Source organism: Ceratotherium simum, chromosome 4 (genome assembly GCF_057802395.1).
Source record: "Ceratotherium simum simum isolate JZ-2026a chromosome 4, ASM5780239v1, whole genome shotgun sequence".
In the NCBI taxonomy this organism is placed as follows: domain Eukaryota; kingdom Metazoa; phylum Chordata; class Mammalia; order Perissodactyla; family Rhinocerotidae; genus Ceratotherium; species Ceratotherium simum.
Window position 1 is genome coordinate 62,533,278 of NC_141903.1, and position 144,179 is coordinate 62,677,456.

The window sequence follows — 144,179 nt, forward strand, 5'->3', positions numbered from 1 at the left end:
TCAGACGTTACTTAAATTTACTCATTCTTGCGCTTATGTTATAAATTTGATATTCAAAATTTTAGGTTCATTTGTTTTTGTTTATATTCAATTTTAGGTTTTTTCCCTCCTTGTTGTTATAATTTTATTGTTTTAAATATATAAAACATTGACTTGGTTCAAAAGTAAAACATATTTAAAGACAGATTCAGGCGGTCTCACTCTTTTCCCAATTCCTTCCATTCTGTTCTCATCCATCGCTCGTAGGTAATCAGTTTATCAGTTATGATTTATACACACATACTTATTTTCCCTTCTTCACTTGAACTAAAGACCAACAAAGTATTCAAGTGAATTTTCTAGCAGTTATCTTGGCTTACGAGTGCAAATCCTTGCAAAATGCATTTGCAAGAGAGGAAAAGAAAAGTTCTATTTTTTTTCTAACAAGGATGACAATTAACTTGAAAGATCAAAAGCTTATTGAAAATAAAATTTATATGTGGACAACTGCATTCTCTTGCATCATCTGTCAAATATAACTTTTGGTTTTATGAAAGCATAATAGGAAATATAATTTCTGGATAAGAATTGTAATAAACATCAATTAATTTCTTATTCTCTTTTTCCTATTTATTTTCTTCTGCTCTTCCTTCCTCTTTTTCTCCTTTCCTTTCATCCTTTATTACATGGATACTGGTCATCCTTCTACACATGGCAGTACAGAGATAAACAAAAGATGAAATCCCTGCCCTTAAGAAACTGTTCTATTTGGTGGGATAGACAGTAAATGAATTACAACAAAGCACTGTAGAAAGATAGGCTACCATTTTCCCACCTTACTGTTGGGTAGTGACAGCAGTTAGGGTCATGGATACAGATCAATTGTCTGAGTTGTGTTAATATCTCAGTATCCATCTACTTAACTTCTTCCTTTCCAGATTCCATAAATAGAAATCAGGAAAAGGGAATTAATGGTATGAAATTCTCTTCCTTCCCTTTGTTTAACTGACCAAATTAGCTTTAAGGTGGTATATTGGAGATGGAAGCATTGGGAATAAAGACTATGAAACAGAAGCTCCTCTACAAACCCACTTTCAACTTAGGAATTTGGAGAGGGATAAGCAAAGCTGCATGCTTGTGCAAGAGTGTCATTTCTCTCTCTGCAGAGAGACAGGTTCAGCAGTCATGCAGTGATATAGTGTTGGTTGTTAGCCCAGAGCGATTTTGTTACATTTGTGCTTTGTTTCCAGATCTGTTACAAACCCTATCAAATCCCATAAATGTAAAAACATAGTAGTATTAAATACGTTTAGAAAAAGAGGTACATGATCATGATGGAAACCGAAGTGATGTTGGCTCTAAACAGATATTTATACATTGTACATATACATGTTACATGGTCCTTGTAAGTCAGTGGACTTAGGATCAGACTTCAGAATCTAAACTATACATAAGTATAGGAGCTTCTGAACTTAAAAATATGAGAATCAATCTCGTGTCTTCGAGATTATACTAGTAGTATTAAATACGTTTAGAAAAAGAGGTACATGATCATGATGGAAACCGAAGTGATGTTGGCTCTAAACAGATATTTATACATTGTACATATACATGTTACATGGTCCTTGTAAGTCAGTGGACTTAGGATCAGACTTCAGAATCTAAACTATACATAAGTATAGGAGCTTCTGAACTTAAAAATATGAGAATCAATCTCGTGTCTTCGAGATTATACATCTTCCAGTAGCATTGAATTCTTTTTTTTTTTTTTAAAGATTTTATTTATTTATTTTTCCCCCAAAGCCCCAGTACATAGTTGTCTGTCATAGCTGCACATTCTTCTAGTTGCTGTATGCGGGACACGGCCTCAGCATGGCTGGAGGAGTGGTGCCTCGGTGCGCACCCGGGATCCGAACCCGGGCCGCCAGCAGCGGAGCGCACGCACTTAACCACTAAGCCACGGGGCCGGCCCAGTAGCATTGAATTCTAAAGTCATTTGTGTAAGTCAGAAATCCCCTGTAGTCAAAACAATCTTTGAAAATTTCTAAAATGGTTTGAATATGTAACTTTAAATAGTAATTCTAAAGTTTGAGGACTATTGAGTTAGTGTTTTAAAAAAAGGAACAAAAATAAGCCTTGAATGCAGATGTCTTGGCATTCAAATCAATCAGCCTTTAAGATAATCGTCAAATCTCTGAATGTAATAGAGGAAGGATAAGGATTCTAAACTGCCTTTGCTCATCTTCAGATCGACTTCACGTTTAAATAGCAGTAAGCATTGTTATTTTTCACACTTGTTAATTTGTGCCTTGTTTTGAGGAATAAATGGGGTATATAGTATGTGAAAGCACTTAGCCCACGGCCTAGCACAATAAATAAATATGAACTCAATAAATAAATATGAACTGATTTTGAGTCTAAGATTTGCTTGACCAGATCCATATGCATATAGATTTTAAAAAGTAATAGAGAAAGACTCAGCCACCTGCTGCCTGTCATTTCAAATATGCATTTCTTGTGACTCTGCTAAACTGCTGTCACACTCATGCCTTTGGGAATTGGTCTCAGGGCCCATTAAGTGGAGTCATACTCACCCAGGGGAGAGGTTCTCAAATCAGTATGAAAAATAAATGCGTTTGGACAACATGACTAAAGTATAGGTGTCTTCTTATCTGTAGTTCAATGCACAATTAACCTTCTCCATCGTTCCCAAATATCTTAGTCCCCTTTCCTCTCTTCTTCCACCTCCCACATCTCAGAGCCCCTGGAAACTTGCAGGATGCCCCTTGCTCAGTTTTTCAGAGTTTTTCCTCAATAAAAACATGCAGTCTTTGGGAGAAATACCTTGGTAATCATTTTAATTTCCTTTAATGAGATAGAAAAAATTAATAACATCCTTTCTTAATTTCACTCACTTGAGTATTAATTAATTTGGAGGTAGTGTGTGTTTTTCTCTGTCCGTGTTTGGGGCTTAATTAAAATTAACCCCTAAGAGGAAACATAACCTGTTTAAAGAAGTGCTTTTCTTTAATTATTTTTATTATCAGTTTTTATAAATAAATAGCAAACATAGTCTCCTTATTAAAAACACACACAACGGGCCAGCCCAGTGGTGTAGTGGTTAAGATTGCACGCTCCACTTTGGCAGCCTGGGGTTCGTGGGTTCAGATCCCAGGAGAGGACCTACACACAGCTCATCAAGCCATGCTGTGACGGCGTCCCATATACAAAGTAGAGGAAGATTGGCATAGATGTTAGCTCACGGACCATCTTCCTCAAGCAAAAAGAGGGAGACTGGCAACAGATGTTAGCTCAGGGCCAGTCTTCCTCACCAAAACAAAACAAAACAAAACAAAACACCACACACACACAATACAGAAGCATATAAAGTGAAAGATCATAATCCTTACCACTCCTCCCAAGTTCCAATCCGCTCTCCAGAGACAACCAACTATTCTTAACAGTTTTGTGTGTATCTTTCCAGACCTTTACCTTTTTATTCATAGATGTATATGCATGTATGAAAAAAATAGTATTGTTTTCTTTGCCTTTATATAACAATACTGAAGTTATATAACAGTGGACTGTAGTTCAATTTGTTTTTTTCACTTAATGCTATATCTTTGTAAACTTTCCCTGATCATGACCCACCTCATTTTTTAAACTTGTTTCATACAATATTTCATAGTAATGCATGCTCTATATAACCTATGTAGTATTCACTAATTGATGGATATTTAGTTGTTTCTAGTTTTTCATTGCTACAAATAATGCTTCAAACAACATTATTGTTCTTAACACTTTGTGCACATTTATGAGTATTTTTCTATGATAGAAATCGCATAGTGGGCTTTCTAGATTGTAGGTAAAATCAAAAGATTTTACTAGATACTACAAAACCGTCCTCTAACAAAGGCTTAGTCATTGTACACCAAGAATGCAGAAGAATACCTGCTTCCCTCACACCCTTGCCTTCAGCTGATATTGCCCTCATTTTTTGCAAATAAGATATAAAATAAATTATATCTATTTATCTTAATATGCATTGCTCTCATGTCTAAAGAAGTGGACTGTTAAATTATGTTTATTAGCTATTCGTGTATTTTCTTCTGTGTAATGCTTGTTCTCTTTATGCATATTAAAGTTTGAATGTTTGTCTTTTTCTTGATTTGTAAGAGCTCATTAAATCATTTTGATATTGATTGTTTGGGGTTATATGTTACTTATCTTTTAACTTTAAGATGTCGTTTTGTCTTTCAGAAGTTTTTAATTGTTATGTAGTCAAGTCTTAAATTTCTTTCTTTATGGTTTCTGGCTTTGGGATATTGTTTAAGAAAGTCTTCTCCACTCCAATGTTATAAAAATATTCTCCTATATTTTCTTCTAATATTTTTGTAAATTTTATATAGACAATTCCTTAATCATAGGAATTTCTATTGGTGTAGGGAGGAAAGCAGTCATCTAACCTTTTTATTTTTCCAAATGGATAACTAGCTGATCCAATTATTACTAAACAATCCATCCCTTCCTCACTCATTTGAAACATTTATCTTATCTTATACTAACCACCCATATATACTTGGATTGATTTCAGAACTCTCAATTTTGTTCCACTGATAAATTTGTAAACGGCTCCTCAAATTCTGCACTATTTTAATTACTATAACATTATATAATTTTTCGATATCTGATGGAGTATGTCTCCACTTGTTCTCAGTTTGTGGGTTTCAAAACTTTTTGTATAGCTATTAGATCATACTTGCTATTTGTTATTTAAATACTACATACCCTTATCTTTCATCTATTTTGTCAACTATTTCTGAGAGGAGTAAATTGATATCTCCTATTAAAATTGCTGTTTTGCTGATTTTTCTTTGTAAACTTATCAGTAATCTTCAACATATTTCAAATCTATTTTTTCAGATGCATAAAGTTTCCTCAGGAAAATTCCTCATGCAGTCATGACCTCTTGGTGGATGATAACTTCTTCCTAAATTGAGCTATCACTCTCTTTTTTAATCCTTTTTATTTTTCAAATCTATTTTTATGTTTATTTTCTTTTTTATAGGATTTGTCTGGAATTTCTGGGTTTTTTCCTTTATTTTTTGAACTTCTTGTGTCATTTTGTTTTAAGGTTGTCTCTTGTAAATAACATATAGTTGGATTTTTTTCCATAACCTTGGAGTATTTTATTTGGAGTTTAACTCATTCACTTTTTTTGTATTGTATTTGGACTTTTTCCTTTCATCTTATGTTTCTATTGACCTTTTCTTTTATTCCTTTTTGTATTTTTCGGCCATTTATTGGCTTGATTGAACTTTTATTTTCTCTTCTAATATTTCTGCTAATAATCTGAAAGTCATTCATATTGATCCTAGTATTCTAGAAATTTTTTTTATGTATTTAATGGGCATATTTAAATGAATTCGTATTATTATTATTATGGGATAATTTTCCATGTGTCTTTAATTTTCTTTCCTCTTTCTGTCTCTCTCTGCTTCCCTCTCTTTCTCCCTTACTCCTTCTCTCTTATTTTTCTTTATGTTCTAGGATATGTTCTAAACTTGATCTTCTGGATCACTAGTTTTGTTTTCACCCGCATTCGTTTTATTGTTAAGCCCTTCTACTGATTTTTTTCAAATTATCAGAATCATGTTTTTAATTTAAAATAAACTTTTTGTGGTTTTTTAAAAATCAGTCTTTTCTTATTGTGTGGATACAAAATAAGATCCTCTCTATTCTTTCTGAGAATATCAATAAGATTTTTTTTACAGTTGTTTTCTGCCCTCCAAATTATCTTTTCTTTCTGAGAAGCCATTTGTTCTCTTCACTCATCTTGGTCCTTCTTGTTCATGCATTTAGTATCCTTGGTTGTCAGGGCACTTTTATGACTGAAAAAATTAGGTCAAATAATAGGTAGTGCATTCGTTTTCTATTGCTACATAACAAATTACCACAAATTTAGTAGCTGGAAACAACACAAATGTATTATCTTATAGTCTCCATGGGTCAGGAGTCAGAATGAATCAGCTAGGTCCTCTACTTAGGGTCCCATCAGGCTAAAATGAAGATGTGACCCAGGGCTGGGTACTCATCTGACACCCAGTGTCCTCTTCCCATCTCATTGGTTGTTGGCAGAATTCAGTTTCATGTGGTTATAGGAGTGAAGTCCTCATTTCCTTGGTAGCTTTCTGTGGGGCTACTGTCACCTCCTAAAATCTTGCCATAGGCAGTTTACAACATAATTGTTTGCTTCTTCAGGGCCAGCAGAAAAACATCTCTGTTGCTTTGAATTTCCTTGACTTCTTTTGCAGGCTCTCCTGATAATCCCAGGCTCACCCAGTGTAATCTCCCTTTTGATTAACTCAAAGTCAAATTATTAGTAACCTAATCACAGGAATAAAATCCTCTTATATTCATAGGTCCTGCACACACGCAAGGGAAGGAGATCATACAGAACATGTACACCAGGGGGTGGGAATCTTGGGTGCCATCTTAGCATTCTGCCTATCACAAGTGGCATGAGCTTCTTTCAGTAAGTCTAGATCTGTTGCCCCTACAGACTCACTATTTATTCTGAAGGACAGTGAACAGAAAACTCTGGAAAAATTGGGTGGGGGTAGAGGCATGTTGACTGGCTGGTTTATAAGATATCCGTAATAAGGAAGCTTTATGTTAGGAATGAAGGTCCACGTGAGCTTTTTCTGTTGGCTTTCCAGTAACTATAAAGTCTATTTTGCTTCTCTTAATTTCCTACACTCAACTGAGAACCTTCCTAGGTAGGTAGGTCACTTTCTTTACCATGTAGGTCCTGGGTTTTAACCTATGATCAGGTGTTGCTGCAGCCTATTGCTGAGGTGGATTGAGTTGGGTGTCTCATTGGCCCTGCTGTTCTTCGTCCATCTCTTTAATTAATTTTCCTAACAGCTGCCCAAGACCCCTTCCTGAGCTGGCTATTTATTCAGTCTAAGCTTGAAGTATTTCTGGATCTGTCACTCATTATCTCTGAAGATGCTGTTGTTGTTGTTATTGGTGGTGTGTGTGTGTGTGTGTGTGTGTGTGTGTGTGTTTGAGGCTATCTTCTTCTCCACTTTTGCCCCATCTGCTTTGTAACTTCCAGGAATTTCTCACAATTTTTGATCTGTGGATAGCACAACTTTTAAATTTACTTTCTTGTGCTGCTAAAGAGTTATTCATTATAAAATATAGTCTCTATTTTTTAAAAGGGATTTGAGGTAGGGAGAGTGGTAAATGCATGCTCTCATTCCATCATTTTCCTCTAATTTCTGATTTTCATTCTTTTAACTACACAACATCAAGATTTTTTGCAATTAGGGTCAACTGTCTACAGATAGATAATTTAATCAACCCTCAAGTTGTTATCCCCACCTCTTTGCTCTCCTAATCTTTACTCTTCTCTCCTTAGTTCCCCAAGTAAAGAGGACAAAGGGAAGGAAAATATGAAAATCAAATACCACATTTCCTTCTGTATTCATCCACTGTGAGAAAAGTTGATTGTGGTTGAAATTTCTGCCTATATGAAGCCCCTGTGTGATTAGTGGATTTCCTCCCCACCTGAATACCCAGTACACGGATAAGAGAGGCACTTTTATTATCTTCAAATGACTAGAACATTTTGATGAAATAGGCTTATTCAGTAAGCCATCAAAAGCAAAGATAAAGTGGAATCAAGTTAGTAACCTCTCTTAAAGAACTAATCTGGAAGTACTGAGAGAGCACAACCTCACAGAGAATAATGAAGGTTCCTAATTGGATAACTATGTGCAGAATGTCCTGTCAAGAGATAATATGGCATAGCTTAGCTCATGATTTCAGGGAGAGATTTTAAAGAACAAGATTTTTAAAGGGGCATATAAGTATTTAGAGCAAACAACATATATTTTTTGTGTGTATATATATATATATATATGTATATATATATATGTATATATATATGTATATATATATGTATGTATATATATGTATATATATATGTATATATATATGTATATATATATGTATGTATATATATATATATATATATGTATATATATATATATACAAGTTGACTGTCCAACTCACAGAACAAGGTGATCAGATCTGAACTAAATTTATAGTAGACTTGTGTTCTAAATGCCTATAAGACTAGAGCATAAATTCAGGCCCTGAGAGAGTAATAGTAACTGACATATAGGACAGGGGAGAGCTGTTTCACATGTTCTTTCAGCAGAAAGTATAGTAAAGGGAATCAGAGGAAAAATGTTTCAGAGAAAGACAGGGCTTGCAAAATGGGCCAGGTGAAAAGAATATTAATTCTAATATACAAGGCAAGCATTCAAGGGTGAAGGACTAGTGATTGTAATCTATCCTTTTCTATGCCAGATTGAGTGCCATCCATACCATGCCAGGAAAACGTTCTATTTAGGGCCTTGAACTCAGTGGAAAATTCAGTAGCATCTATAAATTCTATTCACTCCCTTTTCCAGATCATTAAAGGCATTAAACTAGACCAGACCCAACATGGACCCTTGCAACACCCCACTACACATTGCCCTAGAGTTAATTATGCTATCATTAATCATTTGCCCATTGTTTATAATCACCCAAGCATTTTTAATATAACTAGATTCTTATTAAAGCCTGTTTTAAATTAATTTTGCAAATAAGATTTGGGGGGCTCAGATACCATGATCCATTGGCACCTACATCCATCAATTATGCGGCATTCTCCCTCTCTCCTCTTGGGAGTTTTTCTGGTAAGATGTGCCCTCTCTGCTCTCTCTGCAGATCTAGGCTTTCTGTTAGACAAAGCTCCTCTGTGCTCTACTTGTTTACAACTTTTCTCTTTCAAGAGCTGCACCATAACTTTTTAATCTGTTGACATAAGAACAACCAGATGATGTTGACCCGAAGCACACTTTTTTCTTAAAAACTGATTACACATCTCTTATGTTCTTTAATCACTTTTCCACTCACCATGCTCCTGTCTGTTTTCAGCAGTATACCCTAGGTCTCCATTTGGAGTAATTTGTTGATGTATTTCTTTAACACCATTTAGGACCTTTTATGCTTGGATGTGTGTCACATGCATTGCCATTTTGGATATATTAAATGTTTTATAACTTTCTCAGTCTATATTTTGAAAGAGCTATTTTCTTACAGAATTAAAACAGTTCCATAGCCTCCTTTTAAAATGTTATACATCTCTGCATTTATTACTGGTTCTCTCTCTGGACTCAATCCTTTTCCAGCTCTCTCTTTCTCTATTTTTAACTAATAAAACCTAAGTTTTATATGTACATACTTCAGAATCAAATAGTTCTACAAGGTTTGTGACAAAAAGAGTAGTCCCCCATCCCCACTCTAGCATTTAACTCTCCAAGAGACAACAGATTTCAACTCTTAGTTGAAAATTTTGGTATTTACCTCCGTGACTCAAAATAATGTGCTTGAATTTCTACCACTGAATTTATTTTAGACATTGTCTATTGCCTTCCCACTATGGAAGGTGAGGGGTTTGCTGATCCTACCATTCACGAGTTCCCTTTCCTTTATCTTGTCATCCCAATATGATGATATCATAATTTTTATTATGTTAGTATCAGGGTTTATTTTATTATGATTATGTAAATGCTATCTGTAGCTAAAATAAATGCTAAACTCTGATAACTTACTCTATCCTGCACAACTTTTTCTTTTTTTTTTTTTGTGAGGAAGATCAGTCCTGAGCTAACATCCAAGCCAATCCTCTGCTTTTTGCTGAGGAAGACTGGCCCTGGGCTAACATCCGTGCCCATCTTCCTCCACTTTGTGTGCGAGGCCACCACAACATGGCCAGACAAGCGGTGCCTCAGTGCACGCCTGGGATCTGAACCCGGGCCGCCAGCAGCGGAGCACACGCACTTAACCACTACGCCACGGGGCCGGCCCCTATCCTGCACAACTTTTTGTCTTCTCTGGAATTAATGATTGTCTTAATTTTTTGTTTCCTTGATTTTTTATTTATATATATTTTTATATATTTATTTTTATTAATTATCACTAATTCATCCGCTGACTTCTCATCAATTGTCAAAAGCTTCTTTCAAGACTGTCAGACTCCTTAGCATTACCTCCATTTTATCTTCCTAAAGAAGGGCCTTACAGAGCCTTCTGGCGTCTTCCAGTGTGGAATAGTAGCACCCCAGGTCTGATGCACAGTTCTCATCCTGGGATCTCCCTTCACTATCATTGTGGGATTCCTTTTGTCTCCTCTTTTGTTAGCTCTCTTGGTCCCTCTACATTTTGTTTTCTTCTTTCTTGACTTTCATCTCCAAGAGTCCTGAAAATACAGGAATGGGAGGTGATGTTTTGAGGAATTTGCGTGTCTGAACAGGTTTTATGTTACTGTTACGCATTGATTAGCTGGGAACAGAAATCTAGGTTGAGACCATTTTCTTTCAGATTGCTTAAGGCATTACTCTATCACCTTCCAGCTTCCAATGTTGCTGTAGAGAAGTCTGAAGCATTCCGATTCCACCTTCTTTAGTATTTGACCAGGTTTTTTTTCTCTTTCTTTCTCTTTGTGCCCTGTGTTCTGAAATTTCATGGTAATAAACCTCAGTGTAGATCTGTTTTCATCCATATGTGCTGTACACTTGGTGCACCCTTTCAATCTGAAAATTAAGTTGTGCAATTCTAGAATTTTTCTCCCCAATTATTTGAATATTATTCAAGGACTGTATTGAGAGGACTTGTCAGCTAAAGGTTAATTATGGGACTTTAGATGTGAAAGTTGTAGGTGGGAGCAGCTTTGTTTCTCAGAGGGTAGAGTTATGAAAAAACTGATGGAAGCTTCCAGCAGGGCCCTAGAAGCCCTCTTTCTGATCAATTCTATTTTCTGTGGGTGTATTTGAAAGTGTTTTTGCACTTCCAATTTGATTAAATCTTCTAATTAATCTTCTAATTTGATTTTCATTTTGTTCTCTCTTATTTTCCATTTTTTGTTCTTCTGCTCTACTTTCTGGGATATTTCCTTAATTTTATCTTTCAACCCCTCATTAAGCTATTCATTTTTGTTATATTTTCAGTTTCTAAGAGGTTATCGGTTCCTGACATCTTGTCTAATAAGTTTAGTTTCAGGTTCTAATAGAATCTGAATCCTGTCTGGTTTCATATTTGCATTATCTCTTGTTATCTAAGCATATTTTCCCCGATATTTTATTATGAAAAATTTTAAACATACAAAAATGGTGAAAGAATAGTATGATAATAATCATATACACACTACCCAAATTCAATAATTGTTAACATTTTACTATATTCATTTTACCCATCTCTATATATGTGTATTTGTGTATGTATATAAATTTTTTGCCAAGCCATTTGAAAATCAATGGCAGATATCATGTCACTTCACCCCTAAATTCTTCAGTGGGTCTAGGGTGATCAGCTCATCCTCATTTGCCCAGGATTTTCCTGGTTTTTAAACTGAATGTCTGTTTCTTGAGAACGCCTGTCAGTCCCAGGCAAACCAGAACTGTTTTTTATCCTAAGTGGGTGACTCATAGTGATGACATTCTCCTACATAACCACAGTACCATTGTCTCACCTAGGAAAATTAATGGCAATTCCATGATATCATCTTAATTCCACTCTACATTCAAATTTATCCATTGTCTTTTATAGCGTGTGTTTATACATATGGGACTATTTACTCTTTCTGTTTCTCTCTCTCTCTCTTTCTTTTTCTCTGACCTTGACTTTCTTTTTTTTTTCCGGTGAGGAATATTAGCCCTGAGCTAACATCTGTTGCCAATTCTCCTCTTTTTTTGCTGAGGAAGACTGGCCTTGGGCTAACATCCGTGCTTATCTTCCTCTACTTTATATGTAGGACACCTCCACAGCATGGCTTGATGAGCAGTGTGTAGGTCCACACCTGGGATCCAAACCCACAAACCCCAGGCTGCCGAAGCGGCACGCGTGAACTTAACCACCAGGCCACTGGGCTGGCCCCCTCTGACACTGACTTCTTAAGAAACTAAGCCAGTGACCTTATAAAATAATGTCTTATATCATATTTTGGATCTGTCTGATTGTTTCCTCTTGAAATCTAGCTTGTTCCTCTATCAAAATTTTTTCCCGCATGCTGGCGATAAGGAATAAAAGTTGATTAGATTGAGGTTAAATGTGTTTGGCAAGAACATTCCATAGGTTATACCATGCACCTCAGAGTGCATCACATTAGGAGGCACAAAATGTCAAGGTTCCCCACTATTGGTGATGTTAGGCTTGAACTCTCAGGTAAGTTGATGATCATCAGATTTCTCCATTGGAAATGTATGTTATTTCCTTTGCAATTAGCAAGTAATCCATGGAATGGCATTTTAGGACCCTTCAAATATTCTGCTCCTCACAACCTTTCATTTCATGATTTTAGCATCAATTCATGAGTTTTATCTGGAACATTATTTCAAATGGGGTTGCAAAATGGTGACTTTTCTAATTCACTCACTTCTTCTACATTTATTAGCTGATGTTCTTCTGTAACAAAGCAGTTTCCCTGAACTGGGGATAAACTTTACTTTATCCTAAGAAGGCTTAGTAAATGTTTACTTTTCTGTCTTTCATTGCCAATTTTCAAAATGAGGAATGGCACCATTGTCCCTCCAAATGTGGCAAATAAGTTCTCTCTCTCTCTGTGTCTCTCCTTCCCTTTCTTTATCCAATATGGACTTCCGGATTTTTTTGTTAACGTAAGAGATTTAAAAGTTAGTTTACTAAGATTTTCTTCAAGTTACACTGTATAAAAAAGATTTATTTCTCTTGATGGTTTTAAAATAAACAATGTGTTTGATCACTTTCCTATTGGAGTAGTGTTTAATAAAGTGTTTCCTGCTTATTTTTTAAAAACCCAAACACAACATCAGAAATTTCTATATATGTTGATAGCTATCTCTCTGCATATAGTTCCTTTCTCCAAAACGGAATCTTAGTGGAGGTGTCTATCAATGTCCACCTTTCCCAAACACCTTACTATGTGGCCTATCTCCTTCCCCTGCTCTGAGGGTCAAAACTGATTGGACCTGGCTAGTGGACATCTGTCCCAAATGCTGGTGATCCAACCATGGCCTGTGTGACCTGCCTCAAAAAGAAGAACTGGACCAATAAGATTCCTTTACCAGGAACTGGGAATTGGGAAACTGAGAAACTGAAGCAGTTATCAGTGACACTGAAGTAGAGGTACAGTGAGGCCTTGATGAGCTATGTTAAGCAAGAGTCACATGAAAGTTAGTGATGTGGGAGAAGAAACTGTAAGCAAACAGAGAAAAGCAAACCAAGTGGGTTGCTGTGCCAGGGCAGTGTTCCTCCTCCTGTTCTCCATCTCAGGGATTGGCACCATCCCGCATCCAGTAGCCCCAGCCTACTGCAACACATGGTTCTTGCTCACCTAGACTAACAGGCTTACCTGCATCCCCTCCAGCCCCTCTTCAAAATATTCTCCACAAAAAATGTAAATCTGGTCCTATCATCACTACTCCCACCCCAACCTTCACCCCTTTAACTTCCATCAATGACTTCCCATTTTACATAAGAGGGAGACAGAACTCTTCATGTGGCTTGCAATAAAGCATTGAATGGTATCCCTAATATATCCAAAATAGCCTTCTTTTGGTGCCTTGTTCTTTTTGCTCTTGGGACTTAGCACATACTGCCCTTTGTGCCTGGAACACTATTGCCTTTTTCTTAGACAACTCCTACTCCCACTTTTCTCAAACATCACTTCATTAGGACACCCATTCCTTTCTTTTTTATTTTATTTATTTATTTATTTATTTTTTCCCCCAAAGCCCCAGTAGATAGTTGTATGTCATAGCTGCACAACCTTCTAGTTGCTGTATGTGGGACGCGGCCTCAGCATGGCCAGACAAGCGGTGCATCGGTGCACTCCCAGGATCCGAACCTGGGCCACCAGCAGTGGAGTGCGCGTACCTAACTGCTAAGCCACGGGGCCGGCCCACCCATTCCTTTCTTATTGCCTCTCACAGGTCTGTGAAACTCCCCTTTATAGCAAACATCACAGCTAAAATTTTTCATTTTCTTTTTGTGACTATTTGAATAACATCTCTCTCCCCATTGTCTTAGAAGCCACTGTGTCTGGTTATTGCTCACCATTTTATCTCAGTATCTCAACACATAGAAGGGGTTCAGAAAATATTTATCACGTGAATGAATGAGAAGCAAGGAAGTCAGAGAAGAGGGAGAATATGAACTTCCTTCTCTTCTTTTTCCCTACACCTCATTTAATTCATCAACAAGTAGAATAGAATTGACCTTCAAAATGTGGATTCACACTTGAATCTGAACACTTCTCATTACCACCACTGCTACTAGCCTAGTCCAAGCCACCATTAACTGTCATCTGGATGACGTATTAGCTTTCTTCCCAGTCTCCCTTTATTCCAGGTCCCTACAGAGTAATCAGAGTGGTCCCTTAAGACATCAACCCTACATGACACCCTCCAATGTCTTTCTATGACAATCAGAGTGAAGTCTAAACTTTTTATTATAGTCGTGAGCCTCTACAATATCCTTGGCTACTAGTTCCAATTCATCTCCTCCATCTCCCTCTTCATAATACCTAGGCATGCTGGCTTTTTTGCTATTTCTTCTATGCATGAAACCTATTCTGGCCCCTGGGACTCTGACGTTTATATTCTCTTTGCCTGGAATAAATTTCCATATATTATTTCCTCTATTTTTTCAAATATCTACTTAAAAGTCACTTCCTCAGAGAGGCCTTGTCTAACCACTCTAGCTAAGATAGTCCTCCCCTGACCCCATTTCCTTTAAGTCTCGTTTTTGTTATTTTTCTTTATAGAAAAATTTACTTTCTCAAATTATATTGTATATTTGTCTTATTTTCCCCAGTGAGATGTAATCTTCATGAAGGCAGACACTCTGTACTGATCTCTAGACACTCTGTATTGCTATTGTATTAAGCAATAACCAGGACCCAGAACAAAGGCACATAGAGGATGCTTAATAAATATTTATTCAATGAATACACTAAAAAAGAGAACTAGCACCAAGACAGTGCCTGGCACATAGTAGCTGCTCAACAAATAATGTTATTACATTTCTAAAGATATTTAATTTTGACACCATAAAAAATTGAGAGTGCACTCTCAAATTAAGATAAACATAAATGGCATTTAAAAACAAGTATATTCTAATAAATGGTACTGGGACAACTAAGTATTCACATGCAAAAGAATGAAGATCCCTACCTCCCACCATATACAAAAATTAACTCAAAATGATCAAAGACCTAAATGTAAGCACTAAAAGTATACAATTCTTAGAAGAAAACATAAGTGTAGATCTTCGTGACCTTGGATTAGGCAGTGGTTTCTTAGATATGACATCCAGAGCACAAGCCACCAAAGAAAAGAATAGGTAAATTGGATTTCATAAAAATTTAAAACTTCTGTGCTTTAAAGAATAATAGCAAGAATGTGAAATGACAGACGGGAGAAAATATTTGCAAATCATATATCTAAAAAGTACCTAGTACCCATAATATATAAACTATCACAACTTAATAAAATTTTTTTTAATGGGCAAAGGATTTGAATCCACATTTCTCTGATGAAGATATACAAATAGTGAACAAGAACAAGGAAAAATGCTCAACATCATTAGTCATTAAGGAAATGCAATTCAAAGCCACAATGAGGTACACTTAACATCTACTAGGATGGCTATAACAAAAAGAGAAAAATAAGCATGGTTAGAATATGGAGAGATTAGAACCTTCATACATTGCTGGAGGGAATGTAGAATGGTGCAGCCATTTTGAAAAATAGTTCAGCAGTTCCTCAAAATGTTAAATACAGAGTTACCATTTGACCTAGCAATTCCACTCCTATATATATACCCAAGATATTTGAAAACATACATCCATACAGAAGTTTGTACATTAATGTTCATAAGATCATGATTCATAATAGCCAAAAAGTGGGAACAATTAGATGTTCATCACTTGATGAATGAATAAACAAATGTGGTATATCCACACAATAGAATATTATTCAACTATAAAAAGGAATGAGATATTGATTCATGCTATAGTATGAATGAACTTTGAAAAAATTATGCTAAGTGAAAAAAGCCAGACACAAAAGACCACATAGTGTATGATTCCATTTGTATGAAATGTCCAAAATAGGCTAATCCATCGAGACAGGAAGCAGAGTGTTGGTTGCCAGGGAGAGGGACAGTTAATGGGTACAGAGTTTCTTTGTCGGGTGATGAAAATGTTTTAGAATTAGATAGTGGTGATGGTTGCATAACTTTATGAATATACTAAAAAATCACTGATTATACACTTTAAAAAAGTGAATTCTGGTATATTAATTAGAGCTTAATAAAAGAAAAAAACTAAGTACAAATTATGAACACATTAAAAATATTCCCCTATAAAGACATTATTAGTTTTCTCAATTTGAGCTATGGTTTTCTTTTCAATATTTTTATTAAATTTTAAACTAGCTTTGAATGAAAGACAATTATTGACAATTTTCTGTGAAACAGAAGCTAAGAAGGTGAAAAACTTAGAATGAAATAATTTAGAGTAGCACTTGGTCATTTTGTACTTCCCAAGTGGCCGTTGTATAGATGAAGAGAATTGCCCCGTGGCCTGATGACTTCCCAGTTCTCAAGATGCCCTGTTGTCGTGTGATTCCTATCTCTGGATTTCCATGAGAATCCCTTTGCAGCTAAAATAAGTCTCATTTAATTGGACTGATGTGGCTGAGTTACTGAACCTTGTAGTCATACAAATGATGAGAACAAGCATTTACTCTACCTTCTGTTTTGTCACTTTTTCCCCCACTTAATCATATAGTGTGAAAAATCTTTTTGATGTCAATAAACATATATATGGATCATTTTAAATGATTACGTAATGTTTCATTATGTGACTAAAACAAGATCTGACCAGTCTTCCATGATTAGACTGTTAAATTTAAAGACATTATTTATCCTCCCCTCTTGCCTTGTTTTTCCCATTTATTTTTTATTGAATTCTCAAAGAAGTTGTTGATTAGACTAACCTTGAAAATTTTCTTTGAAGAAAACAAAAACCTAAAAAAGATGAAAGACCTACAATAAAGAAAACAAAAACCTAAAAAGATGAAAGACCTACAATGAAATGATTAAAACTACATTTTGACATTTTATTTTTCCATGGAGTCTATAATATGGTTGTACATAGACTGGAATTCAGAATTCTATGAAACAGAATTGTTATCACAGAGAGCTGATGTCACATAGCCTGTGTCCTGACTGCTGTAAAAGATGGAGCCAAACAATGGCTCTCTAGTCTCTTAGCTTTGGCACAAGAATGTGCTTCTAGAAGCCAGGTTTGAAAACTTGGATACTAGTTATCCATAACAAGGATTGTTCTTTCGCAAGTCATATGTTTGAGAAATGCTTTACTAAAATATCTTATTCCCTAAAATTAATTTTGTTTTTAACTCTCTTTTCAGTTGACCCTAATCCAGCTATGGGAAATTGGACTCAAGTAAGTGTGGATGGTAGTAGAATTGTTTATTTTTCTTTGTTATCTCACTTACCTCAATTATTATTAAGCCTTTATGTACAATAGATTCTAATGGCTCAGAGTTTTGATTGACCAAATTACTTATTCCAGATAAATTGGATTTTCAGGGTTAAATTTGTTTAGGAGGAAAAATGGCAGAAGAAGGCGTGTGATCCATAAGAAGCCAGAATGATGAGCCTACTGAAAAAGTTGGCTGGATGTTCTCTAGTATCTCCTTAAACTCTGAGATTTCTTGACCCATTTATCCTAGAGATAATTCAGCACTTCTTTTTTTTTTCCCCTAAAATTCTTCTCACTTACAAAATGGATTCAGATATTCTCAGTTTGTAGAATTGCTATTTTGAAAAAATTCATTCCCTTAGTCATTCCCAAAGGATTGTTTTTAACCTGGTTTACAGGGAAATAATTCCGAGTCTCACAGCAAATGTATTTTGAAATTTCTAGCTGTGAGGAAGTAAAACTCTGCCCAAGGGCATGCCAGTTTTCTGGTAGCTGCTACACATTACTTCAAATATCAAGGAAGAGTGATTCTATCTGATTTTTCTTCTAATTTTCTTAGTTCCTCATTTTTATCTCAGTCTACTTCATTCACAATCAATTCTGTCCCACCATTGAGCCAACTTAGGATCCTAGGCTTCCCTGGGAAAATGTACCAGTGTTTTTTTTAAATAAATAACAATTTGTAGTCAGAAGTTCTTTCTTCCTCCACGTTGAGGAGGCATGGTGAGGTTGCTAAGTGAGTGGGGAGGGAAGCTACATTCACATTCACTGTGTGCCTGCACTCCTCTGCCGAGATGAACGTGAGTCTATCTGTACGATGACGACGTTTATTGTCGGCATCTTTGCAATCTGCATGGTTTTTGCACTCCTGCTGCTTGCTTTTCTCAGCTTCAGATTTCAGCCTTCCCTTCAAATTGGCAATGCAAAGATGTGAGTCACTGTGGCTTAACCGTGTAAATAATAGCCCCTCAAACGGATCTCTGGGCCCTCTCTGCTCGAGCAGGGACTTTCTTTGCCACAATGGACAAGCAATGTATGCCCTGGGTGAAGTCAAGAGAAGGAGAGGAGTTTGAAAATCAGAGAGGTTAGATTTAGAATCTTGGTTGTCTTCTTTTAATTGGGGTGTGACCTCATAAGAAGGATGTTGTCAGCCTGGTGGTCTGTGAGTCAGTGCAGCTTTCCTGTTATTTTGAATAATTCAATTGACTTTAATACCAAGTGTTTAACTCAACACATTGACTGAGCTCTTGATCTGTCCTAGGCACTGGAGACTGAGGACACTGTGGGGGCATAGACATGAGTCTCTGCCTTGTGTTTATTCAGCTTACCAAGTGACCTCTTGACTGAGTTAGAGCCCTCTCTGCTCATTTATGGGTGGTCTACAGGAGCTGTTTGAAAGTCTTGGGGGACAAATAAAAAGGATGTTTAAGTCCGACTATAGATAATTAACTCGGATCTCTTTTCAGATGTTTTCCACTATTTCTGGAGCAGGGGAGCAATTATTCAAGTTCTTTTATCTGAAGGCTCTAGAGCACCACATTTATGGTATGCTTGGGAGTCCAGACTATTCCTGAAGTTACACTACATCAATGTCACTTGCAGTTAAATGATTTTGCAGTTAAATGATTTTGCAGTTAAATGGTCCTCTGTTCCTCAAATCCTGTCATTTTGCATACAGATAATTTCTGGGGGAAACATGCCATATTCAAAATCAGCCTTTGGCCTTCATAAATCCTATATGTACATTTCTGATGGGCACGAATCACTTCTTTAGAATTTGGGAATATCCCAAAGGCATAACATTTTCTTCCAAAATGTGCCTTTTGAATATACTTTGGCTCATATTCTGAAAACAGATTTGAAATTTGCTCTTTACCCAACTGACATTGATGGGAAAGTTTCCAAGAAATACATTACTCTTTATTTCTTGTTTGTATACTGTACAAGTCAGAGCCTTGCTGGGGCTTCTCTCAATTTTGGTTGATCCATTTAATTTTCTCTTTGCCTTAGTGGTTAGTTGATCAACCCAGCAACCATTGCCCTGCACCATGCACCCTTTTCATAACAGGCAGTGTCAAAAATGCACCCATTCTTGTGTGCACCCAACAGGCCCCACGAATTTTTATTTATTCAACTTTTTTTAACCATAAATTACAATTATTCTTCTTTGGCTCAAGTTGTCTCAATTTTCACCAGTGGGAGGCCCTTCGAGCTGATTCCTGTGTTCTTTTAACACACGTGCATTAATCTTTGACTACTTATTTGCTTTCTGGCAATAACATATATTGTCAACTTCTGGATTTTTGCCCATCTATTGGGTGAAAAATGGTATATCAATTTTGAGTATCTACCCAAAATAGAGTTAGATTGAACATCTCTTCCTATTTAAGGGCTACTTATATTTTCTTCAGATTTGCGCTCAATTTTTGCTATATTTTCAAGACCTTTTTATATATGAGGAATATTAGTTCTTTGATAATAGTTGCAAAAATTTTCTTCCAGTTTGTCATTTGTGTTTTGACTTTAGATATATTTTTTTAAAATATTGCTTTGATTTTTTGCTTCTTTATTGAGATATTATTCATATACCATAAAATTCATCCATTTAAAATGTACAATTCATTGGCTTTTAGTATATTCACAGAGTTGTGTATCCATTATCACAATCAACTTTAGAACATTTTCATTACCCCAAAAAGATATCCCACACTTCATCCTTCTAGCCCTAGGCAACCACTAATTTATTTTGTTTCTACAACTACTGGTTGGTTTTTTTCTCCCAATTTTTATGTAGTAATGTTTATCTCCCTTTTTTATTGCTTCTAGGTTTTGAGTCATAGTTTGAAAGTCTTTGCTTATTCTCAAGGTATAAAGGAATCTACCCTTGACTTCTTGTAATACTTGTACAGTTTTATTTTTTACATTTAGATCTCTGATTTATTTGGAATTTATCTGGTAAATGACATGAGGTATGAATCTAATTATTTTTTTCCAAATGACTGTATAGTTCCAACACAAAGTCCCTAAGTATTAGTTTCCTATTGCTGCTGTAATAGTAAAATAGATCTCCTTTTATTAGATATTTCTATTTCTCATTGCATTTCCTATGACTTCTACCTTCTCCAGCTGCTGTGTTATTCGTGCATAGGTAATTATAACTGTTACAGTTTTGCTGTGAATTGTGGCCTTTAACATTGTAAAATGTCTTTCTTTGTCTTATCATTTATGGTATTATTTTTTACTTAAATTATTTTTTACTTAATTATTTTTTACTTTTTTACTTAAATTATTGTACCATGTCAGATATCAAAATCACATTTTTTTTTGCTTTTGCCTGATACAACTTTATCCATTCCTTTATTTTTATTAATTTTTTAATTATTTTTACTTTTGGTGAGGAAGATTGGCCCTGAGCTAACATCTGTGCCAATGTTCCTCTGCTTTGTATATGGGACGCTGCCACAGCATGGCTTGATGAGTGGCGTGTTGGTCTGTGCCCAGGATTCAAACCCACGAACCCTGGGCCACCAAAGCAGAGCACGCAAACTTAACCACTATGCCACCAGGCTGGCCCTCCATTCCTTTATTTTTAGGCTTTTGTAATTACTTTGTTTTAGGTGTATCTCTTTGCTTTATGAGTCATGAAAACTTTACAGGATATGGCCTGACTGCCATCAGTTCCCTCTACAGCCATCAATGAGATTTTTCTACTTTCTCTCTCTTTCCTTTTCCTCACATTTATTTTAGTTTTATTATTTCTATTTGTCAGAACATATAACACTTTTATACTATTCTTCCACTCTTATCCTCATTTTGTTTTAATCTTAGATCTTCAATTTAATATTCTCAAAGCACACCACCAGTCCTTTAGCTGAAATTTCTCCAATTATCCTTTAGTTGAATTATACTCATTCCCTATAGATTCCTTAAGAAGAGTTTAGAGTTTATCTTTTCCCAGTTAACTATTTTTGCATAATAAATTCCCCCCAAATCTAGTGGCCTAAAAAAAAAAAAAAAACCACCATTTTATTATATCTCATGATTTTATGAACCAAGAATTCAGATAGAGTTTGGCTAGGCGTTTCTTCTGCTCCATGTGGCATTGGCTGATGTCACTGTGATATTCAGCTGGCATCTGAGGTAGTCTTGAGGGTCCAAGATAGCTTTGCTCACATGGCTAATGCTTTGGCAGGGATGGCTGCAAAGGCTGGGCTCAGCCTCTTTCTCTTCATGTAGTCTCAGAGCCTCTTCATGTGGTCTTCTCAACAGGGTGGTGGACTTCTCACATTGTGGCTCTAGGGCTCCAAGGGCTAGTTTTTCCTGAGATAGGAAGTGGAAGCTGCCAATTTCTTAAGGCCTGGACCTAAAAACTGACATAGTATGACGTCCACAATATTCTATTGGTCAAAGTAGTCATGGAGCCCGGATTCAAGAGGAGGGGACTTAGAACTCACCTTTCAATGGGACGAGTGTCAAAAGAATTTGTGACTATCTTGAGTCCACCACAAATATTCCCTGAACTATTGCATTTTAAAAATTATTTTTCTATAGCCTTGAAACTTGAATGGCAGCGTGGGGGGATATAAAATCTTTGGCTCCTATTTTCCTTAAGTTTCCTGAAAATGTTTCTCCACTACTGTCTTGCTTTGTTTATTGCTCAGTTTATTGAGAAATTTGATGTCAATTTTATCTTCTTTTGTAAGTGACTGGATTCCAAAGGGTATTTATTTTTTAAGGTCCAAGAGTTTTACTAGTTTATGCCTCGAAGTTGACTAGCCTGGGACAATTTCCCCATGTATACAATGCATTCTTTTATACATAGTTCAAGATGTTTTTCTTTCAGAAAACATCTTGAATTATACTTTTGAACATAGTTCTAATCCATTGTATTGTATTTTATCTCCTAGAATTTCAATTATATGTACTTTGGATCTTCTTTTTCTGAATTACTTTTTTTTGATCCTTTTTATCTCTGCCTCTATTTTCTGAATTTTCTTGGCTCTTTTAATTTCTGTCCTCTATGACCCTTACTGTACTTGGTCCTATACATGTTTTCTGGGCACCTTGTAATTTAGTCTTCATTATTGAAATGATTTAGTCTTTTTAAAAAGATTTTCCCAGAGTTTATTCAGATTCTATCACATATCTCTCTATTGCTTATTCATTTCTATTCTGAATTTTTAATTTCTGATTTGAGGTATTTCTTCACATCTGTGATTGCTTTTGTAATTATATTTAGTTCGTAGTAGGATTCTGTTTAGTTTTCCTCTGCTTCATAGTTTTGTTTTTTATTTTTCTTTGCTTGCTTTTTAGTGTTTTCATCTGTGGTAAAGTTTTGATTGTTTTTTTGTTTTGTTTCACATAGTAACTTTGCATGGATCCTAAGTTCTTTTCTCATGATTATTTATATTATGTTTTCTGGGTCCAGAAATAATAAGCAATCCTATAGCAAGGAAGAAGGGATTTGGTGGCTTACTTTGTTTCTTAGTTCAAGATTACTTTCTTTTGTTGATAAAGTACAGATCCCTTAATAAATTTTGCTTTAAAGAATGTTTGCTTCTAATTTTTATCTTATTTTAATATGTCCTTACATTTAGCCACTTCCTTCTTTGCCTTTATCACTAGGCTTATAAGGGACATCACCGCCTATCTGTACTTGTTCAATTGTTTGGAGGAAGTGTACGCAGCACTGTTAAATAAAATTTCATGCACATAACAATGGTTATAATCTGAAATATCTTCTAAATATGATCATTTTGGCCTTGAACCATTCTCTCCTCATTTCCTTCTTTCTACCACCAATCCACTGGACAAGTACAGGCATGTGTAATGTTTAGAGGTGGTCGAACAAATTCATATCCAAAAGTCATTTACAGAAGACAAGCTTTCCTATGAATTTCCCACAAAGGGTACAAAACGTGCTAATTCTACTAACTATTTTGTCACATACTGGCAACCTCTTTAACATCTAGAGATTAGATGTTGCAAAATTAGGACTCATTTGTCCATTATATACACGATACACACAGCAAAAAACAACGTACGTAATATACTGAAAGATAGTTTTGTCTGAAAATGTCCAAGTATGAACACACTAGCATATTACCATTTGCAACTCTTTTCCTCCCAGTTCCTTCAAATAATTGAACAAGTATAGACAATAGTACACTGCTTACAGAGGCGATTTAACAATTCTGTTCCCAAAAGACAATATTTCCTATGAATTTTAGCAAAAATATATTTACAAAGTGATATTTTGCTACCTCTACATTTAAAATACATCAAGCACGTCTAGACATCTAGATAGACTTGATATTTCAAATAAGGACTTAATTTCTCCTCCATAAATATACAGAGCAGTCTTGAATAAACTGCACACATATAACGGCAGTTATAATCTGGTAGTGTCTTCGAAGTGTGAACATTCTGGCCTAAATTCTTCTCTTCTTCCCTCCTCCATCAACTCAGTGGGCTACAATGCTCAAATTTTCAGAAGATAATTTTTACTAGGAATTTTAGCACAAAATAGACAAAATGTATTAGTTTACTAGACAAAATGTATTAGTTTACTAACCCTACTTTTGTCATACATTGGCAACCTCTAACGTCTGGAAAGACTATATGTTGTAAATTAAGACTCATTTGTCCATTACAATCACTATGTACACAGCAAAGTAAAGCAAAATGCACGAACACAAGGGACAATGGTTAATCTTGCCTCACTATAAACGCACTGGCATAGAGCTCTTTGCACTTCCTTCTCCTCCCCCTTCCTCCAAACCAGTGCACAAACACAACATGTACTGCTTAAAGAGGTGGTTTGGCCATTCCTCCCCTCCAAAATAAACTATATTTCAAGTGAATTTTAACAAAAAGATTTTACAAAATGTGATATTTTACTACCTCTACTTTTAACATATATCAGGCACTTCAGAGCATCTGGAAAGACTAGCTATTTCAAAAAAGCACTTCATTATATATAGTCAGTAGTGAGGAATAAAATGCACATACAAAACAATGGCTATAATATGAAAATGTCCTCCACATATGACCAGTCTGGCATAGAACCTTTTTCTTTCCTTCTCACGTAAGCAACATGAACATTCTAACTCTCCTCTGTCATACCACTCCTTGCTATTTCTGGTCTTAGCATGTAATCTTCTTGTGGCCGAAGTCATCAATTATCAGTGACCTGCTGGGAGCGCTGTCTGATTTTGTGCTTAGTTCCTCTTCCCAATTCTTGGTGTTCTACCATTGTCTGGTGTTCTACCATTAACCTACTGGCCCTTCTACAAGGCTTCACTGTTTTGGCTCCAAGCAAAATCCCAACGTTGGATATAACATCACAATAGAAATCTCTACAGACTTTGAGTTTCCCTAAGTCTCAGCCAAAATGCTTGTTTAGTTTGTTTTTTTACAAGTTGAGGCTAAATTTCAGTATAAATATAGAATTGGGTTAGTCCTTGAAGGCCTCCCTTAATTGGATTCCACTTGAAGATTCTTATTATAAAACTCACTCAACCAGACCTTTCAGTCTCTGAAATTCTTAACCATACAGGAGGCTGAGAGGGAGCCAGAAGTGTAAATTCAATGACACTTTTTATTTTAACAGCAAGAAAATCGAAAAGCAATCTGAGAATTAGAAATTTCTTATCTTTATCACACATAATCTTTTCTCTTAAGAATCTGCTGTATGTGGCTAAAGTTTTATTTGCAATATTATATACCTCAGTTCACCATTTAATCTTTCATAATAAAGCAATTTCCGTGTTACGACTTTGTGAGTCAAAGCAAGCCAGTCTTTTTTTTTTTTCCTCTAAAGGCTTTTCTATATTAGTTCTGTAATCACACTTACATTTTTTACCCTCTTGCCCCCATGTTTGGAGTTCTTTACTAAATAGATTATAGGATGCTTTATCATACACACAGAGAATAACTAGCCAAGGAATCTATTACATATAACAGTAAGTGGTATGATTTTTTAAAAATATCTACCTAGCTCTGAACTGCAAATATGCTTTGCTTAGTACAGTGATGCAAATATGACTATGGATTCAATAGTGGAAAAAGTCTTAAATTTACATCCATTATTCTTTAGAAATTGCATAAAATGCAATCACAGAAATGTGTTTAGAATGATTTACTTTTCTTTGTACTTACATATTTAAAATACATATTTTCCAATAAGTTTTTTGCACAAATTTTTACCATTTTAATTATTAAACTTTTGCTATCAGAAGACTGTTCCTTCATCTGCTATGTGCAGGAACCAAAAGACCCCTGAGTTAGATAAACTGAAGCTTTGGAGCTTTACATTTAGACTACATAAATTCTATTTTAGCAAGACTAACACAAAGAAAGGCGTTTTTATACACTGATCGATTACCTGATGTTACGTATGCCTTGTGAAAATACAAAATGGGTTCAGCCCTAGAGATAGTAACCTCTTTCATTTATCAGTTAGCAAAGCCAGAGGATTCTGAATTGAATGCAATTCTACATATCTGAAAAACACATGCACATTCAAGATCTGTTATTATTATATATATTAATATAATAATATTATTATTATCATCATCATTATTGTCGATATCCCTTTTTGCTCTCCATGTGTTGGTTCTCCATAAAGTGGGACACGTAGTGTTGGTACCCATACCATGGGGCTTGCAAAGCCTATAACTGGGCCAGTGACTACCACATTGTGCAGGAAATCTAGCAACTCTTGAAGTATAGCAGGAAGTAACATTCAGGTCCGAGTAGGCCTCTTGTTCCTACACTCTTTAGAACTGATATTTCATTTGGTGGATCCAATGATTCCATAAATGTCATGAAGGTTAGGCAGAGACCAGAAATATGTGTCTTACTTGACCATCAAACATTTCCGGATAAAGTATCAGAGAGGAATTTTATAACAACAGTGAACAGCCTCTCCTGGTTCTCCTGGTGAGTCTGTTTTTTTCTCGCTCCCTTTTGGTTAGCATTGAAAGGAATTTGGAAAATACTACTACTTATCTCTCATATTCATTCCCCTTATTCCTTTTAATAAAAACGATGCCCTAAGTTTTAGCTTAGCACATCACTGATCAACCGGAGATTACATTTCTCAGCCTGCCTTGTCGCTGTGTGAGGCCAAATAGGATTCACATCATTGGAAGGGGAACATAACAGATGTGGAAATTCTGGGCATGTCCATAAAGAGAAGCCCTTTCTTCTGGGCTCCCTCTTTTCCCCTTCCTCCCATCAGGGAAAATGGCAACAACAAAAGGAGCTGCCTTGGACCTAGAGATGGAAGCTACGTATTAAGGATAGTTGGACCGACCCAGCATCCTAGTCTTTGGATGAGTGCACGGAACAGAGCCACTCTTTTAGTAATACAGATGGTTTACTTCTGGATTGTTATATTAAAAGGAAAGAAATTTCTAATTTAAGCTGCCGTATTTTGAGGTCTCTTTATTACCGCAGGTTAGCCTATGTCCTAACTCATGGAACAACTCAGAAAATCTTAACTGCTGTAAGAATCAGCATAAACGTCATTTTCATTGTCTTAATGATATATCACCTGATGCATTCACTAATAAACTTCTCATGTCAAGATTACCATGTTAAAAACTCAACAATGACAACATACAACATAGTAGGTGCAATACAACACACAGTGCAACTTACAATGACAATAGCAAATACATACCCTGAGCAGTATTTTTGTGCTGAGTAACGCACGTATGCAGACTTCACATCTCTTCCCCAGAGACTGGAGTATCAGAGAGGAGGTGCATGCCTACAGATCCTTCAGAAAAGTCAAGAGTGTGATTTGGAAATGGGAATGGAGAGACGTGGTTCAAGTATGGAACCACAGTTATATCTCTCTTGGAAACACACTTGCTGCTAAGTAACTGGTACTAAAATATATTTGAAACTGAAATTGACAGTTTCAGTGAAACTTGAGGGCAAATATACCACCCTCAGAGGGCAAAAAGGCAGAGGAATAACATGCATCCTCCAATGTGTGCCTTTTGGTAAAATCCATCACTTGTTCAGACTGCCGCCGATCAGGCCTATTTTCTGCCATTCCTCCCTTTTATCCTCCAGAGAGAGGGCTGGCTAGGCTGAGACTCAGGGCAGCTGCAGGCTGACAGGAATTTCTGGCAGTGAAGTTGTCTTTAGGTTTCTCTGTGTTATTGGAATTCTATTTCCAAGGATTTTTAATGCAGCAATGGAATATATTAGAATACTTGTATTATTCACTAGTCCTACCTAGCTACACACAAAAGAGTTTATTCTAGATTCAGGGCAATGTCTCTGGGTCTTAGAAGTTTCACAGACATGTGTATTCCTTTGTACAATCTGGAAAGAGGCCGATGTGAGAATTTCCCCTTGAGAAAGAAAACAGCCTCAAGCATCTGAAACCTTCCTGCCACAAATTTATCCTCTCCTGAGAAGCTCAAATCTCCTCTCCAAATGTATGAATATGTATAGAGAATCTTGTCTTTCATGCCTGAATACATGGGTTACGTACTGCTGAAAATCTCTGAAAAACAGACTTAATTAGTATGGGAACATGCCTGAAAGCACTCATATAGGGAGAAATCAAATGACTTTAACTTTATAAAGCCCATCAAACTGAATGCTTCTTGCCCGCAGATCTTGAAAATGCAAGTTATTTATTTTAAATGCTCACATTTACAATTCACATTAGTAAAATTATTATATTCCAGCAGGGTCACTGAAATTAGCACTACTGTGACCTCTCTATTGTGTGTCCCATCAGTCATTCAATGCATTAAGTCACTCTTGAGGGCAAGGCACTGTGACAGGTTCCTGCGAGACAAATGCCTTCACCATTTACACCGTAAAACCAACTGTTACTGTGTGGTAGGTTGAATACAAAAAATAATGACAACTGGTCCTTGCTTTTACGAAACTTAGAAGCCAGCTGAGGAGCAAGAAACAAATGTGACGTTTAACTCTTTTTCAGAGATTTCCAAGGCCAAGTGTTTTTAGCTGCTAAACAGAATGAGTGGTATAAAAAAGTAATAAAAATTACCAAGGTGCCCAGCCATGGGCCAAGGACTTTCCACTCGTTATCTCGTCTAATCTTCTCCACAGCCTCTGAGGTATGATTGCCATTTGGGGAAACTGAAGTTTAGAGAGGTAAAGTAATTTGATTAAACTCATGCAACTATTAAGTGAAGGGTCTGGGACTAGAATCCAGACCTGTTCCTTCCAGTGACTTGAGTTTAGTGGTCGAATTAGACTCTTCGGGGAGAAGTGACCTGACCTGAGCAGAGTTTTAGAGAAGGAGCATTTGGCCAAGAGAAGAACAAGGGCCTGGTGAGTCAGGTCTGAGGGAATGAAGGACCGGAAGGGGGGAGCCTGAGGCTTGCTTGCCTGCCCAGGAAATGCCCTCAATCCCGGGGTAATTGCTTCTTCTTTTTGTTAGGACATACAGAGAGCTAAGCCGTTAGTTGTCTCTACTAAACTCACTTTCCACATTTGCATTTGCTCTTAGTTAGTTTTTGAGACAGAAAAACCTGCATTCTATAATTCAAATTAAAAGCCTTCAGTTTCTTTCTGTAGAAAGGCATCTGGATATTAGCATTTCCAACTGTGCCTAGGAGCCAAGAAGAAGACAAATACATCGGCAAGTTGACTTTTCATTATGTCCTTGAGCAGATCCTCGCAGTGGAAACTTTAGTCCAATTAAGGTTTCTGCCACAGACCTAAGGTTCAAATAAAGCTACTAAATTTGTAAAGAAGATTCTGTTTTAGACCTGCTGGAAATTTCAAGCTGGTATCTCCTAGGGTTTCCAAGATACAGTTGTCTCCAAATTGGCCCTTTGTGTTGTGCCCTAGGGCAGCACAGCAGTGTTGCAATCGTGTCTAATTAACCTCCTGCTAAACGCAAAATGTCAGAAAGGCAAACCACCAAACTGGAGCAAGATGCTGGGTTGTTGTTATTTTCAACAAGGATAAAACAAGCTGTTTTCAATTTTGAGGCAACTACTCTGAAATTTGGCAGGATATTAGTACATCAGTATTAGGATATTTGCATGTCAAAGATGAGATTTGAATAAGTCTTGACTTTGATGAGGTCACATTTTAAAATGTAGCTGACCAGTAGCTGAGAAAGACATAGTGATTACTATAGCTGAATGTTAATTTAGGGGCAAAGATTTTTTAACTAAGTTTGATTTCATGCAAAATTTTGTTCTCTGCATAACTCAAGGTGACTATCATAGCTGGATTTTTTTCTTTGTTCAATAATGTAGTAGCCAGGTGGGAAGAACGAAAGACTTTGCATTATAATTCAGTTGGGATAGGCTAAACTATGCTGCAGTAACAACTCAAAATCATGGTGGCTTTAAATACCAAAGCTTTATTTTTCAATCATACTACATGTTCATTGTGTCAGCTGGGACCTAGCCTGAGGGAGGTTAGATCTCTATGCTGCCACAATTGCCAACTACTTTTCTATTGCCGTGGATCAAATTACCACAGATTTAGCAGCTTAAAACAATGCACACTATTATCTTACAGGTTCTGTGAGTCAGAAATTCAGGCATGGTTTAGCTGTGTCCGTGGCTTCATGGTTTATCATAGGGCTGCAATCAAGGTGTTAGTCAGGTCTGGGAGTCTCATCTGAAGGCTTGACTGGGGAAGGATCCACTTCCAAGCTCATGTGGTTGTTGGCAGAATTCAGTACCTTGCAGGTTGTTGGAATGGGGGCTTCAGTTCCTTTACCATGTGGGCCTCACCACAGAGAAACTCAAAATATATCAGCTTGCTTCACTAAGCCAGCAAGGAAGAGAATGTGCTAGCAAGACAGAATTTACAGTCTCCTTTACAAGGAGAGCACCATGTGAAGATGAAGGCAGAGTTTGGGGTGATGCTTCTACAACCAAGGAATGCCAAAGACTGCCTGCAAATCACCAGAAGCCAGGGGAGAAGCATGGAACAGAATCTTCCTCACAACACTGCTGACATCTTGATCTCAGACCACTAGCCTCCAGAACTGTGAGACAATAACTTTCTGTTGATTAAGCCACTTAATTGGTGGTACTTGAAGCAAACTAATACACATGGCCAGAAGTTACCATAGGTCATGAGTTCATATAGGTTCAAGTTACCATAGGTCACAAGTTCAACATAGGTCATGTTTCTGTGTCTCCACCTCAGCCAGAGTTCCCCAAACTTTGATGCCTTTGACCCTACTACTTCCACAGCCTCTCTTTGTGTGCGAGTCCGTGTTCAAATTTCCCTTCATTATGACTCCAGTCATATTCGATAGAGTGACCTCATCTTAACTAGCTACATCTGCAACAACCCACATAAAATCCTATTCTGAGGTACTAGGGGTTAGGAATTCAAAATATTAATTTGGTGGGGGGCACAATTCAACCCATAACACTGCATAATTCAAAATATATTATCTCTTCAGAGGCCCAAATTCCAGCCTTTAATCTAAATCATAAAGCCTCCATGAAGTCTCTCTCTTTCTATGTAATCATATATGATGCCTACCTTCTCCATAGCTTAAAAACCTGCAGACGATTTTAGATAATCTTGCATTTTCCCTGAAATGTTACACGTGTGCGAGTGTCTCCACAGCAAGTTCCCCAAAGACTGAGACCACAGGAAACATAAGTCCAGGGCAGTACAAGTCTATATTCCCGTAATATGTGTTGATGGAACATCAGGTAACTTACATCCTTTTCAAGACTAAGTTCTAGAAGGGCAGTAGTTCACAGTCTTATAGAACTTTACACATACACATTCCTGGACCCCATGCAGATCTAGAGAATCTGCATTTTGGGGATATGAAGTCTATGCATATTTACAAGATCCTGTGGTGATTTTGATGCAGCTTTACTCACAGGCGAGTACTTGGGAACCTCTAGGGTAGAGTTCCCTCTAGGGTAGAGTTCACTTCCCATTGAATCACTAGCCACTGCCTGTCAAGTCCACTGTCATGCTTATCTATTTCTAGCCCTTCTGGGGCAACATGGTGTAGAGCATTATTTCTTAAAGATTTAAGGCATCATATTGGCAGAGATCCATGGTCAAATACATTTGGGAAATACTGAGTTAATCACAGTGAAATAAATCTACTTATTATAGAACTTTTCAAAAATTTCATAGGATAATGTACATTGTGAACGGGGGTATGGAAGTATGGTAAGCAACATCTTCCAATCTTATTTTACTAAAGAAACTTTTTTTCCTAGAGCACTTCACAAGACCATTTTTCTGAAGAACACATTTAGGGAAATGAAATGAAACCTGGAGCCATTTTCAGGAGGCCTGGCTTCCAGCTCCAACATATTATTCAAAGGAGCTAAGACTTCTTTGAATCTTATTATTTTCCTCAGCTATAAAATTGAGGAAATTTGCTCCAAAATATTTTTTAGGTCTTCTAAAAATAATTTACTTATTTCTGACTCATATACATCATGATGTTATTTAATATGAAATCTACTTTACTCTGGTGCCTTTGATTCTTTCTGTCACATTAGGGAGGAATTGAGTTTCCACCATTATAAGGTACTATGTTAGGCATCTTTGGGGAGACATATGAGAAAGAATCATGCCACCTCTCCTCAGGAAAGCTTTCAGTCATGTAGGAGAGACAGGCATGTACACCTTTCTTTCTCTCTCTCTTTTCTCCTTCTCCTCTCTCTTAATATCACCCATGTCTGTCTTTGGTATTCAGAAGAAATATGTGCAGCAAAAGATGCAATAAAGTGCTATGTTATTTCTCTATTTATCTTCATTATCTCCAGAGAGAAGATATGCCAACACGAAAATCAATGAAAGGTTAACTGTCCCTTTCTCCTCACAGAGAAAATATTTTAAACGGTTTCTTAGAAAAAATTGACCTTGCGTCCCATTGTGACTTCCTTTAAATTAAAATTAGCATGGAGAACTGAACGACAAGCAATTGCAGTGCCATAAGCAAGTTTAGATTGACCCAAAAAAACGGAGTTTTCAGTATTAGTGAACTCCTGCATGTTGCGGGCAGTGGATGACACAATGGGAAAGCGGCTGTGCCCTCATACGCTGGTGCCTGTCTCTTCTCATGAGATGCCCCCGAATTCCCTGGGGTCATGATTCCAGATGCTAGAAGTTTGGTTTGAGGTCTTGAGAGTAGCCTGCTGAGTAACGGTTCTCAAGAAATTAGTACCTCCCTGTAGGGTACGGTTGCCAGATTTAGCAAATAAAAATACAAGATACCTAGTTAAATATGAATTTCAGAGAAACAATGAATTTTTTTTTAGTAAAAGTATGTCCCAAATATTGCATGGAACATATTTACACTGAAAAATATTTTGTTGTTTCTCTGAAATTCAAATATAACAAGGCATCCTGGATTTAAGCTGGCAACTCTACTGTAGGGAGATTTTCATAATTGGTGGAGGGCATTTTATCATCACGGTGATGGACGGAGCAGGGATGCTAGATATTGTGCATGTGCTCAACAATCTTACACAATAGAGAATTGTCCTGTAGCCACACGACTTTTGAATATCCCACTGGACACTCATCAAAACAAAGTTGGGATGGTTTTAATGTATAATGAATTTAACATACAATAGAATCTTAAAAATCGGAATGCAACAACTCTGTAAACTAAGGGATGATTTTACTTTGTTTTGTTCAGTATGTTACCAACAACTGTTCATCATTCCGGAAAACCATATCAGCTGTGACAACTCTGCTTGTGGTATTTGAGTCGCCAATATACCACACCTGGATCATTTGTAGCTGTTACCATCATAGTGATTCTATGTGTGCAAACATCTGATTCTTCATTATTCTTATAGTATTATTGAGCCCAAGTTCTTACATATTAAAATACCGCATTATAAATTACTTTCCTTTTATTTCTCCTTTACATTAAAATTAGGGCCTTACATATTTTTGTGTGTGTGTGTGTGAGGAAGATCAGCCCTGAGCTAAAATCTGCCAATCCTCTCCTTTTTTTGCTGAGGAAGACTGGCCCTGGGCTAACATCCATGCTCATCTTCCTCCACTTTATATGGCACACTGCCACAGCATGGCTTGACAAGTGGTGTGTCGGTGCGCGCCCGGGATCCGAACCTGCGAACCCCGGGCCACCGCCACAGAGCGCACACACTTAACCACTTGTGCCACTGGGCCGGCCCCAGGCCTTATGTATTTTGTTCAAACTATTTGAGGAGATAGATTATGTTACCTATGAATTTCATTTCAGGAGAATAAGGGGGCCTTGGGTCTGACATGGTCAATATCCACTGCTGGAGGGATCTGGGACCTCAGTTTTGTCTGCAATGTGGATAGGCTCTAGTGAAAAAAAGAACTTTGAAGGAAGAAAGGTTCCAAAATTTTAGAAGGAAAATCAAAACGGCATGATTGCACAAACATACTGCAACCTCCTCACTTTTTCCTTTCTCTTCTTTCTAAATCCTTCTGGGAAGCATAGAAATTCAATCTTGATTCTGCTTTGAACATTTTCAAAACGTTATTTTTTTCCTAAGCTTTTGGACACTAATTACATCATTGCATATTGGATGTATTTCTTTGCATTAATCAAAGTTGTGTTTTATGAATCCTGACAGATCTAAACGGAAAAGAAATTCAAACTCTGATGCTGCTTAGGGTTTATTAATACCAATACTTCTGTCAGCATAAGTAATGATAATGTTGACTAGGGCTTTTAAAAAATCTACTTCTGAGTGAATACATTGTCTTGCCAAGTAGAGGACAGACCTAGATCCTGAAGATATTCAAACATAATGGTCACAATTCACATTCTAGGCTATTAAGCAATTTATCTGGCAATTAACTTTCTATATGGTTCCTTGAACCACTGTTATAATAAATAGCATTTGGGTAAAATCAATGTCGGGGATGCTACGAGGCTGTCCTAGGGAGAAGGGAAAAAACAGATGCTAGTGACAGAGAGGTGATGAAGAGGAAGGACGGCAATGAGCTGGCGTGTCTGGTTATCAACTACTGTGTAATAAACTCCGCCCCAAATTAGTGGCTTAAAAATAGCCAATTTAATTATATCTCATAATTTCTGGGGTCAGGAATTCAGGTAGGGTTCAGCCAGGCAGTTCTTCTGCTCCATGTGGCACCCAGTGGAGTCACTTGGGTATTCAGCTGAAGGATGGGCTGGTCTGGAAGGTTCAAGATAACTTCCTTCATGTGCTCAACGCTTTGAAAAGAAGAGTCAGAAGCCCAGGCTAGGCTGAGCTCCTTGTCCTCTCTATGTGATCTTCTCTGCAGGGGACTTGGGTTGCTTACATGGTGGCTCAGGGCTGCAAGAGTGTTTAATGGAAGCAGCCAGTCTCTTTGAGCCTTGACTCAGACGCTAGTGCAGCATCGTTTCTGCTGTATTCTATTGGTCACTATCACAGATGGTGCACAGATTCAGAGAGAAGGAAAATCGACCTCAATCCTCAATGGGAAAAGAATCAAAGAATTTGTGACCACTTGACCCACCAGATTTGAAGGAAAAAAAAGAAGATAAGTGGGTTGACGGACACACATTACACCACCCCGAGATGTGAAGTACCATGTCCATGCAGGAAAGACGTTGTGAAAAGAGACAGAGTTTGGAAATGGTGCACTGCAAGATGAACAAGATCGGCAGAGGTACTGCTACTGTGGTCCTGAAGAAGCCCGCAAAGGGTTAAACTCACAATGTCATAAAAGAGTACAGCATCATGTCACATGACAATGTCATATTAGCTAATACAAAAAAGTACAAGAGGCTAATATTTTGAAATATTATACCATGCATATTTTATTCCTGTAAGATCACTTCTCCAAAGGCCCTCTTCAGAGTGAGGAAAGAACACAGCAAAGACAAAGGATTAAATGTTCCCATTTGGACTTCCAGGGTAAGTTCATGAAGTCCATTTCACACAAGAGTGTGAAAGAGTCAACTTGTTTAGAGCAAGGAGGACTTGCAGTTTTAATTGAGCCTGAACTTAGGGGAATCAAAGAATAGAGGCTATAAAATGGACCACAGAATAGGAAAGATAAAGACACAATTGTTTTGTCAAGAACTGGGACATGTTATGTCACTTGCACAGTTATCTACTTTTTACGTGTGAATACTGCAGAGACATGAGGCATCTGGGCCAGAGAAAAGAGTTCTTTACCGAAACAACCAGATCAACAACCAGAACAACAGTGTAGTGTGGGTCCCCCACACCTAGTCCCACAGGCTTCTCCAACAGAGCCATGGAATCTATTAACTCTGGTGATGGGGGGTGGAGAATAATGGATTTTCTCCATTTATACGCAAGAGAGAAGCAGCTGCCTCCACTGCCCTCCCAAAATAAGAAAAGAAAGGAAAAAAAAAAAAACCCAAAAACTTTTGTTGCTTTGAGATGGGGATGGAAAGGATGCTGAGTTCTCACCCTAACCATTTTGATTGTAAATAAAATCTCTCCAGGAGGCAGATAGCCCACGTGTTCTGACCCAGAAAGGTCTTGGCTTCATCTTTTTTTATACGTAAATTCCTAAGAGCTAACCTAGCTGTCTATCTCGGGATGTTTGGCTTTGGGGAGAAAAGAGAAGTTCAATTATCCTTTTGGATCAGAGCAATTAGCTACATCATTAGGGAAACAAATAGCTACAGATCTAATCCTTATGGTATGTGAAAATGTGTCCAGGGGCAGTGAAAGCCAATATTCTCTATCTTCATATCGTTTATATTTCTCTATCTCAGGAGGCTAGGGCTTTTTACAGGAGCACTGAGGAATGCAGGGAAGTTCTATTTCCCCACAATGGTTTAAAAGTGGTTTCCTGACATGTAGGATGGCAATAAAAAAGACTTGCTAATCTGGGGGGTGCAGGTGGAGGTTGAGAGGCCACATATATTTAGAGGTGGCAAGACTAGGATAAATATGGTGCCCAAGATGATCAATTTTTATTGCTTTTAGATGCATGTACAAATGACCTGATCACAGTGGCTTAAGTAAATAGGAGTTTATTTTTCCTCTCTAACAAGAAGTCTGAAGTAGTTCAGGTCTGTACTCAAGTCATCAATGGTCCAGACTCCTCCTTTATCCTGGCTTCCTACTGCCGTCCTAGTATGTGGCTTGCTGGTTGCAAGATGGCTACTCTACCTCCTGGCATCACGTATGCATTCCAATCAACAAGAAAAGGAAAAGGCAAAAGCAAAAGGTACATGTCAGCTTTTTTTTTTAAGTCCTGGAAACGATAGCTTTTGAGACGCCCACCCAGTAATTTCCATTTATATCTCATTGCCCATCCCTAGAGAAAGACAGTCTTAAAAAGTGAATAGGTATTAATCACATTGGGGCCCTGAACAAAACTGAGTTTCTTTTAGCAAAGAAGACAAGAGGAAGAGCTATCAGAACAGCAACCAGCAATGTCCCCCCTCCCCTGGGCTTCAGTCTAAGGAAGGAGTGTACAACTACAAAAATCCCAGTGTAGGAGTAGGCTGAACGTGGAGGAGGTTTCTGCCCCACTTCCTGTCTCGAACTGTGGGAGGAGACTTCCTTTCAGTGTGCTGGCATTGTCGCAGGGTGGATGGAGTAGGGTAGGAAGGGTGAAGGGGTGGGTTTGGCCAGAGACAGGACCTGAGTGCAATATGGGGGTCATCCAGAAGTTCATGCCTCCCCTGTATGGCACGCAGAAGGGCCATAAGGGCCAGGGGACTAAAAGAGGCTCCATTCGGGGTGAGGAGGATGCAGAAGACGTGGGCCTGGTCACCAGAGGCTCTGGCAGGAACAACAAACATCAGCATCATATTTCTGTCCAAGCCCCCAACCAGGCATGACCGGACACATCGGCAGCAGATGTAGTGCTACAGAGGCTGATCTCTAAAGAGCCAGTGAAGGCCGGCGAGAAGCTGAGGCCAGCCTGTAGACCAAACACAATGCCCCAACACCATAATGGTACCTAAGCTCCCCCTGTACCCCAGTACCATTGGAAGATGGAAGGAAAGTCTATGAACTTCGAATTATATGACTCTAAATCCTGAACTGAACATAATTGATCGAGAGACTAAATTTTAAACTGAATTTAACTAAATTACCTTTAATCCACAAAATCAAGATTATTTTTCCCACCATCTGAAGAAATGGTGAGTGGGGATAGATGGGGTCCTAAGTGAATTGAATTCAGTCATGGAGATATAAAAAATTTACATTTCTTCACACTTGAGTAGGATATAAATTCAAAATCTATGATCCCAGGTAGAGTTATGATTATGGTGTGAAAGTTATTAAAAGGTTATAAATAAGCATCTGACCATTTCTGACATCTAAGCAAAGTGTAATGATTCAGTAATTCCTTTATTCAGGGCACAAACATTGACTGAGCCTCCCATGAACAGATGCCATGCTTCATTTGGGTGGCCTGATTTTAACTGGTAAAGTGGAAGTGCAGACTGTCTGGGGCTCTCTGAGCACAGGCGAGGACGCCCAGCAAAGGTGAGTGAAGCAAGACAGCTGCTCATGTTTGGGCTCTGAGTAAGAAGGCTCTTGTGGGGCGTGCATTAGGCTGAGGAATTCTCAGCAGCTTGAGGCAAGTTTGGGGGGAGATTGTGGAAAATATTTCTGCCTTAGTACCTAGTCTACTCCAAGAGGAAGGAAGAAGTAGAATGTTTCTCAGTACTTACCTGTCACTGGGGAATTCGTAAGGAATCCTTAGGAGGAACTGATAGGAGAGGGAGATGAAAAGATAATAATGATCACAAATACTTACAATAGCTATTATTGGCTATGAATTTCTACTCTGTGGGAAACATGAAAATAATAGTTATTTATTATCTTCAATGCTCACAACAATTTTGCATGGTAGGTATTTTTATCCTTACTCTTGCGTATGAGGAAACAGAGACTCAGGAAGATGAAGGCACTTTCCCAGGGTCACGCAGCAGGAATGGTCAGGGGTTTAAACCCAGGCCAGTGAGTCTAATGCCAAAGCAGGGCTCTTTTTACTGTGCTGTGCAGCCCCAGCACACGTGCCCACTGCACGGAACCGAGAAAAATGTCTTTGGCCATTTACCCAAATTCTCTCACTCTGAAAGCGAGGAGAGGTTGTTAGAGACAAGGAGTAGGGTTTTACCCCCTGTCCCTAGACACCCCACCTCCCATTCCTTCTGAAAAGGCAGTGGCTGAAGGTCCCTATGCTTCACCTCTGGGTTCCTAACTCACAAAATCTGGGTGCATAAGTAGGAGGATTAGGATCTTCAACAGATAATTTCATGGTAACAGCTAAAGACTCCTGATTCCTAAAAGATGTAGTCAGTCTTCCTAGTATAAACACAGTGAACTTTCTGGGATTCATCAGCAATTACATATGCATTTGGGACTTTTCCATTACATTCTTTGAGCTACTCCCACTCAACCTCATAACAAGTGATGTCAGCCCTGGGGAGCCACGAGGGAGCATAGGCATTTCGTGTGTCTTAAATCTGTGTCCAGAATACAATGGTGTAACTAAGTCATATTACAGTATTTTCAAATATTCAACTCATTATTTTCTTTGGATCACTGGAGTGCAGCACTAAAAAAAATCCAAATTTCAGTTTTTGGTTTATTTCCCAGAATAGAATTCATTATGTCCATAGCTTTATGAGTCCCTTTAGGAAGATAAAGGCAGATCTCATCCTACCCACCACAAAGGAAAACAATCATTGAAGCTATCCTGTGGCTTGCATCTCTTATATCTAACTTCCTCCTTTTGTCCGAATTTCTAAGTGTTCCATGGGGTGAAAAGAAAGGAGAGAATGACAGTGCAGCTCAAGAAACTTTATGTCACTAGCCAACTCAGTGTAAGAGGGTCTAATGCTTGGAAATTGATCTTCCAAATATGTTGAGCTTTTCATATACAACAAAAATGGAAAGAATGTGGTATGTATTGACATGTCTCATGAATTAAATTTAAAACTGTGCTGTCACAGGCTCTTGAAATAATTTATAACTCAGCCAACAATTAAGAGTCCAATGATATGGATTTATAATAAGATAATGTCATCTCTTCTGTTGCCCACTCAGGTTCTGTAGACCCTCAAAAGTGATCTTGCAAAAAGAAGGGAATAAGTCCAAAAAGGCAGGATCAAGGCTGGGCATGATTTCACAGCAGGACAAGTCACAATGTTTTAGGGGGTGAGCACCACTGGGCTTGATCTGAGTTGGATCTGGCAGATGAGGTTTGCCAGAAGGAATTTCTGGAGTAGACCAAGGCAAACTTAGCTTGATGGGACAAGACTCTAGCCAAGTGTTGGGGTAGAGCATAGGGGTGGGTACAAGGCACAGATTCCAGTCCCCTAGAGAAGAGAATGAAAAGAGCTAGGCAGGGCTTGGGGCAGGGTTCTAGTACTAGTAGGACAAAATATTTTAAGAAACAAAACAAAGCAAAAGCCAATTTATAAGCAGTGTATACCACGAGGCTGAAGGGGAAAGTCTGCATTAGCTTGAGAATGCCTGGAGGCCACCCTAGGCACCAGACAGTGCCACAGCTGGGAAAGGGGCATTTAATAGGTTTATGAGGTTTGTTCATGGATGGGTAAGCAAGGAGGTTCCCTCATTCCACAACTCCAAGGGGCATGTGAAGGGCACTCCTTGGCACTACCCAGGGGACAGGACTCAAAGGGAATGCAATGTGAATGGTGTCCACTGGAGTTGTCCCATGCAATGGCCCTGAGTGGGAGATATTTCATCTGCACATTTAAGTCTTTAGAAACTTTAGCCTGGTGCAGATAGAGCAGAGGGTACTGACTGCAAATTTCTATTTATTTGTGCACATTTAAGACTGATTTAGAAATAATTCTAAAATATCTTGCTCCAAGTTGAGCATAGCATATTGCCGAATGTGACAAGCCAGGGAAGCAGTTCAGTTGAAGCAAAATTTACTTCTCAGAGGTAAGGATCAGAGATTCTTGGATACCAAAGTGCTTTGATTCTGATCCTGAGATTTATTTGTACAGGTTTCTCACATGAGCCTGGAAATTTTTACACAAGGGAGATCAATAACCCGCTAAGCAGGGAAGCCAAGCAGGCCTGAAAAATTTGAACCCACAGCGTTTCCTTGCCAGAGACTGCAATGTCTGGCTAACGGGGCACATTTATTTCCCTCCGTTGCTGCATCTTCAGGGCATGCCTGTCCCTAACTCCTCACAAAGATAAACTACTTTTTTATTCTTGTGTCCAAATTTTATTCTGGTGTCCAAACTCACCTTCCACTCAGACCAGAATGATAAACTACAATCTAAAGAGTTGTAAAGGCTTGCCCAGAGAATAATTCTCACTCAGATTTTCTTCTGGCATCTTGTTTGGCCCAGCGTCTGAGGCTATGATTGATTAAGGTCAGTCACGATGGCACAAAGCTTGAGCTGTGATCATTCACCGTTCCTTCATCTAGGAAAATAAATCAAGAGGAACAGCACCAAGTGGTGGGGAAGTGAGAGATCCCAGAGCTATTTCTGTGGCAGGCTGTGAGGACAAGTCAGAGTCTCCCACAGAGCTTGAGTCTCTCAACTTTGTTTTCATGATCAGGTTAGCTAATTTTCAAAATTGCACTGTGACACTCACAAGGGGGAAGCTCGTGTTACTTGGCTCACTAAATATGCTGACAGTGAAAGGGTTAGAAAGGCGCTTCCCCTCTTTTTTCCTTAGTGAATTGAAAGGCACTTTGAAAATATATTTAGTGGCTTTGAACATTTCTGGGCCCAGTGCTGGTAGCATTTACAGAAGCCACATGGTGACATAGAAGCCTCACTCTCAAAAGCAAGCTCAAATGAGTGACAATAATGATCTAAATATTCTCCCCTAAGTTGGGTGACAAGGCAGGCTGAGATGACACTGGATTCCAGTTACCAGAAACCTAAAACACCCTGTTGAGGCCCTCCTCTCCCTGTGTACCCCTTCCAATCCATCACCAAGCTCTATCGAGGTTACCTCCTATATATCTCTTGAATCCATCTATTATTTTCATCTCCACCACTAATACCTGGCCTTCAGCTCTCGCTGGGACACACACACACACACACATTCACCCACCACCCCCAACCCATGGTATCCTTCCTTCCATTCCTGTGCTGTCACAGCCCATTCCCCACATGGTAGCCAGAAAGATCTTTTTACAACATCGATCAAGTTATGCCACTCTCCTGAATCAAATCTCTTTATTGGCCTCCTTTTGCACTGCAAATAAAATCCAAACTCCTTACCATGGCTTTCAAGGTCCTAAATCATCTGACTTCGGCATCTCTCTGCATTTTCATTTCCTACAACTTCCCCATCGTTCATGGTGCTCCAAACACACTGACCTTCATCCTGTTCCTCCTTCTTTGCACTTTTCTCTCTTTCTAGAATGTGCTTAGTTCTGATCTTGGCTCCTTTGTACCATTCAGGTAATCAGACTAAACAGTCACTCCATAGAGAGTTCTTCCTAACCACTAGTAGATTTTCACACCTTGCCAAATCTGTTACACTTTGTAGACTACTTAATCATTTACCCATTTATTGCTAACCTCCAACAGACTATAGGATCCATGAGAACAAGTATGTCACTCTTGTGCCTAGTAGTAACTGGCGTGTAGTAGGCACGCAATATTTATTAAATGGAATGAAGTGAATGAAGGAAGGAAGGAGATTCTGGCTCTAACCCCCAACTTCAAGTTGCTGAGTCATTGTTCTAGCTATTGAGCTAACCTGCTGCCCGATATTACGTTATCTCGCTTTCCTCTGGTTAAAGGCACTGCAAGAGACAGTTTGATATTTCACTTACCTCTTATCTACTCTGCTTTGACTGGGTTCTGCTTATTGCAGTAGGCTAAGCCTGTGTCTGGGTCCCTGACAATGAGTACCAATGATCCTCATCCAGGTTCACTAGCTAACAGTGGAAAAAGATGGTGCGATAGATTAAAGATTGTTAAGAATTCATTGACCCTCCTCCTCGGTATATGTTCAGGAGTACGTGTCCACTGCCCTTGAATCTGGGTGTGTTCTGTGACTGCTTTGGCTGATTGATAGAATACTTTGAGAGTGATACTGTGCTGGTATGTGGGTCCAGGCCTTAAGAGACTGGTAGCTTCTACTTCCTGCCTCTGTGAACACATTCTCTTAGAGTGCTGAGCCACTATGTAACAAGTTCAACTACCCTGTGGAGAAACCATGTAGAGAAGCCCTGAAACTACAGGAAAAGGGGAGCTGAGCCCAGACATCAGTCAACACAAATAAGGCACCAGACATGTGATTGACTCCTTCTTGGACCCTCCAAATCTAAATAGCCACCAGCCGAATACAACTGAGTGACCCTAATCAATGCCCCTTGGGGCAGAAGAGTTGCATAACTGAGCCCTGCCCAAATTCCTAACCCTCAGATTTTGAGCTTAATGAAATGACTATTGTTTTAAGGCATTACGTTTTGGGCAGTTTGTTAAGTGACAATAGATGACAGGACAAGCAGGTAGATCTATTTTTGTCTTTCAAAGAAGGCACGACCCTCTACTCCTTAGAAAAAGATGGCTGTAATCACTCAGCGATATGATATACAAATAAACCATAATCAGTACTTGGGAGTGAGGGTGATGAATGGTGGCTTCTCAGGTTCAGAAGCAGATTTCCGCCTATTTTCTAGGACAGCCCATCTAAAACACAGTAATATCAGGAATACCTCATCAGAACAACCCATAAATGAAAAATACTATCATAATATCCAGTTTAACTCCAATCCAATTTTCCTCCAGGCCTATCTGATGCATTTACCCAGATAGTGTGTGATGTAGTAATTATAGGTGCACTTTATCAGATGCTGACACAGGATCTGATCATAATTTCTAGGTTTATTTGAGGATGTACAGCATTCTCAGAAATGAATCCCAAAGAACCTTCCAGCATCCTCTAACAACCCATCTACAAACCCCACTAACAGCAGATAAGAGAAAATATCCAGCAATTTTTTCCTGCAGAGTCCAGACTTTCTTGAGATTGTCTTAATCTGACAGGCACTAGAATATAGTTTCTGTCTATTTTACTTTTATTTTTTTCGGACTGTCTCTTTGATCAGGTCTTTATTCAAAGTGAGCTGTCCAAAATGATTTGACCTTTACAGAATAAACAATGTTTATGCAGCAGGCTTCTTTTCTTCTGTGGTGGGTTTCTTTTCTGCAGGCTTCTCAGCTGCTGGTTTCTTGGTAACTGCAGCCTTTTTTCCCACCAAAGGCTTCTTTTGCTTCTTAACACCAACAGCCTTCTTTCCTTTCTTCCCCAGCACAGGCTTCTTGCCTGGTACCCCCTTCTCATCTGATTTGGCTTCTAGTGCTGCTGCTGCTGCCTTACCCACCCGGAGTTTCTGATTCTTGGCCTGGCGAAGAATGGTGTTCCAGCGCATGGTCTTTGCATATGGGTTTAGCTTCAACATGATTCTCAGGTTTTGCAGTGGATTCTTCTTCAGGACTCTGAGATGAATCTTCTTGCGTGGTACTCGGAGGGCTCTTTGGATCTCTGGGCTTTTCAAGATTCTACTAAGGTCTGTATTGAGCATCTTGTGCATGGGAAGGTTGTAGTTACTCTTGAGGGAGGCAGCTTTACACCAAGTGCCATACAGATCATCTAACTTGCGGAAAGCACTTTCAATCCAAATGCAAAAACATCCCACGTGCCCACCAGGAGCAAGTTTCAAAATGTTCAGTTTCAGAAATGAAAGAGGAGAAATTACAACAGACACGTCAGAGATACAAAAGATTATAAGACAATACTATGAAAAGCTATATGCCAACCAATTCGACAATCTGGAAGAAATGGATAAATTCTTAGAATCATACAACCTTCCAAAACTGGATCAAGAAGAAGTAGAGAATTTGAATAGACCGATCACCAGTAAGGAGATCGAAACAGTAATCACAAACCTCCCCAAAAATAAAAGTCCAGGACCAGACGGCTTCCCTGGGGAATTCTACCAAACATTCACAGAAGACTTAATACCTATCCTTCTCAAACTCTTCCAAAAAATTGAGGAGGGGGGGAAGCTCCCTAATTCATTCTACAAAGCCGACATTACCCTGATACCAAAACCAGAAAAGGACAACACAAAAAAAGAAAATTACACGCCAATATCACTGATGAACATCGATGCAAAAATCCTCAACAAAATACTAGCAAATCGCATACAACAATACGTTAAAAAGATTATACACCATGATCAAGTGGGATTTATTCCAGGGATGCAGGGATGGTTTAACATTCGCAAATCAATCAACGTGATACACCACATTAATAAAATGAAGAATAAAAATCACATGATCATCTTAATAGATGCAGAGAAAGCATTTGACAAGCTACAGCATCCATTTATGATACAAACTCTGAATAAAATGGGTATAGAAGGAAAGTACCTCAACATAATAAAGACCATATATGAGAAACCCACAGCTAATATCATCTTCAATGGTGAAAAACTGAAAGCTATCCCTCTAAGAACAGGAACCAGACAACGATGCCCACTGTCACCACTCCTATTTAACATAGTACTGGAAGTCCTAGCCAGAGCAATCAGGCAAGAGAAAGAAATAAAAGGGATCCAAACTGGAAAGAAAGAAGTGAAACTGTCACTATTTGCAGATGACATGATTTTATATATAGAAAACCCAAAAGAATCCACCAGAAAACTTTTAGAAGTAATAAATGAAAATGGTAAAGTTGCAGGATACAAAATCAACGTACAAAAATCAGTTGTATTTCTTTACACTAACAACGGAGTGTATACCATCCCATTTACAATTGCAACAAAATGAATAAAATACCTAGGAGTAAACTTAACCAAATAGGTGAAATATCTGTACACCGAAAACTATAAAACATTGCTGAAAGAAATTGAAGAAGACACAAAGAAATGGAAAGATATTCCGTGCTCTTGGATTGGAAGAATTAACAGAGTTAAGATGTCCATACTTCCTAAAGCCATCTATAGATTCAATGCAATCAAAGTTCCAACAACATTTTTCACAGAAGTAGAACAAAGAATCCTAAAATTTATATGGAACAACAAAAGACCCCGAATAGCTAAAGGAATCCTGAGATAAAAGAACAAAGCTGGAGGTATCACACTCCCTGATTTCAAAATATACTACAAAGCTATAGTAACCAAAACAGCATGGTACTGGCACAAAAACAGACACACAGATCAATGGAATAGAATCGAAAGCCCAGAAATAAACCCACACATCTATGGACAGCTAACCTTCGACAAAGGAGCCAAGAACATACAATGGAGAAAAGAAAGTCTCTTCAACAAATGGTGTTGGGAAAACCGGATAGCCACATGCAAAAAAATGAAAGTAGACCCTTACCTGACACCATACACAAAAATTAAGTCAAAATGGGTTAAAGACTTGAATGTAAGACCTGAAACTATGAAACTTCTAGAAGAAAACATAGGCAGTACGCTCTTCGACATCAGTCTTAGCAACATATTTTCAAGCACCATGTCTGATCGGGCAAGAGAAACAATAGAAAAAATAAACAAATGGGACTACATCAAACTAAAAAGCTTCTGCACAGCAAAGGAAACCATCAACAAAACGAAAAGACAACCTAACAATTGGGAGAAGATATTTGCAAACCATACATCTGATAAGGGCTTAATCTCCAAAATATATAAAGAACTCATGCATCTCAACAACAAAAAAACTAACAACCCAATTAAAAAATGGGCAAAAGACCTGAACAGACATTTCTCCAAAGAAGATATACAGATGGCCAACAGACACATGAAAAGATGTTCAAAATCGTTAACTATCAGGGAAATGCAAATTAAAACTAAAATGAGATATCACCTCACGCCCGTCAGAATGGCTGTAATTAACAAGACAGGAAACAACATGTGTTGGAGAGGATGTGGAGAGAAGTGAACTCTCATACACTGCTGGTGGGAGTGCAAACTGGTGCAGCCACTATGGAAAACAGTATGGAGATTCCTCAAAAAATCAAGGATAGAACTACCATATGATCCAGCTATTCCATGGATGGGGATTTATCCAAAGAACTTGAAAACACCATTGCATAAAGATACATGCACCCCTGTGTTCATTGCAGCGTTATTCACAATAGCCAAGACTTGGAAGCAACCTAAGTGCCCATCAAGGGACGCATGGATAAAGAAGATGTGGTATATACACACGATGGAATACTACTCAGCCATAAGAAACGATGAAATCCAGCCATTTGTGACAACATGGATGGACATTGAGGGCATTATGCAAAGTGAAATAAGTCAGAGGGAGAAGGTCAAATACCGTATGATTTCCTTCATTAAGTAGTAGATAATAACAACAATAAACAAACACGTAGAGACAGAGGTTGGATTGGTGGTTACCAGAGGGGATGGGGGGAGGGAGGAGGGCGAAAGGGATAATTTGGCACGTGTGTGGTGATGGGTTGTAATTAGTATTTTGGTGGTGAACATGATGTAATCTATGCAGAAATAGAAGTATAATGATGTACACCTGAAATTTATACAATGTTATAAACCAATGTTACTGCAATAAACAAAAAAAAATAAAAAAATAAAATAAATAAAATAAAATGTTCAGTTTGCTTACATTAAGCAGAGTAATTCCAGGGATGTTTCTGAAGGCCTTGATGATACCATTGCCCTCATTATAGATGATGCAGGGTCCCCTGCGCTGGATACGACAGTGGTTTCTCATTTTGCCCTTGCCAGCTCTCATTCACTGAGAGGCATAGACATTTTTGATAGCATTCCACACCTTAAGTTTCTTAAGAAGCAAAACAGCCTCCTTAGTCTTCTTGTAGCTTTCAACTTTATCTTCAGCCACCAAAGGAAGTTCAGGAACTTCCTCAATACGATGACCTTTAGACATGACCAACGCTGGTAAGGCTGAGGCAGCCAGGGCAGAGCAGATGGCATATTGCTTCTGTGTTGTGTTCACTCTGCGGTGCCAAGGGCACCAGGTTTTGGTTGGTGCAAACATGCGGCCCCCACGGCACACGTTTCCAAAAGCACCCTGTCCAGAATGGTGAGTCCTACCGCCTCAAACTCTGGGAATCTGAGCCACCGCTCTGCCAGTACCCCAGGACTCAGCTCTGGTTTGATGACCTGCTAATTCACTGACGGCATAGGGCTGTCTGTTGTTTTTGCACAAGTTGGTGTGAACAAAGTTCACGATATCTGGTCGAATGGGAGCCTTGAACACAGCAGGCAAAGTGACATTTTTGCCAGATGACTCCCCCTTTCTGGAGTACACTGATATCAGTGGACGAGTACACACCATGGCGGGGAGAGGAGAAGGCCACGCTCCTCTCAACCCAGCGGCTCCCACAGGAAAAGCTGTCTATTTTAATTATTGCTATATCTCTAGCACCTAGAATGGGGCCTGGGACATAGCAGGAACTTAATAAATATTATTAATAAAACAAATTATTGCATTAGAAAAAAATTAAAGAGGCAATTCTGAGCGGAGGTGGTCACTTTCTTAAGGTATGAGACCACCAGCATCTCCTCAGGGCCTCAGGCATGCCCAAGTGCTGTTCAGAAGATTATAACACTAAAATATTTCATTTTAAAAGTTTTAAAGTATATTTTATAATATTTAAGAAATAAAAAAGGGGAATGAAGAATAACAACTAAAACCGTTACCGAACCAAAAGTAGGTTCTCCTCCTGGCGAGTTAAAATCAGACTCTCAACCAGAAGTAGTTGTCACACAAAGCAGAACTTATTTGCTGCAAATAGGAGGCCATGCAGAATCATTTCCAAAGTCGTGGCTGTCCCCGAACAAAGGGAAGCAGGGGCCTTTTATTTAGGATGGAGAATGAATATTGAAAAGAGAAAGGTAGAAAACGTGCTTCCACGTACGCTGCAGGTTATGGAGATAAGGCCTAACCTCATGCCAGAGAAGGTCTTAGCATTAAAAAGGAGACAAAGGTCATAGGCCTTGCTCTTGTGGTGGGGCTAGGTCTGGTTCAGGGTGGTTGGTGATTGCATCTCTTAAACACCTTAAATGCTCCCTAACCCACCTTTGAGTTCCTCGCCCGGTGACAAAACTCATGTACTACTGCCCTACTTAAGAAACAATATATTGGGGTCGGCCTGGTGGCACAAGTGGTTAAGTGCGTGCGCTCCGCTGTGGCAGCCTGGGGTTCGCCGGCCCGGTCCCGGGCGCGCACCAACGCACTGCTTGTCGAGCCATGCTGTGGCGGCGTCCCATATAAAGTGGAGGAGGATGGGCATGGATGTTAGCCCAGGGCCAGTCTTCCTCAGCAGAAAAAAGAGGAGGATTGGCAGATGTTAGCTCAGGACCGATCTTCCTAGTGAAAAACAAAAAACAAAAAACAATATATCGCCAACAATGTTCAGTTTACCTCGTGTGGCCCTTCCCAGGCGGCTTCCCCATTCTCTCCTGCAACATAACCATTATACTTAATTTGGCGTTTATCAGTCTCAAATATTTCTTCATAATTGTATTATATGAATATGTATCTTAAAGCACTGAAAGTATTGTATTGCATGTTTTAAATTGTATATGTTATCTTACTATATGAATTTTTCTTCAATTTCCCTTACTCTGTATTTAAGTGTACACCCTTCTAGAAGTTCTACACATACATGTGGCACACATATACGCAGACATACTATACATGCTTTGTAACCTCATTTTTTTCTTTATGGTTTCTCATCCTAATATATTTCACAAATATAAAAAGTAATATAACAAACTCAGTTGGACACACATCAAGAAGTAAAACATTGCAAATATACTAGAAGCCCTACATGTGCTCTTCCTCCATTGCATTCGCCTCCTTCCCTCTCCTTCCTTTCCTCCTCCCATAGCCAGAATTTGCTGTTTATATCCCCCCAAAACATCTATTATCAGTTTATATTTTTAAAAACTTTATATAACATTCTCTTTTAGAAAGAAAAAGAGAAATACTGACTGTCTGAGGGTCTGGGCTTTATGCAGGGGTGTCAGTTCCCCCAGCTGGTGAGGGCACTATGCCTAGTCTCAGGTCCCCTTCACAGCCATTAAACCTCCAGTCTTTACAGTCCTCATAACTTGAGATGCCCCAGGGCAGGCTGTGGGCATCACCACAGCTCAGGTTTTATTTCTCTCTTCATTTTTGACACTTGAGGATTTCCATTGTTTTATCGTGAGCTCATCCACACATTTTAAAAGATGTTTATTTTACTTTATGCAGCATTTCTAGTTGTTTGTAGCAGGAGAGTTTTTCAGAATATCTAATCTGCCAAATTTCTGGAAGTAAAAATCTTGAAAGTATTTTCTAAATGTTCTAAATTGTAGAATAATTTAAATATATTGTAGTCAGCACAAGCATACAGGCATTTCCCATAAGAATCTCACAATTTAAATAGCTGACAGATATTTATAAAATATCTGCTGGATATTTTTTAGAGGTTTGTCAATTTCACCTAAACAACTCACTTTGTTTCAATGTTAATGAGTTTATATGATCATTTTTGTTTGTGTAAATGTATTTTTTAGTTTTTTTTTGAAAAATTTTTTTTTTAAGGACTGTGTCATCGGTTTGTTTAGGCTTTAGTCGAAGCCGGTTCATCTTTTTTTTTTTTTGTGAGGAAGATCAGCCCTGAGCTAACATCCATGCTAATCCTCCTCTTTTTGCTGAGGAAGACTGGCTCTGAGCTAACATCTATTGCCAATCCTCCTCCTTTTTTTCCCCAAAGCCCCAATAGATAGTTCTATGTCATAGTTGCACATCCTTCTAGTTGCAGTATGTGGGACGCGGCCTCAGCATGGCCGGAGAAGTGGTGTGTCGGTGCGCGCCTGGGATCTGAACCCAGGCCGCCAGCAGCGGAGTGCTCGCACTTAACCACTAAGCCACCAGAGCCGGCCCCGATAGATTTTAAGTAGAGAATAACAACACATGCCTAACAGGTTAAAAAAAACAAACAGACTTTTCCTTCATTAGGATAAAAACAGAGGGAAATCGTACAAAGGCAATTAGTAGAGTGGTAAAAAAAGAAGGGGACAATCTCCAAAGTGGTTAGGCCAGGTTTAGTGAGAGAGAACATTTTGGAATTGGCTTGACTAGCACAGATATGAGGAGAAGCCCATTGTCTGGTAAAAGGGGGTTTTAGAGATGACAGCACAATCGAGTATAACTCTTAGTTATGGCCAAGGGAAAAAGGAACTCTGTGTAAACCTGGGAAGTCTTGCCCTAGAACTACACATAGCACATCAAGTAGACTACTATTCATCTGAGGTTCAAGTTTTGTGGTATGATTGTTTTTTATTGGTTGTATGAGGGGGTTTTTATTTTGCTTTGATACTCTTTCTATATTTGAAAATTCTTCCTGATTTACTAAGCATCCTAGCTATCTTACGTTTTTCCCTCTCCCATTATTTAGCCTTGTCTGCCCTGCTCTGACCCCTGCAGGCTGATGCACTGTCACAATGGTCTCTTTTGGACTCTTGACTTTCAGTTGAGTTCAACCAATGACATGCACTGGGATGGGACTGAGGGTAAAAAGAGATTGGGTCAGTTTACTTATTTCCCCAGCATCCTCCCTGACACGCAGTCATGGATTATCTGTCTCCCTCTATCCAAAGCCACAGTTCCCGTCATGTAATATTTCCATATAGTTACCTTATCCTGGTTATGGTAATTCTTCCCCCTCTTCCCACTTCAGGCATTGAGTGGTCCTAGTACCTCATTACTACTAGCCCCATAGGCTATCACCACTGCTCATATCTTTATTAAACTCTCCTCAAGTTATCCAACTTGATTCTACTATCTAATTTTTGCTAGAACTTTGACGGATATAGATGGAAAATTTTGGTGTGAGATGAGTCTAAAGAGATAGGTAGAGGAACAACCATGCTAATATGACCAGATATGTTTTTTAAAAAGATTTCTCTGGCTGTAATAAAAACAACAATTGTAAGTAAGCCAGAATGAATGTGGGTAGATCAATTAGGAAACTTTATCAATTGCCCAAGAGAGACTAATAGTATTTGCCATGGATTAGATGAGGAGAAAATGAAGATTACTCCCAGGTTTCCAGCTTGCATAACCAGATGATATAGTGGCTATAACATGGAGAATGCTGGAAAGAACCAGGTTTTCCAAGTCTAGGCAAGTGACTACAGTGAGGAGTTCCTTTAGTTTGATCAGAATATGTTTGGTATGAGGAGTATATTTGGGACATCCAAGATGAGGGCAGGTAGCCAGCTGGATGTATGGGTCTGGAGCTTGGAAGAGAGGTTTTGAAGATATAAATTTGTGAGACATGGGCATAGATCAGATGGCCTAAGGACAGAAGAAAGAGTAAAAAGAGGGATAGAAATGAGATTTAAGGAGTCTCATCATTTAATGACTGGTTAGAGGCAAAGTATGCAAAAAAACAAAAAAAAACAAAAAACTGAAAAGGAACAGCCAGAGAGAAAAGAGGAAAAGCAGCTATTGAAATAGGTCTGTGTGTATCAAATATCTGACAGTCAGACTGGTAAGAGTTTTTCCAACCTCCAGACCCATCTTACCTGGTAATGACAGCCTAAGGTTGCAAAGTCTCATTAGGTCTCTCTCAAATCTTGGAAACCTAAAAAACCTATGAAAACCTAGCTAGGGCAGGGTTTAGGCATAGTGGCTCTGAGTCAGATAGCCTGGATTTGCATCTTAACTTCGCCATCTATCAGTTATGACCTTAGGCAAGTTGCTTAACCTATCTCATGGGTAAAATGGGGATAAACTATTATTTCCATCTTAAGGTTTTGTGGAAATTAGACAAAATAATGTATTTAAAGTCTATAGCACAGTGCATGACACACAGCAAATGTTGGACATGATCCTTATTTTTTATGAAAAGATTAAGAAATAATGCTAGGAAACCAAAACAAAATGAGAAATAGAAGAAGGATGGTTAAAATCTAATAATAGAAAGCCTAGATGTACGTCAGGTAGTAGGTTAGAGGGATTGAGGGGTGAGGAAAAAGCAGAGTCAGAACACCAGTACTAGCACCAACCCGCAGAACCAACAGTCTCCCACCAGCTTCAGCACCCACTCTGGGGCCCTTCTTGCAAACAAGCAGTGAAGTGGCCAAAAGGGAAAGGGGAACAAGAGGAAAGTGAAGGAGGAAGCTGGGCCTTCCACAAACTGCACAACTAGATTTCAAATAACAGAGAACACTATACATTTTTTCTCCTGCATTTTTTTCCTTCACCACAAGCAAACAAACTCACAAATACTCTTCTGCAATTTAGTGAAAAATATTATATGTGGTTCACATTGAAGTTTCTGATTCCAGAAATTTTAGAGACCTACAGAGTCGTTTCATTTTGTGAAGTGGCTGCTCTGTGAGGGTGACCAACTTGGAATGGTTTGCCTAGGATTTGGCTTTAGAACTGAAAGTCCTGTGTCTCAGAAAACGCTCAGTCTTGGAAAAATTGGGATGGTTGGTCATCTTACTGATATCTCCCTCTGATACTGAAGAAGAAAGAGACTTCCCCAATCAGTCTGACAGCGGGAGACATAACCAGCTTGCTGTTGTGTAGAGAGAGGAGTTGATCCCTGTCGAGTGTAATTTGAAGGAGTATCAAACACCTGTTGCCTCCAAACCCAACTGCCCCTCATCCTCAGCTCTCTTTCTGCTCCCATTCCACTGACTGATCCTGCCTGAAATTCTGAACTGGCTGGCTCTTGATCTGGGGCCACCTGAAGCTTCCTTGCAATGCCAACGTAGCTTGTGGAGGTACGAAAGCTCTTATCAGGTAGTAACATTTTACTTCAACATAATTTATCAGACCAGTCAGTTCCCTTGAAGATTCTGGTGGAAATGGATTAAAATCATATAAATTTTGACGGAATATGGAGCAAGTCAAGAAAGATTCAGATCATGGAAGACATTCCATATGCATTGATTTAGATAGGGTAAAATTGTAGTTTGAAACCTCTAGGCATGAATCTCTAAAAGTTTTTCCCTTGGAATATTTGTCCCAAATTTCTCTCCATGAAAGCACTCCATGGCAAATTTATTTATTTATTTATTTATTTATTTATTTATTTATTTATTTATTTATTTATTTATTTATTTTGTGAGGAAGATCAGCCATGAGCTAACATCCATGCCAATCTTCCTCTTTTTGCGGAGGAAGACTGGCCCTGAGCTAACATCTATTGCCATTCCTCCTCCTTTTTTTTCCCTTTTTCTCCCCAAAGCCCCAGTAGATAGTTGTATGTCATAGTTGCACATCCTTCTAGTTGCTGTATGTGGGATGCCGCCTCAGCGTGGCCTGACAAGCGGTGCGTTGGTGCGTGCCCAGGGTCTGAACCCAGACCGCCAGTAGCAGAGTGTGCGCCCTTAACCACTAAGCCACGGGCTGGCCATGCAAATTTATTTTGAAAAACTCCACACGCTCTCCTTTCTTTAGAGATTCAACATGAGGGTAGCTTATTAAGAGCTCTGAGAGGCAGCATCAAAGAATCCTTTTAAATTTTAAGTCATCATTTCCCCATTTTACCATTCAACCCTTCTGTGGTAGCATCTTTCAGAAATAATGTCTCATAGAACATTTTTGGGAAAAGATGCTGTAACTTTTGAAATGGAAAAAAATTTTCCTTAGCTCATTTGAGGTAAACAGGCGCTAAAGGATTAAAATGATAATGCAACTGGATGGAAGGTTCTTTAAAATTTTTTTCATGTACTTCACAGTATGAGGAAGCACATATCCATTCATTACACAAATATTTATGATTACTCAATATTGATGATCATCCACTACGTGGCAGGCAGAGTTCTAGATGCTACAGATATAAGCAAGAGCCAGACAAAGACCCTGCCCTCATGGCAGTATCATTCCAGTGGGAGAATGTAACACTGAATCAGAGCTTTTACACACCTTGAAACATGTTTGTAAAATAAACCTCCGGACCATGAGGTGAGTTAACAGCCTCTACTGGTGTTTTGACAATCACCTTGCTAACTCCTGACCTCATGGACCTGGCTCTGGATCTGAACCTCCTTCAACTCTTCTCTAATGTCCTTGAACTTCAGGTTTCCTGCACGGAATTATCACTCTGGATGTCAGCGTAGTGAGGTGACGTCAGCAGAGTAACCAGCTCTATCTCCCGACTGACAGTTCCCAACCCTGACATCCCAGATGGATGAGCCCTAGATCTTCAGGGGGCAGAGTGGTGGTGAGTGGTAGTGCTGAAGGAGATATTCAGAAAGAATGGGTCTTACACAGCAGCAATTGCATATACACTGAATACACTGAATATCTGAAAGTCACATAAATTGATAAAACATTCCATTTTATTAAACAGCAAGAAGGAGAATCACTCTAAAATTCAAACGTGATTATTAATTGACATATAAGTACTTGTCTCCAAACGCAAGTGTTCAAAGCCATGTCTATCATAGTCCTTTCCAGATATTTCACATTTACTCCTTTTGAGGCAGAACATCTGAAGTATTGCAATTATTCAGTCACATAAACCTAAAGAAAGGCAAGAGGACTTAGAAAATTAATGTTCTAGTATGTACCTGAATTTGTAAGGTGAAATCATGACATAACTCTTCTGGTCAGTGGCCCAGATAATATATTTATTACAAAAATGAGAATAAAACTATGTTTGGTATCTCCTCTAAAACTGAATTAAGTTAAAAGATAAAGCATTTGACATTTGATGACATCTGAAAAACTGAATGAATTTTATTCTTCAATTTCCCACAAGCAAAATTCCTAGTAGAAATAAATACAATGCTAGTAACTCCCAAAAATAACGTCTCCATTTTAAATAACTAAAATTTTAACATTTGTCATTATTTTATAACTTTAGGCAGTAACATGCTGGTAAATGTTTAACAACTGGCTTTCTGGTGGGAAAAAGTTGTGATTGATAACATTTGCCAATTTCCATGGTGTAAATTCACCCATCATGGCTGATTTCAAGCTACAAGTGTGACCTGGATTGCAGAGTTGAGAAGAGATGGACATAATCAGCTTTCATGAGTCACTGAGAGTGGTCTACCACACACCACTGACTTGATGCTTTCAAGTTCTGTGAAGAACTTTATTAAGATCCTTCTCTTAACAATTAAGGGAACTGCCACCAGACATGCTTTGATCTTGTGTATGTTTCCAGAAATTCAAATCACGGATCTTGTATTTTCAAAATTTACCTTAAAGAAAAACAAAACCTCAAACTGACAAATTTCTAAATCACATAGATATATTTAACGTTTTTCTTAAGAGGCAGATAGCATAGTGTGTAACAGATTCAAGAGTCCTGATTTTGAGTTCAGTCTCTACCCTTCTCTACCTCTGATTTGGGGCCAGTTATTTTAACTCTCTGTGCCATTATTTCATTACCTGTGAACAAATAGGGCTAATTATCACATGGGCTAATAGAGTTAGTGTGACGATCATATGCAATAGTGTATATAAAGGTGCTTTGCAACAGTGCACAGCACATAGTGAGGATGCAATAAATATTAATATTATTAGTGCCGGTTGGCTACTTCTAATGAAATAAACACATCAGGTTGTTAATCTGGGGATTGGCTCAGCTGCAGAGTATGAGGGGACCTTGGCACTCTAAGGTCAGTGGAGAGGAGTGAGCTGGGGACAAGCAGAGGCTTGACTTGCCTGCCAGACAACCAGGGCTGGTCTCCCAGCTCCACAACCTACTGACTTGACCTCTCTAGGGCTGAATTTCCTCATATGCAAAACAAGCATAGTCACAGCATTTAACTTATAGCACTGTAGTGGAGATTAGCATCAATATAGAGAGAGCACTTAGAATGCTCTTGGCATACAGTAAGAACTCAATGAACATTAGCTATAATTATTTTTTAAGGCATAGGTTGTGTTGAAGAGGGAACGTGCTACCACTGTGACTTGGCCAAAATTACAAATGCGTTGGTATGGACTTGTATGGTATGGACTCCGGAAATGCAGCAGAATTGCATATAAGGACAATTATTTGAACTCACCTATGGGAGAGAAGAAAAACAAACAAGGAAATGAGTTACTGCCTGAAAAAGATAATTTGATACCTTTTCCAATAATTAATCCTAAATTGTCGTGATATCATAGCTTAATATTTCTCTAGCTAATTCTCCATGTTGTACTAATAATTGTCTTCTAGCTTGTCTTAAATCTTCTCTGGGAGTTATATTGCTGCTAGAAACTGCACTGTGCATTACAACCATCTGGAGTATTTATAAAACACATTGAAGCCTAGGAATTGGTCCTACTGATTCTCAAGTAGGACCTGAACATCTGCATTTCTTTCAAATGGCCCAGATTACTTCACTGTGTAGCTAAGGCTGACAACTTCCAGCCTAGAGAAGACAGTTCCAGAATCAAATCAGTGTTTGTTAAAAACCTCTTTTTCACAGCTGCTAGCTTTGAGTACTTCAGCATATGAATAATTACTGTGACTGTCCCTTTTTCTAATGCTTTACTGAAATCAGATTTTAATTTGTCTTTCTTCCACTAAGCAAAGAGAGAAAAGAGAAAGAAAGAAAAAAACAAACTTCATTCAATCGATGTTTTTATCTTCCTTCAACCAATATTTAGTGAGCATCTACTATAAGAGAAGCATTGTGTTGGTTTCTAAGGATCTAGTGATGAATAATGTGGATTTCACAGCCTGGTAAAGGAATTTGCAGTCCAGTGCACTGCTTACCTAATAGCCTCACATCTTACATATTTGAAGTTCAATGTGCAACTCTTACCTAGTTAAAACTAATCTTTGGATTCTTTATGTGAATTTTTTTCTTCAATTTTTTTATTGTGGCAAAATACACATATCATAAAATGTTACCATCTTAACCATTTTTAAGGATACAATTCAATAATATTAAGTACATTCATATTGCTGTGCAACCATCTCCATCCATCTCCAGAACTCTTTTCATCCTGCAAAACTCCAAGTCAATTCCCATTAAACAATAACTCCCCATCCTTCGTCCCTCCAGCCCCTGACTACCACTATTCTACTTTCTGTCTCTATGATTTTGACTACTCTAGTTGCCTCATCTAAGTGGAATCACACAACATATGTCTTTTTGTGCCTGGCTTATTGCACTTAGCATAATGTCTTCAAGGTTCATTCATGTTGTAGCAAACGTCATAATTTCCTTCCTTTTTAAGGCTGAATAATATTCCATTGTATGTATATTCCACATTTTGCTTATCTGTTCGTCTATCCATGGACACTTGGGTTGCTTCCACATTTTAGCTATTGTGAATAATGCTTCTATGAACATAGGTGCACAAATATCTCTTCGAGACCTTACTTTCAATTCTTTGGGGTATATACTCAAAAGCGGATTTGCTGGATCACATGGTAATTCTATTTTTAATTTTTTTAAGGAATCACCATACTGCTTTTCATAGTAGCTGCATCATTTTATAGTCCCACCAACAGTGGGCAAACATTCCAATTTCTCCACATCCTTACCAACACTGTAATTTTCTGTTCCGTTTGGCTTTTTTGGATAGTAGCCATCCTAATAGCTGTGAGGTGGTATCTCACTGTAGTTTTGATTTGCATTTCCCTGATGATTAGTGATATTGAGCATCTTTTCACGTGCTTGTTAGCCACTCATATATCTTATTTGGAGAAATGTCTACTCAAGTCCTCTGCCCATTTTTAAATCTGGTTGTTTGGTTTTTTGTTGTTGAGCTTTAGGAGTTCTCCATATGTTCTAGACATTAATCCCCTATCAGATATTTGACTTGCAAATATTTTCCTTCATTCTGTAGCTTGACTTGCACTCTGTTAATTGTGTCCATTGATGCACAATATTGTTTTAGCTTTTACATTTACGTTTTTGGTCCATTTTGAGTTCATGCTGTAAGGGAAGGGTCCAACTTCATTCTTTTGCATGTGGACATCCAGTATTCCAAGCAACATTTGTTGAAAAGACTGTCCTTTCCCTCATTAAATGGTCTGGCCACCCTGGTCAACAATCTTTTGACTATATTTGCAAGGGTTTATTTCTGGGCTCTATATTCTGTTCCGTTGGTCTATACGTCTTTCTTTATGCCAGTTCTTCAAGTGAAATTTTGATAGGTGAAAGATAACTATAGTATCAGTAAAAGATCAAAAGAAATATCAGAGCTATAGAAATCTGGGCCAATATTTTATTTTTAGCCTGGCAACATATAAGCCATATATACCCACTATCACCCAGCTTCTAGCCGCTTCCAGTTTGTGTTGGTCTCCTTAGAAGGAGCAGGAGCAAGAGAATTAGCCCAGTATAGCCTCTGATGTTCCCTTCTCATTATCCCTCTTCCTGCATGCCTCTGTGGTCACTGCTTGCTTTCTCTGCCCTTCTCTCAAATCCAGCAAAGAGGCTGACATGGAGGGCAGACTTCTATTTTTAGGTTTTCCACTTACTTTGTGGGAATAAATTGACAAGCTTGGTTGTCAGTCATTTATATTTTAGTGTAAAATACGGAATGCTGATATTCCAGGATACTTAAACACCACTGAGATGTAGACAGAAACGTCTAACCCGACATCTATTGTGAAGTCAGGACTATAAAAACCCAGATACACATTCAGTGTTTTCTTCACCCTATTGCCTCTTCATGGTGGAGACAAGAGCAAATGTGTTAGTAGAAGTGAGGCCAAAAAGCCTCAACGCTTTGGGCTGGGCTGTGAATGCTAACAATGTGGGAAAGTGTACAAAAAAGGAAGATAGGGATAAAAAGCATTATCTGCTTTTGCATTTTGCTGAGACCTAGCAATTGATCAAATTTGACTAAGAGAGACAAGTTGGGTATTTCAGAATACTGAACTAGCCTCAAAAAAGCTGATGTGTGCTCATTTCTACTGAGGTTTGCAAGATGCTCTGAGTTCTTCAGAGCCTGCATACAGAGCACATATTTGAATCTCGACTGTGAGGATAATGCTATTCTTGTCTCGGGGTTGAACGGAAGATTTCTGGCTCCTGCTATTTCACATTTTGCTCCTTACAAAAAGAGAGAGGTGAAATTCTCTCCCAGCAGGCAAAGCTCTTGCCTCGTCAGTCAAAATTCTCACAGACATCGTGGCTTCTAGTTATTCTCTTATTCTCTATACCCTTGATTTTCTGATTTCATCATATTTTCAGGGTAGTATTATTATACAAAGGACATCACCCATAATGACAGTTTAAAATAATGCTGTGCAAGAAAGGAGTCTTTGGGGTGTATGCTATGTAAATCAGGCAAAAGAATAAAACCAAATTTACAGAATTAATACATTTTTCTCATGATTCCCCCAGCGGTTCAGCCAAAGCCAAAAAGCAGAACTGATCAAATTTAGTCTGGAACACATTGCACTTCTACAGCTTACTTGGACTGCCTGACTTTGGGGCTTTTTGTTCCTCATTTGTGATTTTCACAGGCTACCAAGCTGCTATAAACTCGGGTATTTCTAAAATCCAGGTTGAGTGTGAAGATTTCTTATTAAAAATGAAGTTAAAATAGGAAAAGAAAACAACTGAACCAATTTAAGATGATGGCTGGATCATATTTATTCAAAGAGTTTTTCTGTTATCATTCTTAACACCTATTAGTTACGATCTAGGGTCAAACTTTATGCATGCCTTTTAAAATCAAGATATCTTAAACAGGCCTTTTTTATGCTGTGTGTTCAGCCTTGAAATTATTTTCTTGAGTGTTGCTGCTACAGGCTCTCAGTGCTGTACTTGGAGAGGTTTCAATGAACAATCATTTAGAACATTTAGTATACTCAGAGGAAATGAGCATTTGAATGACTCATTGAGCCAAACAAGAAAATCTTCCATATTATGTAAAATGCATCAGAAACCCTAAAATAATTAGTAGCAAATTTGAGTACAGTGGAACATCCCTAGATCTTTGCTTCAAGAACAAAGAGGTGAATCACCCATCTGGGCCCACCTAAAATTAACATTCTTCAAGGCTCCCTTCATGGTACTTACTGTAGGGTATGTTTTACTTTATCAGAGTAGAATATGAGTAAGCTGATGTTAAAATATGCAATCTAGCTGGAAAAAAATCATTACTCCTTATAATTTTTTGCTCTTCTACATAGTACAACTTTTTGATATCACTGTCCGAACAACTCCACTACATTAATAATGAAAATTAAAATTGTCTATAGTCTCTAATCTGTCCAAAATGATTTATCTGTTTGAAAGATCTATTTTTGCACTTCTTGAAATTAATAATACATCATGAATGCTGAACACATTATATTTCTTGATCTGGATAATGATTATGTGAGTGTTTTCACTTTGTAAAATAAATCACTAATTTAAGGATGTTTTGTGTATATGCTATACCTCAATAAAATGTTTTTTAAAAATAGGTACTATAGGGCCGGCCCCGTGGCTTAGCGGTTAAGTGCGCGCACTCCGCTGCTGGCGGCCCGGGTTTGGATCCCAGGCGCGCACCGAAGCACCGCTTCTCTGGCAATGCTGAGGCCGCGTCCCGCATACAGCAACTAGAAGGATGTGCAGCTATGACAGACAAATATCTACTGGGGCTTTGGGGGAAAAATAAATAAATAAAATCTTTAAAAATAAATAAATAAATAAAAATAAAAATAGGTACTATAAAAGCCTCTCTAATACTACACTTGAAAAAAATATTCTCAGTTCATATTGTAGACCAAGGGTTAATTTTCCTAATTATGTATAAACCTTCTGAAATAAAAATGGAAAATATCCACAACATAAGAAAAAAATGTACAAAGGATATGAACTTATAGTTCACAGAAAAAAGAAATACAAGTGGATCTTGAATGTATAAGATAATGTTAAATCTTATTTATAACAAGAAAAATGCAAATAAAACTTTATTGAAACAGCATTTCTTGTTTACTAGCTTGTCAAAAGTCAAAAGGGTTGATGACACTATGTGGCAAGATCAAGGAGATCAACAATACACTTCTATACTGTAGGGGAATGTAAATTGGTACCATTTTTATGGAGGACAATTTGGTATCATCTATCACATTTACAAATGGACTTTTTTTGACACAGCAGTTCCACTTCTAAATATTTAACCTACTGATATGTTCAAGCATGTGCAAATTGACACATATACAAGGATATTTATGGCAGCATTGTTTGCAAGAGCAGAAGATAGAAAGTAACCTAAATGTCTATCAGTAGTAGACCAGTTAAATCAAGGCACAGTCATCCAATGAAATATTCTTAAACCCAGAGAAGAGTGGGAATGTTCTTTATGAGCTGATATAGAATGATCTCCAAGATTTACTGCAGGTGAGAAATAAAAACAGGATGCAGAACAATGTGTATAGTATGCTATCATTTATACAAAAGAGTGACAGTATATATTAATATTTGCTTGTATATGCACAAAATATGCCTGGAAAGATATACCAGAAACTCACATAATTAATTGCCCAGAGAGGGGAACTGGGTGGCTTGAAAACAAAGGTTCAAGGAGGACTTTTCACTATATGACCAGTTGAATACTGAACTAAGTGAATGTATTAATTATTTCCAAAATAAAAGGATAATTTTTCAAAAATATGCCCATGAATTTCTGTCCTTTCAAGTAATCCTGAGATGCCTTGCACACTGGAATAGGATAGAAGCACCGTGGGTGCACAGGGTGATGTTTCCCTGCTTTAAGGGGTCAGCTGGACAGAGTCAACGTATGGGGTAAGGTTACATGAAAATTCCAGAGATTCTGTTCTGTTTTGTTTTGTGCTGTGTGCTGATTTTTAGTCACTATTCATGTTCCTAGTGAATTGCCCTTGTTACTAAAAAGTCAAATGATCAAAAGATTAGTAAAAATGTAAAAATTGTGGTAGGGAATTATACAGTCTCTTTTAATATTAGTTCCATCACTCTAAGAAATCAGTTTAAAATGTGGTTGTTCAAATTCTAATTCAATCCTACATTTATTGAAATATTGCTTACTTTTCTGAAGAATGCCCTTTAGAGAATGTCCTAACTAGAAGCTATAGGACACAAGAAAAGACAATCTTGGCATCAAGACAACCAGCTTGCTGCATGGTGTCATGTCTTATTTTGTGTTCAGCAGGCATCTAACACTCTGAAAATAATCAAAACTGTTTTTGGCAGTTAATTATCAAGTGACAGGGCTGTACAACCAATCTAACTAACTGTGCCAACAGCAATCATTAAAGTAGTTGAAAAATCAGACCACATGTAGCAATGGCCTTCATTACCCCATGGTGGTAAGATATATGCTTAGGGAAACTACTTAAATCTTTCATGCCATTGGGGTAGAGAGATCATTTTGTAGTGATCACATTTGGTTTTCTACATGGAAAACACTAAGCAGGTAATTATCAGTTGCTTTTCCTCTCGTAGAAGACAAGGCATTTATTGAAGGCCTACTCTGCACTAGGCACTCAACTTTGGCTAAGTAATCTTTATAACTACATGAGGTGGGTTCGGTTATGCCCATTTTCAGAAGAAGAACAAAGACACAGAAATCACACGTTTAGGAGTGGTGGAGCTAGCATTCAAACCAATCTCTGGCCAACACAAAACCAATCTTTTTCCACCACAGTACTTTTAGGTCTGCTACTGCACATACTCCAATTATGCCAGCTGGCGTATAGCACTTTTTCCTCCTCCGATACAGGACTGAGTCTAGGGTTGGGTAATTGCATGTAACTGTCATGTCTCTTTAGCCTCTTTTAATCGGGAACCTCTCCACAGCCTGTCTCTCTTTTACAACACTGATATTTTAAAAGAATACTGCCCCTCTACACACCTTTTTTTGAAAAATAGAAAGTTCCTCATTTTGTGTTTGTCTGCTGTTTCTTCTTTTTTTTTTTAAGATTTTATTTATTTTATTTTTTCCCCCCAAAGCCCCAGTAGATAGTTGTATGTCATAGCTGCACATCCTTCTAGTTGCTGTATGTGGGACTCGGCCTCAGGATGGACGGAGAAGTGGTGCCTCGATGCACACCCGGGATCCGAACCCGGGCCACCAGCATCGCAGCGCGCGCACTTAACCACCAAGCCACAGGGCCGGCCCCTGCTGTTTCTTCTTGAGTAGATTAAGGTTTTGCATTCTTGGGTGGAACACTGCATAGGACAGTGATGTTGTGTTCTTCGTATAGAGTATATCATTTGGAAGCATACAACATGCATCTGTCTCTCATGGATGATGCTAGTTTTGATCAACTGGTCAAGGTGTTGCCCAATTTCTCCACTCTGTAATTACTGGGGTGTTTTCCTTGGTTGCAACCAGTAAGCAGTCTGTGGGAAGATACTTTAAGACTATGCAAATATACTGCTCTTCACTAAAATTTCCTCTGAGGTTTAGCATGTATTGATGATTCTTTTTTTTTTTTTCCCTCAAAGCCCAGTAGATAGTTGTACGTCATAGCTGCACATCCTCCTAGTTGCTGTATGTGGGACGTGGCCTCAGCATGGCCGGAGCAGCGGTGCGTCGGTGTGCGCCCGGGGTCCGAACCCAGGCTGCCAGCAGCAGAGCACGCGCACTTAACCGCTAAGCCACGGGGCCGGCCGGTATTGATGATTCTTGTGTGACCAGTCTTTACCATTGTGGTTGCAAATGATGATTTCCCAAGTCCAGCAGTCCCTCTACATTCACCAGTCATAAGGTCCAGTCATTCTACTTTTTTTTATTTTTTTATTTTTTTAAATTTTTGTTTATTGCAGTAACATTGGTTTATAACATTGTATAAATTTCAGGTGTACATCATTATACTTCTATTTCTGCATAGATTACATCATGTTCACCACTCAAATACTAATTACAACCCATCACCACACACATGTGCCGAATTATCCCTTTCACCCTCCTTCCTCCCCCCTTCCCCTCTGGTAACCACCAATCCAATCTCCGTCTCTATGTGTTTGTTTATTATTGTTATTATCTACTACTTAATGAAGGAAATCATATGGTATTTGACCTTCTCCCTCTGACTTATTTCACTTTGCATAATGCCCTCAATGTCTACCCACGTTGTCACAAATGGCTGGATTTCATCGTTTCTTGAGGTTGAGTAGTATTCCATTGTGTATATATACCACATCTTCTTTATCCGTTCGTCCCTTGATGGGCACTTAGGTTGCTTCCAAGTCTTGGCTATCGTGAATAACGCTGCAATGAACACAGGGGTGCATGTATCTTTACGCATTGGTGTTTTCAAGTTCTTTGGATAAATCCCCAGCCGTGGAATAGCTGGATCATATGGTAGTTCTATCCTTGATTTTTTGAGGAATCTCCATACTGTTTTCCATAGTGGCTGCACCAGTTTGCACTCCCACCAGCAGTGTATGAGAGTTCACTTCTCTCCACATCCTCTCCAACACATGTTGTTTCCTGTCTTGTTAATTATAGCCATTCTGACGGGCATGAGGTGATATCTCATCATAGTTTTGATTTGCATTTCCCTGATAGTTAATGATTTTGAACATCTTTTCATGTGTATATCTGTATATCTTCTTTGGAGAAACGTCTGTTCAGGTCTTTTGCCCATTTTTTAATTGGGTTGTTAGTTTTTTTGTTGTTGAGATGCATGAGTTCTTTATATATTTTGGAGATTAAGCCCTTATCAGATGTATGGTTTGCAAATATCTTCTCCCAATTGTTAGGTTGTCTTTTCGTTTTGTTGATGGTTTCCTTTGCTGTGCAGAAGCTTTTTAGTTTGATGTAGTCCCATTTGTTTATTTTTTCTATTGTTTCTCTTGCCCAGTCAGACATGGTGCTTGAAAATATGTTGCTAAGACCAATGTCGAAGAGCGTACTGCCTATGTTTTCTTCTAGAAGTTTCATAGTTTCAGGTCTTACATTCAAGTCTTTAACCCATTTTGACTTAATTTTTGTGTATGGTGTAAGGTAAGGGTCTACTTTCATTTTTTTGCACGTGGCTATCCAGTTTTCCCAACACCATTTGTTGAAGAGACTTTCTTTTCTCCATTGTATGTTCTTGGCTCCTTTGTCGAAGATTAGCTGTCCATAGATGTGTGGGTTTATTTCTGGGCTTTCGATTCTATTCCATTGATATGTGTATCTGTTTTTGTGCCAGTACCATGCTGTTTTGGTTACTATAGCTTTGTAGTATATTTTGAAATCAGGGAGTGTGATACCTCCAGCTTTGTTCTTTTATCTCAGGATTCCTTTAGCTATTCGGGGTCTTTTGTTGTTCCATATAAATTTTAGGATTCTTTGTTCTATTTCTGTGAAAAATGTTGTTGGAACTTTGATAGGGATTGCATTGAGTCTATAGATTGCTTTAGGAAGTATGGACATCTTAACTCTGTTAATTCTTCCAATCCAAGAGCACGGAATATCTTTCCATTTCTTTGTGTCTTCTTCAATTTCTTTCAGCAATGTTTTATAGTTTTCGGTGTACAGATATTTCACCTCTTTGGTTAAGTTTATTCCTAGGTATTTTATTCTTTTCGTTGCAACTGTAAATGGGGTTGTATTCTTAATTTCTCTTTCTGCTAGTTCGTTGTTAGTGTATAGAAATGCAACTGATTTTTGTATGTTGATTTTGTATCCTGCAACTTTACCATATTCGTTTATTACTTCTAAAAGTTTTTTGGATGATTCTTTAGGGTTTTCTATATATAAAATCATATCATCAGCAAATAGTGACAGTTTCACTTCTTCCTTTCCAATTTGGATCCCTTTTATTTCTTTCTCTTGCCTGATTGCTCTGGCTAGGACTTCCAGTACTATGTTAAATAGGAGTGGTGAAAGTGGGCATCCTTGTCTGGTTCCTGTTCTTAGAGGGATGGGTTTCAGTTTTTCACCATTGAGGATGATATTAGCTGTGGGTTTGTCATATATGGCCTTTATTATGTTGAGGTACTTTCCTTCTATACCCATTTTAATCAGAGTTTGTATCATAAATGGATGCTGTATCTTGTCAAATGCTTTCTCTGCATCTATTAAGATGATCATGTGATTTTTATTCTTCATTTTATTAATGTTGTGTATCAACATTGATTGATTTGCAAATGTTGAACCATCCCTGCATACCTGGAATAAATCCCACTTGATCATGGTGTATAATCTTTTTAACGTACTGTTGTATGCGATTTGCTAGTATTTTGTTGGGGATTTTTGCATCAATGTTCATCAGTGATATTGGCCTGTAATTTTCTTTTTTTGTGTTGTCCTTGTCTGGTTTTGGTATCAGAGTAATGTTGGCTTCGTAGAATGAGTTAGGGAGCTTCCCCCCTTCCTCAATTTTTTGGAAGAGTTTTAGAAGGATAGATATTAAGTCTTCTTTGAATGTTTGGTAGAATTCACCAGGGAAGCCATCTGGTCCTGGACTTTTATTTTTGGGGAGGTTTTTGATTACTGTTTCAATCTCCTTACTGGTGATTGGCCTATTCAAATTCTCTACTTCTTCTTGATCCAGTTTTGGAAGGTTGTATGATTCTAAGAATTTATCCATTTCTTCCAGATTGTCGAATTGGTTCGCATATAGCTTTTCATAGTATTCTCTTATAATCTTTTGTATTTCTGAAGTGTCTGTTGTAACTTCTCCTCTTTCATTTCTGATTTTACTTATTTGTGCCTTCTCTCTTTTTTTCTTGGTGAGTCTAGCTAAAGGTTTGTCAATTTTGTTCATCTTTTCAAAGAACCAGCACTTGGTTTTATTAATTTTTTCTATTGTTTTTTTGTCTCTATTTCATTTATTTCTGCTCTGATTTTTATTATTTCCCTTCTTCTCCTGTTTTTGGGCTTTGTTTGTGTTCTTTTTCCAGTTCCTTTAGGTGCATTCTTAGATTGTTTATTCGAGATTTTTCTTGTTTGTTGAGATAGGCCTGTATTGCTATAAACTTCCCTCTCAGAACCGCTTTCGCTGTGTCCCATAAATTCTGGCATGTCATATTTTCATTTCATTTGTCTCCAGGTATTTTTTGATTTCTTCTTTGGTTTCTTCGTTGACCCAGTCGTTGTTCAGTAGCATTTTGTTTAATCTCCACGTATTTGTGGCTTTTCTGATTTTCTTCCTATAGTTGATTTCCAGTTTCATACCATTGTGGTCAGAAAAGATGCTTGGTATTATTTCAGTCTTCTTAAATTTATGGAGACTTGTTTTGTGGCCTAATATGTGATCAATCCTGGAGAATGTTCCATGTGCATTTGAAAAGAACGTGTATTCTTTGGTTTTTGGATGGAACGCTCTGTATATATCTACTAGGTCCATCTCTTCTAGTGTGTCATTTAAGGCCAATGTTTCCTTATTGATCTTCTGTTTGGATGATCTATCCGTTGGTGTAAGTGGAGTGTTAAAGTCCCCTACTATTACTGTGTTACTGTCTATTTCTCTTTTTATGTCTGTTAATAATTGCTTTATATATTTAGGTGCATCTACATTGGGTGCGTAGATATTTACAAGTGTTATATCCTCTTGTTGGATTGTTCCCTTGATCATTATGTAATGCCCTTCTTTGTCTCTTTTTACAGTTTTTGTTTTGAAGTCTATTTTGTCTGATATGAGTACTGCTACCCCAGCTTTCTTTTCATTGCCATTTGTGTGGAGTATCTTTTTCCATCCCTTCACTTTCAGTTTGTGAGTGTCTTTAGGTCTGAAGTGTGTCTCTTGTATGCAGCATATATATGGGTCTTGTTTTTTTATCCAGTTAGCCACCCTATGCCTTTTAATTGGAGCATTTAGTCCATTGACGTTTAAAGTAGCTATTGACAAGTATGTACCTACTGCCATTTTTTAACTTTTTTTTCCTCAGTGTTTTAGTAGTCCTTCTCTGTTCCTTTCTCCTTCTATACAGAATTGATGGTCTCTTTAGTTTGACCTCTGTCTGAAAGCTCTACTCTTTAACTCCCCTCTTCCCTCATTTTATGTTTTTGATACATATCTAACCTCTTTTTTGTGCATTTGTATGCATTACCCTCTTATCATGGAAATAGATAATTTTTCCTATTTGTGGTCTTCTCTTTTCCCCTTAAATCAGTCCCTTTACCATTTCTTGTAGCACTGGTTTCTTGGTGACAAACTCCTTTAATTTTTGCTTGTCTGGGAAATTTTTGATCTCTCCTTCCATTTTGAATGATAACCTTGCTGGGTAGAGTATTCTTGGCTGTAAGTTTTTTCCTTTTAGCACTTTAAATATATCATGCCACTCTCTTCTAGCCTGTAAGGTTTCTGCTGAGAAGTCAGCTCATAGCCTTATGGGGCTTCCTTTGTATGTAACTTGTCTTTCTCTTGCGGCTTTTAGGATTCTCTCTTTATCTTTAATTCTGGACATTTTGATTATGATGTGGCTTGGTGTGGGGGTCTTTGGGTTTATCTTGTTTGGGGCTCTCTGTGCTTCCTGTACCTGGATGTCTGTTTCCTTCCTTAGGTTAGGGAAGTTTTCATCTATTATTTCTTGAAATAGATTCTCTGCCCCTTTGTCTCGCTCTTCTCCTTCCGGGACACCTATAACACGGATGTTAATGTGCTTGATGTTGTCCCAGAGCTCCCTTAGACTGTCCTCACTCTTTTTAATTCTTTTCTCTTTTACTTGTTCAGCTTGGGTAATTTCATCTAGTCTTTCATCCAGCTCGCAGATCCGTTCTTCTGTATCCTCTACTCTGCTTTTGAGTCCTTCTAGTGAATTTTTCATTTCCAGTATCGTGTTCGTCATTTCTGATTGGTTCTTTTTTATATCTTCCATTTCTTTGTTGACATTCTTACTGAGTTCACCTATTCTTCTCCCCACATCAGTGAGCATCCTTAACACTCTTAGTTTGAACTCTCTGTGGGGTAGGTTGCTCATTTCTGTTTCACCTAGTTCCTTTTCTGGAGTTTTGTCCTGTTCCCTTACTTGGAATGTATTCCTTTGCCTCCTCATTTTGCCTCTTTCCCTGTGCTTGTGTCCACGTATTAGGTAGGTCAGCTACGTCTCCTGCTCTTGGATAGGTGACCTTATGTAAGTGATGCCTTAGGAGTCCTGCAGTGTGCTTCCCTCAGTTCTCAATGTTCCAGGGGTGACCCCTATGTGGGCTACGTGTGTCCTTCTGTTGTGGCCTGTTTGCTCTCCCTGTATGTGCCCAGGGAGGCTGAGTTATGCTCCTGGTCAGCTGTTGTAATGCTCAGCTGTTTGTAGTTGTTGTGGGCCCTTCAGTCTCTTTATCAGGTGTGGGGAACCCCAGCACAGTTGGCTGCAAGTTCTAATACCACATTTGTGTTGCAGTATTTCTTTTAAGTGAGTAGGCCCCCAGTGTGGCAGGTTGTTAGGCTCAGGGGCTTACAAGTGCTATAAGCCTCCAGCCTTTAGGTCTCTTGTCAGCTCTCTGAGGATTGCAACTGGGTGGGGCTGGCCTCAGGCACGGGAGCACCCAATTGTTTCAGGCTTTGGAAGGTGGGGCAAACCCCCTACGTGGGTCTTTGAGAAGCACAAGTCTTCTGCAGCTGACAAGCCCTGCTGCCCACAAGCCCACACACACAGTCAACACATTCCTGCCCCGTGTGCGTGCCCTGACCTCCTGAATTGGACCCAGTTTCTCCACGGCGGGAGCCCCACACACTCCACCACCACCCCACACTCTCCACCCACTCCTTGTGCACGCCCTACCCCACTGAAGTCGGCTCAGTTGCCAGGCTGCAGAGAATCCAGTCACCAATCTATGCAGGCCCACAAGTTGCCTGAGGGCTTGTTGTTGGGTGGGGCCAGTCTCTAGGGTGGGCTGCCTGCTCTGGCTGAGCTGGATTAAATCAGTGCTCTAGTGGGTGGGGCAGACCCTGGGCTAGGAGGCCCCAGGGAGAACTCCAATGGTGTCTGTATCAGCATGCCCACACCGGGCCACAACAATGGCCGCCACCAATGTCCCAGTCCCTGGAGAGGTCTCACCCCTCACCGAGATGCACTCAGGGCCTATCAGGTGAGTCTCTTTTCACCAAGGGACTATGCATCTTTCTTGTGATTTTCGGTTGCTTTCTGAAATGGGTGAGTTTGCACGTGGGCCCTTTAAGAGCCGATTTTAATTTCTTTGTGAACCAGATTGTCTGGGGGTACTCACCAATGTTTTAGTTGCAGGCAAAGTCATTTATTCTGCCACTCGTCTCGGTTTTGCTGGGTCCACAAAATGCCCACAGCGAGGGAGCTCCCGGCTCAGGGCCCCGTGCCTCCAGGGAGGCTGCGTACCTGTGGGCTGCTCCCAGGTGGCCGTGAAGCTGGCGCCTTGTGAAGGTGGCATTTTTCCTCTCCCTAAGTGAGTTTCTGCCTCTTCCATCTCAATTAGGGTTGTCCTTTGTTGCAAGAGTTCCTCTTATCCAGTTTTCAGTTCTCTAACAGGGGTAATTTTTCCACGAGTAGTTGTAAATTGGCTGTGTCCGCAGGAGGAGGTGAGTTCAGAGTCTGCTTATGCCGCCATCTTGACTTCTGCACCCCCCAGTCATTCTACTTTAAGCAAGAGAGGTCACTTTATCTATCTATCTATCTATCTATCTATCTATCTATCTATCTATCTATGTATCTGTCTATCTATGTATCTATCTATCTATCTATCATCAGTAAGTACTCATGAGTTTGTATTTTTTAAATTATTTATAACTCATTGTTTTACTTAATTATTTAAATGTTCAAATTGTCCCAGATTTGGACAGGAATCCATTCAACAGACTTCTCTTTCCTTGTGACATGCCTCTGTCATATTTTTGACTACTTTATTTTCTGGAATAACAAGATGTTCCTGTATCATCTTGTACCTACCCTGCCCCAACCGTGGAATCAGCCATTTCTCTGAGCTGTTTTTAGCAAGTATGATATCAGAGATCAAAATCTGGATGCTAGGTATCCTGATTGCTACTGGCATGTCCTTGCTTCTTGGCCCTTTCAGCAGACAGAGCTAGGAGATATATGCTTGTATATCCACATATACATAGACATACAAAGAAACACACACACACACATACGTGTACGCATACACATGCATTATGATAGCCAGCCTCAAAGATGGCACCCAATGATCCCTGCCTCTTGGTGTTCACATCCTGGTGTACATTCAACACCGTCTGAGGTTCAGTCTGAGTGACCAACAGGACGTGGCAGAAGTGACAATACACCACTTCTGAGATTAGGTTATTAAAGACACTGTGGGTTCCAATTTGGTTTCTCTCTCTCTCTCTCTTTACTCTCTCTGGGGGAGGTCAGCCGCCATGTTGTGAGCAGCCTATGGAAAGGCCTACACAGTGCAGAACTGAAGCTTTCTGCCAACAGCCATATCAGTGAGCTTGGAAGTAGATCCCCCAGACTCAATCAACCTTTAAGATGACTGCAGCCTTAGTCAACAGCTTGATTGCAACCTCATGAGAGACAGTGAGTCAGAAGCACCCAGCTAAGCTGTTCCTGGATTCCTAACCACAGAAACGGTGAGATAATAAATGTTTGTTGTGTTAAGCTGCTAAATCTAGGATAAGTTGTTAAGCAATGACAGATAACTAATATATGCATATAAACATGCATATAGTCATTTTAGAAATCCTGAGTACACACTGATATCTGCAATGCCAATCCCTTCCACATTCTATGTTTGTATGTCCCTTCTTCCTCACCGAGAACCCTTGCTCCCAGCATCAACATATTTATTCATTGGCTTAATCCTATTATACATCCAAAGTTGTTTCAGAATTGCTTGTCTATACCACTACGTAAACAAACCTACTTAAAAGAGGTCATAATTCGTTTGCAATTCTTCACCTTTCCCAGCCTCTTCCCCACCCTAAACTGAGGATATATAGTCAAATTCCACGTGCATAAGTTATTTGTATTACTCCTTCCTTCCTCTCTCTGTCCCTCCCTCTCTCTCACTCCCTCTCTTTTCTCTCCCTGGGTATCATTCTGGTACTTATTTGATATAAAATTAAGATAATTTCTTTCAGTTTACTTTCAATTTTAAGGTTTTTTTCCCTATTCTTATAATAATTGATTTAATTTTATTTTTTAATATGGTGGATATTAACATGCTTTGAAAAGCCAAAACTCTATAAAAAGTTACTCTCAGAGAAGTGTTACTCTCACCTGTATCCTTTCCACTCTATCCCTCCTCACCTACCTCTTGTAGGTAACCATTATAAAAAACATTCTTTTCTTGTTTTTCGTTTGTTTTTTTTTGTAATGACAAGAAGATGTGTGTATGATTTTTTATTTTCCCTTCTTTCTTACACAAAATTTCACATATAATATATGCTCTTTTGCACTTTCCTTTTTTTGTTTAATATTATTTCCCTGGAAATCACTCCACATAATTTCATAGAGCACTTTCTCTTTCTTTTTTATAGTTGCGTAGTACTCCATTGTGTGTACCATAATTTATGCTTAGAAATTTGGGCAGTTTCCAATATTTTGTAATTACAAATAATGCTAAAGCAAATAAGCTATGCTTATATATTTTTGTATTGTTGGAGGTGTATCTCCAGGATAAATTCTTAGAAGTGAGATTTCTGGTCAAAGGGTAAATGTGTACATAATTTTGTTTGATAGTGCCAAATTCACCTTTTGCATTCCCACCAGCAGTGTATGAGAGTGCCTATTTCCCCACAGCCGCATCAACAGAAAGTGCTGTCCAGCTTTTGATTGGTTAAAACCAATCTGTTGAGTGAGAAAATCTACCTCTGTGTAACTTTTTTTTGTGTTTCTGTGATTATGAGTGATGTTGAACATCTTATATGTCCAAGGGCCAGCTTTGTATTTGTTTCTGTGAATTTTCTGCTTATGTCTTTTGCTTTTTTTTCTATCAAGTTTTTGGTCTTTTTTTCTTCTATTTTTAAAATCTATTTTTATATTAAGGATATTAACCTTTCACCCGTGGTATACTGCAAAAATTTTTTCTCAGTTTGGCAATTATCTTTTGAATTTGCTTATAGTGCTTTTTGCCATGCAAAAATTTTTTAAATTTATGTCATCCAAGCTATCAATGTTTTCTTTTTTCGAGTGCTACTTAAATGAACCATTCTCCACAAAAAGCAACTCACTTTTCTTTTCTTCTAGTACTGTGTTGTTTTATTTTTTACATTTACATCTCTGAGACATTTGGGAGTTTATTCATTATGTCTTTGACCCAGTGATTTGAGTTGCCACCGTAATCACTTACTACATTTTTATATATTTGATTCTGTTTCAGGACTTTCTATTCTATTCATTGATCTGTCTATTCCTGCACCAGTACCACACTGTTTTATTTACAGGAGCTTTGAAGTATGTTTTAATGTCCGGTACTGCTTGTCCTCTCTCAAAAATGTTACTTTTCACTGTTTTCCTAACTACTCTTTTTTGTTTATTTTTCCATATGAACTTTGCAATAAACTTGTTTAGCTTCACTAAAAAAAAAATTTGTTTGAATTTTTATTGGGATAGCATTATGTTTATACATTAATTTAATGGAGAACCGACATCTTGATGACATTGAGAAGTCCTAACCAAGAACAATGGGATTTTTTAAAAAGCTTGTGGGTAGAATTCAGTTCCCTGCAGTTGTGGAACTAAGGCCCTCAGCTCCTACAGACCACCTCTCTCTACAGGCAGTTCACAATATGACTGTTTTCTTCTTCCTCAAGTTCATCAGGGAAGTATCTGCTGTTGTTTCTTGTCTCTTTCAGCACTCACTTGATTAGGTCTGGCCCACCCAGGGTAATATCCCTTTGTTTAAGTCACAGTCAACCATTAGGGACCTTAATTGCATCTGTAATATCTCTTTTGCCATACGACATAACATAATCATGAGAGTGTTTTCCATCATATTCACAGGTTCAGACCACACTCAAGAAAGGAGATTATCTGGGGGTGGTACACCAAGGGGTAGGAATCTTGAGGACCATTTTAGAATTCTGTCACAGATACTACAGATATTTTAGGAAAAAACCTAAAATATCGTACTTTTTTGTTGTTGTAGCACACTGAAGTGATTACAGAAGCTGGGCAGGTGACACAAATGAGTAACATCAGCCAGTTGTGGCAAACAGAGCAGTCATGCTGCTTTCTGTTTGAGGGAGACAGCTACTCACCCCCAAACAAATGTCACTCAAGGACGTAGACCACTCTTGCCAGATCACCTGATTTTTTTCAAGAGAAGTTAGAAATCTGAATTTGTGTGTGTAATCAGCCATTTTTTAAAATGTTGGAAACTAGCTCAAATTAAAAAATAAAAATTCTGTGGACCAAACAACTGATAACTGGGACTGCACTCAGATTACTATCTATCAGTTTACAGAACTGACCTACTGTGACCCCATGATTGTATAAGTAAAACAACTGAGGTTAGGAGACCTGCCCTAGCATCACCAAAGCACTTACTGTCAAAGTTTGGATCAGAACTCAGTTCTTGTGGTTCCCAGCACTCCCTTTATCCTAAGGAATAATTGAACTTGTTCCACCGTTAGGTATTCAGATAACCCACTTGAAATTCAATGTGCTTTAAATAGGTTAATCATTTCTCAAGACATTTACCTTTCAAACTAAAAAAAAAAAATTGAATCATTTTCCTTTCCTTTTATCTTGAAATCAAATACCACAGGGCAGATTTTTATCCATGGTTCCTCTATTAAGACAAGGTATAATTTATCAAGTTTCAGTAACATTTTGTTGTATCGCTTTCGAAAAAAACATCTGCCACACCAGTAGTGATATGATATCTGGATAAACAGTTGCCTGCAAGTTGAAAAGCAAAGGTTCTTCTCAATTAACTTATATCACATTAGGCATTTATGTCAAGTGGTGCTTCATGGAGTTTGACATCAGGACAAATATTATTAATAATAAATCTATCTTGCAGGTATATTGTCAAGTATAATTAGTTGCTATCCAAAGAGTGCTTTGTATGTAGAAATTGCTTTATAAATCCCAAGTACTATTTCTCATTAATAACCTTGAATGCATTTGACGTTAATCAAATGTGAGTTAATTTGACATGAATCAAAATTGCCCATGACCCAGGAGTGGTATAAATGATGTACGTATGAAACTCAACGGTCCTAACCAAATAAGAAGGAATCAATAGTGGAAATAGATGTAAGTATTTGAGAAATAGTTAAACACTAATCCAAAACATTTTTCAAGAGCCAAGGAAAATGGTTGTGCAGGGACATAGTAAAATTGTAAGGGAAAACAATAAGATTTGGCTATTTGGCTATTGCTTTGAATTAAAGTAAGATTCTCTTCTTTTTTAGAATTGATCATTTGATTCACGTGAATATCCCAAAGGAATCAATCAAGAAAGTAAGTACCCCCCATAAATCCTTGCAGTATTGGAAGACTCATAAAAATATCCCAGGGGTTATAGATGAGCATCTTTTATTATTGAGATGAAGAAGAGCTCCTTTTCAAAATGTTGCCAGTAGCTTGCAATTAAAACTATTGCTGCCAAAACTCTTGTAACTCAATGATAAAAAGACAAATAAGCCAAGTAAAAAAATGGGCAAAGGATCTGGACAAAATTTCTCCCAAGAAGGTATACAAACGGCCAATAAGCACATGAAAAGATGCTCAATATTATTAGTCATTAAGGAAATGCAAATTCAAATCACAGTGAGATACCACTTCATATCCACTATGACGGCTACAGTAAAAAATTCAAATAATAACAAATGTTAGCAGGGATATGGAGAAATCAGAAACTTCATACAAATTTGATGGGAATGTAAAATGGTGTAAAATAGTCCGTTTGGAAAATAGTCTGACAGTTTCTCCAAAAGTTAGAAATAGAACACCACTTCACACCTACTAGGATAGCTATAATTTTTTTATTGACGTGATGTCATAAGTTTATAACATTGTCGGATTCCAGTTGTACATTATTATTTTTCAGTCACCATATGAATGTGCCCCTTCATCCCTTGTGCCCACCTCCCTACTCCCTTCCCCCTGATAACGACCAAACTGCTCTCTGTCTGTGTGTTAGTTTATATTCCACTTATGAGTGAAGTCATACAGTGTTTGTCTTTCACAGTCTGGCTTATTTCACTTAACATAGTATCCTCCAGGTCCATCCATGTTACTGCAAATGGGACAATTTTTTTCTTTTTTAATGGCTGAGTAGTATTCCATTGTATGTATATGCCTCATCTTCTTTATCCAATCATCTGTCGATGGACACTTGGGTTGCTTCTTGGCTATAGTAAATAATGCTGCAATGAACATAGGGGTGCAGCAATCCTCTTTGGATTGTTGATTTCAAGTTCTTTGGATAAATACCCAGAAGTGGGATAGCTGGATCATACGGTATTTCTATTTTTAATTTTTTGAGGAATCTCCATACTGTTTTTCATAGAGGCTGCACCTGTTTGCGTTCCCACCAGCAGTGAGTGAGGGTTCCCTTTTCTCCACATCCTCTCCAACATTTGCTATTTTTTGTCTTGGTGATTACAGCCATTCTCATGGGTGTAAGGTGACATCTTAGTGTAGTTTTGATTTGCATTTCCCTGATGATTAGTGATGTTGAACATCTTTTCATATGCTTATTGGCCATTGGTATATCTTCCTTGGAAAAATGTCTGTTCATATCCTCTGCCCATTTTTTGATGGGGTTATTTGTTTTTTTCTTGTTCAGTTGTATGAGTTCTTTATATATTATGATTAACTCCTTGTCGGATATATGATTTGCAAATATCTTCTCCCAGCTGGTGGGTTGCCTTTTCATTTTGATCCTGGTTTCCTTTGCCTTGCAGAAGCTCTTTAGTCTGATGAAGTCCCACTTGTTTATTTTTTCTTTTGTTTCCCTTATCCGAGTAGACACGGAATTTGGAAAGATCCCTCTAAGACTGATGTCAAAGAGTGTTCTACCTATATTGTCTTCGGAGAGTTTTATAGTTTCAGGTCTTACCCTCAAGTCTTTGATGCATTTTGAGTTAATTTTTGTGTATGGCAAAAGATAATGGTCTACTTTCATTCTTTTGCACGCAGCCATCCAGTTTTCCCAGCACCGTTTATGGAAGAGACTGTCCTTTCTCCATTCTATGTTCTTAATTCCTCTGTTGAAGGTTAGCTGTCCATGTATGTGTGGTTTTATTTCTGGACTTTCAATTCTGTTCCATTGATCTGTATGTCTGTTTTTGTAACAGTACCGTGCTGTTTTGATTATTATAGCTTTGTAGTATATTTTGAAGTCAGGGATTGCAATGCCTCCAGCTTTGTTCTTTTTTCTCAGGATTGCTTTAGCTCTTCAGGGTCTTTTGTTGCCCCATATGAATTTTAGGATTCTTTGTTCTATTTCCACGAAGAATGTCATTGGGATTCTGATTGTGACTGCATTAAATCTGTAGATTGCTTTAGGTAGTGTGGACATTTTAACTATGTTTATTCTTCCAGTCCATGTGCATGGGATATCTTTCCATTTCTTCATGTCATCATCAATTTCTTTCAATAATGTCATATAGTTTTCATTGTATAGGTCTTTCACCTCCTTGGTTAAATTTATTCCTAGATGTTTTATTCTTTTTGTTGTGATCATAAATGGGATTGTCTTCTTGAGTTCTTTTTCTGTTAGTTCATTATTAGAATATAGAAATGCAACTGATTTTTGTAAGTTGATTTTGTACCCTGCAACTTTGCTGTAGTTGTTGATTATTTCTCATAGTTTTCTGATGGATTCTTTAGAGTTTTCTATATATAAAATCATGTTGTCTGCAAACAGCAAGAGTTTCACTTCTTCATTGCCTATTTGGATTCCTTTTATTCTTTTTTCTTGCCTAATTGCTCTGGCCCAAACCTCCAGTACTATGTTGAATGAGAGTGGTGAGAGTGGGCACACTTGTCTTGTTCATGTTCTCTGAGGGATGGCTTTCAGTTTTTCCCCATTGAGTATGATGTTGTCTGTGGGTTTGTCATATATGGCCTTTATTATGTTGAGATACTTTCCTTCTATACCCATTTTGTTGAGGGTTTTTATCATAAATCGTTGTTGGATCTTGTCAAATGCTTTCTCTGCATCTGTTGAGAGATCATGTGGTTTTATTCCTCAGTTTGTTAATGTGGTGTATCACATTGATTGATTTGCAGACGTTGAACCATCCCTGTGTCCCTGGTATAAATCCCATTTGATCATGGTGTATGATCTTTCTAATGTATTGTTGTATTTGGTTCGCCAATATTTTGCTGAGGATTTTTGAATCTATGTTCATCAGTGATATTGGCCTGTAATTTTCCTTCTTTGTCTTGTCCTTGTCTGGCTTTAATATCAGAGTGATGTTGGCCTCATAGAATGTGTTATGAAGTGTTCTATCTTCCTTTATTTTTTGGAATAGTTTGAGAAAGATAGGTATTAAATCTTCTTTGGATGTTTGGTAAAATTCTCCAGAGAAGCCATCTGGTCCTGGAGTTTTACTTTTGGGGAGGTTTTTGATTACTGTTTCAATATCTTTACTTGTGATTAGTCTATTCAGATTTTCTATTTCTTCTTGATTCAGTTTTGTAGGTTGTATGAGTCTAAGAATTTATCCATTTCTTCTAGATTGTCCAATTTGTTGGCGTATAGTTTTTCATAGTATTCTCTTATAATCCTTTGTATTCCTGTGGTATCCATTGTGATTTCTCCTCTTTCATTTCTAATTTTATTTATTTGAGCCTCCTCTCTTTTTTTCTTGGTGAATCTGGCTAAGGGTTTGTCAATTTTGTTTATCTTCTCAAAGAGCCAGCTTTTTGTTTCATTCATCCTTTTTACTGCTTTTTTGGTTTCAATTTCATTTATTTCTGCCCTAATTTTTATTATTTCTCTCCTTCTGTTGACATTGGGCTTTGTTTGTTCTTCTTTTTCTAATTCTGTTAGGTGTAGTTTAAGATTTCTTATTTTGGATTTTTCTTGTTTATTAAGGTGGGCCTGTATTGCTGTGAATTTCCCTCTCAGAACTGCTTTTGCTGCATCCCATATGAGTTGGTATGGTATATTTTCATTTTCATTTGTCACCAGATATTCTTTGATTTCTCCTTTAATTTCTTCAATGATCCATTTGTTGTTCAGTAGCATGTTGTTTACTCTCCACATCTTTGTCACTTTCCCAGCTTTTTTCTTGTAGTTGATATCTAATTTCATAGCATTATGGTTGAAAAAGAGGCTTGTTATGATTTCAATCTTCTTAAATTTATAGAAGTTTGCCTTGTTTCCCAACATATGGTCTATCCTTGAGAATGTTCCATGTGCGCTTGAGAAGAATGTGCAATCTGCTGTTTTTAGATGGAGTGTTCTATATATATCTATTAAGTCCATCTGGTCTAGTTTTTCATATAAGTCCACTATTTCTGTATTGACTTTCTGTCTGGATGATCTATCCATTGATGTGTGTGGGGTGTTAAGGTTAAGGTGTTACTGTTATTGTGTTGTTGATGTCTCCTTTTAGGTTTGTTAATAGTTGCTTTATGTACTTTGGTGCTCCTGTGTTGGTTGCATATATAAGTGATATGTCTTCTTGGTAGAGTGTCCCTTTTATCATTATATACTGCCCCTCTTTGTCTCTCATTACTTTTTTTATCTTGAAGTCTATTTTGTCTGATATAAGTATGACAACACCTGCTTTCTTTGGTTTGCCATTAGCTTGGAGTATTGTCTTCCATCCCTTAACTCTAAGCCTGTGTTTGTCTTTAGAGTTGTGTTTCCTGGAGGCAGCAAATTATTGGGTCTTGTTTTTTAATCCATCCAGCGACTCTGTGTCTTTTGATTGGGGAATTCAATCCATTTACATACATCAGGGCTTAATGCTACCATTTTATCACTTGTTTTTCAGTTGTTATATATTTCCCTTGTTTCTTGTCCTGTGTATTTTGGACTACTAATTCAGTTGGGTAGCTCTCTCTGATGATTTTCTCAGTTTTCTCTTTATTCATCATTTGTGTCTTTGTTCTGATTTTCTGTTTAGTGATTACCATGCAGTTTGTATAAAAGATCTCATAGATGAGATAGTTCATTTCCTGATAGCCTTTTGTTCCCTTAGTCTATGCAGGTTTCATCCCTTTCCTCTTCCCCTTCTAAGCTATTGTTGTCACAAGTTATTTCATTATGTGTTGTGAATTTGTGGTTAAAAATGAAGTGATAATATTTATTTTTGATACTGTCCTTCCCTTTATCCTTAGAGTTATAATTAAGTGTTTGCTAATCTATTCTGATAGAGAGTTGGAATTTTCTGATTTTGTCTGCCTATTTAATCCCCTTCTCAAGGCTTTGTAAACCCTTTCTTTCTTTGTTTTTCAGGTATGAGGGACTTCTTGATCAAATCTTGTGTGTGTGTGTGTGTGGGGGGGGTCTTGTGGCAATGAACTCCCTCAGCTTTTTTATTTCTCCATAATATCTGAAGGATATTTTTGCTGGATATAGCATTCTTGGCTGAAAGTTTTTGTCTTTCAAGATTTTGAATATATCATTCCACTCTCTCCTAACCTGTAAGGTTTCTGCTGAAACATCTGCTGAAAGCCTGATAGGGCTTCCTTTGTAGGTTATTCTCTTCTGCCTTGCTGCTCTTAATATTTTTTCTTTGTCATTGACTTTTGCCAGCTTTACTAATACATGCCTTGGAGAAGGTCTTTTTACATTGATGAAATTAGGAGTTCTGTTGGCCTCTTTTACATGTAATTCCAGCTCCTTCTCCAGGTTTTGGAAGTTCTCAGTTATTATTTCTTTGAACAAGTTCTCTGCTCCTTTTTCCCTCTCTTCTCCCTCTGAAATACTTATAATCCTTACATTGGATTTCCTAATTGAGTCAGATATTTCTCAGAGAATTTCATTTCTTTTTTGTCTAAGTTCTCTCTCCTTCTCCATCTGAAGCATTTCTGTGTTCTTATCCTCCAGACGGCTAATTCTATCTTCCATATCATCAGCTCTGTTGTTTAAGGACTCCAGATTTTTCTTTATCTCATCCATTGTGTTTTTCATCTCTAACAATTCTGTTTGATTTTTCTTTATAGTTTCTATCTCTCTTGTGAAGAACTCCGTCTGTTCAGTAATTTGGTTCCTGATTTCATTGAACTGTCTTTCAGAATTCTCTTGTAGTTCACTGAGTTTTCTTATGATGGCTATCTTGAATTCTTTGTCATTTAGATTGTAGATTTCCATGCCTTCAGGATTGATTTCTAGGTGTTTATCATCTTTTTCCTTCTCATCTAGAGTATTAATGTATTTCTTTACACCATTTGATGGAGTGGATTTGTGCGGGTGCATGGTGATAGTTTTTGGATGCAGGTTCCACCTGCCACCGCTTGAGGGGGACAGGAGCTGTGTAATCTGAGCCTGCTGCCACAATCCCTGTCAGCTGTGCTTGTCCTAGCTTGGGTCACTCCTTGAGATGACAGTGGCCCTGTGGGGTCTCCCACTGAACAGGAAAGTAGTCATGTGGGGGGCTCAGGGCTGCTGTCACCTGCTTCCACAGTCCCACCAACTTGTGCTCCCCCCTTCAGGGATGCATCCATACTATAGGCATTCACAGCAGCTGGGGGCTTATTCGGTTTCTGCTGTCCTCTGCTCCTAGGTTGCACCAGCCATTGTGCTTGGTGGGCGGGACCTACCCTCTGGGACTGAGCCAAAACCACTCCCTAGGACCCTAATGGGACCATGGATTCTCCCACTGGATGAGAGAGTGATCACACGGGTGCTCAGGTCAACTGCCGCCTGCCCCCACAGACCCACAGAGTTGTGCTCCCTGCTTCAGGGCCACAGTGGTACTATAGGCATTCACAGCAGCTGGGAGCTTGTTCTCCTGGACTGGGATCTCAGCTGCCCTTTGCTCCTAGGTCACACCAGCCGTTGTGCTTGGTGGGTGGGACTTCCCCTCTGGGACTGAGCCAAAGCCACTCCTTGGGAACACAGTGGGATTGTGGTTTCTCCCACCAGATGAGAGAGTGATCACACGGGGGCTGAGGGCTACTGCCGCCTGCTCCCACAGTCCCGCCGAGACATGCTTCCCCTCTTTGGGGCCGCAGCAGTACTATGGGCATTCACAGTAGCTGGGAGCTTGTTCGCCTGGACTGGGATCTCAACTGCCCTCTGCTCCTAGTTTGCACCAGCCTTTATGTTTGGTGAGTGGGGCTTCCCCACTGGGTCCAAGACTGTGCCACTCTCTGTGGACTGTGTGGCCCTGAAGGCTCTCCCACTAGAGGGGAAAGTGATCACACAAGGGGCTCAGGGCTGCCATCACCTGTTTCCACAGCGACACTGAGGCACGCTTCCACCCTCGGGGCCACAGCGGTGCTGTGGTCGCTCCAGCCAGGAAAGTAGTCACATGCGTGTGCTGGGCTGCCTGGGGTCCAGAGGGTGTTCACCTATCTCCACTACCTCCTCAGATGTATAGCTGCTCGGGTCTCTCAGGCACCCTGATGTGCTGTGTGGGTATTCTCTGCTGATCAATGAATGTCTTTTTAGTTATAGCTTGAAGGGGGAGAGACACAGGGAACAGCTCACTCTGCCATGTTGCTGACGTCACTCTAATTTTTATTTAAATGATAATAACAAGTGTTGGAGAGGGTGTAGAGAAATTGGAACCCTCATATATTGCGGATGGGAATATAAGATGGTGCAGCCACTGTGGAAAACAGTTTGGTGGTTCTTCAAAAAGTTAAACATAAAATTACCATATGATCTAGCAATTTCACTCCTAGGTATATACTCAAAAGAATTGAAAGCAGGGACTCAAACAGATACTCATATGTCAGTGTTTATTGCAGCATTATTCACAACAGCAAAAAGGTGGAAACGATCCAAATGTTCATCAACAGAGGAACTGATAAACTAAATATGGTGTATATACACACAATGGGTTATTATTCAACTATAAAAATGAAGTTCTGAGTCATGCTTCAACATTAATGAACTTTGAATACATTATCTAAGTGAAATAAGCCAGACATAAAAAGACAAATACTATATGATTCCACTTATATGAGGCACCTAGAATAGGCAAATTCATAGAGACAGAAAGTAGAATAGAGGTTACCAGGGACTGGGGGAGGGGGAATTAGGAGTTATTGCCTAACAGGTATAGAGTTTCTGTTTGGGATGATAAAAAGTTTTGGAAATAGTGGTGATGATTGCATAACATTATGAATATAACTACTGTCACTTAATTGTACAACTAAAAATAGTTAAATTGGAAATTTTTATGTTATATATATTTTACCACCATTCAAAAAAATTAATAATGTAGGGGGCTGGCCCAGTGGCATAGTGGTTAAGTTTGCACGCTCCGCTTTGGCGGCCGGGGGTTCTCCGGTTTGGATTCTGGGTGCAGACCTATGTACTGCTCATCAAGCCATGCTGAGGTAGCATCCCACGTAGAGCAACTAGAAGGATGTACAACTATGACATACAACTATCTACTGGAGCTTTGGGGAGAAAAAAGGAAAAAAGGAGGAAGATTGGCAACAGATGTTAGCTCAGGACTAATCTTCCTCAAAAAAAATTAATAAAATAACAACAAAAACTATTGAATTCTACACTTTAAATGGGTGAATTGTGTGTTATGTGAATTATATTTCAATAAAGCTATTATTAAAAAAAACTGTTGCTGCTGAAGTCCCAGATACTTCTTAAATATTACTTACACACATGCATCCAAATAAATATATTTGTATATTACATCTCTGATCTCAAGCAAACTTTCCTGAACACCTCTCATCCCATCAAAGGTAATCCCATGTTTTTCCTTTATAGTACTTATCACAGCTGAAATTTTCTCCCCTACTACATTCCTAGCTCCATGAGAGCAGGGGCCAAGTTTGCTTTTAATTCACTATTGCTTCATAGCGCCTAGCATAGTGTTTGGCACATAATTGGTGTTGAGTGAATGAACGATTGGGCTCAGAGTTTGCATGAGTAGTTGTGGGTCTTGTCAGTTGATAATATAACACTTGCAGAATCTATGGGTTGAACAGCGCAAAGAGAGTTCATATAAAGTAGTGAATAGCACATGATCTCAAAATTGCCTTAGGAGCCCAAGAATATGTCTATAAGCATATTGAGTACAGTGTGTGCATTTGTTAAAGAAAGGTTCACCCAATTGTGATTTGAATGGTGATGCAAGAGTTTTCACCATGTAAAGCTTAGGGCGCTATTTTGTATCTGGATAAAAGAGTCACCTGTACATTATGTAAAAATTTAATTTGGGAGATAAAATGTTAATAGAAACCTTAAATTCTAGAAACAAAAAAAGCTGCTGATATGAAAAGGAAACTACCAAAAAAGAGGTCAAGAGATATGATTTATTTAGATTAATGAAATCACATTTCAGGTAGAAAACACTAAAAAAATGTATCTGACTTAAGAGGAAAACAGACTTTAGATTGAGAAGGTCTGAAGAACAGTAAAGCAGGAGCAAAGGGCAAACTCAAACTGAAGTTGAGAAAATATTCCTGAAGCCAGTTACAGTCAGCAAGTGAAGCCATGTCCCTAAAGAGGTGATTATAGTAAACTCAACAGTGATGTTCAAATGGAAATTAAATGTTTATGGAAAATGTGGTGTTCATTTTTCTGATACAGGAAGTTCTCCTAACTGACTCATGAATTCGTCACCCTCTTCCATATTCTCCTTCTTCCTTTCACTTCCTATGAAGTTTCCCATTTTATCTGAGACTGGGTCTGATGAGGGGTTTACAGTTGTGTGCTAGGCCAGCATTTTATATTTTATAGGAAACATTCATCTGAATGCCATATTTAAAACTTCACCAAAAAGACTAGGCCAGTGAAGGTTATACAATATGATTTTCTCAGCTTAGGTTCAGTGCACGAAACTCTATCTTAGGCCAAAATTTCCCAATCTAAATGACTTAGATCAGTAAAATACTCAACATCTCTTAATCAGACAGTTAATATGCTATAGAAATATGATACATTTATTACAAATTTCAAGATACAAATTGGGATTTCTGATTCAAGTAGCAAATTTAGCACAAATGCTTATCTCCTCTTTCTCCCTAGGCCTCAATAATATGATGGTAAAGGAATAAACCTATATTACATCAATGGAGGAGAGACTTTGAAAAATATCTGTAAGATAAAAAAGGAGAAGAGCCTGTTGACAGATTAAACAAAGTGAAGACAGGACAACTCCACACATGCTGTGGAGGTGAGAGGAAAATGCCGATCTTTCTGGCAGAAGTTCAGGGAAAGCAGATACTACGGGAAAGTAAGAACAAAAAAGAGAGGGGTTGATGGACTGTCCATCTCCTGAACAGCTCCACTGGGCAGCCTCCCCCTCCAGCTTTGCACCTATCTGTCCAGGCCACCCAGAATGTCATTCCCAGGCAAAAATCAGGAAGTTCTTCTCTTAAGAATGTAGTGAACTACCTGAGGAGAATTGGAGTTATTAGGGTAGGTATCTGCAGCCGTTACCAGTTTGACATTTGAAGGCCACCCCTCCCTTATGGTCAGATCCCTCCCTGCCCTCAACTCCCATTTATGCAGAGCTCCTGGTCAGCCATCTGATGATGCTTGAGAACTAATAAGAAAAACAGCACAGGTGCTCCACGCCAGCCACCTGGAGCAATCAACGCAGTCAAACAAGATCACAGATATATGAAGAAAACTATCAGCGTGGAGGAGATAGAAGATATTATACAGACAAAAAAAAAAATCCAATGAAAATGTAACCATCAGAAGCATCCTTGGGCAAAACAGAATGAACTCAAGACAATAAATAGCAAAAGGGGAAGAGATGATGTTTGCGACATGATAAAAAAAAAAAATTTCCTCCTTCGAGAAGAAAAACTAGAAACGTAAGAAAAAACAAAACTATAAAAGTAATGGTCCAAATAAGCAAACTAAATTATGGCTGGACTTGATGCAAAATATGAAAAGAGAATTCATGTAGAAATATTCATTATAGGAATATTAATTAGTCTTTGAGTGTCCCAAGGGTCATGACATTGTGACCCAGCACACTCCTTTCCTGTTCAATGGACCATATTTACGTAATGATGATAATGTAAATATTTTCATCTAACATAGTAGGAATCAAGAAAGACTCTTTAAATAAACAAATATTTTAAAATAGGAATAAACAAGAGATAATATCTAAATAAATGTTTAAATATTCAAATGTAACCAATAGAAAAACTAACATAATAACTACCAAAAATTAGAAGAAGTGGAAAGTAAGCTAAGGAAAAAAAGTGATCTAAGTCCTTATCTTTCAAGGAGTAAATTTAAGACAGTGGCTTAACTGACAAACAAGAAAGAGCATTATGACCATATTTAGTGGTACAGAGATAATCACCAGGAGAGGAAAAAAACACATTTACTTGGCTGTTTCTGTGGGCAAAAAATGGGCTAGGAAATTGTTAGTTTTCTTATAAAGCTTTACACAACTTTTTTGGGTGTTCTTGTTGTTATATAAATATATTGCTTTGATAAAAATTAAACCTAAAATTGTTTTTCTGAACGTCAGAGAAGGAAATACTAGACTCAAACCATCATCTTCTCATTCATGGGAACATTAAGTGGTAAACTAAGCTAGGAAATATGAACACATTCATAATCTAACACATTCATTAGGGCTTGTCCCTAACCCCCAAGAAGATTAAACATAACCTTAGGACTCGAGGAAAGGTTAAAACAAACAACCAAAAAATGATCCAGGACAATTACGACGGTTTGGAAGCAGACATAGCCACTGCTACAGAACAAGGTGAGGCCATTGCTGGGGCAGGGGAAACCTGGAAAGGTAATGATCATCATGGATGGAGGGGGTATCAAGAAACCATAGGTGGGATTGCCCACCCAAAGGCCCCAGAGGCCAGAGAAGGCATGGGGCCTCACATTGGATAAGATAATAGGAAGCAATGGTGGAAATTGCTGCTATTTTAGACAACATGGTCAAGAAGCCTCCTTAGATAATTTGACATTTGAACAGAGACCTGATTAAAATAAAGGAGCAAGCCAAAAAGATGCCTGAAGAAAGAAAGTTTCAGACAAGGAAATCAGCAAGTGAAAGGCCCTGGGGTAGAACCCATGCTCAGTGCAACACTTCTTCAACATCTCAAAAGTGTTTCTAAATCAATATGTTCCAAACTAGACTATATTTCCCCTCAAACTAGTCCTCTTCTAGCATTCGCATCCTTGGTAAACGGCACAAGCACACAGCCCCTAGCACAAGCCAGGAAGCTAGGAATCATCCTTGATGAGAGCCTCTTCCTGTCCGCAACATCTAATGCATCCAACACACTCTGAGGTCGACCATCCTAGTCCACAGCACTCTCATCACTTGCAGGGACTCCTGCAGCGGCTTCTCCGTGGTCTTCAATACCCACTTTCATTACATTCTACCCTGCAGCATTCGAAAATGCAAGTAGAGCATGTCAATCTCTTTCTAAATTAGAGCCATCCAGTCACTTCCCAAAACTCTTAGGATAAAAACTAAAATAATTCATTTGGCCTAAGATGTCCCGCAAGATCTGGCCCTGTTGACTTCTCCAATCATCTCATCTTGCATACTCTCTCCTTTGCTCTCTGCGCTCCATTCACACCGACTTTCCTTCAGATCTGAGAACACTGTTCTTCCTCCTGCCTCAGGTCTCCAGCAACCGCTGACCTCCTCAAGCAGCCCTCCCTTCAGCCGGCTATATTTTATTGAACCTTTAGACCTCATTTCAAATGTCACTTCCTCGGGCAGAACTTTCCTCACTGAGTCAAGCCTTGATTCTATCACTTCTTGTGCTTCCCCTTCCTCATCAATCTCCTAAATTCTCTGACGAAAGGAACAGTGTCTATTTGCTTATAAACCCAGCACTTACAACCACGCCTAGCATATAACAGGTCTTCAGTAAAGTAGACCTTCCCCTCCCAAACCCCTAGCTGTACACCAGTTCCTGGCCTTCCCTCAGGGCCTCTAATTTCCTCTATTTTAACCCAAGGGACAGGACAAGCCATGCCAGACTTCTCCCCTGCCACAGAAAGGAAGGTCACCATTCCCTAGAGCGGGGTGTGAAGAAGGAATGTGCTTGCTTCTCCTATGTCAGCCAAGTGGGATCTTGCACTGTCCCACCCAGCCTCCTCTTACTGCCCTCTGCACCTCTGGGGTGCAGACCAGAGGTGGTGAGCATGGGCCACAGAGAGAAGAGAGTTCTGCCTGGGTGAGCAAACCCCAGATACTGATGCCTGACACCCCTGGTTCACTGATGGTGGAAGATCACCCCTGAGGCAAGACTTTCAGGCCCAGGGACAAAGCTCCCACCCCCTATAGAATGGGGGGTAACAGGTAGGAGAGGCCATTCAGAAGTCTTTTAAATAACTGCAACAACAATACTTAATATTTATTGGGCATTTACCATGAGACAGGCACTGAGATAAGCATTTTAAACGCATTACCTTATTTAATTCCATCAACAACCTATGAGCTAGGATCTATTATTTTACAAATGAGGAAACACACTTAGAGTTCAGTAATTTGCCGTAATATCATAGCTAAATAACTGGCAGAACCAACTTTCCAGTGCAAACCACTGCGCTATACTGTGTCATTGTCAACATAGATCTTCTAATGGTAAAAGTGGTGTAAACTACTACAATTTGCCAAAGCCAGGCCATTAACTAGGCAGTCAAGACATACTGTTAGGCAGTTTTTCTAGCAAACATAGACTAGTGTCATCTTTTTTTTTTTATCACAAACTCAGTATCTTTGTCTCAAATATATTCATGGTTGTGCTTATTCAAACATTACAAATATGAACATAATGTACATGATTTTAGATGTGCCAGGTACTTCCACAAGAATTGTTATTCCAAGGCACAGTAGCTGTAGATGTGTTAGAGAGGACCTGGGCTGTAATATGTTCCAATATATTCTGAAAGCTTCCTGCCACATGGTCTCTAAGTATAAACTATTATTACAAAAACAGTTCACCTTAGCTTTATAAGTGAGAGGATAAAAAGCCCAAAGCACTTATATCAAGCAAGATCTGACAATTAAGGCTTTGTCAGACCAAAAAAATGAAAATGTATTTCATAGGCTCTAGAGCCAGCCAGCATGTCAGGGTTTGAACCTGGTTCTGCCATTTACTATCTGAGTGACTTTACCTATGTGAGCTTCAAATTCCGTAAAATGGGATCACATACACTACCTACATCATAGAGTTTATTGCGCAGGTTAAATGAAATAACATTGTTACATAAATCACTTAAGGCAGTCCCTGGCATGTATTAAGTACTCAAGAAATGGCAGCTAATAATGATAGTGATATTGACAGTAATGACAATAATGTAAAGCAATGATCTCCAAAGGTCTTTGATCATTCACTTCTATCAGAAAAAAAAAAAAAACAGATAGTATATTCCCAATATATGTATATTTCTTTATAAATTATATCCACATACACCAATGTGTTACATATAATATAAAAAACAAATAAAAATAGGACTGTTTGAAGGATGAAACACAGAATAAATATAAATAAAAGTTCTTCCATTTTCCCTCCACATCCCAGTGAATTGTCTCGTGCAATTCCTAGTGTACGTGCACCCTACTGGAGACTACTAGTCTATAGGCTCAAAATAAAGGGCACTTCCCAACAGATCTAGGTCCAAGTCCAAGCTCATATTTCTCCCATATAACCTCTCACCATCCCTCTTTCTAAACTCATCTTCCACTGCTCCAAAATGTAAGTCCTATAGACAAGTGAGGGGAGCTTTCTTTTTGCCTCCCTCATAAACCACACTCACTTCATTGATGTCTCAGCTCACATCCTACCTATTCCCCAACACGAGACCAATCATAGCAGTCCTGCCCTGCCTATCATCAGCCCCACATGAGTACTTCCTATCTTGGACTCTACTCGGTTTATGTTCTATGTATCTTGTCTCTCTAGTGAGGCTATACGACCTGAAGACATGAGCCATGGCTTAGGCCTCTGATGATCTGTGGTGCCCAGACAGTCCTGATGCTGATAAATAAGAAAAAATACCTGTTGAAACATGTACATGCAATGTATTTCTATTTTTTAAACTAGCCTCATGGCTTCCTTGTCTAAAAGTTTGTTCCACCACATAAACTAACCATAAAAATCAAAGTTTCTTGCTACATGTATTCAAATCTACTTTTTAAAATTAAACAATCACAGAGGTGAAAAGAATTTCCTTATTTTTCAGATGTGAACCAAGATATGGAGAGATTAAGGGAATTCACTTTTTTTTAATATTTTCCAAAAGAAATTTTCAGAGTTCAAGATAATTCTTAATTCATCAGAATAAAAATGTTTGGAGTGGATGGGGAAAGAATTTAGACATTCCTTTTTATAACTTGGTTCAGATGAGATCCTTTAGGCCAGGAAAACCTCTGTGTCTTCCTTCTCTCTGCACCTCGTTTGTGTACGGCTCTAGGTATTATTTTATGCTGTGCAAAAGCATTAAGCTTTTAAAATCTGTCAAAAAAAAATCAACTGCCCTTGTTATATAAAGTACTCTGAGAACTGAACATAAGCAGTGCTAGGCAGTTAGATGACCTAAGTATAAGATGATGACTATCGAATAGAGAAAATCAATTGCCTTTTTCCCTCCCCAGAAAGTGCCCTGTAGGGGATAGATAAGTGCAGGCTGTAAATAGTTTATTACTTGGTAGTTCTTCCTAATGGCAGGCAGCACCAAAGCTGACAGGGTAACAAGTAGTCACTCAGCCAAAGGTAACTTTCTCTGGCCTAGTAGCCTTTTTACTTGGAAATACAATCTGGGTCTAATGATTTAAAAGGAGAGGTCATTATATCCCTCAGCTCCAGGCATCAACTTTCTAAAAGTTTTAAAATTGTGCTTCTTTTAAAAATGAACTCAAACCCGTGATATTTGTGCTTTATTGCAAGTGAAAAGAACTGATTACCGTGGTTAGCGTAACTGCTATTATTGAGAAGTGGAAGCCAAGTAGTGGAAAGTAAATCTTGTGACTCTGTGCAGGAAGTCTGAAATAAAATTCATTGCTTCAGTTAGCTTTCAGAAATAAAAGGGACGAGGACGGGGCTCTGGTTTCTTCTGACTACGACTGTCCGTGCAAGTGGATATGGAGACTGTGAGGTCTGAAGGATGCCACCTGGAAAGCATCGTTGGGTATTACTGGCCAGCGGAGAGGGACCTCCGGACAGTGGAGGGTCTTGTACAGCAGAAAAGACTAGTTCTGAGTCACCCTGTGCTGGGCAGAAGGGCCAGAACCCCAAAGACAATTAGATTGACATGTACAGTTTCCAAAAAAAACTCTGCCCTTTAGGGTAAACCTAAGCAATTCTGCTTGGACGGGGAAATGGAACCTACATTTAGAGATGTAATTTTCATCTCCATTCAGGGACAGCACTCTTCCACTTATGGCTTTACTAATGATATTAGCAGTGTTGGCCACAGCCAGTTCAATTTCAGCCATTTAGCATTGACTCAGGTTTGACTCTTTTGGGGCCAATTAGCTCCAAACTGAATAATGCTGATTATTACTTATGATATGTTTTTCTTAATTATGACCCCGGTTTAATCTCTTCCACTACTTCATTCACAAATTTCGTAGCACCTGCTTGAATATATCTCCCATATCTGTGGGTCTTCACAGCTACTCTTTTTTTTTTTTTTTTTGTGCGGAAGATCAGCCCTGAGCTAACATCCATGCCAATCTTCCTCTTTTTGCTGAGGAAGACCGGCCCTGAGCTAACACCTATTGCCAATCCTCCTGCTTTTTTTCTCTTTTTCTCCCCAAAGCCCCAGTAGATAGTTGTATGTCATAGTTGCACATCCTGCTAGTTGCTGTATGTGGGACACGGCCTCGGCATGGCCAGAGAAGGGTGCGTCGGTGCACGCCCGGGATCCAAACCCGGGCTGCCAGCAGCGAGCACGTGCACTTAACCACCAAGCCACGGGGCAGCCCCTCACAGCCACTCTTAAAATAGAGCTGGCCTAGGGGCTGGCCCAGTGGCACAGCAGTTAAGTGCGCACTCTCCTCCGGCGGCCCAAGGGTTCACAGGTTCGGATCCCGGGTACAGACCGATGCACCACTTGTCAGGCCATGCTGTGGGAGCGTCCCATATAAAGTAGAGGAAGATGGGCATGGATGGTAGCCCAGGGCCAATCTTCCTCAGCAAAAAAGAGGAGGATTGGCATCGGATGTTAGCCCACGGCTGATCTTCCTTACAAAAAAACAAATAGAGCTGGCCTAACTGCTTATTTCATAATTCAGCCCAAATTACTTGAAGAGGGAAAATGACTCACCTTCAATATATGTGCATTTCCACAGCTTACATCTTGAAACTTAACTATGAGCAGACTATTTGGCACGTCCAATAATTCCTTGGGAATTTTTCTTAATTATGTGAATATACTTCAGAAGTGGGTTATTCAAGCTAGCTTGGATTTGTGTGCTGATCTTGTAATAAGTCTACAATTTACTGGCCATAATTCCTTCAGCTGAACAGCCCCTACTTGTCCCACCTTGCGGCAATGCAGCTTTATCTTGGGGCCATCACCACAGGAATCTTTACTCCTCAGATGTACAGCCTTACCTCTTGAGTCAAATCAAGCTGAAATCAGAGTTGCAGTTTCTACATCTCCATGAAGAAAATGTGTTCCTCAGTTTTAAGCTGATTAAAATGAGCAGAGGGTTGGTTTTGCTTCCAGGAGAGTAAACATATCCACAGCAATTTATAGATTAATTAAATCATAGGCTAGGAGGAAAACTGCCACAAATATGACAACGAGTCTATATCGGTATTATGAAAGGAGTAATTCACATCAATAAGAAAAACAGTAAGACTCTAGTAAACGAAGTACAAATTGCACAAAGAGAGAATCCTCAAAAGAGTAAATACAGCTAGCAAACAAACTTGGAGAAATGTTCAATCCTACCACTAATCCAATAAACGCAAATTTTAATGCAAAGATATTGTTTTCATCCTTTAAATTCAGCAAAAAATTAAAATACCCAGTGGCAGAGTCTGTCACTCTGATATAGGCTATCAATCACATTTTAATTGGCTCATCTATTTAAAGAACATTGAGAACATTAAAACCATGCATACTTTTGGTTTAATAGTTCCTAAGAAAATAATCTACAATGAAGAAAAAAATCTCTCGTGCATAAAGATATTCATTTCAAAAGTATTTACGTTAGCAAAAACTTGAAATGAGCTCAGTAGTCAAAAATAGGAAAATGTTAAACAAACGGCATATTAGATAGCCATAAATTAAGGCAATCATGAATATTTATTCATACCTAAAAAAACTGTTTAGAGACTTCTGATCAGTATGACAGTTTGAGCTGTGTGAAATATTCTTCCTCTGCCTCAAATACATTAAAATGTCATTTAAAATATAATTTAAAAATTTTAGGGCCGGCCCTGTGGCTTGGTGGTTAAGTGCGCGCGCTGCGATGCTGGTGGCCCGGGTTCGGATCCCGGGTGTGCATCGAGGCACCACTTCTCCGTTCATCCTGAGGCCGAGTCCCGCATACAGCAACTAGAAGGATGTGCAGCTACGACATACAAATATCCACTGGGGCTTTGGGGGGAAAAATAAAATAAATAAAATCTTAAAAATTTTAAATCTATAAATAAGCTCAATTAAATGTTTTGTAAAAAGCCTCTGTGCAGAAGTTGAACAGTAGACTAAATACAACCAAAAAGAAGTATTGAATTGGGAGACAGATCTAGGAAACGCACTGAGAATTCCAAAGCAAGATAAAGAGATAGAAAATATGAATGAGATATTAAGAGATATGAGAGATAGAAAGATCAGGTTCAATATATATCTAATTGAAGTTTCAGAAATAAAGAATAGAGAGAATGGGGAGAAGCATTATTTAAATAAAAAATGGCTTAGAGTCTCCAACTGTAAAGAGACACGATGTCCCAAATGAAAGAGGCACACCAAGTGCTGAGGACAGTAAAACCAATGCACATCTAACCACATCATAATGAAGCTGAGAATATCAAAATCACAGAGAAAATCCTAAAAGCTACCAGATAGAAAAGTCAGATTACCTACAAAAGAACGATAATGGGCTCGCGTAACTCATCTCTAAGCTGTATCCACCTAATAAAGAAAAAAATTCCCAACAGTATTACTGGAAATGCTGCCCTCTACCAGTAGTTGGGTTTCTCAATGTTGCCTGTTATCTGCATCTATGACGGATATTTATTTCTATATAATTTTTTACCCTGCTGCCTTACTAAATTCTCTGTGTTTACATAGCTTTTCAGTTGATTCTCTTTTTTCCATGTATATAATTATATCACCTAGAAATAACAATCCTTTTAACTCCTTTTTACCAATGATTATTCATTTGGTCTCTTGGTCTTAGACAAGTTGACCAGCTCCGTGTTGACCAGAACTTCTGGAACAATGTTAAATAGCAGTGGACATCCTTGTCTTGCTTGTGACTTTATGGACGACTTCCAGTGCACTATCTTAAATTAACGTGATGTCACTTGAGGGTGGAGATGCAATCTTCTTCAACACGATAAAACATATCTATTGATTCCTGTTTTATTTACAGATTCTTTATGAAGATTGGATGTTGAGTATTATTAAATACATTTTCAGCATCTATGAAGATGATCATGTAAGTTTTCCATTTTGACTTTTTAATATGGTAAATTATATTAGCAGCTTTTTCTGACATTGAATTATTCCTGCACTTCTAGAAAAAATGCCACTTGGTCACGGTTTATTATCTTTTTAATGTGCTGCTGAGTTTTGTTTGTTAATGTTTTATTTAGATTTATTACATAGATATTCATAAGAAAGGTTAATCTGTCATTTTCTTTTTCTTGCTGTCATATTTGAGTTCTGGTATCAATGTTTTCTCATTTTATGAAAAGGATTTAGAAGCTTTAGTTCTTTTCTATGTTCTGTAACAATTTAGATGACATTGGAACTATCTGTCTTTTAGGAGCTAAATAAAATTCTCCTGTAAGAACATCTGGACTTGGCGATGTTTTAGGGGTTCCTTTTCGATAACATTCCATATTTCTTCTCTGGTAATTCTTAGTTGTATTTTCAAATCTCTTCTCAGATCAGTTTTAGTAATTTAATTTTCCTATGAAATTAATCATTTTATCAAGGTAGTTTTATATTATACAACCTCAAACATACAGAAAAATTGAAAATATGGTACAAAGAAGATTTTTCGCCCAAACTCTTTGAAACTGACGTGTTGACCTGATGCACCACCATCCCCAAATATTAGTGTAATTTTCCTACAAGCAGAGAAGTCTCCTTTATAACCAAAATACAAGCATCAAATTCAGGAAACTAAGGTTGATATAGTACTACCATCTAATCATCAAACCCGATTTAGGCTTCACCAGTTGTATAAATAATGTCCTTTATAGCAAAAAGATCTAGTTCAGAATCATGTGTTCCATTTTGTTATCATATCCCTTTAGTTTCCTTCAGTGTGGAAGAAGACCCGTTCTTTCCGTGACTTTTATGGTCTTAGCACTTTAAAACGTTGTAGAACGTTATTTTGTAGAATGTCCCTCCATTTAGGTTTGTCCAATGTTTTCTTATGATTAGATTCAGATTAAGGGTCTTTGGCAGGAATATTAAAGAAATGATGGGAAAAAATCTTGATTTTTGTGGTTAAATTTATCACTCTCTTTTTTTAGTGTCTCTGGATTTCGAGTCATAATTAGAAAGCCTTCCCCACACAAAGAATAAAGAGATATTCATGCAAATTTTCTTTGGTACTTCTATTGTTAAAATTTTACACTTAGATCTCTGATGAATCTGAAGTTTATTCTCACGTGTATTGTGAGATCTAACTTTACTTTTTCCCAAATGGCTACCCAAGCTCATCTTCAACTCAGTGATTTGAGACACCACCCTTATCATACACTGGATTTCTGTATGAACTTAGATCTCCATCTGGGCTTTCTGTTCTGTTCTACTTGTCTGTCTATTCATGCACCAATACCACACTGTTTTAATTATAGGGGCCTTGTAGTATGTTTTAATGCCTGGTAAAAGTAGTCTTCCCTCACATTTTTTTTTTAGTGTTTTTTTTCCCTGACAATTCTTGAATGTTTGTTTTTCCGTACCAATATTAGGATCAACTTTTCTAACTCCATATTAAAGTTTGTTGGTGTTTTTATTGGGGTTGCATCATATTAATAAATTCACTTAGGGAGAATGCCATGAGTTTTCCTATTCAAGAATGAGGATATACTCTGCATTTGTTCAAGTCTATGGTTGTGCCTATTAGGAATGTTTTAAGGTTTACCTCATATAGGTTTCGGCATTTCTTAACCTTATTCTTAAATATTTGTTGTTATTATAAATGGAGGTTTTCTCTATCATTAGGTAGAGGACTTTATTTTGAAACTAGACAAACTTGCCTCATCTCTACAATTCCCTCCCTTTCTTCTTCTACCTAAGTTGTTTACTCTATATGTCATCCCTCCACATGTACGTACATGTATCTATACTTACAAGTTGAGGGCCTAGCATGTGCTAGGCACAGGGCAACCACACCTGGTCTACGTGGGTGGTGTACTGCCTGTCTCTAGGGCATACCATGCACGCTAGTCTATGGCCCTATGCAAAGGCCTTGCCAGGAAGCCCACAGCATTACCTCTAATATCCATACAGAAAGGATATTGTAAGGTCTGTAGAGTGTGATTTGTCATAGAATTACATCTGGCAATTTCTAACAAACATTAGTCACTTTGTTCTCTGAGCGGCTCATATAAGCAGTTATCACCTCATGGTATAATTAATTATTTGATTACATGTCCATCTTCCTTCATCTGAATCCCTCTTTGAGAGGAATGATGTCTTTATTTATGAATTAACAATGCTTGGCACATACTACTAGATGCTCAATAAATGTTTATAGAATGGAAGAGTGACGTCAACATCATGGCGGAGTGAGCTTTCCCGTGAACTCTTCCCCCGATAAGATACAACAAAAGGAACAGTCACAGACCAACAACAGAATCCCAGATGGTGAAAAGCTAGATCGGAAAGATCCACACTGCCGCACATCTGAGAGCAGAACGTGCTGGGCCCCTGGAGGAAGTGGGGAGAGGTAAGGAGAACTCCGCTCCCTCCCCATCAGATCAGCGATCCCGGTCCACGCGGCTCCCAGAGAGGGGGGAGGGGCGGCCCTCGGCGGGAAAACCATAGCTCTTCGGGCTCTCTCAGCCAGTAGGTAACTCCCGCACAGAGAACTCAGAAGAGCCACAGGGCTACCATCAACATTTGAGCACCCCAGAGAGCGCATAATGAGGGGCGAACGAGAAGCCCCCCATGCCAGGGACCCAGAAGGCAAAAGAGAGAGCCCACCCCCGCACACTGGACCCTGCAGCTCAACCGACCAGACCAGAACAAGCCATCCCTGGCAGACCAGACCAAGCCATTCGGGGCAGACCAGACCAAGCAATCCGCGGCAGACCAGACCAAGCGACCCACGGCAGACCAGACCAAGCGATCTGCGGCAGACAAGACCAAGCGACCCTACCAGCAGATCGCAGCAGAAAAACCGGGCAGAGCACAGGGGGCTTAGACTACACAGCCCTTTACCACCACACAGTGGCGGCGGGTGGAAATTGCAACCAGAGATTTCCAGGATGAGGAAAAACAAAGCCAACACAGGAACCACAATGTAAAGATATATGAAATCACCAGACCAGAAGTTAAATGACAAGCACCCAGAAACCAACCTCGAAGACACAGAAATCCATAATCTAAATGACAGAGATTTCAAAATAGCTATCATAAAAACATTCAATGAAATACAAGACAACACAGACAAACAATTCAATGAGATTACGAGTTTCTTCACAAAAGAGATTGAAATCATAAAGAAAAACCAATCAGTACTGATGAAGATGAAGAACACAATGGAGGAGATAAAGGAGAATCTGGAATCTTTAAAGAACAGAGCTGACAATATGGAGGAAAGAATTAGCATTTTAGAGGATAGGAATACAGATATGCTCCAGATGGAAGAGGAGAGAGAACTAAGACTAAAAAGAAATGAAGAAAGACTCCGAGAAATATCTGACTCTATTAGGAAATGTAACATAAGAATTATAGGTATTCCTGAGGGAGAAGAGAGGGAAAGAGGAACAGAGAGCCTATTCAAGGAAATAATAGTTGAGAATTTCCCAAATCTGGGGAAGGAGCAGGAAATACCAGTAAGCGAAGCCAACAGATCAGCTAAATATATTAACAGACAAAGGCCCTCTCCACGACACCTAGTGGTAAGGCTAGCCAGAGTCAATGACAAAGAAACAATATTAAGGGCAGCTAGACAAAAATAAAAAATAACATACAAAGGAACTCCCATCAGGCTCTCAGCGGATTTCTCAACTGAAACTTACAGGCTAGGAGAGACTGGAGTGATGTATTCAAAATACTGAAAGACAAAAACTTTCAGCCAAGAATACTCTATCCAGCAAAAATATCCTTCAAATATGATGGAGAAATAGTAACTCTCCCAGATAAACAAAAGCTAAGGGAGTTCATGGCCATGAGACCCCCACTACAAGAAATACTCAAGAAGGCCCTCAGGCCTGAAAAAAAGAAGAGAAAGGGAATACAAAGCTTGGAGCAAGGAGAAAAATAGATAGATAAACTCAGAAAAATAGTAGATCTTTACCGGAATAGGTTAGCAACCACTTAAATACTAAAATCAAAGATCAAAGGAAGGAACTCACCAAAAATAAATTTAACCTCATCACTGTAAGCACACAGGCACAACACAAGATAGAATAAGGTATAACAAGAACGACTTAGAAGGGGAAGAGGAAAGTGATTGAATTGACTTAGTATAAGGAAATAGGAGGCCATCAGATAATGGACTATCTCACACAAGATTTTTTACCCAAACCTCAAGGTAACCACTAAACCAATAATCAAAACAAAACCACATATGATAAACAAAGAGAAAACTAGAAGAGTCATAAGACAGAACAACCAAACTTAATTGGCAATCCGAAACAAATGGGACAAGAAACAAAGGAAACGCAAAAGAACCAGAAAATAAGTGACAAACCAGCAACATTAAGCCCTCATATATCAATAATTACCCTAAATGTAAATGGATTGAATTCTCCAATCAAAAGACACAGAGTGGCAGGATGGATTAAAAAGCAAGACCCAACAATATCCTGCCTTCAGGAAACACATCTTAGCACTAAAGACAAGCACAGGTTCAGAGTGAAAGGATGGAAGACAATACTCCAAGCTAATGGCAAACAAAAGAAAGCAGGTGTTGCCATACTCATATCACACAAAGTAGACTTCAAGATAAAACAGGTTAAGAAAGACAAAGAAGGAAAATATATAATTATAAAAGGGACACTCCACCAAGAAGACATATCACTTATAAATATATATGCAGCCAACATAGGAGCACCAATGTACATAAAGCAACTATTAACAAACCTAAAAGGAGACATTAACAACAACACAATAATAGTAGGGGATCTTAATACCCCACTTACATCAATGGATAGATCATCCAGACAAAAAGTCAATAAAGAAATAGTAGACTTAAATGAAAAACTGGATGAGATGGACCTAGTAGACATATACAGAGCACTCCATCCAAAAACAGCTGACTACACATTCTTCTCAAGTGTGCATGGAACATTCTCTAGGATAGACCATATGTTGGGAAACAAAGCAAGCCTCAACAAATTTAAGAAGATTGAAATCATAACAAGCATCTTTTCAGGCCATCATGCTATGAAACTGGAAATGAACCATGAAAAAAAAACTGGGAAAGTGACAAAAATGTGGAGATTAAACAACATGCTACTGAACAACCAATGGATCATTGATGAAATTAAAGGAGAAATCAAAAACTATCTGGAAACAAACGAAAATGATAATATGCCATATCAAACCATATGGGATGCAGCAAAAGCGGTCCTGAGAGGGAAACTCATAGCGATACAAGCCCACCTTAACAAACAAGAAAAAGCCCAAATAGGCAACCTTAAATTACACCTAGCAGAACTAGAAAAAGAAGAACAAACAAAGCCCAAACTCAGCAGAAGGAGAGAAATAATAAAAATCAGAGCAGAAATAAATGAAATTTGGACCAAAAAACAGTAGAAAGGATTAATGAAACAAAGAATTGGTTCTTTGAGAAGATAAACAAAATAGACAAACCCTTAGCCAGGCTTACTAAGAAAAAAAGAGAAAAGGCTCAAGTAAATAAAATTAGAAATGAAAGAGGAGAAATTACAACAGATACCACGGAAATACAGAGGATTATAAGAGAATACTATGAGAAATTATATGCCAACAAATTGGACAATCTAGAAGAAATGGATAAATTCTTAGACTCTTACAACCTCCCAAAACTGAACCAAGAAGAAATGGAGAATCTGAATAGACCAACCACAAGTAAAGAGATTGAAATAGTAATCAAAAACCTCCCAAAAAATAAAAGTCCAGGACCAGATGGCTTCTCTGGTGAATTTTACCAAACATTCAAAGAAGATTCAATACCCATCCTTCTCAAACTATTCCAAAAAATAGAGGAAGATGGAACACTTCCTAAATCATTCTACGAGGCCAACATCACCCTGATACCAAAGCCAGACAAAGACAATACAAAGAAAGAAAATTACAGGCCAATATCGCTGATGAACATAGATGCAAAAATCCTCAACAAAATATTGGGAAACCGAATACAACAATACATTAAAAAGATCATACACCATGATCAAGTGGGATTTATACCAGGGACGCAGGGATGGTTCAACATCCGCAAATCAATCAACGTGATACATCACATCAACAAAACAAAGAAGAAAAACCACATGATCATCTCAATAGACGCAGAGAAGGCATTTGACAAGATACAACACCCATTTTTGATAAAAACTCTTAACAAAATGGGAATGAAGGAAAGTACCTCAACATAATAAAGGCTGTTTATGACAAAGCCACAGCCAACATCATACTCAATGGGGAAAGACTGAAAGCCATTCCTCTGAGAAAAGGAATGAGGCAGGGCTGCCCACTCTCACCACTCCTGTTCAACATAGTACTGGAGGTTTTGGCCAGAGCAATTAGGCAAGAAAAAGGAATAAAAGGAATCCAAATAGGTAACGAAGAAGTGAAACTCTCACTATTTGCAGATGACATGATTGTATATATAGAAAACCCTAAAGAATCTGTTGGAAAACTGTTAGAAACAATCAACAACTACAACAAAGTTGCAGAGTACACAATCAATTTACAAAAATCAGTTGCATTTCTGTATGCTAATAATGAACTAACAGAAAGAGAGCTCAAAAAGATAATACCATTTACGATTGCATCAAAAAGAATAAAATACCTAGGAATAAATCTTACCGAGGAGGTGAAGGACCTATACAATGAGAACTACAAGACATTATTGAAAGAAATCCAAGATGACATAAAGAAATGGAAAGATATCCCATGCACGTGGATTGGAAGAATAAACATAGTTAAAATGTCTATATTACCTAAAACAATCCACAGATTCAATGCAACCCAATCAGAATCCCAATGACATTCTTCACGGAAATAGAAAAAAGAATACTAAAATTTATATGGGGCAACAAAAGACCCTGAATAGCTAAAGAATCCTAAGAAAAAAGAACAAAGCAGGAGGCATCACAATCCCTGACTTCAAAACATACTACAAAGCAATAGTAATCAAAACAGCATGGTACTTGTACAAAAACAGACACACAGATCAATGGAACAGAATTGAAAGCCCAGAAATAAAACCACACATATACGGACAGCTGATTTTTGACAAAGGTGCTACGAACATACAATGGAGAAAGGAAAGTCTCTTCAATAAATGGTGTTGGGAAAACTGGACAGCCACATGCAAAAGAATGAAAGTGGACCATCTGCTATCGCCATTCACAAAAATTAACTCAAAATGGATCAAAGACCTGAAGGTGAGACCTGAAACTATAAAACTCATAGAAGAAAATATAGGCAACACACTATTTGACATTGGTTATAAAGGAATCTTTTCAGATGACATGCCTACCCAGACTAGGGAAACTAAAGAAAAATAAACAAGTGGGACTTTATCAGATTAAAGAGCTTCTATAAGACAAACGAAACCAGAATCAAGATGAACAGACAACCCACCAGCTGAGAGAGAATAATTGCAAAACATACATCTGACAAGGGGTTGATCTCCATAATACATAAAGAACTCACACAACTGAACAACAAAAAAACAAACAACCCGATCAAAAAATGGGCAGAGGAAATGAACAGACACTTCTCCAAAGAAGATATACAGATGGCCAATAGGCACATGAAAAGATGTTCAACATCACTAATCATTAGGGAAATGCAAATCAAAACAATACTAAGATACCACCTCACGCCCGTTAGAATGGCTATAATCACCAAGACAAAAAACAACAAGTGTTGGAAAGGATGTGGAGAAACAGGAACCCTCATACACAGCTGGTGGGAATGCAAACTGGTGCAGCCTCTATGGAAAACGGTATGGAGAATCCTCAAAGACTTAAAAATAGAGATGCCCTATGACCCAGCCACCCCACTACTGAGAATCTATCCAATGAACCCAAAATCAACAATCCAAAGAGGCTTATGCACCCCTATGTTCATTGCAGCATTATTCACCATAGCCAAGAAGTGGAAGCAACCTAAGTGTCCCTCGACTGACGATTGGATTAAGAAAATGTGGTACATATATACAATGGAATACTACTCAGCCATTAAAAAAAGACAAAATTGTCCCATTTGCAACAACATGGATGGGCCTGGAACGTATTATGTTAAGTGAAATAAGCCAGAAAGAGAAAGACAAACACTGTATGATCTCACTCATATGTGGAATATAAACCAACACATGGACAGAGAAAACTGTACTGTGGTTACCAGGGGCAGTGGGGGTGGGGGGTGGGCACAAGGGGTGAAGGGAGTCATGTATATGGTGATGGACAAACAAAAATGCACAACCCAAAATTTCACAATGTTAAAAACCATTAAAACTTCAATAAAAAAAATGTTTATGGAATGAATGAGTGAACTGTGTCCATCACAAACAGGCTCTACTCTGTATAAGACATAGGTATTGCCTCTTCCCGTGGTTTTATTTTCTATCCCACGCAAATTCAAAATTGAGAATTTTATTCCCCAGAGTAAGAGGAGAATATAGTATTTTAGACTTACCACATTAGAAGATGTCAGTAAAGTGATGTTTCTCCCTAAAGTACTTCTTAGAGAATGGTTACTCTTCCATAGATTGTCAGATCTTCCCAGAGCCTCTCCTTTGTAGACATCTCAAGATACCAAAGCCATTGGATTCCTTATGAGCACTTTGCATGTTTTCAGACATCACAGTTTGCAGATTTGTTGTCACTATTGAAACTCCTCCAGCTAGGGAAGAAAGATTTCTCTCTGGGTATAAAAACCAAAGATATTTTTTTTTAAAGGAAAGTAACTTTTAGCTGAAATCCACTGAACTGAACACAATTGTGTTCTCTCACTCTAGTTTTTACCCTATCTAAAACCTGAAATTGAACTTAACAGTGAGGTTTTTTTTTTATAATTTTATTTATTTATTTTTTCCCCCAAAGCCCCAGTAGACGGTTGTATGTCATAGTTGCACATCCTTCTAGTTGCTGTATGTGGAACTCGGCCTCAGCATGGCCGGAGAAGCGGTGCATCGGTGCATGCCTGGGATCCAAACCCGGGCCGCCAGCAGCGGAGTGCACGCACTCAACGGCTAAGCCACAGGGCCGGCCCTAACAGTGAGTTTTTAAAGCTTCAGAAGAATACAGTGCTTTCTGAATTTTCCCGGTTTTCTTCTCCAGGTAAAGAGTTTTTCATTTTCATTCTAACAGCCATTCAATTTGGTATATCTCCTCAAAAATACTAAAAAGAAATGTTTCACATTTTTTACAAGCACATAGCCCTTTTCTTCCAAGAATCCTCAAGTAGTAAGCAAACAAAAGCAATATTCTTAGAAATGATTACAGAGAAAGTAGATGTTATCACTGAATCTCTTCTCCCTTGGAGAAAGTGAGACATGAGAAGGTGAAACAAAAAGTATCAGAGATAAAGAAAAGAGCCATGATGATCTGATCAAATCTAAATTGCTCTAGTAAAGGCAACTAACCCTTCAGAATCAATATCCTAGTGGTCATCCATCTTCTGATGGGCTTAGGTTTTCAGAGTGAGGGAGTGGGCAATGTGAGGGAGATGGGATTGTGTGATGACAAAGGCCAGCTCATTTAGATGGGGCTAAGCATGGTAGACCTTCAATTCTTCAGACTGGATGGGGAAAGCCATTGCTTCCCATGCAGCACAGTAACTCTTGACACAGGAAGGAGGGGACGGCATTCCACTCTGTGCTGTGAGAAAATCCACTTGAAATGGCGAGATAGGAAATGCCTCCAAAAAACAGTAGAAGACATGCCACTGGTGGCTAGAGACAGACTGAAGGCAACTAAAATGTGACCCTAATGTCACTCTTATTCCTGAAAATATCGATTGCTGTCTCTTGTCCCATATCAAAAAGGATTTTTAAGAAATGTCACTTGACAGACTTTGTAAGGATAAATCTTCATTCTTATAATTTGGGAGAGAATATTACATGTCAGATTTCCTAAATCAATTTTATCTCTATTCATATTAAAGATACAATTAAGTCATGACAATTATCTCCAAATATTAGCGTTTGGGTTTCCTGTTATTTCAGGAAAAAAATGGCAGACAAGTTAACAGGTGATCCCAGCATGGACAACACGTATTTAGGTACGTAATTATTTCTGTAACCACTGTCTGAACTTAATATACATTTTTAGTTCAAAATGCATAATGGCAAGGTGAAAAAAGATCATTTTATGCAATCTAAGGTATCTTAAATCTTCCCGCATTTCAAAATGTAGAAGCTAAAACTTTTCTTCAAATTTAGGCTATCACATGAATTCTTGAAAAACACACTTTATGAGACTCATTTCATTCTGATGGAGGTTTGCACAGTCTGTGATCACTAGAGGTTTAAATGCATTTAGAGTTACTGTTTTCCAATTGCCTGAGAATCTAAATTAAGTCTTGATCATAAGATTAAAGGTTATCATCACTTTAATACTAAAATCAGGATTTTTAATGTTCAAGTTCTATTCATACCTTTCGTTAACTGAAAAATAATTCACCCAGTTGTCTTTTAAATTATGGCAGCCATTCTTTTGGCTTTCCCTATAGAGTAGGACTTATGATATCACAGGAAGAATGGCCATTTTTCTTTGATTTGGTCAACTTTTTAAGACTGCATGACAATAATATAAATGAGTCTACTTTAACAGACATAAAGGTGCCAAGAGTTTTAAAATAAGCTTTATAAGGGATCCATAACTACTCTTCCCAATGACTTGAAAACAAGCAGAATATGCATGACAATCAAAGAAATTCTGGATTTAAAACCCCTGTGGTAACTACTGATCAGCAAAAATCAAATAGGGAATCTAGGGCTAAATTTGTGTGATTATTATGGTCAACAAGTGGTAAATTGTTTCTGTTCACCACTAAATAGCCAATATTCTTGGTTGTGGGGAAACAGCCGAACCACCTTTGCCAACTTTAAAGATTCAACTTGTGACTTAAGTTCTATTTAACTGTCACGGTATAGCCAGCACCTCCATGATCAATAGCAGGAAACAAGAATGTTCTCTTATAACAAATATTAGCAAAGGGTGTGTATATTTCTGTTCTGCAGATGACTGTGTCGGTTTAATCTAATTTTAGTTCAAAGATCCATTCATCTCTGGTTCTGCATCAGAGACAAAAACTACTTTATTTGACTAACTGTGAAGAGTGGGAAGACATCTTCCATATATCTTAATCTTCAATTTTAATGCATTCATCAGGAAGAAACAATTCCATAACCTCAAGTAAATCATCTCAAATTGGAATGGTCAAAACAAAAATGTTAATATCCAAATAGAATTTAGTGTGTTACATAAGCATGTGCAATCATCTAAAATTAAAATTAATCACTTTGTATCAGAAGCAGTAATAAAAGCCAAAGTTCTGCCTCATTGTTCTCCAGTGCTGCATGAATAATTCATGATTCAGGTGAGCTTTCCATCTCCCCTACATCTTCCACAGATTTTACCAATTTCATTATTCAAATTGTGTCTCTTTAGAGCACTTTAGCTATGCTAGAACTGAAATGATACTAGACGTCACATCTTCTGATGTTACTATTTGTAGATCTGTGCTTTGGTCCTCATGCAAAGCAGAGTATGACCAGGTCTTATGAGACAAAACAAGATCCCAGGGCCTGCCCTTGTTTCAGGGCTTCCCATTCTCCCTGAATCTGGCTTGGTTCCTCTCCACATTCTCCAGTACTTTCTCTGGATTCAAATCTTTTCTCATTTAGAAGTACCTAGTCCTATCTATCTTTTTCCAGAAAGCTGCCTATAGTGGAAAATTAAAATTATCCTCGTTTATAGCTAAAAACTTTTTTTTAATAGCACTTTTACTTCACAGTAATGCTCCCATCAATACTGTTATGGGTTTCATCAATCATATATATTCATTCAGCAAACATTTATTGAGGTTCTACTGTTGAGTGATGCACTAAAGATAGAAAAAAGACTCAAACTCTGCTTCCAAGAAGGTGACAGATGTAGTGGGCCAAATATCAAAATACCAGTGCTAAGAGGTGCTCTCCCACACGGACAGGAGATGTGGAGAAGGTTTACCAGAGAAGGAGCACTTTCGCTTGTTCTTGAAGGAAGAGTAGGATATACAGGTGATTGGAGTGGAGGGAGAATGAGGAAAAGAACTCTAAGAGGAGGGGATGAACATCTACAAAGGCGGAGAGTTGTGAAAAAGAAAAAAAAGATTTTAGGCCAGGGGTTCCAAACTCCGGCAGTCAGTGTGGATGAGTACAGGGCTGTAGGAACTGGGGAACACTGAGCTGACTGGAGAATGGGGGCCACTTTGAAGGCACCAGCCTATAGCAGCCACATGGAGTGCAAGCCCAGAGGTCTCAAAAGAAGCCAGAAATCTGAATTTTCATGTAATATCTTGAAATTTTTCATTGTTGGCAACAATTTTTTTTTTTAATTACCACTCTGTAGGCCAAATCCAATATGTCTTCTGTGGTAGGCTGAATAATGGCCCCCAAAGATATCCATGTGCTAATCCCTGGAACCTGTGAATATGTTACCTTACATGGCAAAAGGGACTTGCAGATGTGACTAAATTGAAGATTTTGAGATGAGGAGATTATCCTGGATTATCTGAATGGGCCCTAAATGTAATCCCAAGTGTCCTTGTGAGATTGAGATGCAGGGAGATTTGATTACAGAAAAGAAGTAGGAGAGGAGATGATGGGAGCAAGAGGTTGGAATGATGTGAGGAAGGGGTCAGGAGCCAAGGAATGCGAGCAGTCTCTGGAAGCTAGAAAAGGCAAGAAAAAGGATCCTCCCCTAGAACCTCCAGAAGGAACCAGCCCTGCTAACACCTTGCTTTTTAGCCCAATGAAACTGATTTCAAACTTATGGCCTCCAAAACTGTAAAAGAATAAATCTGTGTTGTTTTAAGCCACCAAGTTTATGGTAATTTGTTACAGCACCCATAGGAAACTAATACAACTTCTGACCCGATTCAGCTCTTTGAGTTGTGTGCCCAGGTGGAGACAGCAGAACATTAGACTACAGAGGTGAGCCTGGCCTAGACTCCTGGTATTCTTCTTGTTACCCTAAATGGAAAACACTTGTTTATATATCATTCTACCCTATTAGACTGTGAGTACCTTAGGGACAGACTGTGTCTTATTCTCTTTGTGTCTCCATAGCAGAGTGCTTGGCACATATTCTTTGCTTAATAAATGAGTGAAAGGCAAGGTAGAAAAGGAGTATGGAGCCAAATCACCAAGGGTTTACCATGCCAAGAAATTTGAATTTTATCCTGAAAGAGATGGAGAACAAATGAAGTATTTTAAGCATGAGAGGGAGAAGACCAGTTTTGCTTCTTAGAAACTGACAATACCTTAGAGAATAGTTTAGAAAAGCACAACTGAAATCAGGAGATTGGTTGGAAAGCTGTTGCAGCAATATAGTAATCTTATAAACCAGGACTGAGTCAGTGGCGGTGAATATATCAAGAAAATTGATCAGATATTGGGGTTTAAATTCAAGGGACTTAAAGACTGATTCAATATTGGAAGAGAGGGCAAAGAAGAAGTCTTGGATGACTCTCAGATTTGTGGTAGCCAAAGTAAGGTGGAAAAAGGGAAGTTTGGGAATTAAAATGACTTCAGTTTTTGACTGAAGTTGAAATTGTAGTACTCATAGGACACCTAAATGGAAATGTTCAGTTGATTACATTTTCTTGGGTTTAGCAGGGAAGTTTGAGGTGGAGATAGGGATTTTGTCAATCATCACTGTAGTTGAATCCATGAGTTTTGATGACATCATACAGAGAATGTGCACAGATTAAAAAGAGGAAAAAAGAGGAGGAGAGAGAAGAGGAAAGCAGAAGCTCAAGGACTAGTGACGTTGTAGAGGAGAATGAAGAAGAGTAGCCCCTAAAGTAAACAACAAATAATCAGAGACAGGGAGAAAAGTCAAGAGAAGGGCAAATCACAGAAACCAAAGGTATGAAAAATACCAAAAACAAGGGTATGGTTATCAGTGTCAAACATGGAGAATAACTTAGATAAAAAAGATTGAAATGGGTACAAGAAATTTGGCAACTACAAGAATATAAGTGCTCTGAGCCAGACAAGTTTCAGTGGTAGGGCAAGGTGAGGGCATCAGACAGAAATCAGATTGCAATTGACCAAGTAGTAAATGAAAAGTGGGAGTATGAAAACAATGAGCAGAGGTGAAGAGATTAGCTCTGGACATAGATTGCAATTGAATTTGTAGGTATCTTGGGAGAAATTGAAGAGGTTCCTGCCTGATTAATTGTGTTTTGTCTGTGAAGCGGGATCCTTTCTTGCCAGTAATGTTGGGTTAGAAGATGGGAGAAGAGTAGTGAAGGCTTGGAATAGACACCAAAGTGATAGAGAAAGAGAGCTAATTAGGAGAAATCTGATGAATTCCAGGCAGCATGGAAAAGCAACATTGAGGCCATGAATCTATGGATGTTCCAAATCAACTGAGTTGTGTGATTTTTCTCCATGGCTGGTAGGGTGAAAACAAGAGACTGAAGAGGTAAGAATATTTATGTGTCTGGGTCTCTGCCAGAAGAAAGGAAGTGAAGCCAGGACAAGGCTGATGGCCTGAGAGACGGTGGAGGGATTAAGGGACAGGATACTAGGGAGGATGTTCTAGTCATATAATAACATGTAGGGCTCTAATATTTCAGTAGGATTCAATCTGGTTTAAGGATCACTCATGGAGCAGGTGACCAAATGAGACTTGGCAAAAGTCCTTAGAACAAAGGAAGGTAGAAATTCTAAGACAAATGTGATGCTAGAAGACTATATACTGAGGTCACACAGAAGGAAGAATGCAACAATCCAAAGAACTTTTATAAAGCCCCATTTTGTGTCAGGTGTTGTATTAAGTGGTGAGTCAGACTCCCCACGAACTAAATGAGTACACAATATTGTTCAGAGTAAAACTGGTAAATAAATATATTCCATTTAGTATGTGATAAATAGTAGTTGAAATGAAATACCCAACAATAGAGGGTATACAAAGGAGAAAGTACAGTCAATAACTCGGCAAGTTCAGAGAAGACTTCACTGAGGAGGTAAAGCTTGCTGGAGTTACCGGGGGAGCGTATCAGGAAAAAATAGATGACAGTGATGAAGAGGAGTTAAGGGAAGCCAGTCCTTGTGATGTGCACGTGAGAGCTGCAAGCACCACAGCATACAAGAGGAAAATGACATCTCCCCTGCAACATCTCCGGCTGCCCTGAATCCCCCCGAAACCATTCAGCACACCATCGCCACAACTACTGGCCTTAAATGTCACTTTCAACGCATCAGTTTCTTGATTAAATCCTTCCATTTCTTTCCAGTTCCTTCATCACTAAAATAAAAAATCTCAACTCTTACATCACAGAGAAATGAATGTTGCCAAGGCTGTTCATTTTACTTGCCCCACATCCCGTGTCCAACAGTATTTCCCACCAGTAACATATCATGCACCTCTGCAATATGTTATCTGCTTCCTTTCTCTCTGACTCATAAACACTCATGCTCATTACCACATTTTCTCCACATGTTTTCCTCAACTGTAATATTTCTCCCAAATTTCCCTTCCGAATGATGTCATCCTTCACGGCCTGCCTGAAGTCCATGGCTCCCATGAGACCTTTCCTTGAATATCTCTGAATTACTTTACTACATATTGTAGTCCTTAGGAACTGTGCTATCTCCTGGTATTCTCTAATGATTCACGTGTGCTAGACTTGTCTTTCCAGATAAGGTCTGTGAGGATGGTGACCTTGTTTTATACCCCTAGATTCTCACAGTGGTTTGCAGAGTGTTTGACACACAGTAGGTATTTGAGAGGCAAATTAATATGCTAGAAAGTATATGAATCAGGAGATCTTATTTTTTAATTCAAGCTTTGTCCCACAGGCTGAATTCTCTTTATTTGTGAATTGAGGAGCCTGGACCCATGATTACTCAGAGCTCTTTCACCTGCTACAATCTGATTCTAGCAAATACTACTTATTTAATTTATTTGACCAGAAGCTGTGATAGTGCTCATCATACACATCATATCACTTTGATTCTATCACACAGCATGCACCATACTCAATAGGATAAAGACTAAATATTCAATGTACACTTTAATTGTAGGAGTCAAGCTCAATGTTGGGTCTAATATAGATATTGAATAAATATTTATAAAAATCATCCATTCATTCAACAAATATTTATTGAGTACCTGTTATGTGTCAGGCACAATTCTAGGCTCTGTAGGACACAGTGATAAATAAGATAGACAAGATCTTTGCTCTCTTGGAGCTTATATTCTAGTTGAAACAGACAGATAGTAAATAAATGTATAATAAAGTGTTGGTGTGCTATGTCTCTTATTTCAGCAGGTGATATGAAGAAAAATAAAGCATAGAAAAGGGATAGAGAGTCATGGGTCGGTTATAGTTGAGGTAATCATCTTAATTTCAATTTCATACAGTAGAGATACAGGTATTCTTGTAGACATGGACATAGACAAGTGTAGGTGTAAACACAGATACAGGTATAGATATACAAGTAAATATAGATGTAAATGGTCTAGATATAGCACTATGTGCCACGTACTGAGCTAAAGTGCGTCATACTCACTAGTTTATTTAATCTTCCCAACACTCCTTTGAGATGTACTACCCTATTTTACAAATTAAAAAATTCATATTCAGAGAGTTTAAATAACATGTCCAAAGTCACTTAACTAGAAAGTATCAGTACTAGAAACCACACTGTATTTGCATGCTATTTGCATAAACAAACATGTTACGTTGAGTTTCTCACACAAAAATATTCTAAGTTAGAATAGGAAGATAAACAATTGTGTATTCTGATTACCAAGAAAGAAAATGTATTTTCATTTTAAATATGTCTTAAAAGGTCGGAGGCCCTTTGTATATTTAAGAATTGTGATGGAATATTATACCACCATAAATGCCAATAAAATAGCTGAAGACAAAGAGATCTCCAAGATATATCATTATATGAAAAAGCAAGGTGTAAAAATATAATATATTACGCTGCCATTTGTGTATAAAAGTGGATGGATTTTTTTATGTGTGTGTATATGCATAGCATATCTCTAGATATCTCTAGAGGGATACAAAAAATGTTGGGAACAGTGGTTACCCTAGAGATGAGTAAGAAGGAGGCTTGTTTTTCACTGTATATAGTTTTTATAACTCTTAAAACTTTTCCTATGTTCATGTGTTGCTTATTTAAAAATAAATTTTAACTTTTTTAATATTTTAAATGGAATAATTGATGTCAACAGGACACCCAAAATTGTTGATAGAATGATCTTGTGGAAATAGATCCTTTTCTTAACAAGGCATAAAATTTTCCATGAGAGCTTTTATTAATGTGTGAACACACTGAAAACTGATGTTATGATATGCTTGGCCTACTTTATGATTGTTGAACTATGATTCTCTATAACCAAAGAATAAGTGGACAATTGTACAATACCTGGAGAGTAGGAAGTGACAACATAAACAATCTAAGCACTATAGTTAGGAACAGCAATTCTCCACTAGACACCTAAAGAATGATAAGATCTCAAAAGTTGCTTGTAAGTATGATGGAATAAAAACTTGGATTATTTTTCAAACCTTTCCTTTTCTATGATATTTTCCCTTCAAACTTTCAAATCTCCACTGAGAACCTATAAAGGAACATGTTATTCACAAGAAAGTGGTGGGAAATAAATGAGAAAATAATTGGAAATCTCTTGTATAAAATTACAAGAATGTCTAATGCCAGTATTATCCTGTTATTTGATGTATTTTAAATATAAAATGCAGTTTATACTAATCATTTGCCCTTTTGAGTCATGAAATGTTAAGTTTTTAGATATAATAGGTATGGTAAAAAGTTTCACCTAATTCAAATTCATGCCTCTGAATTGAAATAGGATTTGGAGTCCAGAGTGTAACCTCAGTATAATTCACTGGGAATTCAGACCTGTAATCAGCCATCCTTGGGTATCACCACTTGACGTTCAATATGATTGCAACTGAGAAAGCATTTATCTGGCAATAAAAAGCTTTTTATATGTTATATGTGTCAGCTTTGTATAGTTAGTCAGATCTGTAATTAACTCTCCTTTATAATAAGCTTTAGGGAAGTATGTGGGAGTACAGGTAATGAAATCACGGCAGTTTGATGCCCTGTGTCATTCTGTGGGCTAGTTATGGCACCAAGAAGAGAAAGGTGCCAGGCCAACACAAATTGGAACACAGCCTTATAGAGACCTTTAATTTCTGAGATTATTTAGAGATAACTATGGTTTGACATACACCGACCCTACATTTATAGAAATGTAGGCTCTTCACTTTGAAACTTTACTCACAGTGGTGAGGCTGCCACTCAGTTTTCTTCCTTCCTGACAGGGCAGGTGGATCATTGAGATAGCTGTCTACACTGAAAAAATAGTGTACATATTTAGAGCAGAAATTTCAACAGCATAAAACTAATTGGGCTGAAATGAGGCTCTTTTGACCTTACCATCATTAGCATTCTCTTGTAACCAAACAATCTAGACATCTTTGAATCTTTGCAACTATTTTTATTTAATTATTAAGATGGATTACCCAATTAATGGTATACATATCATTCTATTTAATGATATATATTTTACCTTCCAGGAAAAATTTTATTTATCTCTAATAAGTGTTAACCAAGTTCTGAGAGTAAAAAAAAAATGCACTTGGAATTTGGGTCAAGAAAACCCAAGTGATTTATGTGACTCATTAATAAGTGGTCAAAATAAGAGTAAAATAACCTTCATCTGGAATGTACAAAAACAAATAGCGCAAATTTTCCATTAGACTAGTTTGAAAATAGAGAAGAAACATATTGAAAAAGATTCCCTTTGGCAAAACATAAAGTTTGAGATGGGAATAACAGAATTATAAAAAGATGGGAATAACAGAATTATAAAAAGAATACCCGTATCTCTACTGTGTGAAATTGAAATTAAGATGACTACCTTCATATTTCCAACTTTCTATAAGTTCCAACTTTCTATATGTTGGAAATATGAAGAGTCCATGATTAGACCCTTAGAGAGCTATGTTAGTCATATATCTAGACCATTTGCTTGAGACAAGAAATCTTCCATCTGAAAAAACCGTCTGAAACCATCTCATGTCCACAGGTGGACCTGATATCTCACCTTTTGTGTGTGCTACTAGATCCTTCGAGCCCAAGTTTCCGTTAAAGCCCTGCACAGATATACATGAGTGATCAAGGAATTGCTTTTTTCTCCCCACTTCGATGTAGCAGGACAACATCCAGATACCTTTATACAAAGGAAACTTGTGCCAGGAAAAACAAAGATATGTACAAAGAAAGTCAATCAAATCACTAGCCTTCCTGTGCTGCTCCGTCATCCCTGACTGAATAGATGTCATTTTCTTTCTACCAGACATAAGACAAAATGATAAAAGAGATATTAATAATATTCTCTTCTTCTCTGTACTGAAGAGAGTGTATTTGCTCAGAGCGGATAATAGCATACACAGAGATAATAAGTATATGTACTCCCAAATAGAGAACAGTAAGTGATAGTATTTGACCACTTCCCAATGCATGGGCAAGACTATGTAGTTATAGGCAATTAGAATGGAGAATGATTCATGTGGGCCAGAGTTAGAGTCATGGAAACATTAGACTGTGAGATGACTTACGAAACATGAGAAGGTTGAGAGAGGTAGGAAAATGTGCCTTAACTCAAAGCAACAGTTTAAGTATGCGTATAGGCAAGAGCAAGCAAGTCACATGCAGGAAATGATGAGGACAATGATTGTCTTGGATTGGCTAGAGAAGGGAGAGGAGGTCAATTTGGAAGAACAACTGATACAAAATACAGAATCTGGATTTGCTCCTCTTGACATTAAACACCCCTATCGGAAGGTCATGAGCAAGGTAGTGAGCAAGGGGAAATAAATTACGCATAAGTGCAGAGCTCAGTTACATAAAAAGTCCCTGAAATTTTAAATTTGTTATAAAAGCACTTCACTTAACCAAAGGTCACATCCTCATCTGGACATGGCTGAGAAAACTACAGGTAAGCAACAAGCAGCCTTTGAATATCCAGGGGAAAAAATCACAAACCCATACACTAAGGTCACCTAATTCACCATCAGAAAACTGACTTTCACTCAGAGCTTGTTTACTCTTATTTTAAAGAAAATCCAATTCCTCTCTCCATTGCAGATTAGAAGCAAGAAATTAAAAGGGGTAGATCAGGCATTCTGACAGCTGTAATATTTGATAGCTGACAGTCTGAAAATGAACAGAGAGACAGAAAAAGTATTAAAAGCAGCCATAAATCGAACAATGTGGGTAATTATTTACTTGAAACTGAGATGAATTACCTCAGTAAAAAAAAAATCTTCATTAAATTATTTTAATGCTTTATTTTCCTTCTCCAATAATTTTGTTCCTGTAACAGAAGCTCATATTATGCAACACAAGCCAAAAACAAAAAAAGAATAGCTAAAAATGTGCCCCAAAAGCCAACCTTTCTCTGATTTTCTGACCAATTTCAGATGTTACATGTTTTTACTTAGTTTTCCATTATAACATGTGGTTGTACTTACACTAGACATCTATAATATTTGCTTCAAGAGAGCTGAACGAAGGCTATTGTGCAACTACAATATCTCCCTTGTAATGCTGTAATCACATCTTTGCAGGAAAATAACCAATTTTTAAATAATAATGTTTAAAGGCATAGCAATCTAAGAAAACTTCTTTTTTTCACTAGGCAGAGTTCTTGCCAACACAGTTCTCTTCTCACTGATTTCATATCATACAAACTGGTCTAAGTGAACATATAAAAATGGAAATTGCTTCAAGGCTGAATACAATTCTGATATAGCAGTCATACTTTGTCGCTTTTCTGTATTAACCATTAATCCACAAGAAACTGAAAACATGCTAAGGTCTAGACTAGAGTCTCGTGTTTGTACCTTGGGCTGTCAGACCCATGTCCAAATGTGGCTGGAGAAACCGATGAGGATGGTGCCAGGATTTGAGAATCCAGGGTTCCTTTCTGAGGCCACATGTTGTGCTGCCTAAAATTAATGTATTTTGAGTACTTACTATACCCAGGCACAGTTCTAAGCTTGCTCTCTAAATTAACATATTTTTTTAAAAGCCCTATTAGGCAGGACTATTATTATTCCTATTCTAAATATGAGGCAACTGTGGCTAAATGTTAAGTACCTTGACCATGATCACAAAGCTGGAAAGCAGAACCTAAATTCAAAAGTGTGTCCATCACAAGGGAACTCTTTGGTACCTCAACTGGATTTCCCCTTTTATTTATTAATTGCTATACTTTTCAATCAAATACTAAGATTCGTTTTAAGATTATCGAGTTGACAAGATTATATAGTACCAGCATTTCCCTAATTATTGCTCTCTGCCATTCCAGTTTTATGAAAAGGATAAAGGACAGCAAAGCAGAATTCCAAAACACCAGCAACCTGTTGATCTTCAGGAACATGCCAACAGTTAATTTTGTGGGCCCCTCCTTGATATTAACTGACATCCTCAATATGACTGTTTACATCCTTGAGAAGGCAAATGTAGCTACATAACTGCTCTCGAGATTTGGTGTGTGGTCATTCCTATTGTGTTATTCAGGATTCTTTTAGTTGCAAAGGGCAGAAACCATCTCAACTAACTTAAGCTAATGTAACTTAGAATATTAAGGGTTTACTACTGTCTTCAGGAGAAGCTAGATCTAGATACTCTAACAATGTAGTTTGTATATTCTGCATCTCCCAGCTTGGCTTACCTCCATGTTCTTTCATCCTCAGGCTGCCCTCAAGTGGTGGCAAAATGGCTATCATAACATCTAGGCTCAGCAACCCCAGAAAACAAAACACAGTTTCTCTTTCCCAATGGTTCTAGCAGAAAGACCGCAATTGATGTTTATGGCTGTGACTGGCCTGCCTGAATCACAGGCCTACCTCTGAACTAGTCTCAAGGGCCAGGGCATATATTGCTCTCATCTGTCATGCACCAACCACTGGTTCCAGAGGAAGGTTGAGCCTCAGCTGAATCACAGGCCTCAACTGAATCAATGGAGGAGGGTGGTTCCCCAAAGGATGATGGTTTTACCTCAACATAGGGAAACGGATACTGAGCAAGGGTAAACCACAGATATCCATTATATCCACCCTGGCACATCAAAAGAATAAGTTACCAGCTTGTCATACCACTTTGAGAAGATTTGGGGTTCTCCATTAAAAACAGCTTCCTTACAATGAACTAATGCATGGTGAGTCAAGGCAAGAGTGAGCCAAAGAATATTAACAAGGTTTCAGCAAATCATATCAATGAGGATGTGTAGACACAGCAGCAGCAGCAGAAAGCTTAGCCAACTGTGGCAATCAGAGATGGATTGGCTACTTGGGCAAAGGCAACCTTTAGCAGAGGGTAGAGAGGCGTCACTACTAAAGTACTTTGCCACATCACAGTCAACAGACTGAATTCACAGGGATGATACTTATTGTGAAAGTAACTGCAAGTCACGCACGCATCAGAATTTGTAGCTTGCAAATATGCAGAGAGCAATGCTGTCGGCAGTAATATCTTTAAATGGCAAGAATGTTATTTGGAAATAAAATATAAAAGAGCTTCAGTATTCTCCTGCACACAAAAGTTACTCTAATTTAATTCAATTTGTCATGCTGCATAGGTTTCTATTCATTAGAAGTTGCAGTCACCCAATTCAGACAGTTTTCTTCTTATAAATATATTGTGTTAAGAAATTTCATTTGCAAGTCAGTGCTTTTAAAGTTGGAGTCCATTTTCCCATTGAAAATGTACTATAAATGGTGACTGGGTTCCAAGGCTAGTCCATGAGTATTAATCAAGTAATTTGAATGTGCTTGGTACAGTGCCTAGCACATTGTAAACAGTTAATAGATTATAGATGTTACTATTAGTTATAATATAAACATGAACAAAATAATCAAAATGATTTTTTAAAATAACAAATCAGACTTCAACTAATGAGCATTTAGAAAACTGACAAATAGGGACACTCAGTAAGTTACTATGAAAAAAATAAGTCCTATTTGTTTTAATGCCTAATTCCAATTAAAAGAAGAAGGTATTTATGATATTTCACTTTAAAGATTATTTATTGTTACTAAAAAAAGAATTTAGAGAATTATCTATGTTTTTCAGAATAAAATAGTATTTGCGATATTAAAATTTTAATTTGGGGATTCTATGTAGTTGCAACATTGAATCAAATATTGTGAGTGTAACTAGATCAATACAGATGGGAATAATATTCAATGAATTGCTTTTTATTTACCAAGAACTTTTCAGAATTTCTCCTTCCACATGCTCACATCTGGATGCAATTCCATTTATAAATTGAGGACACAGTATATGCTATTACCAAAAAAAGAACTGTAATGGGGACAGAGCCATAATTGAATTTATGTCTTAATTATTTACACTCTTCTCTTTGCAGTCTGAATATTCTATGCCTCAGAGCTGTTTTGCAGGCAAAATATCATCCAGGATTAGTAATGCAGACACTCTTTTGACATAGGTGACAAGTTCTTTTTGGTAACTTGCATAACATCTCAGTAAAATTGACTTCATTTAAGAATTAATTTCAGGGCAAGCCCCATGGCTTAGCGGTTAAGTGCACGCACTCCGCTACTGGCGGCCTGGGTTTGGATCCGGGCGCGCACCGACACACCGCTTCCCGGCCATGCTGAGGCTGCGTCCCACATAGAGCAACTAGCAGGATGTGCAACTACAACATACAACTATCTACTGGGGCTTTGGAGGAAAAAAAGGAGGATTGGCAATAAATGTTAGGTCAGAGCCGGTCTTCCTCAGCAAAAAGAGGAGGATTAGAACGGATGTTAGCTCAGGGCTGATCTTCCTCACAAAAAAAAAAAAAAAAAAAAAAGAATTAATTTCACACCGTAGGTCAACTATACTTCAATAAAAATAAATAAACACAAGTTACTTTAAAAAAAGAATTAATTCCACATATCTACTATAGAATAATCTGATGCTAATGTTGTTTTTTTTTTTAAATTACATAAATGCTAAAAATATCTAACTGCTATCATTTGTCTGACCACTTTTGTTTTAGTGACAATTTTGGGGAGACTTTTTAAAACTAAATGTCTATTTAAGAAATAAATAAATGTAGAGAATCATAGGTGTCAAAAAAATTCAATGAGTTAGTGTCAATAAGACTGCCTCATTAGGATCTGGACTGCTACTTTTCAAGTATCTACCACACGATACATCAAAGAGATGCAATAGAGACAGCAGATTGACTGAACTTTGCTTTATTCAGCAACTAGCTATGGGGCACTTAATAGGTGTCAGGCATTTTTCTGTTCTAGAGGGACAGGAGTAAACAAGACAAAGTCCCAATCCTCCATGGAACTTATATTCTGCTTGAGAAATACAGACAACAAATTATTAGGTACTATTATTCTTCCAATGAAGAAAAATAAAGCAGGGTAGGGATAAGGTTGGGGAGATAGGGGTAGTGATCAGGGAAAACCTGTCTGAAGAAGTTACAGTAAAAAGAGGCTTGAATGAGGAAGTGAGCCAGGCAAAAATCACAAACAATCAGAAAGTGCCAGGGCCCTGAGGTGGAACAAGCTCACTGAGTTCAAGGAACAGCAAGACCATGGTGGCCAGAACAAAGTGAGCAGGCAAGAGGGAGAATGATAGAAGATGAGGCCACAGAAGTGGGGAGGGCCAGACCCTGTAGGGCATGTAGGTCATGGTAAGGAGTTTGGGTTTACTTTAGTTACAATGGGAGGCCATAGGATGGTTGGGAATAAGAGTGACATGACATGAAGTTTGGAAAAGAGCCTTTAAGGAGGCAAGAAGGAAGCCTTTTCAGCAGTCTGGGAAAGGACCATAATACTGCTATTACACTATTATAATATTGATTCTTTACTGCCTAATTTCCAAGATGAAAAATAAAAATTGTTTCTGCGCAAGTGGCATGTTGGGAACAGAAAACTCAGCTATATAGCTGGAGTGGTACAAATGCAGCTAAAATAAAATACCTGTTTCTATAATGACTGTAGAGAAACTGATTACCCAAACTGCCAATTTACAGAGGTTCTTTGTGGATGGTAAATTAGAGAAGAGTGTGAAAGTTCAGAATATTTTGAAACACATCTAACACCTCATCTCCTGTCCCCTCCTCCCTATTGACAGCCTGACTCCTGGGTGCTGTTATGAACAGAAAAGCAGGTCGGCTACTGCAGGCCTGAACACCTTCTTCCACAGTAAACTGCTGCCATCTTGAGGCTTCCAGAGTACAAAAATAATGTAAAAAACCTGTTTTTGTTTGACATTTTTATATGCAAGGTATTTGATGGGGGGGGGGGGCTAGTACAAAGATCATTAATTTAAAAGAAAGAAAAAATAACCTGACCAGTCTCACTCCCTTGCTTTGCTTGGCCCATCCTGTATTCTGTTAAAAGGAACCTGTTTATTTTTACTGGGCTATAAATTTATTAGAGGTAGAGTATGTGTTCGTTTGGGGTTTTTTTCCCCTCTCTATAGCAACTAACACTAGACCTGGTACTTTTTCAAATGATAAATCTTCTGCATCACTTGCACGATTATTGACCTACTCAGGTTTTTTATTTATTCAATTTTGATCATTTAGATTCTTCTGGGAAGACATCAATTTCTCCCAGATTTTCAAATTCATTGTCATAGAGTTGCATTTAATATTCTTCTATAAAAGTTTTAGTCCCTCATTTACCTGTAGTTTATATAATTTTTAATCTTTAATATTATATCTTTTTACTTACCTCTCTTATTACAGGATTTTGAGCAGGAGAATGATATATTTGGACCCCGTCCCAGGAAGACAACACTGATGATAAGGTATAGAATGGACCGAAAGAGAGAAGATATGGGAACACCATTTAGAGGGCAACTATCCCATCTCGAATTAGTGATGATTGGAGTCTGAACCAGAGAGAAAGAGATTTAAAGGATCCTACAAAATAAAATCAGTAGGAATTGGTGACTACTGACATGTGTTGACAAGATAAAGGAAAAAAGTTAACATGATGCTGCAGTTTCTAGCCTAGGATGGTGGGAATGTCCTTAACCAAAGTGGGGAGAATAATGATATCCTCCGGGGACATTTGAGTTTGAGATGGTGGAAGGATAGCTATGTGAGTATGTCCAATCGGTCTAGAGCTAGAAATATAAGTCAAAGCTAGAGGTGATCACTGAAGCTGCGAGAATAGATGAGATCAGCTGGAAAAAATCTACAGAGGGAAATAAGAGTGTATTAAGATGCCGATAATTGAGAATTTTTTATGAAGATTTACACTTTTGGGCAGCTGAACAAAATCAGAGAGAATATGAGAGAAGCCTAAAGAGTAAAGAATTTTAAGAAAGAGAAAGTTTAGGAAAAGCATAATGCAAAACATATAACACATTAAAATGATGAAGAATTTGACTGCACAAAAAGAAAAACTTTGATGTGGAACAAAGTATCATGAATAAACTAACATAAAAATTGGAAAACTATTTTCAACACATCTGACAGTCAGGGGACAAATTTCCCTAATATGTGAGCACTTAAAAATCAATAAAAAGACCATAAAAGGAAAAAATTGATAGACTGGACTTTATTAAAAATTAAAACATTTGCTCTGTGAAAGGTTCTACTAAGAAGAGGAAAAGACAAGCTGCAGACTAAAGGAAAATAATTGCAAACCACATACCTGACAAGGGAATTCTATCTAGAATATGTGAAGAATTCTCAAATCTCAACAGTAATAAAAACCAAATGATCCAATTAAAAAATGGGTAAGGGGTTGGCCCCGTGGCTTAGCGGTTGAGTGCGCGCGCTCCACTACTGGCGGCCCGGGTTCGGATCCTGGGCACGCACCGACGCACCGCTTCTCCGGCCATGCTGAGGCTGCGTCCCACATACAGCAACTAGAAGGATGTGCAGCTATGACATACAACTATCTACTGGGGCTTTGGAGGAAAAAAAAGAAGGAGGATTGGCAATAGATGTTAGCTCAGAGCTGGTCTTCCTCAGCAAAAAGAGGAAGATTAGCACGGATGTTAGCTCAGGGCTGATCTTCCTCACAAAAAAAAAAAAAAAAATGGGTAAAAGACATGAAGAGACATTTTACCAAAGATGAGATACAAATGATAAACAAACACATAAACATGATGTAATCTATGCAGAAATAGAAGTATAATGATGTACACCTGAAATTTATACAATGTTATAAACCAATGTTACCGCAATAAAAATAAATAAATAAACACGGGAAAAGATGTTCATCACTAATTGTTAAGGAAATGGAAATTAAAACCACAATGAGATATTATTACACACATATCAGAATGTGTGAAATAAAAATTGGTGATAACATAGATACAGAGAACAGATTGGTAGTTACCAGAGGGGAAGTTGGGGGAGGGTGAACGGGGTAAAGGGGCACATGTGTTCGGTGATGGATGGCAACTAGACTTTTGGTGGGGAACATGATATAGCCTATACAGAAGGAGAAATATAATGATGTACACAAAATTTATACAATCTTATAAATCAATGTTACCTCAATAAAAAAAAGTCAGGTCTAAAAAAAAAGAATGGCGATAATACCAAACACTGGCAAGTATGTGAAGAAACTGCATTATTTATAAATTACTGGTGAGAATCTAAAATGGTATAGTCACTCTGGAAAATAATTTGGCAATTTCTTATAAAACTAAACATGCATCTGCCATACAACCCAGCAGCCACACTCTTGGGCAGTCATTCCAGAGAAATGAAAACTTATGTTCACACAAAAACTTGTACATGAATGTTCATAGCAGCTTTATTCACAACTGCCAAAAACTAGAAATAACCCAGATGTCCTTCAATGAATGGTTAAACAAACCCTGGTATAGCCATACAACGGAATACTACTCAGCAACGAAAAGGAACAAACTATTGATACGAACAACTTGAATGGATCTCAATGTCATTACACTTAGTGAAAAACAGCAATCTCAAATGGTTGCATACTATATGACTGCATTTGTACACTATTTTTAAAATGATGAACCTATGGAGATAAACAACAGGTCACTGATTGCTGGGGGACAGGGACCAGGGTGGGTGCAACTATAAATGGGTAGTATCTCCTCTGTGGAGATAAAAGAGTTATCAATTGTGGTGGTGGTTACAAGAATCTATATATGGGATAAAATTACACAGAACTTTATACATACACACACACACAGAGGAATAAAAACTGAATAAAGTATGCAGCCAAATTAACAATATTGTACCAATGTCAATTTCCTGGTTTTAATACTATGCTACAGCTATATAAAATGTCATCAATGGGAGAAACTGGGTGAAGGATTCACAGGACTCTCTGTACTATTTCAACAATTTCCTGGGAGTCTATAATTGTTTTAAAATAAAATGTTTTTTTTTTAAGTTAAGAGGAAATATGTTATTGCCTAGAATGAAGGAAATTGCTAAATATGGAAAAATTGCTTTTAATCTTAGCTAGGTTAATTTCACTATTTAATATGTGAAAATAAATAAAAACAGGAAAAATCACTATGAAAGTGACACATCAATAGAAAATGAGCAAAGAACTATAATAGGTCTTTTAGCAAGAGAAATACAAAATGGTCAATAAACATGTGAAAAATGATCAAGCTCATTCCTAATTAAAGAAATACAAACTGAAATCAGATATCATTTTTACTTATCACATTAGCAAAAGTTTGCAAGATTGCCAATATCCAGAATTTGTGTGATTATGGAGAAATAGGGACTTAGATGTCCTTGGCACATTTTTGGAAGGCAATCTGGAAATATCTGTTAAATTTTTAAGTGGTCATTTTATTTAATGCTGTCATTCTTCTCAAGAATTTATCTAACAGAAACACACAAGTATTCAAAAGATGTATGCACACAGATGATCAAGGCAACATTGTTCAGTAATGGACTGTTTAAAATTAAGGTATAGCCATACAATGAAATAAATAGGGCATTCAATTAATGCTAACTATTTACCTTCCATTTGTTCTAATTGCTTTATAGGCATGAACTCAGTTAATTATCACAACAGCACTATGAGGTAGATATGTCATTATCCCCACTTTCCAGATGGAAAAAATGAGCCATAGAGAGTTGAAGTAACTCATTGAAGGTACTCAGCAAGATACAGACAGTCCTTGCTTTACACAGTGTGCAGGACAGTAAAATGACTATGCACACTGAATAAAGTAAAATGATATTGATAATCAATGGGAAAATTATGATTTAAATTTTTTTGTCAAAACATTAAAAACATTCTGAATGTCTATTACAAAATGCACAGGAAAATGAAAAGTAAATAATACAAATAATATTTATTTAGTACACTCCAATTTAAAACATTAGAAATATTGACAAAGTGTTTTATTTCTTTATAAAAATACTTACCAGGAGTAGTCTGAGCACTCATTCAAACTGTATCTCATACCATTTATGTAAGGGAGTGAGCATTTTTTCCACACCTTGGGAAACTAATATTCCTTTTTAAGTTTGAATCACCTTCCAATATTTTATCCTTTATGTTCTCAATGTTGTGTAATATCACCCATATTCCTGTGATGTGAAGTTTTTGCTGGTGTCACTTCCTCTGAGACATCTTCATCCTTTTCATCACAAGCACTTTCCTCATTTATATCAATAAATGCATTCTCACTGAGCTCCCTGGCTGCATATCTAGAGTCTCTCAAATAGCAGCAATGTCGACATTTCCGCGGTCAGTCACTTATTCAAGAAACCCCTTCAAATTCTACTTCCAGCATTATCACTTTTTTTGTTGCTGTTTCATCTTTGTTGGCCAATTTTCTCTTTTCAATTATCCATTTTTATAAAATGTCATGTGGGTTTATCAACTCAAAACAAGGAAGCAACACAACTCTGTGCTTTGCTGCCTGTCTGTGAATTGAATAACAGATGTACAATGACCAATCAGACTTTGAAAGAAGTGATGTGATTGGTCACTGATCACAATGTGTATCTGTTACTTGCATAATGATTTGTGGCCTGAAGAGCTAGTGGCAACATTTGTTCTTTATGCAGTTACTCACAGTTAATAAATATACCATGGTAACTGAAATCTGAACTGTGTTGTTGGGAATCTTGTATTATTTAACTAAACCACAGCAACTGAAATTCATGCATAACAGAACTATGCAAAGATAGGACCACCTGTAGCAGCTTAACCAGAATTCAAACTCAGGCAGGCTGATGCCAGAACCCTTTCTATTAACCACTAGGCAATACTGCCCCTTAGAACAGATATGGCACATATATTAAAACTTGGAAACATGTCATTACAGTAGAAAAAATGAATTGCTAACATATTATAATGACTTGATATTTGTAAAAATAAATTACTGCAAAAAACAGTCATTAGTGTTTGTATTCACATAGAAAAAAAAATCTGTAGATATATTCACCTAATTGTTGACCACAGTAGTTATCTCAGGGTTGGGATGCACATTCTGAGACCTTTATCTTTTATATTATATATCCTTCTCTCTACATAGAGCCAGCATTAAATATTAAGTCAATGAAAAAAGAGAAGGACAAGGAGATGAAGGACAAAGAGGAGGAGGAAGTGACGGAGGACGAGACTGTTGCCAGTATTGGAGGCTGTACAACACAAACAGGACAAGGCTTGTGACACTGAGACGTCTCCCTCTCATAAATCCTCTTAAGTGTCCGGCATTTTCATTCTGTCCTTCTTCTCTTTCAGCCCCTGTCCTTTCTAATATGCCCGGGTATCCCTCATCTTGGTTAAAAATTTAAAAATTCCTCCACTCTGTTGATTCCTTTAGTGCCCATTCTTTTGTTGTTTTTTCTTTCCTTTTTTTAATGGCCCAAGATCTCAACTGAATGTTCTTTTTCTTCTAGTTCTATTTCCTCTCTACCCAACTCTTCTTAACACACCATAATCTCATTTCCAAAACAATATGTATGCTGAAACCTTCTCTCCAAGGTCAGCACGAGCAGCAAAACAACCGCCTTCCCCCTGCCACCCCTCCGGGCGTGCAGCAGCCACTCCTGCGTCCACTCAGGCCCTCGGCTTTGCCCTATAGGACCCGGATGTTGTAACCTGCTGGCGTCTGCCCCGGAACAAGATGGCCGGCTAGGAGTTTAAAAAGGAGAAAGATCTTTCCCAGCTCTGCTGTCCTTCGCTACAATCACTGCAGGATGGGACGTGATTTTTATTAAAGGAATCGGCAGCATTTCCTTAAAAAATGACGTCTTCATAATACCAAATTCGATGGACAGTTCTCATCCCCTCCCCCAACTTGTGTTAGCGTGAGGTAATCAGAATTTCCCTGGGGGAGAGCCCCAGATCCTACACAGGTGAGGAGCTGACTCATCTTGCCCTCGGATGGAAGGAAGAATAAAGTAAAAACCTGATATAAAGAAACCCCCCCTTTCCTCTGGCTTCAGATGCTCTTCTCCTTCATCCAGAGTGACCCCGAATGGCAGGTGTAGAAGCTCTGGTCCATGGGCCCCCAGAAAGCGAGAGAAGAAGCCCCAGTAGCCGCAGCCATTGGGTCATCCCTCATCCACCCCAGCCTTCCCGAGACTGAAAAGGGGTGGGAGGGAGACCCTGCTGGCTGTGTGGGAAGGGAAAGGGACAGATCCAGAGAAGGGGCTTAGATTGCAGCAAAAGCCATCTACCACAGAGCTAGGGATTCAGGCAGTGTCCTTAGGGAGGCAGGTTACCCCATAACTACCCCAAGGCCCTGTGGTGACAGGCCCCAAAGCAGTAAGGCCCAGGCTGCTCTACATGCCACCTGCCTCCTCAGTGGGAATAGCCCAGCATTCAGAACCAGGAATGCTGCCACTGCCAGGTATATTTGGGCCCTGTGGAGATAGCAGGCAGGACTGGAAGAGAAAGAAGGATCCCTGCAATCCTGATAAGGAAAGAAAGAGCTTTGTGGGAATGGGATTTTCCCACTAGTTCTTTCCATACCTGGCTCCTTCCTCTCAGGCCTCAGCTCATAGGTCATCTCCTCAGTGGGGCCCTCCGGGCTCACCCCAACAAGACCCCCTCCCCTCCAGCTCCTCCAGAAGCCTGGTTGTTACCTTCTTTGGGTTCTGAGGATAATCACAATAAATTATCCTGTGTATTTATTTCTTTCACTTGTTTACTGCCTCTCTCTCCCTGAGTTTTACCAGGGAACTTATCTGCCCTGTTCCCGCTGTCTTAGCTTGGTTTGACCTCAAAACAGAGAAAGATTAGAGAAGTAAGCCCAGACCCAGGCAACACTGGGTGGGAGGGAGCAGAGAAGAGAGGGAAGGGAGGAAAGCCAATAAAGAGAGTGTCAATGAGCGGGTCACCACTGGGGGCAAACTGGGCCTCAATCCTCCAAGGGGTGAGGAGACTGGGGTATTTGTCAAGCATCTCCTCGGTCGCATTGGTTAAGGAGCCCTTCAGAGGCATTAATGCATCTCTGAGCACATGCCCAGGCCTCAGCAGAGAAACTTGAAAAGCCATGGGCACCACAAGTAAGCACTGTGTGCAGGCAACCTCCAGAGAAGGCTGAACAGATGTGGGCTGGACAAGAGCTGTGTCAGCTCTGCCTTGTTAAAGCCTCTGTTCCCAGAGCAGGCTCTGACACCTGGTGCGTGCTCCACGAACTACAGCTGAATAAACAGAATATTGAGAAATGAATGAATAAAAGAGGATGAATAGGATTCTAGTGATAATATTGCCAGAGAAGATTGGTTTTTCTGTCTTGGTGTTGGCCTTAATTTTGACTCAAGTTCTTTGATTTTTACATCCTCCTTCTGCCAGGCTGAGAAAGGTCCAGCAGATTTTTCCTGCCACATATTCCTCCTCCTCCTCTTCCTCTTTTTCTTTGGCTCCTTTGCTGCTGCTTCGTACTCCTCCTTCCTCAGAGAGAGATGTTTCCCCATGCTTATCTCACCCTCAGAAAAAAGCACTTTCTGATTGCCTTCATCCCTTCTCACTTTTCAATGAGAAAAATATTGCTAGGTTTCTTGGAAATAAATATAGCCTTACTTATTGATCCAGTTTTCCTGGTATGTAAGCTATTGCCTATAAATTAGCTGGTCTACTTTTAGAAGTTGCATTAATTCTTTCAGGCCAATCGAGTACCCTTTAGTGCACAAACAGCAAGAGAAGCTAAATTTACAACATTGCACACTGCAACCATTAATCTAGATCAACATATACTAGAGATCGCTTCCTCCTTTTCCTCCTTTTTATATGGTTTTCATCTGGGCTATGAATAGGACACCTTGTCCTGAGCAAAGAAGTATTATATCCTTGGGATATTTAAATTCTTGATTAATAACAGTAAAAATCTTTTAACCTTACGTGAATATTGCTGATGTGCACATTCTTTTTGTTTTTCCCTCAGAGCTCTTGGTTCATATAAGCTTGGCTTAATTTTATGACATAGCAAATGCTCTGTGAAAGTGAACTTCTTTAACCATGAAAACAGTAATAATGAATTTGAAGTTGTGCTAAACACATCTGATTATATTTCTAATTGTTTTCTATAAGACCTTCTCTCTCATTTGTCATAAGCAATAGTTTTTTTCTGGCTTCGTAGTGACCTGCTACAACACTGGATAATAAATGCATCTTTCCTGGCAGAGGTCACCTAAATAGTACTATTTGAACTTAAAATTGTTAAATAAACTCACTTCTCTTTATGGTTCCTATAATGGTTAATTTTATGTGTCAAATTGGCTATGCCATGGTACCCCCGTTTTTGGTCAAATACCAATCTGGATGTTGCTGTGAAGGTATTTTTTAGATGTGATTAACACTTAAATCAATAGACTTTCAGTAAAGCAGATTACCCTCTATAATACGGGTGGGCCTTAGCCAATGAGTTGAAGGCCTTAAGAGAAAAGGCGAATGTCCCCAAGGAAGAAGGAATTTGCTAGTAGACTGCCTTCAGACTTGAGACTGCAACATCAACTCTTCCCTGGGTCTCCAGCCTGCCAGCCTGCCTTGCAGATTTCAGACTTGCTGGCCTTCATAATCACCTAAGCCAATTCCTTAAAATAAATCTCTCATATATATATGTCCTATTGGTATATATAGGACATATATATTAGTTCTGTTTCTCTGGAGAACCCTGACTAATACAATTCCTAAATTTCAAAGGAAGCAAATCTTTAGAGGAAAGTCCTATAGAAATTTTTGTATGTTTGGAAGAATTCGTCTTTTGTTCTCCTCTCTCTTTCCAGACGTTATGTTTGGTATTAAGGACACAAAGAAGAAAAGTCATGGGCATTGCTCTGAAGTTTCAATATGATGGGACAACAGCAGAGGTAGATGTAAGGGAGATAGAGATATAACTCACGGAGGTAGACACTATCCAATGCCAGGAGACACTGGGGAGGCTTGACAGAAAAGTTGCATTAAGCTGAATCTTGAGAGATTAGTAGGAGTTGACTAACTGATGTGGGAAGGATGGAATCTTCTAGATAGGTGTAATATTTGGTCCAAAAACCATGGCAGGCACCTCTTATGTTCATTAATTCATTCAACAAATATTTATTGAGTGTTTTTTGTGCCAGAGATGGTTTTTATCCTTAATTGTGACTCACATTTTTATATCCCCTTCCCAGGCTGGGGAAGGTCCATCACATTTATCCTGCTAGATAGCTGCCTCTCATAGTTCTGTTCTCTTCAGGTACTATAACAGATGCTGGGGATAAAATGGTGAGCAAAAACAATCAAATAGAAAGGAGATGTTTAGGATTAGCTTTGGCAGCTAGTGACAGAAAACCCAAAATAATAATGGCTTAAGCATGATAAAATTCTATTTTTCTCTCATCTAAGTGTCCAGATCTATGATCTAGAGTTGAAATGATACCCTCAGTCTTGTTTTACCTTGCTGCTTTGTCATCCTCATCATGCAGCTATCGCTTGATGATTCAAAATGACTGCTCTAGCTCTAATTCTCTTGTCTACTTTCTAGCCAATAGGAAGGAGAAAAGGAGGAAGAGATGAGCATTCACCTTCTCTTTACAGACACTTCTGGAAGTTACATATATCACTTTTGCCAATTTCCCATTTTCCAGAGCTTAGCTATACAACTACAACTAGTCTTTATTCATGGCAGGTATATGCTAAAAATTGAAGAAGGGAAGACAAGTATTGAGAGGCAATGGATTGCATTGCAGAAAGGAGAGAACTGGGATGAATATTACTCTAAAGACTATATCCTTAAGCTGAAAAAGAGTTGATAAGCAGAAGTTAATTGTTGTTTTAATATCTTTACTACACAATTACATAGTCTTAATGATAGCTATTTAGAGATAGTTATTTAAAAGAAAAATGTACTTGAATTTTTCCAAAAATCAGGAAACAAGTTTATTTTTATTTTTTCTGTGTGAGTTAATTGACCAATGTTTAAGGCAATTGGTTTTTTAAAGGTGAATCCATGCCCCATAGGTATATCTTCATTCTTTCATGTTTTGAATCTTTCATATGATACATGTGACAGGAAAACATAAGCATTGAAAACACAAAATAGAAGTCATCAACAAGGTTTATCACTAATAGCAAAAGTCTGAAGTATTTTTAATTTTTGTATTAAACCATATCTATGTGGTGGCCATGGATGAGCACTGACCACTCAGCCATCTTCCTCAAAGAACCTGCTGTGAGGAGCATTATTGACTGACAGGTCTCTGGATCCTCACAAGGTGCACACCAAGGCCACACACCCTCTGGCTGCTCCCAGTCAATGGCTGAGCACAGCAGGGGTACTAGAGAAGTGACCTGTAGGGTTTCCAAGCCTGGTCCTCAAGAGGCCTTACAGCTTCTGCTCTCAGTCTTCACACGCCAACACAACGTGAAGAAGCCCAAGAAACCTCCTTGACGATAATAGACTACGTGGAGAGAGTGGCTCACTGGATAGCTGACACCAACTGCCATGCCTGTGAGGACATCTTGAACCAACTAGCTGCAGTCAAATAGCCAGGTGACTTGCAACCTCATGAATAATCCCACGCAAGACCTACAGAAGAGCCGCCTGTCTGAGTCCAACCCACATTGCTCACCCACAGAATCATGAGCAAATCAAGTGGTTGCTACAAAATAGATTTTAAGACAAAAGCCATTATTAGAGTTAAAGAAGGTCAATATAATTTTAAATTATATACACCTAATAAAATGTTCTCACAATATATAAAGCAGAAAAAATGAAAAAAAGATGAAACTACAAAAAGAATAGACAAATTCAAAATCAACACAACTATTTAGTGATTAAAATAGGTCAAGCAGACAAAAAAAATAAGCATAAAGGAGATCTGAATAATCCAGTTTAAAAGCTGGATTTAATCAACAAAAGAAAGACCCTTATACCCTGTGGTAGAAAGAATCCTGAGGTGGTCCCCAAGATTTCCACCCCTGGATGTACATGCCCTATGGAATGTGCTCCCCTTGAGTATGTGTAAAGCCTGCGAATGTGATGAGATAGTCACTTCTTTGATTTCATTATGTTATATATGACTCCATCCTACCAGACTGGAGAAAGAGAGAGAGTGTCCCCTGCTGGCTTTAAAAAAAGTAACCTGCCATATGTGAAAGGACCACATGGCTAGGACCAGAGTAAGATCTAGGAGCTGAGAATAACCTCTGGCCAACAGCTGGCAACAAAATGAGGGCCTCAGTTCTACAACTGCAAGGAACTAAAGACTACCCATGAGCTGAATGAGCTTTTGAGAAGACCCTGAGCAGCAGATGAAACACTGCTGGTGGATACTTCGATTTGTGAGACCCTGAGCAGAGAACCCATAGCCAGACTTCTGACTTACAGAAACTGTGAGATAATAGAAATGGATGTCGTTTTAAGCCTCTAAGTTTTTGTTAATTTATTATATTGGAATAGAAAACGAATAGACACTCAACCATTGGAGAAGCATATTCTTCTCAACTACACATGGAATATTTACTAAAATTGATCACCTATAAGATCTTAGGGCAAGTTTCAGCAAATTTCAAATAACTGATGCCATATAAACTATGTTCTTTGATCCTCATACAATTAACACAACAATCTGTTCATGAGTTTCAGGGGATCCAGAAGTTTTCAGTTCTCTAGTGTAGCCTAAAAGTGCTAAGAAGCCTGGCTATACATGAGCAGAAGCCTGAGGTCAGGAGAGAGAAGACGCCTTGAGTGGAAATGTTGGAGCTAGGGACAAATGACTGTGACCGTGGATTCAGCAGTGGCGCCAGTGCCCAAGGAATTCACAACAGGCCAGGGCCTACCTGCCCTACTGCAGTCAGAGGTCCCGGGACAGCCAAGCAGCCACTCAGCAGCAGGACCAGCAATGACTCCAAGGACATTTCTTTCCCCACCATCCCAGAGTCAAGAAAGCCTCCACACACACCTAATACTATCTGGAGAGAAGCGGGTAAGAGGGAAGAGAAACAAAAGACTGAGCACTGAGCCCAAAAAGAATGAACATCCCCAAAAGACAATTAAAATGAAAACAGATTGAGATGCTACTGATTGGCAAGTTTAAAATTTGTTTATTTTCCCTGCTCTACAGCACAGGTGGCTGGTGAGATATTTTTTTCCACACCTGAGAAGAGTGTGATTAAGAATTTTTTAACACAACACATGCAAATTTCTTTAAAACTCATTTAAAAGAACAGTACATAAATCAAATTATAATATAGCATCTCATGGCAGATGTCTGCTTATTGGACCAATCTCTATACCAGGATCTTAACACAAGTTCTTAAGAAGGACCAGGCAGATAGCATATATGAACGAAGCAGACTAACTTTAAAAGAATAGGATATGGTGGAGTCTTTGGTAACCTGAGGAGCACATCCCTCAAATATAAGTATCTCAAATTCTGTGAACTGGTTCTGGCCAGTGGGTCACCATTTTGCATCTTTCATAATATGCAATACACATGTATGTTTGTTATTTCTATTACATCTTGATCAAATTGTATCCTAGTTAAATATTTTTATGTCTGTTTCCCCCACAATAAGGGTGGAAATAAATGCTGGAAGAGTGTCCTATTCGTGTTTATATCCCCAGGGTGTATCCTCTAGCATACAGTAAGCCTGCAATAAATGCTTGCGGTGGAAATGGAGAATGAAAGAATAAATGACCAGGGGCCCATAGCAGGAAATCATCCAGATCAATGTGTTAACTGAATGATGCCCAGAGTAATCAAATCATGGACGTGAGCATGAGGACCTCGAAAAGGTCTGCCTTTCTGTGATGTGACGTGCAAACAGCTGACAGCTCTCTGCTTAATGACAGTCAGTAACCTGAGATTCTAGAAGCTCAGTGTTTGGAAAAGGCACTAATTTCTTTCATTTTTAATTAGGTGACCAGTGATTAGATTATTATTGCTAGAGACAGGCTGATTAAGAAGTCACTGGTGAGTCATTTGTCCTCCTTGGAGGGCTGTCACACGGGTACATTTGCATAATGACAGCTTCCCAGCTGAGAGCTCTACTCTCTGCTAGTGTCACTTCTGGTGATAAATGCTGGTCCCTGACTGTTTGGGACTTCAGTAAATTTTTCCAAGCAGGCAATCTTTTAGAGAAAATTTTTATTGAAAAATCTTAGAAATGGAAATGTACCTGAAGGGAATTTGCTAAGGCTTTTAGGTCTCTCTCTCTCCTTTTTTTCCTAGAAAGTTTCTGAAGGTGATGGTGGTAAGGTGGTGGAGAAAGGGGAGGGTTCATCAGTTCCCCCTTAGAAAGAATGCTTTGGGGAATTGGTTAAAAGAGCATCACCTTAGAGGGAGTGGGAGGTAGAGGGAAGTGTGTGTGTGTGTGTGTGAGTGTGTGTGTGTGTGTGTGTAGCTGGGGGAGGGGTTGGAGAGTAGGGGATGGATGGGAGGTTCTCTCCTAAATATTGTTATATCTGAAAAGCAGAAAAACATCTTTTCATTGGATAAATTTTCAAACTAGGGCAGCCCCAAGTCTCTAGGCTGCCTTCTTACTTTTTATTTTTTTATTTTTCATTTTCAAAAGCCTTTCAAGGCTCATTGTGTTTCTCCATTTTTACATAAACAGTTGATTATATTCATTAAATGAAACATTCAGTGAGATAAGACAAAAAGAGAGAGAAAGAGAGAATTCCGTCTCTGATTATTTCAGATTAGTGAAGCCTTGGTTATTTTCTAAATGGAATACCATTAATCAAGTCCCTAAGTTGAATTATAAAAAAGATGAACAGAAAAACTGAACTTCAAATACAACCTTCAAAATAGCAGAAAAATATAGGAGAAACTAGCTCGTTTGGATTAAGTATTCCAACTTAAAGAAAAGTCTAATTATGTAAAATAAAGAAAACTGGTTTTTATAGTGTTGCCAACCAGGAGTCCTTCTGGACTACTTAATGATGTTCTACCCATATGTGTGAAACGTTCTGAAATAGGGAAAATATTTTTCATGCTTTTTTTGACATTATTAATTTGCTTGGGAAATCTATTTTTTCCATGAATGGCGATGGTTATGCTCAGTATGGTGTACAAATTGTGGGAGTACATCAAGATAAAAGAGGGTATATTCCAAGAACACAAGGAGTTCCATATCAGAAAATCTGCTAATGCAATTCACCATATTAACAGATTAAAAAGGGGAAAACATAGCAACATCAATCATTTGCTTTGCTCATGAACCTGTAATTTGGGCAGAACTTGGTAGAGATAGTCCATCTCTGCTCCACATTGCTTTTGTTGGGTTGGCTTGACTGTGGCTGGCAATTCAACCTTCAGGACAGCTTACTTGCATGGCCAGCAAGTTGGTACTAGCCATTGTCTAGAAGCTTAGCTGGAGTTTTCAGAGAAGCCTCAGTTCCTTTCCACAGGGCTATCTGGACTTCTTTCCAGCATGCAGCTGGGTTCCAAGAGCAGGTATTCTAAGAGATCTGGGTAGAACTTACAAGCCTTCTTAGGATTTGGCCTTAAGAGTCCCAGAATGTCATGTTTACTGCGTTCTATTAATTAAGCAAGTCTCTTAAGCCAGCCTAGATTCAAGGGGAGAGGACTACCTATTCTGGTTTGGAGGTGCTAGCTTTTATAGGAGTTGTATGAGAATACTAGCTGCGTGCACCTGGAAGTCATGGGAAGGTATAGCGCCCTCTTTGCCAAGGGGCTGAAATCACTGACCCCATGGGAACCTGAACCTGGGTGCACCCTCTGTACTTGGCAGAGGAAGTGAGCTGGGCCTCAGTTAGCTTGTTGACCAGATGACCCACAGTGAGAATTTTAACCAATCCTCTCTTTGCTCTCCAGGTCTATTTGTCTATTTGCAACCATTGTGCTGGATGCTTCCTGGGGCCCTTCAATCTGGAAACTCATATCCTTCAATATTTGAATGATTCAGGTCTCTCTGTTCACTCTTCTTGGAATTCCTATCATTTGGACATTGGATTCCCTAGACTAGTCTTCTAATTTTCTTATCTTTTCGTTCCTATTTTCCATTGCTTTTTGTACTTACCCTGTTTACAGGGAGATTGCCTTAATTTTATCTTTCAATGTTCTATTAGTATTTAACTCAATATTCTAACATGCTTTTAATTTCCAAAACTTCTTTTTTGTTCTTTATAAATTTTTTAGCATACTCTTCTTGTTTCATAATTACAACATTTTATCTCTCTGAGGACGTTAAAGATAGTTTTGTTTTTTAAAGTTTTCTTCTACATGGATAGCTTCTGTTTCCTGCAAGTTGCTGTCTTCTGGTTTTTTTGTCCTTATTTTTTATGATCTCATATACCTGGAAATCCTTGGCTGTCTGCCCTTGATTAAGAGTAGGGGACTAAAAAGCTAATTAGAAGCTTAGGGCATGTGAATGAGGCCTATCAACCCTGAACTTTTCTTTATCTGGATGGGCCATTTGTTGGGAAACCCTGATGTTGATATATTTAAGTATTTCCTCTTGGCCTAGTCATGTTTCCAAGAGTCTTCTGACACTGACTGAATGGCAAGAGTCTGGCTTACTGTGTTCTGGAAACCAGATGAAGGATGAAGGCTGAGGTCTCTGCATTCAGCATTCAGTTAAGTATAGTAGTCACTCATTCCCCGTGTTTTTGGTATGTACCCACTTTCCCTCAGCTGTGTATAGACTTCCCTTCCCCATCACCCCCAGTTCAGAGATTCTGTTTTACTCTCTCCAGAGATAAACCTCTGGCGGTCTACTCATTTTGCCATATATCAAATCGTTATGTCTGTACAACTTGGACTAATACAATGTTATATATCAATTATATCTCAGTAAAACTGGGGGGGGGGACCTTGTCTGTAGTTTTAGTATATTTTGGGAAAGGAATGAAATTAGATGCACTATCTTATTCCAGTCAGCACCTTAACCTAGAAGTCTTAATAGTTTTGTTTTAACAACTAGTTTTTATATGCTTTATATATTTCCTTCTAGCTGCTGAACAGTGTTTATTTGTTCCCCACTGGAAACGTTAGCCTCTGAAAGTGAGTAGGCAAGACTGACACAAAACTAATCTAGTCTGTAAGCTGAGGTGCTGTGGTTTTCTGATCTATAACCAAGCTTGTAAAAGCTACTCTAAAATGGCTAAACTACTTTATATTCTATGGTAGTTTAACTTCTACATTTTTTTTTACTTTAGGGCAGTCTTTATTTTTTAGAATAGTTTTAGGTTTACAAAAATGTTGTACACAGAGTTCCCACCCCCACCCATACACACGGTTGCCCCTATTGTTAATATTTTGCATTAGTTTGATACATTTGTTACAATTGATGAACCAATATTGCTGCATTATTATTAACTAATATCCACAATTTACATTAGGATTCATACTTTGTGTTGTACAGTTCTATGGGTTCTGACAAATGCATAACGTTGTGTATCCACCATTACAATATCATACAGGATAGTCTCACTGTGCTGAAAATGCCCTCACAGTCTACTTTTAATTGATGTCATATCACTTCATGTATTTAAAAACCTTACAACACTATAATTCCATTTTTTCCTCTTGGCCGTTTTGTTATTAATTGCATATGTTTTACTTCTACATAAGCTACAGCTCCATAAAACATTATTATTTTTCTTTAAAGAGTCAATTTTAAGGAAATGTGAATAAGAAAAAACCTTTTATATATTATATTTATATTATATTTTATGTTTATTCATATTTATTCATTTCTTTTTTTTTTTTTAAAGATTTTATTTATTCATTTTTTCCCCCCAAAGCCCCAGTAGATAGCTGTATGTCATAGGTTCACATCCTTCTAGTTGCTGCACGTGGGACTCGGCCTCGCGTTGGACGGAGAAGTGGCGCCTTGGGGCTTGCCCGGGATCCGAACCCGGGCAGCCAGCATCAGAGCGCGCGCACTTAACCGCTAAGCCACGGAGCCGGCCCCATATTTATTCATTTCTAGTCCTCTTCATTTCTTTGTGTGGATCCACATTTCCACTATCATTTTCCTTCTGCCTAAAAGATTTCTTTTAATATTTCTTATAGTGCAGGTATTCTGGTGATGAATTCTTTCCACTTTTATTTTGCTCTTGTTTTTGCAAGATATTTTTCTAGCTATAGAATTCTATTAATTTCTTGGTTATTTTTTTAAAATAAGTTAAAGGTGTATCTCCCCTGTCTTCTGGCTTATGTTGCTTACAACAAGAAACCTGCCGTCATCCTTGTCTTCAACTCTCCTATGCATGATGTGCCTTTTTTTAATTGAAGTATAATTGACATACTATATTATATTGGTTCCAGTATATAACTTTATGACATTTGTATACATCCTGCAATGGTCACCACAATAACTCTAGTTACCCTCTGTCACCATACAAAGTTAATCAATATTATTGGGCCGCCCCGTGGCTTAGAGGTTAAGTGCGCGTGCTCCGCTACTGGCAGCCCGGGTTCGGATCCCGGGCGTGCACCGACGCACCACTTCTCCGGCCATGCTGAGGCCATGTCCCACATACAGCAACTAGAAGGATGTGCAACTATGACATACAACTATCTACTGGGGCTTTGGGGGAAAAAAAAAGGAGGAGGATTGGCAATAGATGTTAGCTCAGAGCCAGTTTTCCTCAGCAAAAAGAGGAAGATTAGCATGGATGTTAGCTCAGGGCTGATCTTCCTCACAAAAAAATAAATAAATAAATAAAACTGTTAAAAAAATATATACAATATTATTGACTATAGCTCCTATGCTGCACATTACATCCCTATGACTTATTTATTTAATAACTGGGAGTTTGTACCTCTTGATGCCCTTTGGCCACTTTGCTCACCCCCCAAATCCCCTCCCCCTGGCAGCTACCAATCTGTGCTCTGTATCTATGAGTCTGGTTTTGTTTGGTTTTGTTTGCTCATTTGTTTTGTTTTTTAGATTCCACATATAAGTGACATCATATGGTATTTGTCTTTTGCTGCCTGGCTTACTTCACCTCACATAACACCCTGAAGGTCCATCCATGTTGTCAAAAATGGCAAGATTTCATTCTTTTTTATGGCTAATATTCCAGTGTGTGTGAGTATGTGTGTGTGTGTGTGTGTGTGTGTGTATTTGTATATACCACATCTTCTTTATCCATTCATCCATCAATGGACATCTAGATTGTTTCCATACCTTGGCTGTTGTAAATAATGCTGCAATATACATACACACAGGGCTAAGCATCCTCTTTACAGAAGAAGAGAGAAATACTCTATAGAAGAGCAAGCATGTGGATTCCCCTTGTCCTCAGTTATTGTCAGAAAAGAAAGTTCTTCCTTTGAAACCCTACCTCTTTCGTCTGTCTCAGAAGAAATCTTCTTCCTCCTTTATCTTTTTTTATTGAGGTCACATTGGTTTATAACATTATATAAATTTCAGGTGTACATCATTATATTTCGACTTCTATGTAGACAGCATCGTGTTTACCACCAAAAGTTTAGTTGCCATCTATCACCTTACACATGTGCCCCTTTACCCCTTTCATGCTCCCCTCACCCCCTTCCCCTCTAGTAACCACCAATATGTTCTCTGTATTTATGTGTTTGTTTGTTTGTTTGTGTTCCACATATGAGTGAAGTCATATGGTAATTGTATGTCTCCATCTGACTTATTTCACTTAGCATAATACTCTCAAGGGCCATCTATGTTGTCAAATGGCATGATTTCATCTTTTTTATGGCTGAGTAGTATTCCATTGTATAGATATATATACCATATTATACACATGTATATTCCATTATATATATATTCCATTCCATATATATATATACACATATACCACATCTTCTTTATTCATTCATCCATTGATGTGCACTTAGGTTGCTTCCAAGTTTTGGCTGTTGTGAATAATGCTGCAATGAACATAAGGATGCATATATCTTTTTGAATTAGTGTTTTCATGTTCTTTGGATAAACACTCAGAAGTGGACTAGCTGGATCATATGGTATTTTTCTTCTTAATTTTTTGAGCAATCTCCGTACCGTATTCCATAGTGGCTGCACCAATTTACATTCCCACCAGCAGTGTCTAAGGGTTCCTTTTCTTCACATCCTTGCCAATACTTGTGATTTCTTTTTTTTTGTTTTATTTTTATAATTTTGTTTATTTATTTTTTTCCCCCAAAGCCCCAGTAGGTAGTTGTATGTCATAGTTGCACATCCTTCTAGTTGCTGTATGTGGGACTCGGCCTCAGCATGGCCAGAGAAGCGGTGCATCGGTGCGCGCCTGGGATCTGAACCCAGGCTGCCAGGAGCGGAGCGTGCGCACTTAACCACTAAGCCACGGGGCCGGCCCAATACTTGTGATTTCTTATCTTTTTATAATAGCCATTCTGACCGATGTGAGGTGATATCTCATTGTGGTTTCAATTTGCATTTCCCTGACGATTAGTACTTTGAGCATCTTTTCATGTGCTTGTTGGCCATATGTATATCTTCCTTGGAAAAATGTCTATTCAGATCCTCTGCTCCTGTTTCGACCAGATCGTTTGGTTTTTTTGTTGTTGAGTTGTATGAGTTATTCATATATTTTGGAAGTCAACTTTTTATTGAATATATGCTTTGTAAATATCTTCTCTCATTCAGTAGTAGGTTGGGTTTTCATTTTGTTGATGGTTTCCTTTGCTGTGCAGAAGGTTTTTAGTTTGATGTAGTCTCATTTGTTTATTTTTGCTTTTGTTTCCCTTGCCTTTGAAATCATATCCACAAAAACATCTCTAAGACCAATGTCAAGGAGCTTACTGCCTACGTTTTTTCTAGGATAACTTCTATGCATTTTAAAAAGTTTATTGGTGTATAAAAGTTTATTGGATGGCATAGCAGTGGTCCCAAAACCAGACTTCATGGGTTTGAAAATCAGACTTTGGGTAGTTTATTGAACTCTCTGAGACTCAGTTTATTTTACTCTAAAAAACAAATGATGTGTATTGACCTTACAGGTTTATTGAGAGAATAAAATGAGTTAAAACATACAAAAGTGCTTTGAATAGTGCCTTGTATCTAGTAAGCACACAATAAATGTTAGGAATTAGAATTGAAATGCAATTTAACATATTGACTAATTATTTTTAATGTGCAAATTCTTAAGATAATTTTTGTATTGTATTTATGAAATTAAGTCGCCTTACATACCATTGAAAAGAGTGACCTTCCAAAAAGTTAACTTACTGTTTATTTAACAGGAAAATTCAAGACATTTATAATAATTTCTAGTTTATACTTACCTTAAACTTCATCAGTTCTGCCAAAACTTAGGAGAAAATGATATTTTAAACTTCCATTGTAATTACACTAACATAAATTAAAACCATGAAGCAGCCATTGTGTATGTCAATTTAATAAAGTCCGTAGATACTGAATAGCAAGCTAAGCTCCAGGCAACAATTCCTACATTCTTTTTTTTTTTTTTTTTTTTTTTTTTTTCATGTTGCAGTAACATTGGTTTATAACATTGTAAAAATTTCAGGTGTACATCATTGTACTTCTATTTCTGCATGGACTACATCATGTTCACCACCAAAATACTAATTACAACCCATCACCACACCTACATTCTTTAGGTGACATGCGTTTTAAAGAATTACTTCTTTCTTCTAGTAATTAAGGCCAATCAAGTATTTTGTCTTTATACTGTCAAAATGAACTCCCTTTTATGTCTCATTGCTTAATTAGAGGATATAAGGCTTCCCTGCTGATAAAAATATTTCACCACTTGATAAAACCAGCATTGCAGCCTCCTTTCTAGGCTCTGATTGAAATATAGCATGAAGCAAGAGTGACATCTGGTGGTCACATAAGTTCATCACATACAACTATGCCCTTGGAACTATTTCATTTGTATTTTAAGGCTCTTTTTTGTTAAAAAAATAATAATAATAATAGGGGCTGGCCCAGTGGTGTAGACGTTAAGTGCATGCACTCCGCTTTGGTGGCCCAGGGTTTGCAGGTTCGGATCCCTGGCGTGCACACTCATGCACCGCTTGTCAAGCCATGCTATGGTGGCGTCCCATATAAAAAAGTAGAGGAAGATGTACATGGATGTTAGCCCAGGGCCAATCTTCCTCAGCAAAAAGAGGAGGATTGGCATTGGTTGTTAGCTCAGGGCTAATCTTCCTCACAAAAAAATAAAAATAAAAATAAATAATAACAATAAAAACAAAAACTTTTAAGTGGGTACTTTCGTATTTTATGAACTTCACAAGTTATTTTTAGGGACTGGCCCAGTGGCATAGCAGTTAAGTTCATGCTCTCTGCTTCAGCAGCCCAGGGTTTGTGGGTTCGGATCCCAGGCACAGACATACATACTGCTCATCAAGCCATGCTGTGGCGTCGTCCTACATACAAAAAAAAAAAAAAAAACAGAGGAAGATTGGCACAGATGTTAGTTCAGGGACAATCTTCCTCAAGCAAAAAGAGGAAGATTGGCAACAGATGTTAGCTAAGGGCCAATCTTCCTCACCAAAAAAATAAAAGTTGTTTTTAGGTAAAACATGTAGAAGATTATGAAAATAATAAGGGATTTGCTGTGCAATGAAAATCAATTAGGGGATATTTTGAATCCAAAAACACAAAAAATGGCAATTAGATTTATCTTATTTCATTGGTAGGAGAGATGAAACGTGCTTTTTGTTTTACAAAAGTATATTGATTCTTCTGAAACTATTCGGGGATTTTGCAGAAGATTCCTCCCACAAATCAATTTAAAAGAAATCAAAACCAAAAAAATCTAGCAACAAACAAAGCAAACTATAAAGACAATATTATCAACACTGAACTAAGGGAACATGTCTGATCTTGTCTACAAACTTCACGAGGCATCAATGAAGAATAATTCCACTTAGAGCAGGGTAAATGTAAATGCCAGGATTCAAAGAGAATTCTGTTTCTGGAAAAGTCAAAGTGGTAGGGCAAGACATTGTAAAAAACTTCTTTGGTGCTGTCCCATTCAGAAGTAGTAGAATTAGTGATAGGAGCATACCAAGAACAAGACATGGAATATATTCCTTGGAGTCCTTAAGCCGATATTCCAAGTCAGAAGCCAGAAGAGACACTAAGCAGGAGAGGTTTTCTCCTCCACCCGCCACAAAGTGGGGAGAGATGGGGATAATTCCTGGGGACTGCTATCTTGATCTTGAGTGATGATGGCAGGTAAAGGCAGATAAATGCAGGGATGTAGGTGCAGCCACACACACACACACACACACACACACACACAAACAAGACAAAAAAATATGATGACTATTCACGCAAATGCTTCACTCATGCTGAAGAGAAGAGCAAAACACACTGAAGGTAAAATGTCCTCACAATTGGTTAGGAAATATCACTATCTCAATTCAGCCAGCCTCGGGTGCAGGGGTTTCAACAGAATTATGAAGAAAGAGAGAGCAGAGATAAATTTCGCTGAATACAGTTACCCGTAGACATAGCTTCCTCCCCATCCATCTCATGCAGTTGCATAATTGAACAAAGAATACAAACCAACAACATCTGGTCTTCTAGCTCTAAGTGAAGGCTCAAATAGTGCCCAGGGAAATAGGAAAAGAAGTCAATAAGAAGCCATATGTAGTATTTTGGGGCAAATGATAATCCTGGATAAACTATTCTGATTCAAAGTTGAGAATAAAAGAGACAATCTTGAATGATATCTATGCAAAGTTTAGCAAAAGGAAAAAAGAAAATGAACACTGGTATCCAAAGAGTATACTCTGGAAGAAGTTTACTCCAATAAATAGAAGAAAAATTTAGAAAACAATGTTTAATAATGTCAGAGAAAAATTGACATAACAGGATAAAATAAAAATAGAACAGAGTTAAGTATTTCAGGAGGAAGATAGTAGCATTGCAGGACCTCAAATTCGTTAGGAGCAAAATTCACCCTACAGAAAAATAAACCAATGACATTGAGACATGTTTAAGATAGCCACACAAAGAAGAGGAAAAGGACAAAGATCATTTAGAAAAAAGATAATAGATACAAAAGAAAGACCATAGAAAGCCAAAATATAAATAATTGGTATAAATAAAAGGACACGCCCTACAGAACACAAACAATTTTTAAAACTTTCAAAAACTGGAGATTACCTAAATCTACACATTTAAAGGGATCACTGTATTACAGATAAAAATTAATTAACTGGAATAAACTGTTCCACAAAATCGTGTATAAATATTGTTAATATCTTTATTTAATTATTCAGTTCCCCAACTGCTTTATTAGCAGGAAGTCCAGTATCTCCCTCTTGAATCTCCATCCTCTTACAGATCTACCCAAGAATTCCTATGGCCATTACAATCCCCCAAAAGGTCAGGAGGAGGACACTCCACCCCCACATCTACGCAGGAATAGAAGTGCACCACGATCAGCACTCCCGTCATTACTCCTCACTGCAACCCAATAGGTTATTGAAAATCAATCCATATAAATGAGGGAGGGGCAAACCAGGGGGGAAGGAAGTGGATGCATAAATGCTCCACCCTTCCCCTCTCCCTCCAGGGCTAATACTCAGAGGCATTTTCCACGTG

The 144,179-nt window shown here is 38.2% G+C and overlaps 1 pseudogene; it reads right to left on the reverse strand.

Annotated features, from left to right (window-relative positions):
* Nucleotides 1-43,677: 43,677 nt before the first annotated feature.
* Nucleotides 43,678-47,882, reverse strand: LOC101406250 (large ribosomal subunit protein uL4-like; annotated as a pseudogene).
* Nucleotides 47,883-144,179: the final 96,297 nt, after the last annotated feature.